The following is a 111,608-nucleotide window of genomic DNA, read 5'->3' as shown; positions in this document are numbered from 1 at the left end:
TAATTGCGTTCCCTGTTGCTTATTAGCTTTAGCTGGATGCTAGCCTCTTCTCTCAGGAGACTGAGTCTGGGTACTGCACCTACCCAGGCTAGGGAAGCCTGTGTGTTATCTAGCTCTAGCTAGATCTCCGGGTCACACCTTAATGTCCAGGCTTTGCATCCTAGCTAGCATACTCTCTTACTGGCTCGAGCTACAGCTGTTGCCGGAGTGAGATTCATAGCATCTGTTCATAGGACCTATTCTCACACATAGTCTGTTACTGTAACGGCTGTTGGAAGGAGAGGACCAAGGTGCAGCGTGGTACGAGTCCATATTTATTAAATGAATACTGAAATAACAAAAATAACAACCGAAACAGTTCTGGCTGGTGCAGACACACAACAGGAAACAACAACCCACAAAACACAGGTGGGATGAGGCTACCTAAGTATGATTCTCAATCAGAGACAACGATAGACAGCTGCCTCTGATTGAGAACCACACTTGGCCAAACACATAGAAATATAAAACATAGAACAAAAACATAGAATGCCCACCTCAACTCACGCCCTGACCAAACCAAAAATAGAGACATAACAAAGGAACTGAGGTCAGGGCGTGACAGTTACCGTCTCAGTGTAATTGGCTCCTCACATCCATACCTTTTGGCGATTGTGAGTGGAATTTCCCAAAAATATTCTGATATCCATAGAATATATTATTACTTAATTCACATATTGCCCTGAGAAGAGAACAACTTTATACTTACACCTGGTATAGTATTAAAGGAGTGTAATGCAGATGATCTGTTCTATAAGATATATCTGTATTTCTATGTGAAGCACGATTAGCTACGATGGAGACAAATGCTAGAGGTTCCTGGAGCGGACTCAAGCGTAAACAACCCTCCTCGGCAGCAGGCCCGCCCACCTTCGCAGCTCCACTCTCTCAGCCTGACAGGCTCCGTTGAAGACTTAAGACAGGATCCTGATGCTATCTCCATCTTTGCTGGTAATGGCCTAGGAAAGAGAGACCTCTGAGGCTTGTTCTGGGTCAGCGAACCATGGCTGAGAGAGGGCTGCGAGTGAAGCGCCTGTCACGTTCCTGACCTGTTTTCTGTTGTTTTGTATGTGTGTGATGGTCAGGGCGTGAGTTTTGGGTGGGCAGTCTATGTTTTCTGTTTCTATGTTGGTTTTGGGTTTCCTGGTATGGCTCTTAATTAGAGGCAGGTGTTTTGCGTTTTCCTCTAATTGAGAGTCATATTAAGGTAGGGTGTTCTCACTGTTTGTTTGTGGGTGATTGTCTTCCGTGTCAGTGTATGTGCGCACCATACGGGACTGTTTCATTGTCGTTAGGTATTTGTAGTCTGTTCCTGTTCGTGCGTTCTTCACGTTGTATGTAAGTTCGTGTCCAGGTCTGTTTACTTCGTTTTGTTGTTTTGTAAAGTATCAAGTGTTCTTTGTGTGTTTAGTTTCGTCTTGTTTATTAAAATTCATTATGTATTCACAACCCGCTGCATTTTGGTCTTTCGATCCTTCTCTCCTCTCCTCGTTTGAGGAGGAGGATTACGACACCCGTTACAGCGCCCTCTTCATCAGCTGATCTGCAGGAGCTCATCTCTAGGATTCTGAAAGCTCTGGATATTAATCCAGACCCTAACAGCAGCCCAGGCAGAGTGTACATTCCTCAGTGCCCCAAGTACTCCAATGATCTGCATCAAACTTGGGCTCAGGCTAACTCAAGCCAGTGCAAGCCTTGGACATTCATGGCTTCGCCCGAGGAATTGGTACTGGACCAGTACCCAGTCATGGACCCCATTGTTGCGATCATGTTCTCCCAGACAAGGAGATCATTAGGCTGCTGATGACAACTTAAAGGCTCGCCTCATGAATACAACCACTCTGCTACAGGCATACCTGCATGGTCTGATAGCTCGCCTGTCCACCGACGGTGACCCTGAGCTGACAGCTGAAATGACTCTGGTATCCACACCCCTCTCCCTCTTAAATGGTGAGATGTCACGTGCTAATGGCAAAGCCCTGTATATGGTCATCTCGTCATGCAGACTGCTTTGGCTCTCACAGACAGATGTCAACCTCCGTGAAGAAGGGCACCAAGTGTTACCTTTCGGCCTTTCCCTGGTACCAAGAGCATTCACAAAATGCATGGATGTCGCTATAGCACCCCTAACATCAAAGGGGATGATGGTACTAAATTACCTAGACCAGTGGTTCCCAAACTGTTTATAGTCCCGTACTCCTGCAAACATTCAACCTCCAGCTGCGTACCCCCCCTAGCACCAGGGTCAGCACACTCTCAAATGTTGTTTTTTGCCATCATTGTAAGCCTGCCACAAACACTATATGACACATTTATTAAACATACGAATGAGTGTGAGTTTTTGTCATAACCCGGGCTTGTGGGAAGTAGAGGACCAGGGCACAAATAATAATAATAATCAATAATTTTGCTCTTTATTTAGCCATCTTACATATCAAACTTTATTTGTTCATTGAAATTTGTGAATAACTCACCACAGGTTAATGAGAAGGGTGTGCTTGAAAGGATGCACATAACTCTGCAATGTTGGGTTGTATTGGAGAAAGTCTCAGTCTTAAATAGTTTTCCACACACAGTCTGTGCCTGTATTTAGTTTTCATGCTAGTGAGGGCCGAGAATCCACTCTCACATAGGTACATGGTTGGAAAGGGCATCAGTGTCTTAACAGCATGAATTGCCAAGGCAGGATACTTTGAGTGCAGCCCAATCCAGAAATCGTTCAGTGGCTTCTGATTAAATAACAATTTCACAGAACCGCTTGTTGCAATTTCGATGAGGCTCTCTTGTTCAGATATCGGTAAGTGGACTGGAGGCAGGGCATGAAAGGGATAACGAATCCAGTTGTTTGTGTCATCCATTTCGGGAAAGTACCTGCGTAATTGTGCACCCAACTCACTCAGGTGCTTCGCGATATCACATTTGACATTGTCCGTAAGCTTGAGTTAATTTGCAGACATAAACAATACAATGATGGAAAGAGTGTTTCCCTTGTTAATGCAGACAGAGAAGAGCTCCAACTTCTTAATCATAGCCTCAATTTTGTCCCGCTCATTCAATATATTTGTGAAGAGTCCTTGTAATGCTAGATTCAGATCATTCAGGCGAGAAAAAACATCACCCAGATAGGCCAGTCGTGTGAGAAACTCGTCATCATGCAAGCGGCCAGACAAGTGAAAATTATGGTAGGTAAAGAAAACTTTAAGCTTGTCTCTCAATTTAAAAAACAAAACTTGTCAATACTTTGCCCCTTAATAACCAGCGCACTTCTGTATGTTGTAAAAGCATTACATGGTCGCTGCCCATATCATTGCATAGTGCAGAAAATACACGAGAGTTCAGGGGCCTTGCTTTAACAAAGTTAACCATTTTCACTGTAGTGTCCAAAACGTCTTTCAAGCTGTCAGGCATTCCTTTGGCAACAAGAGGCTCTCGGTGGATGTTGCAGTGTACTCAAGTGGTGTTGGGAGCAACTGCTTGCACGCTCGTTACCACTCCACTATGTCTCCCTGTCATGGCTTTTGTGCCATCAGTGCAGATACCAACACATCTTGACCACCAAAGTCCATTTCATGTCACAAAGTGGTCCTGTCCTTTAAAAATATCCTCTCCTGTTGTCCTGGTTTCCAGTGGTTTGCAGAAGAGGATGTCTTCCTTAATTGACCCCCTATAAACGTAACGGACATAAAGTTAAAGTCGGAAGATTACATTACAAGGTTGGAGTCATTAAAACTCGTTTTTCAACCACTCCACAAATTCCTTGTTAACAAACTATAGTTTTGGCAAGTCGCTTAGGACATCTACTTTGTGCATGACACAAGTCATTTTTCCAACAATTGCTTACAGACAGATTATTTCACTGTATTACAATTCCAGTGGGTCAGACGTTTACATACACTAAGTTGACTGTGACTTTAAACTGCTTGGAAAATTCCAGAAAATTATGTCATGGCTTTAGAAGCTTTTGTTTGGCTAATTGACATCATTTGAGTCAATTGGAGGTGTACCTGTGGATGTATTTCAAGGCCTACCTTCAAACTCAGGGCCTCTTTGCTTGACATCATGGGAAAAATCAAAAGAAATCAGCCAAGATCTCAGAAAAACAAATGTAGACCTCCACAAGTCTGGTTCATCCTTGGGAGCAATTTCCGAATACCTGAAGGTACCACGTTGATCTGTACAAACAATAGTACGCAAGTATAAACACCATGGGACCACGCAGCTGTCATACCGCTCAGGAAGGAGACGCGTTCTGTCTCCTCGAGATTAATGTACTTTGGTGCGAAAAGGTGCAAATCAATCCCAGAACAACAGCAAAGGACCTTGTGAAGAGTCTTCCAAATGAACAATGACCCCAAGCATACTTCCAAAGAGGTGGCAAAATGGCTTAAGAACAACAAAGTCAAGGTATTGGAGTGGCCATCACAAAGCCCTGACATCAAACCTATAGAAAATCTGTGGGCAGAATTGAAAAAGCGTGTGCGAGCAAGGAGGCCTGCAAACCTGACTCAGTTACACCAGCTCTGTCAGGACGAATGAGCCAAAATTCACCCACCTTATTGTGGGAAGCTTTTGGAAGGCTACCCGAACCGTTTGAACCAAGTGAAACAATTTAAAGGCAATGCTACCAAATACTAATTGAGTGTATGTAAACTTCTGATTCACTGGGAATGTGATGAAAGAAATAAAACCTGAAATAAATCATTCTCTATTATTCTGACATTTCACATTCCTAAAATAAAGTTGTGATCCTAACTGACCTAAGACAGGGTTATTTTTACTATGATTAAATGTCAGGAATTGTGAAAAGCGGAGTTTAAATGTATTTGGCTAAGGTGTATGTAAACTTCCGACTTCAACTGTACACCAGGATCTGTGCCAGGCCCGCCATGTCTGTTGACTCATCCAGCTGTAGCACATAGAATTCAATGGCTTGTATGTGAAGCAGTAATTGTTTCAAAACATCTCCTGCCATGTCACTGATGCGTTGTGAAACAGTGTTGATTGACGAAGGCATTGTCTGTATAGTGTTTTGGGCCTTTTCCCCCAGCATTGTCCTAGCCATATCCGCAGCAGCAGGAAGAATTAAGTCCTCCACAATAGTTTGGGGCTTGCCTGTCCTAGCCACTCGGTAGCTCACCATATAAGACGCTTCTATCCCCTTCTTATTAATGGTGTCTGTTGCTTTTATACATGCCTTACTACTCGGAAGTTGTCTTAATTCTCGCTCAAAAAACTCCTGTGGCTTATTTTTCAAATTGGCATGTTTTGTTTCTAAATGTCTGCGCAACTGTGAAGGTTTCATTGAGTTGTGAGATAGTACTTTTGTACATATAACACACTGTGGCAGAGGAAAGGCACTACTCCCAATATAAGTGAACCCCAAATCAATGTAGTTCTCATCATATTTGCATCTCTTCGATGGTTCAACGTCCCTGTCTGTTGGGAATACCTGACCTGAACGTTTGGCTTATCTGTTCTCAGTCACGAGAACAGGCAGCAGCAGACATGACATATCTCCTGAAGCATATCTCAGCGCTAAGCCTCAGGTTGAACATGCAAAAAATACACCTGGTCCCCACACAAACTGTGATGTTCGTGGGCATATGGATCGACTTGTCTCTTATGAGGGCTCACCAAAAAGCGAGTTCAGAAAATTGTAGCTCACCTCAATCCTTTTGTCCAGAAGGTGACTGTTCTTCAGTGTCAGAGACTGATGGGTCTCCTCTTCGCAGCCTCCTTTTTGACCCCATTTGGCCTTCTTCTTGAGACCCATGCAGAGGTGGTTCAATGCTCAATGTTTAAATCCCAAGGAAAACAGGTATGACTGTGTCTAAGGAATGCACGCGAGCCCTGGCAAGATGGCAATCCCTGAAATTCCTTTTCAGGTGGGATATGTCTGATTCCATCGGAGGGAACAGGTTCAAACAGACGCCTCCTTGACAGGCTGGGGAGTAGTATTGAAGGGGAGGGCGGCCAGCGGGACATGGAGCTCCAGCTGGTCCAAACAACATGCTGGAGTTGAGAGCAGTCCAATGTGCTCTGCTCAACTTTTTCTCACAACTGCGAGACGTGATAGAAAAATTACATATTTACCTTATTTGTTTGATATTAATAGTTAGCAATTAATACTTAACAAATAGGATATTTCTGTCCTGTTAGTGTCTGTGTTTTTATGGTCTCCACTCTACTTCCCTGCAACTAATCTGGGCGTATGGTCACTGGAGATGGTTTGAGCTGACAAATGAGGTAAAGACTGCATTACATAGACAAGATGTGGTGGGTGTAACCGAGATAGAGATAGCCAGGAGGAGTTTAGAACAATTCCTCATTGTCTCAAAATCATCCTTGCATCTGGGAAACTAAGCCAGGGTGGGGTTAAGACAACAACCCATGTGCAGATAACGACAGGATGAGCCCAGAGTGGCTTATTATGCTCCTTGGTTTGAATGAGGGGGGTTGAACCAACAATGACTGAGCATTGCTAGTGTCAGCTATATATAGGACTCTGCATTTGTGTAAAGGTTAGGTTACTCGGTCCAAAACTCAAGGGGGGATCAACCAGCCTCATTATTTAAATAATAAATCGATATTAAATAAAGATGATTGTTTGAAGAAATGACCAAATCTCTCTCAGTACTGAATTTCCACGACAGACAAACATGTGCTAGTACAGACAGCGCCACAGTGGTAGGATACATAAACCACCAAGGGGGTCTGGGTTCCATCCGCCTCCATCAGATGGTACATAGTCTTCTGCTGTGGTCACAGAAGAATGTGGCCTAACTAAGAGCTGTACACCTCCCAAGGATTCTGAACACTGCAGCGGCAATGCTGTCCAGGGAAGGGCCTCCGGAAAGGGAGCGGCGACTACACCCCCCCCCCCCCCCCCCCCCACCCCACCCCCCACCCCAGTTCACTAGGCCTGGATGCTCTGGCCGAGGAAGAGGCTGTACGCCCCCCCCCCCCCCCCGATCCCGCTGATTTCAGCGACTCTGGACAGATTCAGGGAAGCAGGTCACCAGGTCCTTCTGATTGTTCCGAGATGCCACTGGTTCAGCACAATACTGTCACTCCTAGTGGGTACAGCATGGGAACTACCTCGGAGGCTGGACCAATTGTCACAGGCGGAGGGCAGCTGTGGGCCTGGTCGCTGAACAGCGAAAAGCTGTTCAGTCTGGTTGTTGGTCTGGTTGTTAACATCTTACAAAGTGCTAGGGCCCCCTCCACAACGTCAACCTATGACTATCAGGAATCAAGGTAAGACCCAAGTGCAGACTGTGTGAAGTAACAATGTTTATTGTAACCACAGGGGCCCTGTAACCACAGGGGCAAACGACAGGTCAAGGCAGGCAGGGGTCGATAGTCCAGAGCAGAGGCCAAGGTACAGGACGGCAGGCAGGCAGGTTCAGGGTCAGGTCAGACAGAGGTCGGTAATCCAGAGGTGGAACAAAGGTACAGGATGGCAGGCAGGCTCAGGGTCAGAGACAGGCAAAGGTCAAAAACCAGGAGGACAAGAGAGACTAGGAGAAAAACAGGAGCTGAGAAAACCGCTGGTAGGCTTGAACAAACAAGACGAACCCACAACAGACAGACAGAAAACACAGATATAAATACACAGGGGATAAGGGGGAAGATGGACGACACCTGGAGGGGGTGGAGACAAGCACAAGGACAGGTTAAACAGATCAGGGCGTGACAATGACACAAGGTAGCATGTGTTCTGCCAGTGGTGTGGGGAGCAGGGGGTTGCTCCAGAATTTTGCAGCATAAGAACTGGGCTCCAGTTCTTGAGGTCTTTGTTTGATGCTGGCAGGGCTGCATCCATACTTAAGGTTTACGCAGCAGCCATTTCAGCATGTCATGATGAACAGCAGGATAGTCCGCTAGGCAGCCACCCGCCCATGGCAAGGTTTCTTAAGGGAGTACAACAATTACAACCCTCGAGAGCTCCCTCAGTTCCCAAATGGGATTTGAATCGGGTTCTTGGAGAACTATCCAGACCTCCCTCCAGACACTATAGACATGAAACATCTCTCTCTTAAGACAGCGTGTCTGGTGGCCATCGCCTCTACCAAAAGGGTTGGCGAGCTCCATGCTTTTCTGTTAGTGATGAGTGTTATTGTTGTCATGTTGTGTTGCTACCATGCTGTGTATTCATGTGTTGCTGCCATGCTATGTTGTTGTCTTAGGTCTGTCTTTGCTAGTGTTGTGGTGTCTCTCTTGTCATGATGTGTGTTTTATCCTATATATATATATATTTATTTTTATATTTTATATATTTTATTTTATTTATATATATATTTTTACCCTCTATCCTGGCAGGAGGCCTTTTGCCTTTTGGTAGGCCGTCATTGTAAATAAGAATTTGATCTTAACTGATTTGCCTAGTTAAATAAAGGTTAAATAAAAATATTGTCTTGGCCCGGGTAAAGTGAGCGTTACTCTGTGGCCTAATTCAGCCTTCCTACCAAAGGTCCTGCCCTCAAGTCACATGAACGGGGAAATGGTGCTAACAGCCTTATCCACCTCCATGCCCAATGGGGCTCATGATGTTGATGTATGCACTCTGTGTCCTGTGAGATCCCCAAATGAGTACGTGGAGAGGTGATCTGCCGCTCTGATCAGCTGTTTGTGTGCTTTGGAGAAAACAACGGTTGTCATGTTGGATTGTAGACACCAGTCTGCAAGCATATAGCCTAGCTGCCCATCCAGCCCCATCCTTTGCAGTAGCGCACTCCACCGGGGGAATTGCCACCTCCTGGGCACTGCTTAAGGGAGTCCCCCTCTCTGACAGATCTACGGTTGCCAGCTGGGCATCCCCCCGTCCTTTGCAAGATTTTACTGGGTGAATGTTGCTAAACCTTACAGTGTGAGCTCAGCTGTGCTTGGTGCTACCCTTACCTCCCAACAGTAACCTGTGGTTGGTCCGGGTACTGCCTCAAGCACCTATGGTGATGTGTTGCTCTAGGCTGTGCCCTACGGGAACCGACTTACTCTGGTATTGTCATCCCATTGAGTGACTAGCATAGTCCCTCAAGCAAAATAGAATGAAGGTTACTCACTCACGTAACCACAGTTCTATGAGCTATGGACAATGCTAGTCTAGCTGTTTGATCCGTTGTAGCCTCGGTAAGAGTCTTGAGGAAGTGAAGCTACGCGCCCAGGTATTTATAGGGGGTGGGGGCATGCGCATCACACCCGTGGCATGGAATTACTCTGATATTAATATCTTGACTCATCCAGCCGCAAGGATAACTAGCATAGTCCCTAGCTCATAGCACTGTGGTTACATGAGTAACCTTTGTTCTTCATCGACACAATTAACCAAAACAAGGCCGCTTCTAGTCACCTTGATTAAATCCACCTTTCCCACTGCTCTCTTCACAGTTCTCAATATTACCAAAATCTCCAAAATGAAGCTCCTTGTCCTGGAAACGCAGTCTAACAAGAAATGCATTATTGGACCGATCCTTCTCTTCTACTACTTTTGCTTGTTTCGTTCCATTCCTTGATTTCACAATTTTCCATTAACTGTCCCTTTTTATTACCCTGTTTAGATTTAAGCAAAAAAAAAAAAAAATTGCCAACGGAGACCAACCATGCAGTTTATTAGGCTACAGTTTAAATAAATTATGATGAACTTCACAGAGTGGTGAAAGTGCACTGTGATCTTGATATGCCTTTCCAATAAATATTGAGGGTCTCATACTGGTGACATGATTGATTCTGGACTTCCGTTAGACAAATACAAATATTCTTGCTCTTATCCATAATAATCTCATCCTATAGACCAGCCTACATGCAGAGCCTACCCCCACTGTATCTGTAATCTTTTGGCTAGAGTGCAAGTGCAAAGTCCAGAGTAAGCACATTTTCTATTTAACCCTACAGTTTTTGTGACAAAACTATCAGTAGAGTTAAATGAGATGGAAACATACTAAACTTTAGATTTTTATTCGGTACATTAATTTTTTTTGTGTGTATTGTGTCATCACGCACTGATTTCTATCCGCAAAAAAAAGGCAATTTAAATAAAATTCATGTAACTTTTATTTAGTGGGAGGCAACTTCATGTGTGGTGACAAATGGTACATACAAGACACATACTGTATCAACATAGAACACATGTACTGTTGGGTACAGTATAAAGGATTAGAAGCATTCTATAAAATCTCAGGGTATATGCAAACAAAAACTTAGAGCTAAGGAGTTTGATGGATGTTTGCACAAATTCTTAGATTTGAATGGAAGAGCTCTAAACTTGCACCCGGAGGCTAAGGAGCTATACTGGGCATTCAGTGTGTGTGTTATGTCAAATGCTATTTGTTCCCCCTTCTTCCTCACTCATTTTTTGTAAATGTCACTGAGGGTTTTCTGACTTGTTCCAATTACCTTCCTACTGATTCTTATTACCATGTTCAATGGGTTCTGACTTGTGTTCCCTAGAGCACCAAACCACCTCACAATATTAAAGCCTAATATGGATTCTATAAAGCATATATAAAATGCTTGTAGGATTGATTGGTGTACATTCAAACTTCCTCAATTTCTGTAGAAAGATCAAGCGCTGTTGACATATTGAATGAATGTGTTCAATGTTTCTTTTGAAGGAGAGCTTGTTGTCAATGCTGGTTCCTAGGTATTTTTAGTACTCCACTCGCTCAATGATCTGTCCGTTAATGTCCAGTGCTTGGATGCTAGGTTGGTCTCTTCTGAAGTCAATGACCAGGTCTTTGGTTTTGGTTGCATTAATAATCGTTAGACATTAAAGACTGACAATCATCAGGAAATCAGTTCAAAGTGATTTTTATTTAGGAAATCTGTTCCCAAGTATTCCCACACAAATATAGGCATATGTGATTATATCCCAATGTAATCAAGGTTTGAAATTATTTAGTTTTTGTCTAATACTATATCTGTTTAGGATTCTTATGGTCAATTTGCAGTGTACAAATTATTTATAACTATGTTCCGACCCCCCGGCCATCCGCTCAAGTAAAAATCGTCTCATGGCTGAATGTAATTGGGGACTGCTGGTGTAGAAGATCCCGCCCGTGACATTGGCACAATTGTTTATATATGATTTTTTAGACAAATGTAATTTTACATTTTCCTTCAGACTTGTTAGACATCCTATGATCCGATTTACGTGAGCAGTGATTAGAATTTGGCCAAGAATTCCATAGAAGGTTATCCGAGTTGGTCTTAGATACTTGTGAATGGGAACTAAAATCAGGCCTGAACTCCAGTGGATTTTGTGATTGGTTATTTAACTTTTTGGAGCCTCTGATGTTGTGACTTTTCAAGGTAGGCTTGTTTAAAATACAACAGGACTTAGTTGGCTGTGACTCGCCACATGACTTCAGACTGGACTCATGTGTTTGGTGTCTTGACTGATGAATGTGTGATCCTATCTTCTCTTCTATATCAGTTGAATGTATGGCTTCAACACTGAATAGAGGGAAAACAAGAAAACAGTTAGTGGCGTAGGGCTACACATATTCATATTCATCATCATGCACATACAAACATCAATAAAAGAAGAAGTGTGGCACAGGATGTTTGAGAATCATAAACTCAGGAAAGTGTAAGGGAAGTTGTAATGCAGTATGTTGGATTTAGAGAGGAAGCTATAGTCATAGTAGGAGCACTAAGGCAGCCTATTAGAAGGAGTGTGAATGACTCACTCTCTTCCTAGCTCTCTTTGGAGCTGGAGGCGTCGATCCTCGTTGATGGGGTACAGGTGGAAGAAGACCAGCCCTACCAGCAGTAGGGTGATGGGCACAGGGGCAAACAGCACAATAAGAGCAGTCACCACTTCCTCACTATGGCTAGAAGCACCTGCACGATACCCCACAAAACTGCAGTACAAACAAGCATACAGTGGGGGAAAAAACTATTTAGTCAGCCACCAGTTGTGCAAGTTCTCCCACTTAAAAAGATGAGGCCTGTAATTTTTATCATAGGTACACTTCAACTATGACAAACAAAATGAGATTTTTTTTCTCCAGAAAATCACATTGTAGGATTTTTAATGAATTTATTTGCAAACTATGGTGGAAAATAAGTATTTTTTTTCTTTTTCTCATTTTGTCTGTCATAGTTGAAGTGTACCTATGATGAAAATTACAGGCCTCTCTCATCTTTTTAAGTGGGAGAACTTGCACAATTGGTGGCTGACTAAATACTTTTTTGCCCCACTGTACATACAAACACACAATTTACACACGCATAACATAAATACATACATTGAAATACAGTGTATTCGGAAAGTATTCAGACCCCTTGACTTTTTCCACATTTTGCTACGTTACAGCCTTATTCTAAAATGGATGAAATAGTTTTCTCCCCATAATGACAAAGCAAAAACTGTTTAAAAAAAAACAACGGAATATCACAAAAAATGAAATCACATTTACTTAAGTATACAGACTCTTTACTCAGTACTTTGTTGAAGCACCTTTGGGAGCGATTCCAGCCTTGAGTCTTCTTGGGTATGACGCTACAAGATTGGCACACCTGTATTTGGGGAGTTTCTCCCATTCTCTGCAGATCCTCTGTAGCACAGCTAAAAAAATAGCAGTTATTTTCAGATGTTAGATTGGGTTCAAGTCCGGGCCCTGGCTGGGCCATTCAAGGACATTCAGCAACTTGTCCAGAAGCCACTCCCTCCGTTGTCTTGGCTGTGTGCTTAGGGTCGTTGTCCTATCGGAAGCTGAACCTTAGCCCCGGTCTGATGTCCTGAGCGCTCTGGAGCAGGTTTTTGTCAAGAATCTCTCTGCACTTTGCTCCGTTCATCTTTCTCTCGATCTTGACTAGTCTCCCCGTCCCTGTCACTGAAAAACATCCCCACAGCATGATGCTGCCACCACCATGTTTCACCGTAGGGATGGTGCCAGGTTTCCTCCAGACGTGACACTTGGCATTCAGGCCAAAGTGTTCAATCTTGGTTTCATCAGTCCAGATAATCTTGTTTCTCATGGTCTGAGAGTCCTTTAGGTGCCTTTTGGCAAACTCCAAACGGGCTGTCGTGTGCCTTTTATTGAGGAGTGGCTTCCATCTGGCCACTCTACCATAAAGGTCTGATTGGTGGTGTGCTGCAAAGAGGGTTGTCCTTCTGGAAGATTCTCCCATCTCCACAGAGGAACTGGAGCTCTGTCAGAGTGACCATCGGGTTCTTGGTCACCTCCCCGACCAAGGCCCTTCTTCCCCGATTGCTCAGTTTGGCCGGGCGGCCAGATCTAGGAAGAGGCTTGGTGGTTATAAACTTCTTCCATGGAGGCCACTGTGATCTTGGCGACCTTCAATGCCGCAGAAATGTTTTGGTACCCTTCCTCAAATCTGTGCCTCGACACAATCCTGTTTCGGAGCTCTACAGACAATTCCTTTGGCCTCATGGCGTGGTTTTTGCTTTGACATGCACTGTCAACTGTGGGACCTTATATAGACAGGTGTCTGCCTTTCCAAATCATGTCCAATCAATTGAATTGACCAAATTTGGACTCCAAATCTAGTTGTAGAAACATCTCAAAGATGATCCGTGGAAACAGGATGCACCTGAGCTCAATTTCGAGTCTTATAGCGAAGGGTTGGAATACTTATGTAAATAAGGTATTTCTGTTTTTTATTTTTTATAAATGTGCTACAATTTCTAAAAACCTGTTTTCGCTTTGTCATTATGTGGTATTGTGTGTAGATGGATTAAATATAACAAATCAATTTTAGAATTAGGCTGTAACGTAACAAAATGTGGAAAAAGGGAAGGAGTCTGAATACTTTCCGAATGCACTGTAATAATGAAATTATGTTTTACATAATGAGTAGGAGAAAAAGGGAGAGGGAGAGCAGGAGTAGGTGGATGAATGACTCACTGTAATGTCATGGTTGAGATTCCAACAGACAGACCTCCCCCCAGCTTACTGCAGAAGGCATAGCAGGAGAAAAACAGGGGCTCCAGGTCCTTGCAGCAGGGGTTTCTCAAGGCAAAGTCATCTACCACGTCCGGGAGCATGGACCTACATGAATAATAAGAGACTGGCTCGCAAATCAGACCACATGCAGATTATGCACCAAACACTGTCTGGGTGAATCGATTGAAGTGTAAAACAGTTTATATTAGTCAACTGGCCAAGTGTCAAATCAGCATATCAGAATATTCAACTCTTGACAGGCTGTCATGGGGAGTTATGAATGAAGTAAGCCCCTCATCACACAAGTCAGCATTGTGTGTGTGTTTAGAGTCATTCAAAGTGACAGAGGCAGAGACAGAACTGGAGCAGAGTGCAGTACAGAGTGGAGACATGGCCCTGAGCCAGAATCTTGGCCTTCTAACTGCAGTGTGCTGACTCACCAAGGCAGCAGGAACATGGTTGCCAAGCTGAATCCTAACATCACACACATGGTCACAAAGACAGGCAGGTTACTGGGTACACAAGCTATGATTGTTACAGCTGGGATGAAGAGCTATAAAAAATACAAAAACATTGTAAGTCTCACATAGTAAGTATTTCAGCATAAACATTGTCATAAAGGGATAAACAATTTTATGCTCACAGATAGGCCGATGAAGAGTGTGGTCTTTTTCCCAACTCGTACCAGGATTGCCTGCCACAGTGGAGCAGCTATAGTGGCTGTTATCTGTTAGGATGAAGAAACAAACAATATCAAACAACAAGAGGATGTATTGTGGCTGTAGTTTTCCCTTTAATAAGGAAATGACAGCGGTTAGCTTCCAGAGACGAATACCAGCTACACATATATGTATCACATCATAAAGAGTATGATATGCCAGATTAGATAACAATTGTGTTCTGTCACCTGTGTATTGGGCCAATCAGACAGTCCTTTTTGCAGTCAAGAGGGTGTGGGGTGTGTGATATGACTATGTGTGAGGTCGACGGAACTGAACAGAACTGTCTTACCAGCAGAGCCAGGAGAAGGTGTTGGAACTGGGCCCCAAGCCCAGCTACATGGGTACAGAACAGTGCAAAATTCCCCAAAGACATCTAAAAAGGGACAAATGTGCATTAGCTGATTCAAGATGTATTAGTTGATTTATTTAGATGCAGTCCAGGCTAGCATTTACCTGAAAGGCAAGTGCAGCAAAGAGGAGGCCAAGGACCAGTCGTTGGTAAGGAATGTGGCACACTAGCATCTTTAGAGTGGTGAGATAGGACAGACGCACTCTAGCCAGACTATAGAGGGGAGCTGGAGACAAAATCAGAGAGAGGTATTTGCTTTGTTGTAGAAAAAATTAATTCAAAAGACTTACCAAAACTTTTGTTCCAAGCCCATCATTTAGCCCACTTCCAGAACTATACTCTTGAACACATTCCACTGAACCTTGACTTCCCCTGTGCTTTACTCTGGCAGTTCGAAACTTGACCCCTCTCTAACCCTAATTCTAGTGTTCTGACCCTTGACTCACCCTGCTGCTCCTTCACCCCAGGAAGAGGACCAGGCAGCAGAGGAAGAACAGCCCGCCTATGACCAGCGCTGAAGTCAGGAAAGCCTTACGCTAGGGAAAGAAACCTCACGGGTAAGCAAAGCTACACAAGCACAAATTATTCACATGTATGCATTATGCACAAAAAAACACCTAGGCCTATGGGTAAACAAACAAGACAAACGCACATACTTGAAATGCAAAAACACACATGGATGCAAGTACATGCACGCACGCACACACACACACACACACACACACGCTAAGAACAGTTAATTACTGTGTAATGTGATATCCCTGGGACTAGGTAAGTTCACTTCCACTGACAAAGAAATTCGCTAAACCAACATAGTAGAGGAGTGTTATGTCCTTCAGTGTGTGTGTGTCAGTGCTGGGTTAGGTTAGTGTTTGTAAGTGGAGAGTAGTTACTCGTACCATGCCCTGCTGTGCAACTCATAATGGTAGTACCGTGGCCTGTGGTGTGACTCATAGTGGTAGTACCATGGCCTGTAGTGTAACTGTCTGTTGACAGGCTGCAGCCATCTCTGTGTTGTATACAGCCACAACCTGACCCTGAATTGCTGAGGCCACCAGCATCGCCAGCATTTCCACACTCATCCCTATCACATAGAGAGGGAGAGAAATAGACAGACCAAGGGACTAGTGAAGCTGAAAAAAACAACTAAGACATGTATGATTTCATCCATTTTTACTGTATGCCATTCATCATTACAAGATGGAAAACAAGAGAGTGGATGTCAAGCTCTTACTGTAGGCTGTGGTAGAGTCTCTGTCTCTCTGGTCTCCACCCAAAAACATGGTCAGCGAAAGATAAGGCACATTAAAACACTGTCAGGAGATAGACACGGAAACCATAGTGATGGTGCAAAAAAAGGGATATGTGATACTGTACTGTGAGTCAATAATTGCACCTTGTAACCATGGACACGCTGACACAGGAAGAGTATGGCACACAGTAACCCTAAAGGAAAGTGGTCATTATCAAGAGGCAGCGATGAAAACCCTGCAGAGATCAGGCTACAGAAAGCAGCTAAGTGATTTGTTTGGGATACATACAGTAGTAATGATAGGATAAGTGGTCCTCTGTAGCTCAGTTGGTAGAGCATGGCTTTTGCAATGCCAGAATAATGGGCTTCATTCCCAGGCCCATGTGTGAAAAATGTATGCACACATGACTAAGTCGCTTTGGATAAAAGTGTCTGCGGGTTTGGCCGGGGTAGACCATCATTGTAAATAAAAATGTGGTCTTAACTGACTTGCCTAGTTAAATAAAGGTTAAATACATTTTTGTATATTATTTTACAGAAATGGAGCAAGGCAAGCAAGGGTTGAGGATGTAGACTAGAGGATTAAGACTTGGAGATGGGGCTGAGTGGTCAAACTGTATGTGAAGAAAGAGAAGAACAGCCTTGATGTTAACAGGTTGAAATGTCTCATCCTGTGGTTGAAATTGTAGATCTTACAGTCACGAGGGTCTCAAACAGGCAGCTTGCTGTGAGGTACCAGGGAACACTGAAGGCTTGAGACATGGAGCCTTGGGGCATGAACCACAGCAGGACATAGGAGAGGACCCCAAAAGGCATAGCGAGAACCACCCTGAAAAACACAAAAATACAGAAAGGGATGCTCTGAGAAGGACAGCAAGAATGGATTGCACTGGCCAATATCAATATAAAAAAATGGAAGAGGTATTAGATCCACTGACCATGGCATGAGTTTGCCAATGGGTTTCAAGCCACTGCGGCTCACCAAGTACCCCACCAGTGGGTCTGTTACAGCATCCCAGGCCCGACTCACAAACAGGATCAGAGAAACATAGAAGGCTTCGATCTGCAAAAGAGCAAGGGACAGACGGGACTCAGACACCCCCTCAGAGCCTGGTTCCTCTCTAGGTTTCTTTCTAGGTTCCTGCCTTTCTAGAGAGTTTTTCCTAGCCACCATGTTTCTACATCTGCATTGCTTGTCATTTGGGCTTTTAGGCTGGATTTCTATATAAGCACTTTGTGACATCTGCAGATGTAAAAAGGGCTTCATAAATAAATGTGATTGATTTGATTGAGACAGAGACCAGCCCAGAGAGGTTACACAGACAGACATGAGACAGTGGACTGTACAGACAGACAATGAGTAACATTACTGACCAGTACAACGTTTAGCAGGAAAATCTGTAAGGAGAAGCCAATGGCAGCAGTAGTAATCTAATATGGCACACCTCCCACGGCATAGCATAGCTTCCTGGACAGAGGAATCCCTGCCGGACGCTACAGTGATCGGATATATTACAAAGACACACACAAATTGGTCAGACATGCTTGAGAGAGAGCGAGAGATTGTTAGGTTGTTAACAGTGTTATATTTAATTAATTCAAACTTTTAAAGCTTACAGGATCTCATGTTTCTCTGTCCTATTCCACAGTGGTTTACTAAGCACAATAAAAGGTTGTTAACAATGTTATATTTAAGAAATTCAAACGTTTAAAGCTTACAGTGGTCTTGCATTGATGACTGTCCTTGCATGTGTTTCCATCTTGCCGTTCAATGGTGTGGGGGGGTAAATGACTCCTCAAGGTCTGTGGTTGATCTGTCAAAGTTTGGAAGCAGCTCATCCTTTGGAATTAGGACTCTCCTGTGGTTACAGTCCACTCCAGATCACCATTTGCTCCTCGGCAGGGTAAAACTCTGTCCTACAACATCTTTCTCTACTTCTGACATGAGAACAAACAAACTACGAGTATCTGGTAACAATGAACACACATGGGTGCTGTGCGTGCACACGTCTTAATCCCTTGTGACATTGGACTCCTTCCGAACAACCCCGGCCCTTTGAAAGTGAGAAACTCCTGTCACGGTCTATTTCAGCCCTGTGAACCCACCTATTAAAGTACTACATTGTTTTAACACAAACAGGTGTTAAAACCCCTGTAAATTGAAGCCTTTAGATCGCAATATCTACTAAGTTACCATATGGAATTATTTTAAGATGGTCATAAAATTTATAATTTAGCCATTCGATTTTGAATTTTAGGCCCTCTGTAGGTATAAAAAAATATACTGTATATGCAATACCGTTCAAAAGTTTGGGGTCACTTAGAAATGTCCTTGTTTTTGAAAGAAAACCACGTTTTTTGTCCATTGAATAACATAAAATTGATCAGAAATACAGTGTAGACATTGTAAATGTTGTAAATGACTATTGTAGCTGGAAACGGCAGATTTTAGTCATAGTTAAGTAAATGGGAGAATACTCTTATTGCAATGTGAATAGCTCTTAAAAGAGCCTTTGGTTGTGCATAGTGTAGTCTACGGTGTTGCCAGGGAACAGCACCCTCTTCGAAGAAGTAGGAGGTGAAGATCTCCCGCACACAGATTGCCTCTCTTGCTGCGCGAGCTGCAGATCCACTCCTGGTCCTCGTGTCCATCCTCATGAAGTTATGTAGGACACAGGTAGCCTTCACAGGTAGCCTTCACACACCTGAATTCCTCCAGGAGGCATTTCCAGATGGCCCTGGTCACCCAACCTTGCAGTGCCCTACACGTTAACTGTAGGCAATCGTTTTGAAGGAATCTCCAGTTACAAGGTATCTATAGGAATATGGAAGACAATGTAATTATTAGACTTTTACATCACCAGGTCATTGTGGATTACAAAAGTATAATATCACTGATTTAAAAAATAACTAGGCAAGTCAGTTATGAACAAATTCTTATTTTCAATGAAGGCCTAGGAACAGTGGGTTAATTTAAAACTGCCTTGTTCAGGGCCAGAACGACAGATTTTTACCTTGTCAGCTCAGGGATTCGATCTTGCAACCTTTCGGTTACTAGTTCAATGCTCTAACCACTAGGCTACCTGCCGCCCCAGGTAACAAATCATGATAACATTGGATTGATAGATGCACGGGCACACATGCATGCATGTGTAGCATGTGACAAAAACAGGATCATATCAAGGACAACATCACAAATGAATACATACATACCACTTGAAGTTGATGATGAGTTGATCATTTGAAATCAGCTGTGCAGTGCTAAGGCAAAAACAAAAATGTGCACCCCTTTGAGTCCCCAGGACCAGAACTGAGAACCACTGCTCTTCATTGGGACCTCTTCATATGCAGACAGGCTTTCATAGCTCTCTTTATCTGAGGACAGACTTCATTGTAGTCAAATTACACCGCACTGAATATTATGTTACCATTATCTCTGTCCTCACTTCTAGGGACAGGAACTACACAAAAGTACCTGCCCTCTCACTTTGACAGTTGGGGCTGCTATCTTTTCACCCTCCTCCATGGCTGTTATCTAGCTACCTACAAATGCATTTGGAGTTTGTTTTTTACAGTGATAAATACATCAAGATAGCTAGCTAATTTGAAGTTAGGTAGCTGGTATTTAATTCACTTGGCCAGCAATCTATACAGTATGTGACGTTGGCTAGCTAGCTAATTTGAGTTAGCATGCACTGTAGCTACTATAGGTAGCTAAGAAAACATCCTTTTTTAAAAACATTTTTGAAATGTATTTCCTTGAATAGGTCCTCCCAGCCATGTGGACAATTGGAAACAGAGAAGCAAAGTTTGTTTGTCACCAGAGCGTTTTAGAGCATATTACTTATGAACTATTTACCCTTTAATAACCAGACCTTCATACACACTTACTATGCTTGACGCACAATCGAACCTGCTGCCAGCACACCCACAAGCGAGTCGGCGGCCGAAGCGGCACGAGCAATTTACCGCTTGCTATTGAACATGTCCGTGAAACTTCATATGGTACTGGGCTCCCATGACCTCTTGTTGATATTTACCATAACTTCAACCATCAGTCCCAATCCTTTCCCAGCTACGCCAGTTTCCACAAGATAACACGGCCACAAAGTCAAAATTGCCTTACAAAAATCGCCTTTTGGTCTTAATTGAAGGTTAAAAAATCTAATTATGAAGATAACATTTTTTTAGTTAAAAATAAATAAATAAATCCATTACTATTTTCCCCTAACCCTCCCCTAATTTGAGTAAACTAATGGGGACAACAAGACTTAGGCTTCTACTTCCAGCTTATACATACTATATACACATTTTACGGACACAGTATATTTTACATTAGTTATCTTTTGTTTGTTTTTAGTCCCATCCTTCAGCTACCCCCAACTATCTCTGATGACCATCCAGTTGAGTGTGCTGTGATGTTTCACAAAAGTACTGAACCTACAGTGCATTCGGAAAGTATTCAGACCCCTTCCCTTTTCCACACTTTGTTACAACCTTATTCTAAAATTGATTAAATAATCTACACACAATACCCCATAATGACAAAGCGAATACAGGTTTTTAGAATTTTTTTGCAAATGTATAAAAAAACATGAATATCTTATTTACATAAGTATACAGACCCTTTGCTAAGAGACTCGAAATGGAGCTTGGCATTCAGGCCAAAGAGGTGCATCCTGCTTGAGATGTTTCTACAACTTGATTAGAGTCCACCTGTGGTAAATTCAATTGATTGGACATGATTTGGAAAGGCACACACCTGTCTTTATAAGGTCTCACAGTTGACAGTGCATGTCAGAGCAAAAACCAAGCGATGAGGTATAAGGAATTGTCCATAGAGCTTTGAGACAGGATTGTGTCGAGGCACAGATCTGGGCAAGGGAAACAAAAAATTTCTGCAGCATTGAAGGTCCCCAAGAACAGTGGCATTCATTATTCTTAAATGGAAGAAGTTTGGAACCACAAAGACTCTTCCTAGAGCTGGCCGCCCAGACAAACTGAGCAATCAGGGAGGTGACCAAGAACCCGATGATCACTTTGATAGAGCTCCAGAGCTCCTCTGTGGAAATGGGAGAACCTTCCAGAAGGACAACCATCTCTGCAGCACTCCACCAATCAGGCCTTTATGGTAGTGGCCAGACGGAAGTGGCCAGACGGAAGCCACTCCTCAATAAAAGCACATGACAGCCCGCTTGGAGTATGCCAAAAAGGCACCTAATGGACTCTCAGACCATGAGAAACAAGATTCTCTGACTGATGAAACCAAGATTGAACTCTTTGGCCTGGATGCCAAGTGTCAAGTCTGGAGGAAACCTGGCACCATTCCTACGGTGAAGCATGGTGGTGGCAGCATCATGCTGTGGGGATGTTTTTCAGTGACAGGGAATGGGAGACTAGTCAAGATCGAGAGAAAGATGAAAGGAGCAAAGTGCAGAGAGATTCTTGATGAAAACCTGCTCCAGAGCACTCAGGACATCAGACCGGGGCGAAGGTTCACCTTCCAACAGGACAACGACCCTAAGAGCACAGCCAAGACAACGCAGGAGTGGCTTCGGGACATGTCTCTGAATGCCCTTGAGTGGTCCAGCAGAAGGCCAGACTTGAACATCTCTGGAGAGACCTGAAAATAGCTGTGCAGCTATGCTCCCCATCCAACCTGACAGAACTTGAGGATTTTCAGAGAAGAATGGAAGAAACTCCCCAAATACAGGTGGGCCACAATTGTAGCGTCATACCCAAGAAGACTTAAGGCTGTAATCGCTGCAAAAGGGGCTTCAACAAAGTACTGAGTAAAGAGTCTGAATACTTTTGTAAATGTAACATTAACCTGTTTTTGCTTTGTCATTATGGGTTATTGTGTGTAGATTGAGGAATGTTTTATTTAATTCATTTTAAATTAAGGCTGTAACATAACAAATTGTGGAAAAAGTCAAAGGTCTGAATACTTTCCAAATGAGATTATATACAGTTGAAGTCGGAAGTTAACATACACCTTAGCCAAACACATTTAAACTCAGTTTTTCACAATTCCTGATACTTTATCCGAGTAAAACTTCCCTGTCGTAGGCCAGTTAGGATCACCACTTTATTTTAAGAATGTGAAATGTCAGAATAATAAGTAGAGTGTTTTATGTCAGCTTTGATTGATTTCACCACCTCCCAGTGGGTCAGAAGTTTACATACACTCAATTAATATTTGGTAGCATTGCCTTTAAATTGTTTAAATTGGGTCAAACGTTTCAGGTAGCCTTCCAAAAGCTTCCCACAATAAGTTGGGTGAATTTTGGCCCATTCCTCTTGACAGAGCTGGTGTAAAGGATTCAGGTTTGTAGGCCTCCTTGCTCGCACACGCTTTTTCAGTTCTGCCTACAAACTTTCTATCAGATTGAGGTCAGGGCTTTGTGATGTCTATTCCAATACCTTGACTTTGTTGTCCTTAAGCCATTTTGCCACCTCTTTGGAAGTATGCTTGGGATCATTGTCCATTTGGAAGACCCATTTGCGACCAAGTTTTAACTTCCTGACTGATGTCTTGAGATGTTGCTTCAATATATTCACATAATTTCCCCCCCTCATGATGCCATCTATTTTGTGAAGTGCACCAGTCCCTCCTGCAGCAAAGCACCCCCACAACATGATGCTGCCACCCCGTGCTTCCCAGTTTGGGATGGTGTTCTTCGGCTTGCAAGCCTCGCCCTTTTCCCTCCAAACATAACGATGGTCATTATGGCCAAACAGTTCTATTTTTGTTTCATCAGACCAGAGGACATTTCTCCCAAAAATACAAGTTGCAAACCGTAATTGGGCTTTTTTAATGGCGGTTTTGGAGCAGTGGCTCCTTCCTTGCTGAGCGGCCTTTCAGGTTATGTCGATATAGGACTCGTTTTACTGTGGATATAGATACTTTTGTACCCGTTTCCTCCAGCATCTTCACAAGGTCCTTTGCTGTGGTTCTGGGATTGATTTGCACTTTTGTCACCAAAGTACGTTCATCTCTAGGAGACAGAATGCGTCTCCTTTCTGAGCGGTATGAAGGCTGCGTGGTCCCATGGTGTTTATACTTGCATACTATTGTTTGTACAGATGAACGAGGTACCTTCAGGCATTTGGAAATTGCTCCCAAGGATGAACCAGACTTGTGGAGGTCTACAATTTTTTTTCTGAGGTCTTGGCTGATTTCTTTTGATTTTCCCATGATGTCAAGCAAAGAGGCACTGAGTTTGAAGGTAGGCCTTGAAATACATCCACAGGTACACCTCCAATTGACTCAAATGATGTCAATTAGCCTATCTAAAGCCATGACATAATTTCTGGAATTTTCCAAGCAGGCACAGTCAACTTAGTGTATGTAAACGTCTGACCCGCTGGAATTGTGATACTATAGTTTGTTAACAAAAAATTTGTGGAGTGGTTGAAAAACAAGTTTTAATGACTCCAACCTAAGTGTATGTAAACTTCTGACTTCAACTGTAGATGTGTGAAGGTTAGTGTTTTTTTCTGTAGGGAAGGTAATTATCCATCATGTTTGACATTCCTGGATGTGCGTAAACTTAACATTTTTATTATCATAGCATTTTTTTATGTTCTCTTTTTTTAATACACAAACAGTCATGGTAAGCACAAATAAAACATCACAAATCACTCAGCAAAAGTTACATTCCTCCACAAATAATCCCCAATCAATACTTTAAATTGACTGAATGGCACAACATCAAGATTAAATGTATTTTGTTCCAGCAGTACGGTGTATTAAAACTAAAAGCAGATTTACCTAGCTCGGTGGAAACCCTAGGAACCTTGAGTGTAAACCAATCCTGTGAACTATTTGGTAACTCCAGTGGCTATCCTAAAACAGAAAAATTAGGTAAGACAGAAGTTTATAAAGTAGGACCTTTCAAACAAAAAGGGAGTCATGTAGAGACCTACAGGTGTTTTCTGAAGTCCAGCCAACCTTTTGATACAGGATATAGTGATGAGTATCAACTGTCACATGTAACAAAACAAAGGGCACTATGATAGATGGTATCCAAAGGTTTAAGAGTAGTAGCAAATGCACTTTGATAAATATCACCATAATCAAGAACAGATAAAAAGGTTGACTGACAAATCTGCGTCCTACTGTTAAAAGAAAAGCACGATCTGTTTGTAGAGAAAAACCACGTTAAAATATTTTCTTCTTAACCAGCTCATCAAAAAAGAAATGTCCTCTCACTGTCAACTGCGTTTATTTTCAGCAAACTTAACATGTGTAAATATTTGTATGTACATAACAAGATTCAACAACAGAGACATAAACTGAACAAGTTCCACAGACATGTGACAAACAGAAATTGAACAATGTGTCCCTGAACAAGGGGAGGGTCAAAATCAAAAATAACAGTCAGTATCTGGTGTGGCGACCAGCTGCATTAAGTACTGCAGTGCATCTCCTCCTCATGGACTGCACCAGATTTGCCCGTTCTTGCTGTGAGATGTTACCCCACTCTTCCACCAAGGCACCTGCAAGTTCCCGGACATTTCTGGGGGGAATGGCCCTAGCCCTCACCCTCCGATCCAACAGGTCCCAGACGTGCTCAATGGGATTGAGACCTGGGCTCTTTGCTGGCCATGACAGAACACTGCCATTCCTGTCTGCAGGAAATCACGAGCAGTATGGCTGGTGGCATTGTCATGCTGGAGGGTCATGTCAGGATGAGCCTGCAGGAAGGGTGCCACATGAGGGAGGAGGATGTCTTCCCTGTAACGCACAGCGTTGAGATTGCCTGCAATGACAACAAGCTCAGTCCGATGATGCTGTGACACACCGCCCCAGACCATGACAGGCCCTCCACATCCAAATCGATCCCGCTCCAGAGTACAGGCCTCGGTGTAAAGCTCATTCCTTCGTCGATAAACGCGAAAAAACCATCACCCCTGGTGAGACAAAACCGCGACTCGTCAATGAAGAGCACTTTTTGCCAGTCCTGTCTGGTCCAGCGAAGGTGGGTTTGTGCCCATAGGCAACGTTGTTTCCAGTGATGTCTGGTAAGGATCTGCCTTACAACAGGCCTACAAGCCCTCTGTCCGCAATAGGCTGAGAGAGGCTGGACTGTCTGAGCACTGATGGAGGGATTGTGCGTTCCTGGTGTAACTCGGGCAGTTGTTTGTTGCCATCCTGTACCTGTCCCGCAGGTGCGATGTTCGGATGTACCGATCCCGTGCAGGTGTTGTTACACGTGGTCTGCCACTGCGAGGGCGATCAGCTGTCCGTCCTGTCTCCCTGTAGCGCTGTCTTAGGCGTCTCACAGTACGGACATTTCAATTTATTGCCCTGGCCACATCTGCAGTCCTCATGCCTCCTTGCAGCATGCCTAAGGCACATTCACGCAGATGAGCAGGAACACTTTCTTTTGGTGTTTTTCAGAGTCAGTAGAAAGGCCTCTTTAGTGTCCTAAGTTTTCATAACTGTGACCTTAATTGCCGACCGTCTGTAAGCTGTTAGTGTCTGAACGACTGTTCCACAGGTGCATGTTCATTAATTGTTTATGGTTCATTGAACAAGCATGGGAAACAGTGTTTAAACACTTTACAATGAAGATCTGTGAAGTTATTTGGATTTTTACGAATTATCTTTGAAAGACAGGGTCCTGAAAAGGGGACGTTTCTTTTTTTGCCGAGTTAAGTATCATCCGCATATAGATGAAGTTTACCATTTGTAAACAGATTGACCAATGGTGTTTATATAAATAGTGAAGAGAACAGGTCCCAAAATCGAAAGGGTACACATTTATGCACTTCAAGAAATTTCAGACTTAGCCTGAGTTCTGAGTTCTTTCACTAAAATAATCATGAAACCATAAACAGGCGTCAGAGCTCAGGCCTATCGAGGACAACTTATTCAATAAAATAGCATGATCAACAGTATCAAAAGCTTTGGACAGGTCCACATACAAAGCAGCACATTTCATTTTAGTGTCTAAAGTATTGACAAGATCATTAACAACTAAAGTGGTTGGAGTAATATTGTCAAGACCAGGTCTAAACCCTGACTGGTTTACATTCAAAATACATTTCTCAGATAAAAGAGCAAAGTTGTACATTTACCAATGATTCAATAATCTTAAAGAGACAAGGAAGCCTTGAAATGGGCTGATAATGATTAAGATCACTAATGTTACTATCCTCACCATTATGGAGTGGCAGCACACGAGCTGATTTCTATCATTTTTTAATATTTCCCAATAACAATGTTAAATTAAAAATGTGGGGTATTGAGCCAGCTGTGACGGGCTCTGCAGTTTGAGAATTTGGCAGGGTTCTTACAATCAGAGAGTGGTTACATAATAATCCATATGTTTTTACACAATGGTTCCTCAGTTGCTTAAAAGCTTGCCAGGCCAGGCCTACACCTGTGTTCCTGGCCTTTACCCAAGCATCATCTCTTTTATGAATGACTTAAAGATAGTATCTAAAACATTTTGGCAAGTGAAATGGATTTCACCTCTACCCTGTCTGTCAGCTCTGACCTCATGATAACCCTCAATATTAATATCAGAGTCGAGAATGTCCAGAAAGTTTCAGTCAATACCAGAATGTCCGAATTCATTTGCATAGCCCAGATCTTAATGTAATTCAGTTTAGGAAGTAAGAGCCTAATGTTTAGATGCATCAACCCAAGTCCTTTACAATTTCTGAAGTCACATGGAAATTCCAACTCAAACAAGCAAGTATGTTCAATAGGCGGTTGCGGGCCCTGTCTGATGGTTGATATTGGTTGGTTTGGCTATAAGATTGCATAGAACTAGACCATTAGTCTATCCCTATTAGTAAAGAGGAAGAAATTGGAATTACCTTTCCAAGGTTAGCATCATAGGGCCTGAGGCCGCAGCCAATATCAATATGAGGAACTCTCAGAGTAACCAATGATGGAATGTTATAAACTGACTTACATGGGCTTTGGTTGCTATTGTGCAACAGCCCAAGCCCTCTAAGTGATTTGAAACCCGAGGGGTATTCAAGTTTATGGTATTCACATTTGAACTTTAAGCACTGGGTGAGCAGACCCCAGTGGGCCCCCCTTTTGAGCTAACAATAGCAGATCTAAGAGTGGAATTCAATCGAATGGGTACAAAATTACAACTGACAACATCCCTGGCAGTATAGACAACAGTACGAAGATAACGCTTAGAGAGGATGGGCGGTTTTACCCGAGTGGGGCTTGGTCTGTCTCTGAGTCAATATCTTAACACAGCTTTAAAATGTGACGAGAGAGTCCGGGCTCCTACCGTAGATGGTTTGGGTGGAGTCCATCATCCCTGTATAGCATCTTTTGTTTCCAAAAAGTTGTAAAAAATGATCAATTAAAGTTATGCCAACAGAATGGCAGTAGACTTTAACTTCTTAATAGGGGGCGCTGTTTTCACTTTGGGAAAAAATCGTGCCCAAATTAAACGGCCTCGTACTCTGTTCTAGATCATACGATATGCATATTATTATTACTATCGGATAGAAAACACTCTGAAGTTTCTAAAACTGTTTGAATTATATCTGTGAGTAAAACAGAACTCATTTGGCAGCAAACAGGAAGTGAAAATTCTGAAAATGGGTCTCTGTGTAAGGCCTTGCCTATTCAATTGCCTTGTATTTATGGATCTGTATGCACTTCATACGCCTTCCACTAGATGTCAACAGGCAGTAGAATGTTGAATGGGGTGTCTAGCTTGATGTGAGACCGAATGAGAGCTTTTGGAGTGACAGGTCCGCCATATTGGCAGTATTTTGCTGCACACCAGAGAGCACCATATTGTTTTCTGCAATGCATTAGCTAGACACAACGAAATGCTCCGTCTTGGACGTTATTGGATACATACGAGAAAAACATCATAAAGATGGATTTTCAACTGAGTTTGACCAGTTTATTCGAGTTTTATTATGACTTTTGGAATTTTTTGTTCCATGCGTCAAGAGTTCATGGACATGTGCGCTCCACCATGCTAGCCAAAGTTGCTAATTCGACAGAAGAAATGGACATTCTAAAACAAAACAACGATTTATTGTGGAACTAGGACTCCTTGCACTGCATTCTGATGGAAGATCATCAAAGGTAAGAGAATATTTATGATGTTATTTCGTATTTTTGTGAATATTTTTGGCTCAAACATGGCGGAGAATGGCTGGGCGCTGTCTCAGATTATTGCATGCTGTACTTTGTACTAAAGTTATTTTTTTTAAATCTAACACAGCGGTTGCATTAAGAACCAGTGTATCTTTCATTTGCTGTACAACATGTATTTTTTAGTAAAGTTTATGATGAGTTTTTTGGTTAGATTACGTGACTGTCCAAAATTTCTCCGGACAATTTGGTGCATTTTGGCGCCATATTCACAATGTAAAACCAGGATTTGTAGCTATAAATATGCACATTTTTGAAAAAAAACATAAATGTATTGTATAACATGATGTTATAAGACTGTCATCTGATGAAGTTGTTCAAAGGTTAGTGATTCATTTTATCTCTATTTGTGGGTTTTGTGAAAGCTATGTTTGCGGTGAAAAATTTGTGTTGTGTGTTTGGCTATTGTGGTGAGCTAACATAAATATATATTGTGTTTTCGCTGTAAAACATTTTAAAAATCGGAAATGTTGGCTGGATTCACAAGATGTTTATCTTTCATTTGCTGTATTGGACTTGTGATTTCATGAAATTATATTATATGACATCCCTGTGGCGCTAGGCTAGGCTATGCTAGTCAGCTTTTTTGATGAGGATGATCCCGGATCCGGGAGGGGGGTAGGGGGGGGGGGGTCGGTAGAGGTTTTAAGCCAGATATGAAGTGCTAAAAGCCTGCTGAACCTTTCACAGTCGAGACTCAGCGATGGCACGGGGCCAGATATAATCGGCTGCTTTTCAGAGCCTTTTAGGGTGTTGATCAGCGCAATAAAATCCTGTTTCATTATCTCTGATTTACCATTTTTGATATAATTTGTTCCCACATGCACTACAACAGCAGCAGCTCTTGGCTGGGAACAAATAAATCCTGTGATATCCTTCACCGTAGCCCCCAGGTAGCACAGGGTTTTAGCTCCAGGAACTAAGATGTGCTTCACCATGGAACTACCAATGATAATGGCTGGAGGAAGGTGAGTAGCCTTGGACGTCAGGCCTTTTCTGAGCCTCCTTGAGGACCGAGGACCGATGGGAGATGAGGTACAGAGGATCCACATCATCAATAGAAGCGTCATTCACCAAACACTGCTGCTTTGCGCTGGATGAAACAGGTGTTAGTACCAAGTACCATGCAATAAATAATTTGCACAAATGATGTCCAACACTGTATCAAACTGCATTGACAGACAGTTTCTTTCACTATTAGTCCAGATCAGTCCCTTCCTTTCATTTTCATTAGTTGGTTTATACCGGCAGTCACACTTCTCCTGCTTTTTTCTCTGTACAGGAATCGTGTTTAAAGTGCACCTCCATGTTTTTCTCCCCTGCCTATATTTACATCAGTCTCTCATGGCCCTACATGTTGGTGCTCCTGGCACTATCCTTGGATGTGCGGATACCATAAAGCCACTTGATAACTCTGGCGTTCCTCTCAATTACTGAGACGCCATAGGGTGCCGGCTCTGCAGCCCCACCTTCCTCTTCACCCTCCTGGCCTGCACACTCTGACCCAGGAGCGCTGGCACTGCGGAACTGTGCAAGGGAGGCGATGTCTGAGCCTGGCCCCTTCAGCACCTGCATCTCCGAAGTGTCCAAACCACACAGGTTGAAGAAGTGCTCCAGCTCAGTACTGGCCCGGGAGTAACGGTCACTCATGTCAGATTTGGAGCGGTTCAGAGAGGGACGTTTCCTGGAACTACCGGACGATAAGCAGGTGACCGACGGGGAGGGCGGGAGTATGGGGGGGTTGGCTGGGAGCTGGACGGGGCTAGACTGGGAGGTGCGGTTTGGGGTGTGGTTTTGTGGTGGAGGGGCTGGGACAGGTTTAGGAGACGCAGGGCCTGGTGCATAGGTAGTTCGGGGGTGGAAGAGACGCAGAGGTGACATTGCGTTGTGGATCTGGGTGTGTGGATGCAGAGCCATGGGCTGCAATGGGACGCGCATCTGCTGCTGTGCTCTAAGGGGCGTCCTCACTGGTGTGGTGTGGTGGGGTTGGGGTATGACGTCCACTCTACGTATGGTCACTGCAGTAGGAGACCCTGTAGGACTTAGTGGGCCAGAGGCATTTACCCTTACTTTGACTGGGGTGGACCACTCAGGACAGAGGGTCTGGATACTCTCAGCAGCCCCTGACCCAGCCCCAGCAGAGATTGGAGAGGGACAGGGAGAGTTGGTAGTGGGGCAGTCAGGGGCCTGACTACTCTCCACTGGGTCCATGGTTGGGGAGGTAGGGGGAGTTTCAGCCTCACCCACCCCGTTGATCAGGTTACTCAGGTGCTTCAGGTCCAGTGGGGAACTCCCTTGCTGGGTGAAGTCAGGGCGAGGCAGTTGGGCCTTACGGGTGGGCCGCAGGGCAGGGGACATCAGAGGCTTGCGCATGATAGGTGGAGGCACTTTGATTGGCTGTTGCTTAAAGAGGGCCACCTGGTTCTTGACATATTTAGCCTTGTCTGCTGCCAGTCTCTCCACTGCACTCTGCCTGGGCTCAGCTGCTTCCAATGTTCTTGGTTGGAGGAGGCGGCGGTTGGGCATGAGAAGGCGGTTGGGCGTTCCAGCAGCAGCAGCCCTCACTGCCACCGGCTGTCTCAGGCCAGGCTGGAGGGTCTCGACAGGCATGCTGCAGGTGGGCTTGTTTGTCCTTGACTCCTGTCTTTATCCTGCTTTCTTTGGCCACCCAAAGTCAAAATTATTCAGATGTCTTCACTCCAGGATCATACTGTCCCCAAAAGCTGACAGGATTTTGCTTGTGGCTGATATGATATGATTCCGTCTTCTTCCAGTTCCCATAAGGGTGTCACTTGAACCCTGGTGCCCTAAAGTCCTGGATGTCCAGCAGAAAAAGGAAACAGCATCACATCAGATAGCAACTTACACACCATCAGATAACTGTCATCAGAGGGACAGCATACAGGCAAGCAATCAATATAAATACCAAATATACCTACCCAGTTACCTCAAAGACAGAGGGAACCCCTCTCTGCCAGATCATTTACCTTCTACAGAGATACTACCCCTATGGCATTGATACTTCAACTCACACAAATCACTTTAAAGTGCTGTGGTTGACTCAGGGATATTATAAGTCAACAGTAATGGCCCCAACTGCTGTACTCACAAAACCCCAGGATGCAGTCAGTGACAACACAGAATGTTATACATCTCCACAGCTGTCAACAAACTATTGTTTGGAGGAATACTCACAACAGCTGGTAGAGGGGAACAATGCATGTCACCTTTAAATAAAGATTCCCAGTTGCTAGGGCGTTGTGCTGGGCTTCCTCTAGACCAGTGTTCCCCAACTCCAGTCCTTGAGTGTACCCTACAACACACATTTTTGTTGTAGCCCTAGACAAGCATACCTGATTCAACTTGTCAACTAATCATCAAGTCCTCAGTGAGTTGAATCAGGTGTTTGTCTGGGGCTACAACAAAAATGTGTGCTGTACTAGAGGACTGGAGTTGGGAAACACCGCTCTAGACCGCAGACCCCGCAATAGAAGTCTTCAGTATCTCTGAAACCATACCACTTGATCCACCCCTCTAGAAGTTGACTGTAGTTATCATCAATTCATTTCTGAACATTTGTTCTGCTTAGAAGAACACAAATCATGTATTATTTTTGTCTGCACCAGTAAATGTATTGAAGATCGGTGACCACAACAACATAAACATTAACTTGGGTCAGACAAATGATTCCATTAATGTGGCACTTCTGGGGAACAAGAAGTTAAGATTGTAGGCCTACTATTCACTTCTAAAGATGTTCCTATTGTGTGGTGTCATGCGCTGTTGGTAGATAAAGCGCAAAGATATGAATGTCAAACCAGTAATCTGTGCTTTATGAAAGTGTTTAAGACACTGGTCTAATAGTCTGTATCTGACAGACATTCTGAACAACATGTTTCTCATTCCACCTAGAGCCATGCCAATCCCCTACTGAGGTTAGAGCTGTCTCACTACACTCTCTTACCTGCATGTCCTTTATCTCTTCATCTATGTCACTCCTCCTCTCCCTCACACACTCCTACTGTACACACAGTACAATTTATCAGTCAATGAGGGCAGAGGACATTCTGTTTTATTAGGCTAAGTTCTCAGAATACAGTAATACTGAACACACAGAGGTATGTAAAGTGGTATGTAAAACAAAACAAAAACTGATCCTTCTCCTTCAACCCAGTGTCAAGTGTCAGCTTCTTCTATTTAGGAAGAAAAAAAATACACCTAACACTGAAAGGATCTCTCACATTCACACACCCAAGGCTTATAGATTAATTGTCCTTAATTCCAAATAAGCCGTTGGTTACTTGGACACACACATACCTTTAGAATGGAAGTAAAATCTTACAGGTCCCCAACAGAACTCTAGGCCTCTCCACAGCTCAGCACGCCACAGAGGATACAAACTGCAGAATTCTACTGCAGAGACAGAATGGAAGGGAGCAACAGACCAGCCAAACCTGTCAGACAGCTCACATGCACCTCCTTCTCCTTCCCCTACCTGACTACTACTTCTTCTTCTATGGTATTATGGCGGTCTGAAAACATACGTTAAAGGTGCATGCCGCCACCTTCTGTGTGGGCTGTGTGTCTGCCTACTGTTCTGGAAGAAAACAATGTGCCCTGCCAACTAACTAACTAACCCTACACCCATTAAAACCTCACCACTATTCCACTACTTTGGCTCTATCTGATCCTACACCAGGCTGGCAGGATGGGACACTATTGCTCAACACACCTTCTGCTGTAAAATCTCATCCACCCAAGTACTTCTCTGCAGCTGCCACCACAACATATATTTTCTGTGATTTTACATTCCATTTCTGCGGTACAGTTGATAACCATGGCTAATAATGCTAAGAAGCTAACCTTACTGAAGAACATGTTATTCCTATCACTCTCTATTGGCCTCGGGCTACTCACAGGTAAGTCTTAGGATCCCTCGCCCTGGACCCATCTTCCTCAACTACTCTCTTCACTGCCTCAGCATATGACACTTTCTGTACTACTCTCACCCTGACAACCTCAACCTGCCTTTCTCTCACCGGACACTTCTGATCTCCAGGACCATGGGTACCCCTACAGTTAACACACAACATTTCCCACCGATACCACACATTCTTTTGTCTCATGCCCTCCTGCACACTTTTCACATCTAGGAATCTCCACACTCTTGCAACATTACCATAGGTTTGGCACCTAAAACACAGTAATGGGGTTGGAACAAAAGCTCACACGAGAACTGACAAATCCTAACTTGACATAGTCGGGTAAAGACTGCATCAAAACTCAGGAGGACAGACAGTGGGTGTGTTCGAGCGGTAAGCCTAACAAAGCCTACTGTAGACGAAAGTCGGCGAGTGAAGTCGGGGGAGGTTAATCTGCGACAGCCGAAAGTTGGACACTGTAGTGGTTCTCCAACATGGCAGTGTTAACATAGCTGCTATTGTTTCGAAAAGTTTGTCTGTATAAATGTCGAAATAAACCTTTCTGTACCTCCATATCACACACTCACAAACTGGACACATAACGTGTACAATTCCTTGGTTAGAGAGAGGTCTCATATATCACTTTCATTTGTATCCTGAATCAAAGCAAAGTTGGTTCCTGTTTCAGTCATGTATTTGAAAAAAGTTGACAAATAGTGCCTCCCACAATGCAAGTGATGGCTGCATGGTGCAGTTGGTGAGAAGCAACTGCAGTGACTTGGTGACTTCTTAAAAAACTGCATGACCTTTTGATCACATGATTTTTGTAAAGTTCATGCAGTCGTCATGTAGTTACAAGTCGGACAATTTTTATAACCATAATGCAACACACTTTGAAAGGCGATGACCAATGATAGTCAACGACTTGACAAAAGTAATTTGCTCGAACACGCTCAGTGGCCGTGTTTCGAAAGCATCAAAACGACTGATCTACAAATTACCTTGCATCATAAATAACTTATCATTTATAGATCAGTCAGTCACAATTTACCCAGGATACATTGCGGTTTTGATCCTCTCTAACAAAGGCCAGTGTCTTTTCTGTTTCACCACGCTCTCCACCGGGTCTGCATCATCCCACCTGGCTGCTCTGAGCAAATCACTCCTACATAAGGAAGTAGACTTGCTTCTTCTGTCATGTGATAATATCAGTTTCCTATTCTCTAATGATTTCAGTAATCAGAAAGATTTTTTTATATGAAATGAGAACAAAGTTTTTTTTAAATAGATGTATTTCCCCTATTACAGAATTTACAGAATCGGTAATTTCCTCAAATTCTGAAAAGTGACAGTTTGATTGAAGTATTTTATATATATTTTTTAAACATATAAAAACAAGAACCTGCACCAAAGAGTACAAAAATAATGACTGGACAAAAAAATAAATCTACCCTTTACCTTAACAACAGCTTTGCACATTCTTGGAATTCTCTCAACCAGCTTCACCTGGAATGCTTTTCCAACAGTCTTGAAAGTTCCAACATATGCTGAGCACTTGTTGGCTGCTTTTCCTTCACTCTGCGGTCCAACTCATCCCAAACCATCTCAATTGGGTTGAGGTCGGGTGATTGTGGAGGCCAGGTCATCTGATGCAGCACTCTCCTTGGTCAAATAGCCCTTACACAGCCTGTTGGTGTGTTTTGGGTCATTGTCCTGTTGAAAAACAAATGATAGTCCCTCTAAGCACAAAACAGATGGGATGGAGTATCGCTGCAGAATGATGTGGTAGCCATGCTGAATTCTAAATAAATCACTGACAGTGTCACCAGCAAAGCACCCCCACACCATCACACCTCCTCCTCCATGCTTCACGGTTGGAACCACACATGCAGAGATCATCCGTTCACCTACTCTGCTTCTCACAAAGACACGACGGTTGGAACCAAAAACTCAAATTTGGACTCATCAGACCAAAGGACAGATTTCCACTGGTCTAATGTCCATTACTCGTGTTTCTTGGCTCAAGCAAGTCTCTTTTTCTTATTGGTGTCCTTTAGTAGTGGTTTCTTTGCAGCAATTCGACCATGAAGGCCTGATTCACGCAGTCTCCTCTGAACAGTTGATGTTGAGATGTGTCTGTTACTTGAACTCTGTGAAGCATTTATTTGGGCTGCAATCTGAGGTGCCCGTTAACTCTAATGAACTTATCCTCTGCAGCAGAGGTAAATCTCGGTCTTCCTTTCCTGTGGTAGTCCTCATGTGAGACAGTTTCATCATAGCGCTTGATGGTTTTTGCAACTGAACATGAATAAACTTTCAAAGTTCTTGTAGTTTTTCAGATTGACTGACCTTCATGTCTTAAAGTAATGAGACTGTCGTTTCTCTTATTTGAACTGTTCTTTCCATAATATGGACTTGGTCATTTACCAAATAGGGCTGTCTTCTGTATACCACCCCTACCTTGTCACAACACAACGGATTGGCTCAAATGCATTAAGGAAAGAAATTCCACAAATGTACTTTTAACAAGGCACACCTGTTAATTGAAATGCATTCCAGGTGACGGCCTCATGAAGCTGGTTGCTATAATGCCAAAAGTGTGCAAAGCTTTCATCAAGGCAAAGGGTGGCTACTTTGAAGAATCTCCAATATAAAATATATTTGGATTGGTTTAACTCTTTTTTTGGTTGCTACATGATTCCATGTGTTATTTCATAGTTTTGATTTATTCACTATTATTCTACAATGTAGAAAATAGTACAAATAAAGAAAAACCCTGGAATGAGTAGGTGTGTCCAAACTTTTGACTGGTACTGTACATGTTGCACTATTTCCTCTTGAACATATCATACACTTACATAGGGAGGCTTTACGTCAAAATGGAAACAAAGTTTACTTTACACAGACACACATGAACATACACACCATTCACAGCCCAGGTTATTGTGTACAGATAGCCTTTGAATCTCACTGTGTGGGCCTGACATTCTTAATTTTAGTACTCACTGCTCTCCCAGAGTATTTAACCAACTATTTGGTGATTCATAACTGTGTAACATTGCATATAACACCAAAGACAAAACCAGTAGGCTACAAAAACATTTGAAAAAAGTCAATCTTAGTTTATATCGGATTGGCTTGTTGGAAGAATGTGGTTGAGAACAACTGTCACCACATTCTTTGCTGAAGAACTCTGTGTGGAAACTGTGAGAGAGGGCCAAATGCCCATGAAGACTCAGTTACCGGGCTCCCGAGCGGCGCATTGGTCTAAGGCACTGCATCTCAGTGCAAGAGGCACCACTACAGTCCCTGGTTCAGATTCAGGCTTTACCACATCCGGCCGTGTTTGGGAGTCCCATAGGCTGGCGCACAATTGGCCCAGTGTCGCCAGGGTAGGCCGTCATTGTAAATAATAATTTGTTCTTAACCGACTTGCCTAGTTAAATAAAGGTTCAATTTAAAATGTTTAAACTACAAAGAAAGGTAGACTCTGAGAAGGAATCCTCAAATCCTTACTGTAAGGTCAGTAAGAATAACTTCCCACAATAAATGCGTATATGTTTATACTGGAATGAGAGTTCTCTCTCCACAAATTAACTTGAATAATATCATGCAAAGTGAATTTCCTGCCTTTTTGGAGTAAATCCTTTGCTTGTTCTAATGCTGTAACATGCACTACAGGCCCGCAGTGATGTTTCCTTACAGAAGCATACAGACTTCCCAAATGGATGCAAGTTTCATTTTACTGTGCAAAAACGTGCCCGAAACAATATACAAATATAAAACGCATAAAAAAATATTTTAAATCATATTCTGAACGCTAATATGTGATACGTCATAGTACAGTAGTTTACTCCATCTTTGAATAAGTCTGCTGCATAGGAGTATTGTGTTCAAAGTATCCCAAAGGAATACCAACATATTACAGATTTATTTTTGTGATATTGAACATTGGCTTGCTTGTTGAATAAGAATAACTTTCACTGGGTCTGTGAGGGTCAAAGTTAGGAGATTGCACAGTTTGTGTCTTTGTCCTTTGCGCCAAGGCTATTTGCTCTCCTCTTCCTCCTTCTCAGGCTGTTCCTCAAACCCCTGTCCTTCACTCCTTTCGTCTCTCCATCCCCCTCTCCGTCCACCGACGGGGGCCTTCGGGTTAGCTGGGGGGGCAAGGGGATGGGCTGCCCCAAGAAGTAACCCTCTTCCTCTGATTCTGAGGAGGAGGAGCAGGTTGAGCAGGAGTCCTCGTGTTTGTTGTACTGGGCTGGCTGGAGGGTGAGTGACAGGGGCTCTGTGTGGGAAGAGAGGGAAGCACTCTCCCGCTGTCCTCTCCATTCTAGAGCATCCAGACGGGGCCGATCAGGCAGAGAGTGACGGAAGCGTGTCTCTGTGCCTAGGTGGAGAATGGAGTCGGAGGCCACACGGCCGCGGTTCCACCCCCGCCGTAAACTACGATGTTGGTATGAACCATCTGTGAGGGGACACAAAAAAAAGAGACACAGTTGGCAGTTGTGATGAAAATTTAAAAAATCCAGGAAAATAGAGAAAGTGGTCTTACCCAGTAGGTCCATTTGAGGTGGAATGCCCTTCTCCATATGTAACCTGCGCCCAAAACCTCCATCCTCTTCCTCCCTCTCCACCTGTTCTTCTTCCTTTTCTCCTTTCTCCTCATCTTCTCCTTTCTCCTCATCTTCTTCTTCTTCTTCCTCCTCCTCATTCACAGAGTAGCTGCAGCTGATTGGCTCTCGGAAGCTGACCCTGGCTGTCCCACTGCGAAATGATTGGGGACTATGGTCAGGGGAGCTTGGTTCTGGTTGGTGCAGATTTGGCTTGGTCATCAAATCACGAGACTTGGTGGGTAGAGGGGCTGGGAGGGGCGGCGGGTCAGCAGGACTGGTGTGGTTTAGTGATGCAGGTAAGGAGGAATTCCTCGGGGGAGGAAACACTGGGAAGAAGGAGAGATAACAAATAAAATACCTCAATCTATAAAAAGGCAAAGGATTCAATTACTGTTCAATCAACTCACAATAACAGGAGATGAGAAAGATTTGGAAACGGATTTATAGAATACTACCGCAACTATTGCATCTAACAGAGCTCTACAGTTAACTGTTTCATTCTGAACACAATGCTTTAGCTTAAGACCCACATTTATTATGCATGTAATTGCCTTGAAGTAACACTTTGTAGAACAATTCACCAATGTGTAATACCTTTCGTAACTTGACTACTCTTCTCCACCCAGTTCCCACAGTCCTTTGCAGTAGAAGTTCCTCTACTGAAACTGGTGAGAGGGTGTCCAGCGTAGCCGTTGGGCTCTCCTAAAAACTCCAGATTACTGCCTGGATGCTTGTCACAGTCTCCAGTGTGCAAACTGTTGAGAGATTGGTCGACAGGCCAAGATGGTGCCCAGCCATTGGCTAAGCGACAGTGGGGAAGTGGAGAGTAGGACCTTCTGAGGTTACGATGACCGTTGGGTGGTGGGGAGACTCCATTTGGAACATCAGTAGAGATGTGAACACCTGGGAAACAGAGATGAAATGAAGATAAAACACACCTTGCTTGAATAGAAAAGGCTACGTAATCTTTGGCAATTTCTAAATGGTATTGTTTTGATAATTTGATCAAAGTTGCTTTGGATAAAATAACCTGCTAAATTACTCAATTTATTACTTCATTTCAATTTCATTCCCTGCAGGCTATGTTATGTTTGTATGTGTATGAGTATTACAAGGCTCAGGCATGACCTACATAACATGTAAATGCCATCTGCAGTATAACGCTACCTTTATTTTCCTGTGCAGCATGAACACAGTCTTTTCCTGGGACAACAGGGATGTTGGCTCCCTCTGGTGGTTGCTGTGGGGAGCAGCGCTGCGACTGTTGGATCTTCTCTGCAGTCTCACAGTGTCTGTGCTGCGGAGGCCGGCTCTGGAGGGCAGAGTCACACGAGTCTGAGTTATCTGGGTCCTCTCCCAGGGAGCAGGGCCTGGAGCAGAAGATAAGGCCCCCACGCGGGAGGAAGGGTCGCCCCAGCAGGGGGAGCCGACAGCGGGCACAGCAGAAACACGACTCGGCTGCATGCCAGTGCTGGCCCTCATAGGTCATCTGACCCTGGTCTATACCTGGAAGACAAAGAGAGGCTCTAAGGAAGTTGTCTCTATGCGAGTGTGTAACTCTCACTCTCTGTGTGAGTGAGCATATGTTTCTGTCTGTGCAGCACTCGTGTATATTGTTTTTTATGTGTACAGATGGCATATCTTAAATTTGATCATCCTGTTGTTGCATGAAGTTTCCTGCATAGCAGGAAATGCTAACTTGTAGTGTATTCAAGGTTTAAAAAGGCTTCTAAAGGTTGTCATTTCCTTTTTAAAATGTCAGACAAAAAATATGTATCAACCCCTACAAAATGTATAGTCCACAACAAAATGTTTTCCTGCTTTAGTAAACTGGCTCATATTAAGATCCTACATCTGTATGTGTGTAAACACTGAGCATACCAAACATTCTTAATATTGAGTTTCACCCCCCCCCCCCTTTTGCCTTCCGAACAGCCTCAATTTTGTCTCGCCCATTCACCCTCAATGACACACATACACAATCCATGTCTCAATTGTCTCAAGGCTTAAAAATCCTTCTTTAAACCGACTCTTCCCCCTTCATCTACACTGATTGAAGAGGATTTAACAAGTGACATCAATAAGGGATCATAACTTTCACCTGGATTCATCTGGTCAGTCTATGTCATGGAAAGAGGTGTTCTTAATGTTTTGTATACTCAGTGTATGCTTCCCTTTGTGGAAACATGGACCTGTGTAATTGCAGTACCTATGTGTTCCCCACAGGTGTCACAGTACTCTGCATAGAAGGACTCATAGCAGGAGCAGCAGTACGGCCGGCTCTCTCTCATGATGTACCGCTGCCCTCCCAACGCTGCCTCACACTCAAAACAACAGAAATGCTTCATGTGCCAGTGTCGGCCCTCTGCCTCCGTACACTCATCTGCTAGAATGATCTGCATTTCAGGGAGAGACGAAGTGAAGAAGAAAGAATGTGGGTCAACAAATCATATCTCAAGAAAATACTTCTGGTTGTTGAAAGACTGTCATTCCTCTGGCAAACAGGTTTTCCCAGGGTGTCCGTGTGACAGGGCCAATGGTGTGTCCTCTAAGGACTTCCCACTGGGCACACACTGGTTAAATCTACATTGTTTCTACGTAATTTCAATTAAATTACGTTGAAACCAACATGGAATAGATGTTGAATTGACGTCTGTGCCCAGGAGGTTGTGAAGGTCAGTCATGACTAGGGCTGTTGCGGTGACCATATTACCACCACAACGGTGGTCACGAGTCATGAAGGTTAGGTTTAGTCACTGTAATTATGCTTTTCCAAGCTCTGATGCTGCTTATGGTCATTAGTAGCCTACCAAACTTGCTAACTGCCTGGGACTCAGCACTCTATAGTCCCTCTGATTATTCTGACATCAATGCAAATGTATTCAAAAATCAAATCAAACACTTAATGAGAGCCCGTGAGCTCATGTTGCGCAACATTTCAATAGGCCATGCAATTGCGTGACAAAACAGAGTGATGGCCTCAATTAAAAAGAGGATCAGCTTTCTATAGACTAGGCCTACTATATTTATTTCTCAACTTTTCTAAAATTAAGCACATTGCTTATATTTACAACAGAAGTATAGTCTGCCTGGCTGGCATGAAAATAAACCACGGGGAAAAGCGTCCTCCATTCGCTATTTAAGTGCATAGATGACATTTATTTTTTTCCGCTGCTCCTGTTTCGATACAGGTGCATGATAAATGGTCCATTCTAAATCAAAACAAATTTCACACATATATTTAGTATATGTAAAGACAAGATTAAATCAAGAATAGTTTGATGGGTGACAATATTAGCCTATCACTTGGGAATGATATATTATCACTCGTGGATGTTGCCCAGCATAAGAAACGATGCCTTTTTTTGCGACTTTTTCAAATCATAGTCGCCCACCTCAGGCCTATATGTTTGATAAGATTTGTATCACAACTTCATAAAATAAAATTAAGCACATTAATCAGCTTTACAAGGGATGTATTGCCTAACTGGTTACATAAGCAGTACGTGAGTTTCAAGTTTGGGGAAGTATATTTTCACCATAAAAATGCACCTTTATAATAAAAGCATTACATGCATAATTGCATTTGCAGTCACTTTTGATAATGGTGTTTTCTGCTAATGGAACATTTGCACTTATAGCCTACTACCATGTGCGCATTGCTGTGCCTATAATGTGAAGAAATAGCCACATAATTTATCAACATTTTAAGCTAAACGTTCTGATCTGTTGCTTCAACCACATTGCGTAAAAAAGGTTTTTTGAATCTAGTGGTTGTATTACTTGGGATCTACCGCATCCCCCAACTGTCCCAGACTATGTTTAGAATATTTATTTCTCGCACAGAATAGGTGGACCTTTGTACTATGATGATGTAGGCTAGTGCTTTTACTGTTCGTTAGGCCTACGCATCTTGTTGGCTAACAAAAAGTAAATGTGGACAGTTCTTCCAACATCTTCCATATGCACCTCGGAAGAACGTGTGCAGTTGCGTCCCCGATGTGTCTGTCTTCACTTATAGCCTGTGACAAAGACCCGATCATGTGATGGAGAGCGCGCCACTCAGAGGGCACAACGCAAAAGGCATGGATTTTTTTTAGAGTGCATTACGGCCAGACAAAGGGGATGCCGCCGGGAAATTCTAGGCATTATCAAGTGCTTTTATCAAGTGCTTATCAAATTGCGAATGTTTGATTGATGTTGTGTACAGCCTGCGCAAAAAACTAAGTAGAGCTTATGCCTTTCAAGGTACTTTTTTAAAAATCATCATTATAGTCGCATCATGCAGCCTGTATTGAAAATCAAAACATATAGCCCAACATTTGTAAAAACAACTAAAGTTACATTAATAACTCTAAATTAAGCATATAGTAATAACAATTTCGTTGTTAACCGCTCAACACAGAATAGCCGCACTCCCTCAAATTGTTTGGAGAAAATATTTATATTTTATTCCGATTTGTTCAATTGTATTCTTCATACTATAAAATTATGTTTGACAATCCTGGTCTACAGGCACGTAAATCAAAGAAAGAAGACATACTCTCCCAGCCCAGAGTAAGAGTACACATCTCCTCATAAGAGTCAGTGTTAGAACTGGACAGGGCAGATAGCATGTATAAACAGACAGTGGATCCACAGTTTAGAGAGCTTTGTGGATAAGACAGACAGCGGTTAAACAGTATGGAGAAATTTGTGGACTCGACAGGGCAGGTCAGAGTGTATGAGCCAGTGCGGAGAGATTTGCGTTGTAGACACAGTCACCTCATCACAGGCCTGGCAGCGTGGTTTCATTCTCTCAGCGTGGTGCCGGCCGCAGTAGATCTGTCCGTCCTGGTAGAAGTAGATGAGGTCTACCAGCAGCTCAGTGCACGAGGCACACTGGAAACACTGAGGGTGCCAACAGCTACCGTGCCCCGCTCGGCTGGCAAACACTGCAATGTCCCCACCATAGATCTGTCTGCCACACTGAAACACAGAGAGAGAAAGAAAGAGAGCGAGAGAAAGTGAGAGACAAAACAACAGGTAAACAAAATGCAAATGTGCTTGAGGGAGTACAGAGAATACATACACTAAATACCAAGAAATTCCCTAATTCCTCGTCTCCATCTCCCCAATCCCTCACTTTCAATGTTTTCGTCCCACCCTAGTCTCCCCCCTGATCCCCCACCCCCAGCAGTGTCTACCTGTTGGCAGATGGCTCCGGTCATGGTGACAGGGAACAGTCTGACCATGCCTCTGCCCAGGTTCTCCCTCTTCCTCTGCTGACTGAACAGACAAAGCTCCTTCTTCTCCTCCTCATCCAGATGGTTACAGTACTGATGCTGGAAACACAAAACACATAGAGTTATAATGCTGACTCAGACAAGCAGAACAGTAGTGAGGAACAACACAAACCAACTAAATTACAGCCCAGAAGCTAGGAAAACCAACATTTCACACAGAGTTCCAGTCTAGTATTAGAGAACAGTTACAATGCTGAGTCAGACAAGCATCCCAGCAGAAAACAATTATATTACAGCCCAGGGGCGTTAGGTCACCAATACCTCACACAGAGTTACAGTATTAGAGACCGTTACCTCACTGTCGTGGGCTGGTAGCTGGTGAAGGAGCTGTTTGATGCGGTACCTCTCTCCTGAGCTGTTAGCATAGGGCACTCTGTCCTCCGGGATACAGCTGAAATACTGATACACCTGGATTAAAGAACAACAATGTTCAGACACACACACTCCAAGGATGTTTTTGACCCTGTGTGTTGAAGTTTAAACATACACTGAGTACAAAACATTAATGACTCCTGCTTTTTCCATGACAGACTGACCAGGTGAATCCAGGTGAAAACTATGATCCCTTAATGATGTCACTTGTTAAATCTACTTCAAATCAGGTTAAAGAAGCCTTGAGACAATTGAGACATGGATTGTGAATGTGCCATTCAGTGGGTGAATGGGCAAGACAAAATATTTAATTGCCTTTGAAAGGGGTATGGTAATAGGTGCCAGGCGCACCAGTTTGTGTCAAGAACTACAACGCTGCTGGGTTTGTCAAGCTCAACAGTTTCCCATGTGTATCAAGAATGGCCCTCCACCCAAAGGACATCCAGCCAACTTGACACAACTGAGGGAAGCATTGTCGTCAACATGCGCCAGCATCCCTGTAGAATGCTTTCGACACCTTGTAGAGCCCATGCCCTGACCAATTGAGGCTGTTCTGAAGGCAAAAGTGGGGGTGTAACTCAATATTAGGAAGTTGTTCTTAATGTTTTGTACACTCATTGTATATGCTGAGTGTTAATGTATGCATGTATGTGAGAGAGTGCTCTCACATTAATGTATGTATGTGAAGCATTCTCTATACTGGTTCTGACCTGTTCAGGCTTGAGTCCAGGTGGGACCCAGGCGTACTCCTCGGATGCACAGCCCGAGTCGTCATCAGAGATGGAGTGTCTTTGGAAGTCTGAAACCAGCTTCATCATCATCCTCTCCAGCTGGCCCGGCACCGCCCGCACTGCATGCTCCTCACGCACACACTTACAGTGCACACAAATCTTTCTGTGGAGAGAAAAAGAGGCCATTGGGTTCAATACATGGCAACTCAGAGTATTGCACAGATGCAACACCAACCAAACAGAAGGCTAGGACTGAACAGTTGGCAACAGTGTGACAATTATTATTATTTTTTTTACACATCTAATAATCTAATCATAAAACACGCCATTGATTGCCAACTCAAAAACCCATACTGTCTGTAGTCAAGTATTGCATGGCAGGAACATAATTTGCGTTGGAGACATGAAGTCATTAGCCAGCCCACAAACATTATTGAGCTTGACTCAATATGACTCCCTACATTACAGTTACTAACACAACAAACAGGTGTTCATCCAAGGAGAGGCATGTCACCAACTCCGATACAGTCAAATATACACTGAACAATCAGAGGCTAAAACAAGCATGGAGTAAAACTGCAAACTGACACGCACACGCATTCAGTCTAACAGTGACACGGTTGGATACACACACAACTGGATGAGGAAGCTGACCATTCTCTGAATACCTGCTGAAGGAGACCCCAGCCTATTGAACTCAATATTAGGACGGTGTTCTTAATGTTTTATACACTCATAGGTTAGACAGTGTTTTTCTTCTTCCGTTTCTTACCACGGAACTACCGTACATTGAATGTTTGGACTTCTGTTATGAAGCCAGAGCATGAGTGAGTCATATTTCACTGTTAGTTTTACAAAAATAATTCTACATTTTCAGTTATAAAACTGATGATTGTTTATTTTTGATTAAAAGGTATTGATGATGGGTGTACCTTTTGCTTCATGCGTTGTAAACTCAGCAAAAAAAGAAACGTCCTCTCACTGTCAACTGCGTTTATTTTCAGCAAACTTAACATGTGTAAATATTTATATGAACATAACAAGATTCAACAACTGACACAAACTGAACAAGTTCCACAGGCATGTGACTAACAGAAATGGAATAACGTGTCCCTGAACAAAGGGGGATCAAAATCAAAAGTAACAGTCAGTATCTGGTGTGGCCACCAGCTGCATTAAGTACTGCAGTGCATCTGCTCCTCATGGACTGCACCAGATTTTCCAGTTCTTGCTGTGAGATGTTACCCCACTCTTCCACCACGGCACCTGCAAGTTCCCAGACATTTCTGGTGGTGAATGGCCCTAGCCCTCACCCTCCGATCCAACAGGTCCCAGACGTGCTCAATGGGATTGAGATCTGGGCTCTTCGCTGGCCATGGTAGAACCCGGACATTCCTGTCTTCTAGGAAATCACGCACAGAACGAGCAGTATGGCTGGTGGCATTGTCATGCCAGGATGAGCCTGCACGAAGGGTACCACATGAGGGAGGAGGATGTCTTCCCTGTAACGCACAGCGTTAAGATTGTCTGCAATGACAACAAGCTCAGTCCGATGATGCTGTGACACACCGCCCCAGACCATGACGGACCCTCCACCTCGATCCCGCTCCAGAGTACAGGCCTCGGTGTAACGCTCATTCCTTCGACGATAAACGCAAATCCGACCATCACCCCTGGAGAGATAAAACCGCGAGTTGTCAGTGAAGAGCACTTTTTGCCTGTCCTGTCTGGTCCAGTGACGGTGGGTTTGTGCACATAGGCGACATTGTTGCCAGTGATGTCTGGTGAGGACCTGCAAGCCCTCAGTCCAGCCTCTCTCAGCCTATTACGGACAGTCTGAGCACTGATGGAGGGATTGTGCGTTTCTGGTGTAACTCGGGCATTTGTTTGTTGCCATCCTGTACCTGTCCCGCAGGTGCGATGATCGGATGTATCGATCCCGTGCAGGTGTTGTTACACTTGGTCTGCCACTGCGAGGACGATCAGCTGTCCGTCCTGTCTCCCTGTAGCGCTGTCGTAGGCGTCTCACAGTACGGACATTGCAATTTATTGCCCTGGCCACATCTGCAGTCCTCATGCCTCCTTGCAGCATGCCTAAGGCAAGTTCACGCAGATGAACAGGAACCCTTTCTTTTGGTATTTTTCAGAGTCAGTAGAAAGGCCTCTTTAGTGTCCTAAGTTTTCATAACTCTGACCTTAATTGCCGACCGTCTGTAAGCTGTTAGTGTCTGAACGACCGTTCCACAGGTGCATGTTCATTAATTGTTTATGGTTCATTGAACAAGCATGGGAAACAGTGTTTAAACACTTTACAATGAAGATCTGTGAAGTTATTTGGATTTTTATGAATTATCTTTGAAAGACAGGGTCCTGAAAAGGGGACGTTTCTTTTTTTGCCGAGTTTAGTATCATCCGCATATAGATGAAGTTTACAATTTCTAAACAGATTGACCAATGGTGTTTATATAAATAGTGAAGAGAACAGGTCCCAAAATCGAACCGTGGTACACATTTATGCACTTCAAGAAATTTCGGACTTAGCCTGAGTTCTGAGTTCTTTCACTAAAATAATCATGAAACCATAAACAGGCGTCAGAGCTCAGGCCTATCGAGGACAACTTATTCAATAAAATAGCATGATCAACAGTATCAAAAGCTTTGGACAGGTCCACATACAAAGCAGCACATTTCATTTTAGTGTCTAAAGTATTGACAAGATCATTAACAACTAAAGTGGTTGGAGTAATATTGTCAAGACCAGGTCTAAACCCTGACTGGTTTACATTCAAAATACATTTCTCAGATAAAAGAGCAAAGTTGTACATTACCAAGGATTCAATAATCTTAAAGAGACAAGGAAGCCTTGAAATGGGCTGATAATGATTAAGATCACTAATGTTACTATCCTCACCATTATGGAGTGGCAGCACAAGAGCTGATTTCTATCATTTTTTAATATTTCCCAATAACAATGTTAAATTAAAAATGTGGGGTATTGAGCCAGCTATGACGGGCTCTGCAGTTTGAGAATTTGGCAGGGTTCTTACAATCAGAGAGTGGTTACATAATAATCCATATGTTTTTACACAATGGTTCCTCAGTTGCTTCAAAGCTTGCCAGGCCAGGCCTACACCTGTGTTCCTGGCCTTTACCCAAGCATCATCTCTTTTATGAATGACTTAAAGATAGTATCTAAAACATTTTGGCAAGGGAAATGGATTTCACCTCTACCCTGTCTGTCAGCTCTGACCTCATGATAACCCTCAATATTAATATCAGAGTTGAGAATGTCCAGAAAGTTTCAGTCAATACCAGAATGTCCGAATTCATTTGCATAGCCCAGATCTTAATGTAATTCAGTTCAGGAAGTAAGTGCCTAATGTTCAGATGCATAAACCCAAGTCCTTTACAATTTCTGAAGTCACATGGAAATTCCAACTCAAACAAGCAAGTATGTTCAATAGGCGGTTGCGGGCCCTGTCTGATGGTTGATATTGGTTGGTTTGGCTATAAGATTGCATAGAACTAGACCATTAGTCTATCCCTATTAGTAAAGAGGAAGAAATTGGAATTACCTTTCCAAGGTTAGCATCATAGGGCCTGAGGCCGCAGCCAATGTCAATATGAGGAACTCTCAGAGTAACCAATGATGGAATGTTATAAACTGACTTACATTGGCTTTGGTTGCTATTGTGCAACAGCCCAAGCCCTCTAAGTGATTTGAAACCCGAGGGGGTATTCAAGTTTATGGTATTCACATTTGAACTTTAAGCACTGGGTGAGCAGACCCCAGTGGGCTCCCCTTTTGAGCTAACAATAGCAGATCTAAGAGTGGAATTCAATCGAATGGGTACAAAATTACAACTGACAACATCCCTGGCAGTATAGACAACAGTACGAAGATAACGCTTAGAGAGGATGGGCGGTTTTACCCGAGTGGGGCTTGGTCTGTCTCTGAGTCAATATCTTAACACAGCTTTAGAATGTGACGAGAGTCCGGGCTCCTACCGTAGATGGTTTGGGTGGAGTCCATCATCCCTGTATAGCATCTTTTGTTTCCAAAAAGTTTTAAAAGATTATCAATTAAAGTTATGCCAACAGAATGGCAGTAGACTTTAAGCCAGATATGAAGTGCTAAAAGCCTGCTGAACTTTTCACAGTCGAGACTCAGCGATGGCACGGGGCCAGATATAATCGGCTGCTTTTCAGAGCCTTTTAGGGCGTTGATCAGCTCAATAAAATCCTGTTTCATTATCTCTGATTTACCATTTTTGATATCATTTGTTCCCACATGCACTACAACAGCAGCAGCTCTTGGCTGGTAAAAAATAAATCCTGTGATATCCTTCACCGTAGCCCCCAGGTAGCACAGGGTTTTAGCTCCAGGAACTAAGATGTGCTTCACCATGGAACTACCAATGATAATGGCTGGAGGAAGTAGTAGTGCTAGTAGTGACAGTAGTGCTTGGCAAGCGGGAGCAAAGGGCACTGTGTCCCAGTGTTGTTACCATTCATGCCCACCCCATTGAGTAGTAGACTGTATGTATATATCAAGGTGACATCTAGATGGTTATTAATATTAGTTATTTCTTGTGTAGGCTGCTATCCTGACCTGGCTATGTCATATGGCTGTGACCTACACTAGTTCATTTAGCAGACAAGATCATTTTATTGTATAAAGAATACAATTGAATATAGCTGAATAAAACAGAAAATATATTTTCTCCAAACAATTTCAGGGAGTGCGCACATGTAGCTATTGTTTTGATAATGCCTCGAATTTCCCGGTAGCATCCCCATTGTGTGGACTTAATGCCCCCTAAAAAAATCCATGCTTTTTGCGGCCATTGGCCGTTGTGCCCTTGGGCTGAATATAGTAATTAGAATTCCCTTCTCCTGGCTGCATGCTCCGAAGCACCTCTCACCCACACGGCTCTCTCAGATAGCTACATTTTTATTAGCCAATGCAGTCACATGATTGGGTCTTCCTCACAGGCTGAAGACAGACACATCAGGGACGCAACTGCGCACGTCCATATCCAATTCCGGGGTGCATATTGAAGATATTGGAAGAACTGTCCACATTTACATTTCATCAGCCAACACCATTCTCAAAAGTGACCGAAAATGTAATTATGTATGTATTGCTTTTATTATAAAGGAGCATTTGTATGGTGAAAATGATCTTCCCCAAACTTGAAACTCACACACTGTCACGCCCTGGCCTTAGTATTCTTTGTTTTCTTTATTATTTTAGTTAGGTCAGGGTGTGACATGGGGAATGTTTGTGTTTTGTTGGTTTTGGGTGTTTCTATGGTAAAGGGGTTGTTGGGTGTAGTATATGGGTTTGTGTTGAGTTCATGTGTCTAGCGTTGTCTATGTATGTTTAGTTGTCTAGGAGAGTCTATGGTTACCTGAATGAGTTCCCAATTAGAGACAGCTGATTTCGGTTGTCTCTGATTGGGAGCCTTATTTAGGGTAGCCATGGGCTTTCATTTGTTGTGAGTAGTTGTCTATGTGATACGTTTGTAGCCAGTGTGTGCACATCGTTGTTTAGCTTCACGATCGTTTTCTTGTTTTGTTTAGTGTTTAAGTGTTTTTGTTTCGTTTGCCTTCTTCGTTAAATAAAAAGGAGATGGCTTATTTTCCTAAAGCTGCGTTTTGGTCCGTCAATCCTCCACACGATCGTGACAGAACTACTCACCAATACAGGACCAAGCGGCATGGAAAGCGGCAACAGGACCCACCTACACAGGATTCGTGGACATGGGAGGAGATACTGGATGGTAAGGGGCCGTGGGCACAACCGGGAGAATATCGCCTTCCTCGTGAAGAGCTGGAGGCAGCTAAAGCCGAGAGGAGGCGATATGAGGAGGCAGCACGGAAACAAGGCTGGAAGCCCGTGAGTACAACCCAAAAATTTCTTGGGGGGGGCCTTAAAGGGAGTGTGGCGAAGTCAGGTAGGAAACCTGCGCCTACTCCCTGTACTTACCGTGGAGAGCGAGAGTACGGGCAGACACCGTGTTACGCAGTAGAGCGCACGGTGTCTCCTGTACGCGTGCATAGCCCGGTTCGGTACATTTCAGCTCCACGTATCGGCCGGGCTAGACTGAGCGTTGAGCCGTATGTCATGAAGCCGGCCCAACGCATCTGGTCACCAGTGCGTCTCCTCGGGCCGGCGTACATGGCACCAGCCTTACGCATGGTGTCCCCGGTTCGCCTACATAGGCCGGTGCGGGTTATTCCACCTCCCCGCACTGGTCAGGCGACGGGGAGCATACAACCAGGTAAGGTTGGGCAGGCTCGGCGCTCAAGGGAGCCAGTACGCCTGCACGGTCCGGTATTTCCGGCGCCACCTCCCCGCCCCAACCCAGTACCACCAGTGCCTCCTCCACGCACTAGCTATATGGTGCGTGTCTCCAGCCCTTTACCACCAGTGCCTAAACCACGCACCAAGCCTCCTGTGTGTCCCCAGAGTCCTGTGCGTCCTGTTGCTGCTCCCCGCACTAGCCCTGAGATGCGTGTCCCCAGCCCGGTGCCACCAGTCCCGGCACCAGGCCTACAGTGCGCCTCAGCCGGCAGGAGTCTGCCGTCTGCACAGCGATGCCTGAACTGCCCGTCTGCCAAGCGCCATCTGAGCCATCCGTCTCCCCAGCGCCATCTGAGCCATCCGTCTCCCCAGCGCCATCTGAGCCATCCGTCTCCCCAGCGCCGTCTGAGCCATCCGTCTGCCATGAGCCTGCAAAGCCGTCCGTCTGCCATGAGCCTGCAAAGCCGTCCGTCTGCCATGAGCCTGCAAAGCCGCCCGTCTGCCATGAGCCTGCAAAGCCGCCCGTCTGCCATGAGCCTGCAAAGCCGCCCGTCTGCCAGGAGCCGCTAGAGCCGCCCGCCAGACAGGAGCCGCTAGAGCCGCCCGCCAGACAGGAGCCGCCCGCCAGACAGGATCTGCCAGAGCCGCCAACCAGACAGGATCTGCCAGAGCCGCCAACCAGACAGGATCTGCCAGAGCCGCCAACCAGACAGGATCTGCCAGAGCCGCCAACCAGACAGGAGCAGCCAGATCCGTCAGCCAGCCATGAGCAGCCAGATCCGTCAGCCAGCCATGAGCAGCCAGATCCGTCAGCCAGCCATGAGCAGCCAGATCCGTCAGCCAGCCATGAGCAGCCAGATCCGTCAGCCAGCCATGAGCAGCCAGATCCGTCAGCCAGCCATGAGCAGCCAGATCCGTCAGCCAGCCATGAGCAGCCAGATCCGTCAGCCAGCCATGAGCAGCCAGATCCGTCAGCCAGCCATGAGCAGCCAGATCCGTCAGCCAGCCATGAGCAGCCAGATCCGTCAGCCAGCCATGAGCAGCCAGATCCGTCAGCCAGCCATGAGCAGCCAGATCCGTCAGCCAGCCATGAGCAGCCAGATCCGTCAGCCAGCCATGAGCAGCCAGATCCGTCAGCCAGCCATGAGCAGCCAGATCCGTCAGCCAGCCATGAGCAGCCAGATCCGTCAGCTAGCCATGAGCAGCCAGATTCGTCAGTCAGCCATGAGCAGCCAGATCCGTCAGCTAGCCATGAGCAGCCAGATCCGTCAGCTAGCCATGAGCAGCCAGATCCGTCAGCTAGCCATGAGCAGCCAGATCCGTCAGCTAGCCATGAGCAGCCAGATCCGTCAGCTAGCCATGAGCAGCCAGATCCGTCAGCTAGCCATGAGCAGCCAGATCCGTCAGCTAGCCATGAGCAGCCAGATCCGTCAGCTAGCCATGAGCAGCCAGATCCGTCAGCCAGCCATGAGCAGCCAGATCCGTCAGCCAGCCATGAGCAGCCAGATCCGTCAGCCAGCCATGGGCCGTCCCTCAGTCCGGAGCTGCAGTCCCTCAGTCCGGAGCTGCCGTTCCTCAGTCCGGAGCTGCCGTTCCTCAGTCCGGAGCTGCCGTTCCTCAGTCCGGAGCTGCCGTTCCTCAGTCCGGAGCTGCCCCTTATCCTGGTGCTGCCCCTTATCCTGGTACTGCCCCTTAGTTCGGAGCTGCCCCTGACCCTGGTACTGCCCCTGACCCTGGTACTGCCCCTGACCCTGGTACTGCCCCTTACCCTGGTACTGCCCCTTAGTCCGGAGCTGCCCCTTAGTCCGGAGCTGCCCCTTAATGCAGTGGGGTTAATGTGGAGGGGGGTCATTTGGAGGAAGCTAAGGAGGCGGTTAGGGACTGTGGTGACGTGGGGACCACGACCAGAGCCGGAGCCGCCACCGTGGATGGAAGCCCACCCAGACCCTCCCCTAGACTGGTTAATGGTGCGCCCGGAGTTCGCACCTTAAGGGGGGGGGTTATGTCACGCCCTGGCCTTAGTATTCTTTGTTTTCTTTACTATTTTAGTTAGGTCAGGGTGTGACATGGGGAATGTTTGTGTTTTGTTGGTTTTGGGTGTTTCTATGGTAAAGGGGTTGTTGGGTGTAGTATATGGGTTTGTGTTGAGTTCATGTGTCTAGCGTTGTCTATGTATGTTTAGTTGTCTAGGAGAGTCTATGGTTACCTGAATGAGTTCCCAATTAGAGACAGCTGATTTCGGTTGTCTCTGATTGGGAGCCTTATTTAGGGTAGCCATGGGCTTTCATTTGTTGTGAGTAGTTGTCTATGTGATACGTTTGTAGCCAGTGTGTGCACATCGTTGTTTAGCTTCACGATCGTTTTCTTGTTTTGTTTAGTGTTTAAGTGTTTTTGTTCTGTTTGCCTTCTTCGTTAAATAAAAAGGAGATGGCTTATTTTCCTAAAGCTGCGTTTTGGTCCGTCAATCCTCCACACGATCGTGACACACACTGCTTATGTAACCAGTTAGGCAATACACCCCTTGTAAAGCGGATTAATGTGCTTAATTTATTAAGTTATTTGGCCACTTTAGTTGTGATACAAACCTTATCAAAACATATAGGCCTATGGGCTAGGCTTATTTTGCGACTATGATTTGAAAAAGTTCAGAGAAAAACAGGCATGTGCTGTTTCTTGCCTCACTGCACACAAGCTGGGCATCATTCACAAGTGATAATATAGTGAAAGGCTAATATTGTCACCCATCAGACTATTCTTTATTTAATCTTGTCTTTACATATACAAAATACTATACAGTGATTCGGAAAGTAATCAGACCCTTTGACTTTTTCCACATTTTGTTACTTTACAGCCTTATTCTAAAATAGATTAAATCATTTTTTCCCCTCATCAATCTACACACAATACCCATAATGACAAAGCAAAAACACGTTTTTAGAAATATTTGCAAATTTATAAAATATAAAAAAATGAAATAAAATGTACATAATTATTCAGACCCTTTACTCAGTACTTTGTTGAAGCACCTTTGGCAGCGATTACAGCCTCGAGTCTTCTTGGGTATGATACTACAAGCTTGTCACAACTGTATTTGGGGAGTGTCTCCCATTCTTCTCTGCAGATCCTCTCAAGCCCTGTTAGGTTGGATGGGGAGCGTCACTGCACAGCTGTTTTCAGGTCTCTCCAGAGATGTTCGATCGGGTTTAAGTCCGGGCTCTGGCTGGACCACTCTAGGAAATTCAGAGACTTGTCCCGAAGCCACTCCTGCGTTGTCTTGTCTATGTGCTGAAGGTCCTTGTCCTGTTGGAAGGTGAACCTTCGCTCCAGTCTGAGGTCCTGAGTGCTCTGGAGCAGGTTTCATCAAGGACCTTTCTGTACTTTGCTCCGTTCATCTTTCCCTCAATCCTGACTAGTCTCGCAGTCCATGCTGCTGAAAAACATCCCCACATCATGATGCTGCCAACACCATGCTTCACCGTATGGATTGTGCCAGGTTTCCTCCAGACGTGACGCTTGGCATTCAGGCCAAATAGTTCAATCTTGGTTTCATCAGACCAGAGAATCTTGTTTCTCATGGTCTGAGAGTCCTTTAGGTGCCTTTTGGCAAACTCCAAGTGGGCTGTCATGTGCCTTTTACTGAGTGGCTTCCGTCTGGCCACTCTACCATAAAGGCCTGACTGGTGGAGTGCTGCAGAGATGGTTGTCCTTCTGAAAGATTCTTCCATCTCCACAGAGGAACTCTGGAGCTCTGTCAGAGGGACCATCGGTTTCTTGGTCACCTCCCTGAGGTTTGGCCGGCCAGCTCTAGGAATCGTGGTGTCCTTTCTACTCCCTGACCAAGGCCCTTCTACTCCGATTGCTCAGTTTGGCCTTCACTCAGTACTTTGTTGAAGCGCCTTTGGTAGTGATTACAGCCTTGAGTCTTCTTGGGTATGACGCTAAAAGCTTAGCACACCTGTATTTGGGGAGTTTCTCCCATTCTTCTCTGCAGATTCTTCATGTGCCTTTCACTGAGGAGTGGCTTCTGTCTGGCCACTTTACCATAAAGGCCTGATTGGTGGAGTGCTGCAGAGATGGTTGCCCTTCTGGAATTTTTTCCCCCATCCCCACAGAGGAACTCTGAAGCTTTGTCAAAGTGACCATTGTGTTCTTGGTCACCTCCCTGACCAAAGCCCTTCTCCCCTGTTTGCTCAGTTTGGCCGGGCGGCCAGCTCTAGGAAGAGTCTTGGTGGTTCCAAACTTCTTCCATTTAAGAATGATGGGGGCCACTGTGTTCTTGGGGACCTTCAATGCTGCAGACATTTTTCGGTACCCTTCCCCAGATCCGTGCCTCGACACAATCCTGCCTCAGAGCTCTACGGACAATTCCGTCGATCTCATGGCTTGGGTTTTGCTTTGACATGCACTGTCAACTGTGGGACCTTATATAGACAGGTGTGTGCCTTTCCAAATCATGTCCAATCAAATTGTAGAAACATCTCAAGGATGATCAATGGAAACAGGATGCCCCTGAACTAAATGTTGAGTCTGATAGCAAAGGGTCTGAATACTTATGGAAATAAGGTATTTTTTTTACAAGAAATTTGAAAAACCTGTTTTTGCTTTGTCATTATGGGGTATTGTGTGTAGATTGATGAGGAAAACAATTAATTTCATAAATTTAAGAATAGGGCTGTAATGTAACAAAATGTGGAAAAGGGGTCTGAATACTTTCTGAATGCACTGTATGTGTGAAATTTGTTCTGATTTAGATTGTACCTGTCTCGAAAAAGGGTCAGGGGAAAAAATACATGTCATCTATGCACTTAAATAGCGAATGGAGGACGCTTTTCCTGTGGTTCATTTTCATGCCAGCCAGGTAGGCTATACTCCTCGTGTAAAAAGAAGCAATGTGCTTAATATTAGGAAAGTTGGGATATAAATATAGTAGGCCTAGCCTATAGAAAGCTGATGGGATACTCCTCTTTTTAATAGAGGCCATCAATCTGTTTTCTCACGCAATTGCACAGCCTATAGAAATGTTGCGCAACATGAGCTCATGGGCTCTTGACTAGATTTTCGATTAGATTTGCATTGATGTTAGAATGATTAGAGGGACAATAGAGTGCTGAGTACCAGGCAGTCTAAGGGTTGCCCCCTCTCATTGAATAACTCAAGCTGGTTGATCCGTTGCCATTAGTAACTTAATTATTCTTATAACTTCTTCTGTGTGCAATTTTTAAATAATGGGTTCAAGGACATACATTTGGTGTATTATAAGCAATTATTGGTACCATGATTGTCTTTGAATTTGTGAAATGTATTTACACAAAGACTGACCATGAATATTGCAATTTTTCCATTCAATATAATGGTGGATCCTGTTTTCTGCTAACAATGCCTGCAGTACTGCGGCCGTCCTTAAACTTCCGTGGCTACAATGAGAGGGGGCAGTCGTTCTCCCCTGTCCCACAGTGGTTAATAACTGTTGGAGGAAGAGAAGATGGAGAGAGTAATCCTCCCCCTTGTCACCACCTCTGGGCTGTCATATCTTTCCTCTGAGTAATTGTTCCTGTCTGTATGTGGGACTGACTGTGGCAGTGTGAGAAAGGGTTTGTACAGTATGTGTTCATGTATGTGTAGGCATTACATGTGTGGATGCATCAGTGTGTGGGCTCCTGTATAAACAGTATCTCTCTGGTTCTTGTGTGATTGCATAACAGGCCCTCAGCTGGTATTTGCGGCTCAAGGCCAGCTCCTCAGACACAGATGGAGGACAAAGCCGCTTTGCGTAGACATCCCCCTTAAAACACACACAAACACCAATCCTTTCATGTGGATAAACAGCATTCACTTTCAATCCCCTGTTCTAAAGTCTCCCATCTCATCCTTACTACTATTCCCTTCCCAATAAAATATTAAACTGAACAGCTCTCCTGCGGATCGTTTCCAACCCTGGCTGCCTGAGCTCCTTATAAGGCCAGGTTGTAGTGCAGTGGGTTCAGTATAAATCATGGTAAACATAGCAGGTCACATCAGGGTAAGCCATGCTGGCAAAACTCACAAGCCACAATCTAGCCCCAGCTGTTTGTCCTCAGAGCGTGTGTACACTGTACGTGTGTGGATGTAAGAGCCACCGTACAACACAGAGTCACTTGTGTGTGTGTGTGCACGTGCTGGTACAGATGCCCCACAGCATGCAGGCAGCTGGAAAACCATTACATGTACCAGGGAATGTTATCCAGCCACCCACCAGCTCCTCAAAATAACAGGGAGATTTATCAGGAAGGTAATCAGCAAAGAGTTGTCTAGAGTATAGTTTCCAAGTCCAACATGAAATGCTATTGCACCAGAGCAATTCATTTTAAATGATGTGTAGGTCTGTGCTTGCAAATGGGCTTGATTGTTATTAACCCACTTGTATCTCTTTGCCAGCCTGGAAAGACATCTAGCTTGCCATTTAGAGTATATTTAGCTTGAATGCCAGGATGGCACACTCAGCCGCCACACCCAGCCACTGCCAAGAGACCCTCAGAAATGACCGGCGGTGCTACTGTGGTCACAGAGCAGATGCGGATGTGATATGTTTGGCCTGTAATCCCTGTTACGCCTCCAATTCTCAGGTTACGTCACAACCGGCTGGGCGTCAGCGCACTGTGGCTGTAACAGTTGTTGTTGTTGAGGCATCTTTCTTTGTGTTGATATGTAAACAGTGACTCTGGTTGTGGATAATCCCGTACATGACTGACTGCTGGGCAGAAGGATACAGTAAAGTAGTGTAGGCTGCTTCTCTGTGATGCTACTGAGGTCAGAAATCATTGCTCTGTCACATGGCCTAAATGTTTACTATGACCTCTCTGGTCTTTTCACACAGTACTGATGGCTTTAGCGTAGTTCACTAGTATTATATATTAGAAACATATACAGTATATCCTTCTTTTATACTCTACATTTTTTTAACGAAGCACATGTCTAAAAAATTATTCGAATAAAATACCTATTAGCTTGTGGTACTCTAATCTGGTCTTAACCACTAAACAGAGTAAAACATTGTGAACTGGGCCAGCATGGAGACTCTGTAACTTCCATTAGTGCACAGTACATACTGCACAGCAGGACCACATAATCCTGACACATAATCCTCAATAACTTCCATATTCCCTACTAGCCCTCTTGGAGGGGAGCAGAAATAACTCTCTCTCTGCTTATTTTCACTTTTGGAATGCCACAACACAAATTACAATCATTAGCGGTCCTGTTTTCAAATCTGCTAGCAGTGCTAACAGGCTCAATCTAAATTCTAAACCCTCTCCCTCTGGCGAGTAGGGACCCCACTATCCACTTCCTACTATCCGCTATGACCTAACACATTCAAGTACACACAAGGACTTTTACTTTCTGTTTGATGAGTGTTAAGCCTTCCAATTAGTGGCTACATACAACAAAACAAAAAAGTAAAGCAGGAATTATCCAAGACGTTTACCTTTCGTCATCAACGTCACAAAGAAATCCATGCTGACTCTGTAACATCCTCCTATCCAGACCGGTGCTATAGTGAAGCGTCTCAGAATCTGATCTCAGATTTAGTCACATCGTGCTGCTGCCTGTCTGTCTGTCTGCCTTGTCAGAGCTGAGTTCAAGATGAGGCAGCTCCTTACCAGCAGAAATGTGTTTTCTCTCTCAACATGTCTCTTTTCAATGTATCCCTCCCCCACACCATCCCTCTACCCCCATCTGATAAGAGTTGACCAAAGTCTCTGGACACACACACACACACACACACTACATTCTTTCCATTCACTGCATGGTTTCTCCACACTTCTAAAAAGCGTGCAATAGTTAAATTTGACCTCTCACATTTTCAGAACACACATACACACCAATGCCGTCAGCTTTAATGTTTGAAATAATTGGAGCAGATTCTATAACAACTTAATTTGGGAATTAATCATTCTATGTTCTGACAAGTCTAATCAAGATGAGCAATGCAGCACAGATAAAAAATGCTTATGTTTGGACATCAAGCCATTTTGACCAATTAAAGGATGGCATTTCAGAGAACATCTTGGCCTGGCTACAGGCCTCTAAGAAGTCCAAAATCATAACAGCTCATCTGACCTCACTGTCAATCACTCCAGGATGACCTGTCAATCAACAGATCCAACCCAAAAGGCCCTTTGTCCTTAGATCTATGTTAAATTGCCTCGCTTGTCAATCTCTCTTTTATCTTTCTCTGTTCATGCCCCTTTTCCCGTTTCTCTCACTCTTGCCTGGAATAACTATTTAACTGTTCAAACATCAACAAGTGTGCCATCAACCCTGACAAGATAAGTAATAAGATACTCACTCTTCCATACAATCACAACTTATAACAAATTCAAAAGTCACTTTTTAGATGTATCATTAGCCACTCAATCCATCCCCATTTGTTTTGGCCATACATGTGTCAAATGGGTAATGTACTAACCAGTTTGTACAGTACAGTGACCAATAACCCTCTTGGGATGAATGTGTCTGCTCTGCTCTTGGTGTGACTAGCTGTGATTTAAACTGAGTAGCTACAGTATCTCTCTCTGTGGCCTGATAGTGCTCTGAGTCCAGATTAGATATATCCATCTATCCCTCTGAGAAACAGATGGACACTTTCTCAGAATGCTTGCTCTGTGGTCACTAATTCGTGCCTGAGTAATCGCCACGCCACCTGCCTGTTCTTACCAACTAATAGGGGAGGCTGGCTTTGAGCACTCTGTGTCTCAGTGTCACTGACTGGGACCTATGGGGTCACAAGTAACTTAATTCCTCCTCTGGTGGATGGGGTAGTGGAGCCATCTGCACCCTGCCTAAGAGGCCTCTGCCCCGGCCCTGCCTGGGAGAGAGCAGGTTGATGATGGATCACTGCCCTGACAGTGTGGTTAAACAGCTGAGCTCTTTGGTCACTTGCCTGTTTGTCTTCCATAGTACTGTGAATGGGTTAATAAAGGAGATGCCATTTGTCCTGAACTCTGGAGTCTTTAAGATGTTAAACAGTGACCCCCATACATCTCAATCATTTAACCATTCTGCTCTGTGGTAACTGGGAAGTAACTGTGGTTCTGACACCTCCTGCTTAAAAGGATTACACATCTCTCATTATTCTTGCCCTGATATCAGACTGGAACATTCAACAAAAACTCCCTGTCACCAGACCTCAAACCAAGTACCCTCTCTATTCTGCCCAAATGTCTTTCAATAACTTCACCATACCAAAGATGAATATAACCATACCAAAGATGTATGGTAAACACATCAATGATATGATGATAGTTGCAGTTTTATATCTGGTTCTTTTATCTGGTTTGTCTGTGTTTTTAGCACAACAGTATAAAGTACAGTAGAGTCACCATGTGCTTTAGATTAAGGACTGTTTGTCTTCAAAGCCTGTTGACTTGACCTTAACACAGGGACATAATAACCAAGGGCGCAAGCACACAATTAGAATAATTTGATAGAAATGAATACCCTCCTTGCAGCCTTTATTCCATTTTATAAACTGGGTGGTTTGAGCCCTGAATGCTGATTGGCAGACAGCTGTGGTATATCAGACCGTTTACCATGGGTATGACAAAAATGTATTTTTACTGCTCTAATTACATTGGTAACCAGTTTATAATAGCATAAAGGCACCTCGGGGGTTTGTGGTATATGGGTAATATACCACGGTTAAGGACTGTATACGCGTTTCATCGTGCTTAAGAACATATCTTAGCCATGGTATATGGGCCATATACCACACCCCCTCGTGCCTTATTGCTTAAGTAGAACCCAGTCTGTGTTTCTTCTATCTGACTCTTTATTAGTTCAATCTGCCAGCCAGGGTTGGCTTATCTTCTGAAGGCCCAATGTGTGTTTGTGTATGCTGCATTGTTTAACCCAGAACTCTCTCTCTCTCTGTCAAAACTACCATGAAATGTGGCTATTGTCTCAATTCACTAAAACAACTAATAAAGGGAATACTTCAGAAAATAGTCAGAAGTGTGTTAACTTCAAGCCTTGTGCGAATGTACATTGCATCTACAAAAATATTTTTAAAATGTACCGGTCCAAACTCAAAACCTTCTAAACTGCCCTTCCTCAAAGTGCTTATTAACTGTATGAAGACAGTGAAAAGTCAGAGAGGGATGGGTTGAAGGAGGGGTGGCTCTATCACAGCAGTGGTGGCTCTATCACAGCAGCATCTGAAAGAAAGGGATGGGGAGGAGGGAGGGAGAGATTCAGGGAGGGGGAGAGAAGTTTAGGGCTTCATCACAGCGGTGGCGGCAGTAGCCGGATCTGAAAGGGCTAATCTTATTAGGGTGACGTACAGGATTAGGACTAACTAAGAGACCCAATGGGCTGGACACACTGAGGAGGAGAGGGAGGACAGGATTAGGACTAACTAAGAGACCCAATGGGCTGGACACACTGAGGAGGAGAGGGAGGACAGGATTAGGACTAACTAAGAGACCCAATGGGCTGGACACACTGAGGAGGGGAGGGAGGACAGGATTAGGACTAACTAAGAGAGCCAATGGGCTGGACACACTGAGGAGGAGAGGGGATGGGAGGAGTGAAGAGGATTCATTCAGGGAGACTGCAAACACAGAAGAAAGGGGAGAGGAAAACTAGTTGTTCCTCAGAAAGACACAAGGACACTGACTGGACACCTAAATGACCATAGGTGGTTGAAAAACACTTCAACAGACAGACACTCCTTTTCAGGGGCACAGTGAGCTGTATACACTCTCTCCATATTTATTTGGTCAGTGAAGCTTCAACTTTCATTTTGGCTCTGAGATCAAATGTTTTATTTGAGACGATAGTACAGAATGTCACTTTTTATTTGAGTGTTTTTATACATACACTACATGGCCAAAATGTGTGGATTTCAGCTATTTCAGCCAAACCCATTGCTGACAGGTGTATAAAATCGAGCATACAGCCATGCAATCACCATAGACAAAGATTTGCAGTAGAATGGCCCGTACTGAAGAGCTCAGTGACTTTCAACGTGGCACCGTCATAGGATGCCACCTTTCCAACAAGTCAGTTCGTCACATTTCCGCCCCGGGTCAACTGTAAGTGCTGTTATTGTGAAGTGGAAACGCCTAGGAGCAACAACAGCTCAACCTCGAAGTGGTAGGCCACACAAGCTCACAGAACGGTACCGCCGAGTGCTGAAGCACGTAAAAATAGTCTTTCCTCTGTCACAAGACTCACGACTGATGTACGGGAGTGTATATTCTTTTAAAATGTGTGAGACACCGAAAGACAGAGGCTCAAACCTATATGTACACTACCGTTCAAAAGTTTGGGGTCACTTAGGAAATGTTCTTGTTTTTGAAAGAAGAGCAAATTTTGTCCATTAAAATAAGATCAAATTAATCAGAAATACAGTGTAGACATTGTTAATGTTGTAAATGACTATTGTAGCTGGAAACGGCAGATTTTTATGGAATATCTACAATGGCTTGCGAAAGTATTCACCCTCATTGGCATTTTTCCTATTTTGTTGCCTTACAACCTGGAATTAAAATAGATTTTTGGTGGGTTTGTATAATTTGATTTACACAACATGCCTACCACCTTGAAGATGCAAAATATTTTTTATTGTGAAACAAGCAAGAAATAAGACAAAAAAAACAGAACATTTGAGCGTGCATTACTATTCATCCCCCCCAAAGTCAATACTTTGTCGAGCCACCTTTTGCAACAATTACAGCTCCAAGTCTCTTGGGTATGTCTAAATAAGCTTGGCACATCTAGCCACAGGGATTTTTGCCCATTCTTCAAGGCAACTGCTCCAGCTCCTTCAAGTTGGATGGATTCCGCTGGTGTACAGCAATCTTTAAGTCACACCACAGATTCTCAATTGGATTGAAGTCTGGGCTTTGACTGGGCCATTCCAAGACATTTAAATGTTTCCCCTTAAACCACTTGAGTGTTGCTTTCGCAGTATGCTTAGGGTCATTGTCCTGCTGGAAGGTGAACCTCTGTCCCAGTCTCAAATCTCTGGAAGACTAAAACAGGTTTCCCTCAAGAATGTCCCTGTATTTAGCGCAATCCATCATTCCTTCAAGTCTGACCAGTTTCTCAGTCCCTGCCAATGAAAAACATCCCTACAGCATGATGCTGGCACCACCATGCTTCACTGTGGGGATGGTGTTCTCGGGGGATGAGAGGTGTTGGGTTGAGAGGTGCTGGGTCAGACATAGCGTTTTCCTTGATGGCCTAAAAGCTACATTTTTGTTTTATCTGACCAGAGTACTTTCTTCTATATGTTTGGAGAGTCTCCCACATGCCTTTTGGCCCAGAAATGCTGCTGCTCCAGATACTCAACTAGTCTAAAGAAGGCCAGTTTTATTGCTTATTTAATCAGAACAACAGTTTTCAGCTGTGCTAACATTATTGCAAAAGGTCTTTTTAATGACCAATTTGCCTTTTAAAAAGGATAAACTTGGATTAGCTAACACAACGTGCCATTGGAACAAAGGGGTGATGGTTGCTGATAATGGGCCTCTGTACACCTATGTAGATATTCCATTAAAAATCTGCCGTTTCCATCTACAATAGTCATTTACAACATTAACAATGTCTACACTGTATTTCTGATCAATTTGATGTTATTTTGATGGACATTTTTTTTTGCTTTTCTTTCAAAAACAAGGACATTTATAAGTGACTCCAAACTTTTGAACGTTAGTGTAGATATTATTATTCCATTACTTTACTTAGATTTGTGTGTATTAGGTAGTTGTTGTAAAATTGTTAGATTACAGTGTATAGGCTACATGTATAATCAGAGAGCTCCGTCCAACCACAGCATGTCATAGGTCTCTGCTATGAACCCTTTCAAAAGTTTTAAATGTGCTAAACCACATGAAGCTAGCATTTCTAATGGTAAACCCTTGCACTCAGAGGTTGTTTGTGTTGTGTGTGGATAACGTCCACTCACACAAAGTGCAGCTGTTCTCAGTTTTTTCCCCCGAGATTCTCTATGCCCTTTTCTTTCACATTACTGAATGCTTTATCTGTTCTGGATGTGGTAAATGTGTTGTGTGTGGATAATGTTTGAGTCAATATCTAGACCTACTCTCCACATGGACAGTTTGGTTAATCAGCTCTCCAATCCCCAGTCCACTCTAACATACAAACACACAGAGAAACCATATTGTTGTCAGAAATCACCCAATAAAGAATGGAAGTTAGCCATATGACTCTTCCTCAATAAGTATGTTACAACCAAATAGTGACGGCCATGCAACACACAAGAGAGCACTGCCTACACTGTGATCATACCTATCCTACTTATTTTATTTTTTATTTTTTTTATTTCACCTTTATTTAACCAGGTAGGCTAGTTGAGAACAAGTTCTCATTTGCAACTGCGACCTGGCCAAGATAAAGCATAGCAGTGTGAACAGACAACAACACAGAGTTACACATGGAGTAAACAATAAACAAGTCAATAACATGGTAGGAAAAAGAGAATCTATATACAATGTGTGCAAAAGGCTTGAGGTAGGCAATAAATCGAATAATTACAATTTAGCAGATTAACACTGGAGTGATAAATCATCAGATGATCATGTGCAAGAAGAGATACTGGTGTGCAAAAGAGCAGAAAAGTAAATAAATAAAAGCAGTATGGGGGTGAGGTAGGTAAATTGGGTGGGTAGTTTACAGATGGACTATGTACAGCTGCAGCGATCGGTTAGCTGCTCGGATAGCAGATTTTTAAAGTTGTTGAGGGAGATAAAAGTCTCCAACTTCAGAGATTTTTGCAATTTGTTCCAGTCGCAGGCAGCAGAGAACTGGAAGGAAAGGCGTCCAAATGAGGTTTTGGCTTTAGGGATGATCAGTGAGATACACCTGCTGGAGCGCGTGCTACGGGTGGGTGTAGCCATCGTGACCAGTGAACTGAGATAAGGCGGCACTTTACCTAGCATAGCCTTGTAGATGACCTGGAGCCAGTGGGTCTGACGACGAACATGTAGCGAGGGCCAGCCGACTAGGGCATACAGGTCGCAGTGGTGGGTCGTATAAGGTGCTTTAGTAACAAAACGGATGGCACTGTGATAAACTGCATCCAGTTTGCTGAGTAGAGTATTGGAAGCTATTTTGTAGATGACATCGCCGAAGTCGAGGATCGGTAGGATAGTCAGTTTTACTAGGGTAAGTTTGGCGGCGTGAGTGAAGGAGGCTTTGTTCCGGAATAGAAAGCCGACTCTAGATTTGATTTTGGATTGGAGATGTTTGATATGAGTCTGGAAGGAGAGTTTGCAGTCTAGCCAGACACCTAGGTACTTATAGATGTCCACATATTCTAGGTCGGAACCGTCCAGGGTGGTGATGCTAGTCGGGCGTGCGGGTGCAGGCAGCGAACGGTTGAAAAGCATGCATTTGGTTTTACTAGCATTTAAGAGCAGTTGGAGGCCACGGAAGGAGTGTTGTATGGCATTGAAGCTCGTTTGGAGGTTAGATAGCACAGTGTCCAGGGAAGGGCCGGAAGTATACAGAATGGTGTCGTCTGCGTAGAGGTGGATCAGGGAATCGCCCGCAGCAAGAGCAACATCATTGATGTATACAGAGAAAAGAGTCGGCCCGAGAATTGAACCCTGTGGTACCCCCATAGAGACTGCAAGAGGACCGGACAACATGCCCTCCGATTTGACACACTGAACTCTGTCTGCAAAGTAGTTGGTGAACCAGGCAAGGCAGTCATTAGAAAAACCGAGGCTATTGAGTCTGCCGATAAGAATATGGTGATTGACAGAGTCGAAAGCCTTGGCCAGGTCGATGAAGACGGCTGCACAGTAATGTCTTTTATCGATGGCGGTTATGATATCGTTTAGTACCTTGAGCGTGGCTGAGGTGCACCCGTGACCGGCTCGGAAACCGGATTGCACAGCGGAGAAGGTACGGTGGGATTCGAGATGGTCAGTGATCTGTTTGTTGACTTGGCTTTCGAAGACCTTAGCTAGGCAGGGCAGGATGGATATAGGTCTGTAACAGTTTGGGTCCAGGGTGTCTCCCCCTTTGAAGAGGGGAATGACAGCGGTAGCTTTCCAATCCTTGGGGATCTCAGATGATACGAAGGAGAGGTTGAACAGGCTGGTAATAGGGGGTGCGACAATGGCGGCGGACAGTTTCAGAAATAGGGGGTCCAGATTGTCAAGCCCAGCTGATTTGTATGGGTCCAGATTTTCCAGCTCTTTCAGAACATCTGCTATCTGGATATGGGTAAAGGAGAAGCTGGGGAGGTTTGGGCGAGTAGCAGCGGGCCGGGCGGGGCTGCTGGCCAAGGTTGGAGTCGCCAGGTGGAAGGCATGGCCAGTCATTGAGAAATGTTTGTTGAAGTTTTCGATTATCACGGACTTATCAGTGGTGACCGTGTTATCTAGCCTCAGTGCAGTGGGCAGCTGGGAGGAGGTGCTCTTGTTTTCCATGGACTTTACAGTATCCCAGAACTTTTTGGAGTTAGAGCTACAGGATGCAAATTTCTGCTTGAAAAAGCTGGCCTTTGCTTTCCTGACTGACTGCATGTATTGGTTCCTGACTTCCCTGAACAGTTGCATATCACGGGGGCTCTTCGATGCTATCGCAGTTCGCCACAGGATGTTTTTGTGCTGGTCGAGGGCAGTCAGGTCTGGAGTGAACCAAGGGCTATATCTGTTCTTGGTTCTGCATTTTTTGAACGGAGCATGCTTGTCTAATATGGTGAGGAAGTAACTTTTAAAGAATGACCAGGCATCCTCAACTGACGGGATGAGGTCAATATCCTTCCAGGGTACCCGGGCCAGGTCGATTAGAAAGGCCTGCTCGCAGAAGTGTTTCAGGCAGCGTTTGACAGTGATGAGGGGTGGTCGTTTGACCGTGGACCCGTGGCGGATACAGGCAATGAGGCAGTGATCGCTGAGATCTTGATTGAAGACAGCAGAGGTGTATTTGGAGGGCAAGTTGGTCAGGATAATGTCTATTAGGGTGCCCATGTTTACGGATTTAGGGTTGTACCTGGTGGGTTCCTTGATGATTTGAGGGCATCAAGCTTAGATTGTAGGACTGCCGGGGTGTTAAGCATATCCCAGTTTAGGTCACCTAACAGAACAAACTCTGAAGCTAGATGGGGAGCGATCAATTCACAGATGGTGTCCAGGGCACAGCTGGGAGCTGAGGGGGGTCGGTAGCAGGCGGCAACAGTGAGACTTATTTCTGGAGAGATTCATTTTTAAAATTAGAAGTTCGAACTGTTTGGGCATAGACTTGGAAAGTATGACAGAACTTTGCAGGCTATCTCTGCAGTAGATTGCAACATAACTTATGAGTTATGACTCCCAAATGAAAAGGAAAGAAACCCATGGCATGAAATATAATCACATGAAACATCTTGAAAACAGTGTCTATGTTCCTGTGAGGAGTATGTGACAGGAGTATGCGAGGCCTACCTCCAGCCATGCATGCGAAAGCCAGGACACTGGTCTCCACATCTTATACATGGTTGTCCCCGGTCTGGGTCTTCCTCCTCCTGCTGAAATCACCACAACACGACATTAGACACCCAGTATGATATCATTCATGCATCACAAACAATTACAATAAAATTATCAACCAATACAGCATTTATTTATTTCACATGACAGTAAGTGAGTGGGAGGAGAAATGGTCACGTGTCAATGGTCATTCCACTCTAATCAAAAGCAGTATGGATGGTGAGAGGGTCATCCCTGAGGTCATTTATTGCATAGGATTAAAGTCGAGTGATCTTTCCCAAAAGATTATTCTCTGGGAAGCAAAATAAATTCACAGAGATCCAGTGAAAAACATGGACATATCCCTTCCCTTACCCCCTCAATTTAAACATCTGCTGTTTGATTCCATGATTGACAGAGAAGTAGAATTGTATTGGTTAAAATACACATCAGGGTACTTACTGTATGTAATATTGGTCTTGCTCATAATCCATGGGTGTGATGTCATCTGTGAGTACATGCGTGTAAACAATGTGCATGACTGTGTAACAGTGTGTGTTAATAGGGTTGTGTATGTTTATGTGTACAGACAAACTCAGCAAAAAAAGAAACGCCCTCTCACTGTCAACTGCGTTTATTTTCAGCAAACATAACATGTGCAAATATTTGTATGAACAAAAGGTTTCACAACAGACATAAACTGAACAAGTTCCACAAACATGTGACTAACAGAAATGGAATAATGTGTCCATGAACAAAGGGAGAGGGGGGGGGGGGGGGCGTTCCTTTTCAGGACTCTGTCTTTCAAAGATTATTTGTAAAAATCCAAATAACTACACAGATCTTCATTGTAAAGGATTTAAACACTGTTTCTCATGCTTGTTCATTGAACAATATACAATTAATGAACATGCACCTGTGGACGGGTGTTAAGACACTAACAGCTTACAGATGGTAGGTAATTAAAGGTCAGAGTTATGAAAACTTAGGACACTAAAGAGGCCTTTCTACTGACTCTGAAAAAGACCAAAAGAAAGATGCCCAGGGTCCCTGCTCATCTGCGTGAACGTGCCTTAGGCATGCTGCAAGGAGGCATGAGGACTGCAGATGTGGCCAGGGCAATAAATTGCTATGTCCATACTGTGAGACGCCTAAGACATCGCTACAGGGAGACAGGATGGACAGCTGATTGTCCTCGCAGTGGCAGACCACATGTAACAACACTTGCACAGGATCGGTACATCCAAACATCACACCTGCGGGACAGGTACAGGATGGCAAAAACAACTGCCCGAGTTACACCAGAAACCCACAATCCCTCCAACAGTGATCACACTGTCCGCAATAGGCTGAGAGAGGCTGGACTGAGGGCTTGTAGGGCTTGTAGGCAGGTCCTCACCAGACATCCCCGGCAACAATGTTGCCTATGTGCACAAACCCATCGTCACTGGACCAGACAGGACTGGCAAAAAGTGCTCTTCACTGAGAAGTCGGGGTTTTGTCTCACCAGGGGTGATGGTCGGATTCGCATTTATCGTCGAAGGAATGAGCATTACACCGAGGCCTGTACTCTGGAACGGGATCAATTTGGAGGCGGAGGGTCTGTCATGGTCTGGGACGGTGTGTCACAGCATAATCAGTCTGAGCTTGTTGTCATTGCAGGCAAGACAGGGAAGACATCCTCCTCCCTCATGTGGTACCCTTCCTGCAGGCTCATCCTGACATGACCCTCCAGCATGACAATGCCACCAGCCATACTGCTCAGTCTGTGCGTGAGTTCCTGCAAGACAGGGATGTCAGTGTTCTGCCATGGCCAACAAAGAGCCCGGATCTCAATCCCATTGAGCACGTCTGGGAGCTGTTGGATCGGAGGGTGAGGGCTAGGGCCATTCACCCCAGAAATGTCCTGGAACTTGCAAGTGCCTTGGTGGAAGAGTGGGGTAACATCTCACAGCAAGAACTGACAAATCTGGTGCAGTCCATGAGGAGGAGATGCACTGCAGTACTTAATGCAGCTAGTCGCCACACCAGATACTGACTGTTACTTTTGATTTTCACCCCTCCTTTGATCAGGGACACATTATTCCATTTCTGTTTGTCACATGTCTGTGGAACTTGTTCAGTTTATGTCTCAGTTGTTGAATCTTGTTATGTTCATACAAATATTTACACATGTTAAGTTTGTTGAAAATAAACGCAGTTGACAGTGAGAGAACGTTTCTTTTTTTGCTGAGTTTATTAACACTTGTGAAGGATGCCCAGCGTGTGCGTTAAGGCAATAAACAGCATATGCCTTTTTTTTACTTTTTCAAATCATATTCGCACACCTCATGTAGCCTAGCCGATAGGCCTATATGTTTTGTATCACAACTAAAGTATCCAAGTAACTTCTTCAAATTAAGCACATTAATCCTCTTTGCAACCGGTGTAGAGCATAACTGTAGAGCATAACATGGTCCCAGACCATGACAAACCCTCCACCTCCAAATTGATCCCGCTCCAGTACAGGCCTCGGTGTAACGCTCATTCCTTCGAGTATGTAAACTCTGGGACAGTTGTGGAATGCCATCGATCTCACTTTTTTCATGTAGATGTTCCAAAGGTCTGCATCAGTGGCTTGTAGGCTATGTGTGGAAGCCAGGAGATGCTAAACGTGTTTATGTAAACGAACAGTCAAATACCGTGTGACTGGCAGTTATTTGCTTGACAATCACTGGCTGACAAAATGTCCTGACGCCCACAGCCCTAGTTAGAGGTAGGGGAACAGGTTCTCCTCCAGTCCAGAAGTAACAGCCCAGGCACTGAGTCCAATCCTCATACAGCAGAACTACAGCTCCTGCTGGGAGTGGGACTACAGCCACACATGACCCAAACTATCACAAGTAATTTTGTGAATTCAGAATATTTTAAAGTACATTCAACAAACCATTAAAAAAATAAATGTTTTTGCACATTAGTATTGGTGTCTATTCATGTAAGTAGTCTTTGCGAGTGTGTGTATCACACTACTGCTCTATTGTGGTGTCTCTTTTTAGAGATGAGAGGAAGGAAACAGATACAGGAAGTGTGCTGCACCCTTTCCTTTCCCTCTCCATGTAGTCACTGTCTCCACTTTCCTTTCCTCTGACATCCTACCTCTCCTCTCCCACATTCTGATGAATAATTTTCTCACAATAATGTGCTCTTTTCTTACATTCGCTAAAGGTGTTGAGAGATACAGTAGATGATAAACAGTTGGTTCACACCATACAAAAGGTTTCCCCAATAGACACCCCGCGGGCCAAATTCGTCTCGTGGGTGATTTTATTTGCCCCCCAAGTTTTCCAGCTCATAAAGTTATACAAGTATAGCGAGTAGCCATTTTCAGTGAGTGTGGACATTTACAAGCGAAAGGGAAAGAGAGAAATTGTGCAAATGAACAAAGTTGTGATGTATGCTTGTCTGATGGAAGAGCAGCATGTGTACATGGAGCAGAGGGGGGAAACAATGCTAGTTGGAAGCACAGGGGAAAAAATGGCAGCTGTACAGATAACTCATCCAGAGGTCTTTGACTTCTCAAACACGGCAGAAAGCTAACACCCCGTCTCATTATTAAATCAACCACATACTCAGCTAACAAGTAACTACATACACAGCTGGAGAGTATAGCACATCTTAGACAGTTATAAGATATCTGATGGCAAACATTTAGTAGTGAATTACATACAAGTCTAACTTCTCAACAGAGAAGGACTCACCAATAAATATAGAACGCTATGGATTCACTAGCGTCCGCATTCTCCAGTTGTACACTTTACAACGAGCACGTGACTGCCTGCTGTTCTGGGGAACTACGGTAAGCTTCATAATGAAAAATAATGTGGCAGGCAAAATGAAGAACGCAATCTCCTTTATCTCCTAACTTATTCCACGAGTTCACTGCAGGTATTTACTTAAAAAGTAGCTACAAATATTGAAATGTATTCAAAAACCTCAAAGAAATAGTTTCAACGGTATTGATGGTATATGAAAACCATCCTGTGGGTATTTCCAAATAACCTGGAATACGGTATATACTAGAGATGCACAATATATCGGTGAACATATCGGAATCGGCTGATATTAGCTAAAAACGCCAACATAGTTACTGGCCCGAGGAGGAGGCCACGGACGGACAGAGCTGAAAATTCACTGCTTGACATGTATGATGCAATCCTGGTTGAGAATGAAATGACTGAACAAATGAACAACGAAACAGCACAGCAAGTAAGTGAAAGAAATATGTATTGATTATGTTTTACTGGTAATGGGGACATACGTAAATGCCAACAAAATAACTTTTTGGTCAGTGTGTGTGTGTAACCTTTATTTAACTAGGCAAGTCAGTTAAGTCAGTTACAAATTCTTATTTACAATGACGACTTACCCCGGCCAAACCTGGACGATGCTGGACCAATTGTGCGCTGCCCTGTGGGACTCTCAATCACAACCGGATGTGATACAGCCTGGATTCGAACCAGGGACTGTAGTGATGACTCTTGTACTGAGATGCAGTGCCTTAGACCACTGTGTCCATGTGTGTGTGTTAACTATTTAACTGTATTAGAATGCTTAAAAGGCAGCTAAAATTTTAAATATCAGGTATTGGGGACGTTTTTTTTAGCAAGGAAAATATTGGATATCGGTATCGGCCAAAAATGTAATATCGGTGCATCACTAATAAATCGCTAACCGCTACATACAGCCTACATCATTGTCACCATATTAGCTCTCTCTCTGTCTTGATCTCCTTCATTTTAGAAGAAATCTATTTGTTCAAAACTGTTCAACTATTGTCTTTCTCTCTCTTTGAAACAACTACTCACCTCATTTTAGGTACTGCAGATCTAGGTTGTGCTTTTAGTACTAGATTCTTTGATCCTTTGATTGGGTGGACATGTCAGTTCATGCTGCAAGAGCTCCGATAGGTTGGAGGACGTCCTCTGGAAGTTGTCATAATTACTGTGTAAGTCTATGGAAGGTGGTGAGAACCATGAGCCTCCTAGGTTTTGTATTGAAGTCAATATACCCAGAGGAGCTAGCTGTCCTCCGGCTACACCATGGTGTTATCCTACAGAGTGCTGTTGAGGCTACTGTAGACCTTCATTGCAAAACAGTGTGTTTAAATCAATTATTTGGTGACATGAATATATTTACTATAGTTTTATCTAAAGGAAAACTTTAATGTTTCACTATCTTTATGAAATTCACTGAGGATGGTCCTCCCCTGAGGAGCCTCCACTGGATACAGTATCCCGCCCAACCCTATTCCCAAGTATTCCCACGCATCCCAATTTAATCAAGAGTTGAAATGATTCAGTTTTTGTCAAATTCTATATCGGTTTGGGCTTCTTGCAGTGTACAATTATGTATTACTATGTTCCGGCCCCCGACCATCCACTCAAGAAAAAAAAGAATATTAATAATATTATCGACCCACGGCTAAATGTAATTGGGAACCCCTGCCACACACCATAACCTGATACCCCGTCTTGGTTTGTGTACATGACAATTTGTCAGTCTACTCTTGTTTCATTGTGCAAAACATTAGCCAGCCCTTCAAACAATAGAAAGGGAAGGATTGGGTAGTTAACAAAACAATATTTCTTAGATAAGTGAGAGAGACCGGGAGAGAAAATCACTGCCACGAAACAAGAACACATAGAAAGAACGTTGCCAAAAAACTGGAGACTCCCTCGAGCAATCTCACAAACTAGGCAGACATGCAGACGCACCACTTATCCTTCTCTCTCACATACACACACCCAAATCAACCAAACCCATGTGATATGGGAATTGGGAAGGCACCTGTGAATACCTGCTCAACTTTGTTCTCAAACCACATATCAGTACATAGGGTAAATGTAATGTTAGTATTCACGTCAAGCCAGTTATACCATTTGGGTTTTTATTGCTTGTGAATCTGGGTTATTATGATGGGACTGCAGTGCTAACAAAGCTACAATAGACCAATCTGTTGGATGTTGTTGTCTGTATTTTACTCTTTTCATTAATGAGTCTATTCCTTCACTGAGTCCAGATGTTGTGATGTTTGTGTGTCATTGAGAAACTACACAACTGATAGACTTCAACACCAACCTACCAATGGCGCCATTCCCCTGCTCTGAGCTCAGATGCCCAATCTATGAACAGCATCAACAGGTTAGCCCACAAGAAACAGTCACAAGCTACGGAAAGAACATCGAATGGTTCACATACCGTTTTATTGCATCTGGTGTGTGTGATTTAATATCTACACAAGGACATGTACATGCATGCTCACACACAGACATAAGTACTCAAAGTTATCTAAATCAATCAGTACAAGGTAGAAACATAAATTAAAAAGTTAAACATAGCCTGTTTGAACGTCTTGTGTATACACCCAAATGTATAATGGCAAGAAGGTGGGGATAAAGGGACTGTACAAACGACTTCTGGGTGACTGGAACTTTCTGTTCTTTCAGACATGGTGACTGATCTCAGGGGTACAGGGAGGGGGAAACCCCAACTCTAATCACACAAGCTCAACGGTACGGAGTACTGAGAAAGTAAGTCCTCGTCAAACGTTCCCCTCCAAGTTGCTATTAATAAAATACGAATTCAAACATGAAAATATCTGTTTTGTACTTCATATCTTGTACAGAACACACACGCTCACACATAACTACACATAGTCTCTCACAGTGAGAGAGCTGACTCTTTTGTCTCTGGGGAATGCGGCGATCCATGTTAACACGTGTGCTAAAACAAACAGTTAGTGAAACCACATTGCCCTCTGCCATACCCACTGATCCTTGACATGTGCAACTCTCCACCAGAGCATGGGACTTCCTGGGAAAGTCCAGCAAAGTGTGTCATAAATACAGAGAGAAAAACAGGGGAGGAAAAGACCAATCATGTTGGATTGACAAATGGAGGATTAGAATACTGGGGAGAGAAGAGAGGAATGGAGAGAGAGGGCATGCAAATCATGCATTGTGGGTAGAGCAAATAACAGAAGTACTACATACTGTATAAAGCCTGCAGAGAAGGAGCATAAGTAAATGCAATAAAGGCGCATAAAATGTTAACTAACAACTGTTAGGCCAGTACAGTAATGTTCGGTTCAGTACAAGTGTGGTTAAATCAGCATACAGTGCATTCGGAAAGTATTCAGACCCCTTCCCTTTTTGCAAATGTTGTTACATTACAGCCTTATTCTAAAACGGATTTCTAAAAATGAAAAGGAAAGGCACACACCTGTCTATATAAGGTCCCACAGTTGACAGTGCATGTAAGAGCAAAAAACAAGCCATGAGGTCGAAGGAATTGTCCGTAGAGCTCCAACACAGGATTGTGCCGAGGCACGGATCTGGGGAAGGGTACCAAAAAATGTCTGCAGAATTTTAGGTCAGCAAGAACACAGTGGCCTCCATCATTCTGACATGGAAGAAGTTTGGAACCACCAAGACTCTTCCTAGAGCTGGCCGCCCGGCCAAACAGGGGAGAAGGGCCTTGGTCAGGGAGGTGACCAAGAACACGATTGTCACTTTGACAAAGTTCCTCTGTGGGGATGGGAAAAAAAATCCAGAAGGGCAACCATCTCTGCAGCACTCCACCAATCAGGCCTTTATGGTAAAGTGGCCAGACAGAAGTCACTCCTCAGTAAAAGGCACATGAAGAATCTGCAGAGAAGAATGGGAGAAACTCCCCAAATACAGGTGTGCCAAGCTTGTCGCGTCATACCCAATAAGACTCAAGGCTGTAATCACTACCAAAGGTGCTTCAACAAAGTACTGAGTGAAGGGTCTGAATACTTACGTAAATGTGATATTTCCTGTTTCCTGTTTTTCCTTTTGTGCTATTATGTGTAGATTGATGAGGGGAAAAAACAAATCTAAGCAATTTTAGAATGAGGCTGTAACGTAACAAAATGTGGAAAAGTTCTAAGGGTCTGAATACTTTCCGAATGCACTGTACTCAGCAGTGAAATCCCAAACATATTGACGATAAAAGCACACTGCTCTCTGACCTTAAAATCAATGTAAAGATTTATGTGAGTTGATCAAGGCCAGGAGTCATTTGTTCAGATAATGGTTGTAGGCCATGAATTTATGTACTGCATATAAATGCCTTTATAATAGTGCATAAACAAGAAACACAAGGTCAAACTCCATCCTCAAAAAGCTGATCCATTCTGCTCATGGAGTAAAAGCCGGTATTAGAACAGTCCCATCTGTAAACTGATCCAGAAAGAAATGCATCCAAACCTGCCAATCTGGTTCTAATTAACTCCATGGTGCAAACAGAGAGAGAGGGGATGTTATCTGCATATCATTACCATGACGAATAAAGTTTGTAATGGAAACTTCAGATCCATCATACAACTTTGGCTCCTTTAGCTTATTTTTCCTTGAATGAAGACAAGAGCCACAAAGAGAAATGCATCATGTGCTAGAGAACATGTGAAGGAGATGATGTCAAGAAAACTCTCACATACTAAGTCAAAGTACTGTGGATTATTGTGGGTTTCATGCGTTTCCTTCACATTTCTTAGAAAGAGATGACATACTTCAGGTTTATGGCCCTGCAGTGGGTTGGGCTATTTTGCGATCTGAAGTAGGGGATGTGATGGGTGGGGACTGCTGACGAAGGAAGTGAGGTAATAAACTGCATGTGTGACGTACAGTTGAAGTCAGACGTTTACATTCACAAGGTTGGAGTCATTAAAACTAGTTTTTCAACCACTCCACAAATTTCTTGTTAACAAACTATAGTTTTGGCAAGTCGGTTAGGACATCTACTTTGTGCATTACACACATCATTTTTCCAACAATTGATTACAGAGATATTATTTCACTTATAATTCACTGTATCACAATTCCAGTGGGCCAGAAGTTTACATACACTAAGTTGACTGTGCCTTTAAACAGCTTGGAAAGTTCCAGAAAATTATGTCATGGCTTTAGAAGCTTCTGATAGGCTAATTGACATCACTTGAGTCAACTGGAGGTGTACCTGTGGATGTATTTCAAGGCCTACCTTCAAACTCAGTGCCTCTTTGCTTGACATTATGGGAAAATCAAAAGAAATCATCTAAGATCTCAGAAAAAAATTGTGGACCTCCACAAGTCTGGTTCATCCTTGGGAGCAATTTCCAAACGCCTGATGTTACCACGATCATCTGTACAAACAATAGTACGCAAGTATAAACACCATGGGACCACGCAGTCATCATACTGCTCAGGAAGAAGATGCGTTCTGTCTCCTAGAGATGAACGTACTTTGGTGCGAAAAGTGCAAATCAATCCCAGAACAACAGCAAAGGTCCGTGTGAAGATTCTGGAGGAAACGGTTACGAAAATATCTATATCCACAGTAAAACGAGTCCTATATCAACATAACCTGAAAAGCCGCTCAGCAAGGAAGAAGCCACTGCTCCAAAACCGTCATTAAAAAAACTAGACTACGGTTTACAACTGCACATGGGGACAAAGATCGTACCTTTTGGAGAAATGTCCTCTGGTCTGATGAAACAAAAATATAACTATTTGGCCATATTGACCATCGTTATGTTTGGAGGAAAAAGGGGGGGGCTTGCAAGCCGAAGAACACCATCCCAACCGTGAAGCACGGGGGTGGCAGCATCATGTTGTGGGGTGCTTTGCTGCAGGAGGGACTGGTGCACTTCACAAAATAGATGGCATAATGAAGATGGACAATTATGTGGATATATTGAAGCAACATCTCAAGACATCAGTCAGGAAGATCAAGCTTGGTCGCAAATGGGTCTTCCAAATGGACAATGACCCAAAGCATACTTCCAAAGTTGTGGCAAAATGGCTTAAGGACAACAAAGTCAAGGTATTGGAGTGGCCATCACAAAGCACTGACATCAATCAGATAGAACATTTGTGGGTAGAACTGAAAAAGTGTGTGCGGGCAAGGAGGCCTACAAACCTGACTCAGTTACAGCAGCTCTGTCAGGAGGAATGGGTCAAAATTACCCAAAACATTTGACTCAAGTTAAACAATTTAAAGGCAATGCTACCAAATACTAATTGAGTGTATGTAAACTTCTGACCACTGGGCATGTGATGAAAGAAATAAAAGCTGAAATAAATCATTCTCTCTACTATTATTCTGAGATTTCACATTCTTAAAATAAAGTGGTGATCCTAACTGACCTAAGACAGGGAATTTTTACTCGGATTAAATGTGAAGAATTGTGAAAAACTGAGTTTAAATGTATTTGGCTAAGGTGTATGTCAACTACTGACTTCAACTGTTTACACACATCCTACTTTAGTTACTGCCTATGACCTTGATATCATCTTTAACTAAAAAGCATTTTTTTTGTTATTACAAGGTGGGGATCAGATATTGTGTGTTTGTTCTCAGGCTCATGCATGTTATGGCTATGTGAACACAGCACTCAGATAGATTGGGAGGGCCACAGATATTTAGGTAAAGGGTTGAACCTAAAAGCTGACTAGTGCCATCATAGTCATATACAGTCGTGGCCCAAAAGTTTTTGAGAATGACAAATATACATTTCCACAAAGTCTGCTGCCTCAGTTTGTATGATGGCAATTTGCATATACTCCAGAATGTTATGAAGAGTGATCAGATGAATTGCAATTAATTGCAAAGTCCTTCTTTGCCATGCAAATGAACTGAATCCCCCAAAAACATTTCCACTGTATTCTAGCCCTGCCACAAAAGGACCAGCTGACATCATGTCAGTGATTCTCTCGTTAACACAGGTGTGAGTGTTGACGAGGACAAGGCTGGAGATCACTCTGTCATGCTGATTGAGTTTGAATGACAGACTGGAAGCTTCAAAAGGAGGGTGGTGCTTGGAATCATTGTTCTTCCTCTGTCAACAATGTTACCTGCAAGGAAACACGTGCCGTCATCATTGCTTTGCACAAAAAGGCTTCACAGGCAAGGATATTGCTGCCAGTAAGATTGCACCTAAATCAACCATTTATAGGATCATCGAAAACTTCAAGGCGAGCGGTTCAATTGTTGTGAAGAAGGCTTCAGGGCGCCCAAGAAAGTTCAGCAAGCGCCAGGACCGTCTCCTAAAGCTGATTCAGCTGCGGGATCGGGGCACCACCAATACAGAGCTTTCTCAGGAATGGCAGCAGGCAGGTGTGAGTGCATCTGCACGCACAGTGAGGCGCAGACTTTTGGAGGATAGCCTGATGTCAAGAAGGGCAGCAAAGAAGCCACTTCTCTCCAGGAAAAACATCAAGGACAGACTGATATTCTGAAAAAGGTACAGGGATTGGACTGCTGAGGACTGGGGTAAAGTCATTTTCTCTGATGAATCCCCTTTCCGATTGTTTGGGGCATCAAGAGGCGGGTGGACAAACAAAAACCCACAAATTCTGACAAACTCCAAACATTGATTATGCAAGAATGGGCTGCCATCAGTCAGGATGTGGCCCAGAAGTTAATTGACAGCATGCCAGGGGGGATTGCAGAGGTCTTGAAAAAGAAGGGTCAACACTGCAAATATTGACTCATTGCATGAACTTTATGTAATTGTCAATAAAAAGCCTTTGACACTTATGAAATGCTTGTAATTATACATAGTATTACATAGTAACATCTTGCAAAAATATCTAAAGACACTGAAGCAGCTAACTTTATGGAAATTATTATTTGTCATTCTCAAAACTTTTGACCACGACTGTAATGGCAATTTGGGTAACACTTTGGGGTACTATGTCCTGGTAAAATAAATATTGGGGGTACGCCGTACCGGTAAAAACATGAGCCTATCACAATAATTAAAAACAAAATCAAAAAAGCCTTCAGTTATTATACAACTATTTATCATTACCTCATTAAAATGTGCGAATGGTCTTGAAAACGGGTGGTATAGCCTACACTCCAAAATGTGATGTGGTTCAACGAGAACACTGACATTTTGACAAGGCAGAGATGAGTGGCCGAGACACGCGGACAGCGGTGGATGCATAAATTCTGGCCTGCACTTTTAGAAAAAAGGGTTCCAAAATTGTTATTTTGCTGTCCCCGTAACAGAAACATTTTTGGTTTCAGTTAGAACCCTTTTGGGTTCCATGTAGAACCCTCTGTGGAAAGGGTTCATCATGGAACCGAAAAAGGTTCTACCTGGATCAAAAAACGGTTCTTCAAAAGGGTTTTTCTATTGGGAAATGCAGAAGAACCATTATAGGTTCTGGATAACACCTTTTCTTCTAAGAGCGCAATGACAATTGCCAAAATGTTGTGTAACAGATGTTTCTTTCCATTCACCACTGTTTGGAGGCTGAAAATACAATGAGTGTACAAAACATTAGAAACACCTTCGTAATATTGAGTTGCACCCCCCCTTTTGCCCTCAGAACAGCCTCAATTCGTCAGGGCATGGACTCTCCAAAGTGTCGAAAGCGTTCTACAGGGATGCTGACCCATGTCCCACAGTTGTGTCTAGTTGGCTGGATTTCCTTTGGGTGGTGGACCATTCTTGAGACACACGGGAAACTGTTGAGCATGAAAAACCCAGCAGCGTTACAGTTCTTGACACAAACCGGTGGGTCTGGCACCTACTAACATACTCAGTTCAAAGGCACTTAAATCTATTGTCTTTCCCATTCACCCTCTTCATGGCACACATACAGAAGCAATGTCTCAATTGTCTCAAGACTTATTTAACCTGTCTCCTACCCTTCATCTACACTAATGAAGTGGATTTAACAAGTGACATCAATAAGGGATCATAGCTTTCACCTGGATTCACCTGGTCAGTCTATGTCATGGAAAGAGGTGTTCTTAATGTTTTGTACACTAGGTGGATGTATGTTAGTGATGTGCAGATCGCAAACTATTGTTTTGTTTTTTTAACAACTCTTTTTACTGACTCGAGAGTCATGAATCGTTTTTCGGAGGGACTTCATTTTAGTTGTTCGTTAGTCCTGCTAGTGCTGGCCGCTATGAGCCCTACAGCAGGATTAATACACCCTCCTCTAGCTCAACGGCTCCAGACACGTGCTCCGACCACCAACTGTCTGTCATTATGCACGCAGGGAATAAATAGATCATGAGTGTAGAGAAGAAAAATACATGTTTAGAACTCATAATTGATCGCATTTTGCAAGAATGAATGCAATGAATTGATTATTGAATGTTACGATGGACACAGCTTTGTAGAACCAAAACATACATAGCCTCTGCTCAACAAACTCAAACTCGAGAGGATTCATTTGGGGGGCTGCAGTTCACAAACAACATTGTGCTTATCACCCTCACGGCAGTCAAGCAATGCATTGCGCCAAGAGTCGTTCACAATCTAGTCTGGTTGCGGGCACTACTACGTGCTCTGGGCATTAGGCCTTACTGACTCAAATGAACTAAATGGGTTGAAAGATTTGTTATTTTGACTGAACGAGTCGAAAAGTTCAGAGTCCTTAAAAAGAGCCGAACTTCCTATCACTAATAAACATGCGCGGGTAGCTTAGTAAAGGAGCCCTGAAGTGATTATTTGACAAGCACGTGCACGCATACGAGGTCCCTTACCGGGAAGTAATGTATTCTACTTTCACCCCTCCTTATACTCATGTTATAACAATGTAACTATATAGTAACATTGTTACAATGCATATAAGAACAGATGCTGGAATGGAGCCAGCAGGGTGTTTAGCTTAGTCATAAAACAGAATGTTTTACGTATAGTTTTCTCGCTGTGTTTGAGGAGTTCAACGTTAACAGGGGTCAGGGGTCACAGGCCTGTGCAGCCTAAATCACTAAAGGCATGCTGGGTTGAGTTGTTACACTCCTCACTGGGCTGGATACATCAAACACACAGCCTGCAGGGAACGCTTCATCTAACCATCTTTCTCTTCTCTCGGGAACGGTCAGGAACACATCCCCATCCCTTTTGAGAGCTGACAATACCATACTGCATGTTAACATCATATAGCCTTTTGTTTATCTTTGCAATTCACAGGTTCTGTACCTTTTGTGATGCAAGTTGATAAGGTGATCAGGTGTTTACCTCAAATGCATCTACTGTACACCTGGGATTATATTTGTTGTCGTCAATAGGGATTTAAAAGAAGTACTTCAGTCAGGGATATATTTTCTGCAAAGAATGCTTTTATTGCTTCCTGAAAATGTATCCTCTCTTTGACTAAGAGAGGCTGACACCAACTAAACTCACCAGCTGGCGTACTGTGTTGTGTCTTGACCTCAAAACCACCCTTTCAAGTGATTCATGACAAAACTTAGTAGGCATAATTCTGCAGCTTTTGCATGTCTTAACTACCTGTGTTTTTAGTTTCCAGTGGGAGGATTGCTTCAGTCTACTAAAATGACGCTGACTAAAAGCTTTATTCACATTTTGGAAGCTCCTTCAGAGGAAAGGAGACACGTACTCCCTGGATATGCCTTTTTATGTGCCTTCTTGAAATTGCAATAATAACTCTTTAAAATGTGTATGTATGAATGTCTTATATAATGTCCACATAACATTTCAACTTCTACTGAAGTTCTTATAGAATCGATACTGTAGATACAGAGCAGTCATGAATACAGCAGACCCTAAATGGGACCATAGTGTGGATCCGTTGTGTGTGACGAGTTCCACATGCCAACAGCCCAGTATAATTATAGTGGGATTCACTTTTAAGGGCATTGGAAATGCTCCAAGTCTGCTAGAAGCCAGATGTTTAGTATAACAACAGCTATACTAGTCCTCCATGACTGAATGGTTCAACTCCCTTACAGACAAAAAACAATGTCCTCCCTGGCACTAGTCGTAGGTGTAAACTCAAATGCATTGGTGAGTCAATGTTCTTAAATATAAACATTTTTAAAGACTACCTTGCCTTTGAGCAACAAGTGTGTTTACATTTTAAAAGCGATATGAGTGTGTGTCACACAGAGCTCCCTTGAGTGTGCGGGCTGGGGTCGGTGAGTGGTAGGCTATACTTTGGGCTATAATTTGCCTACCTAACCTGTGCAGGTAAATGCCAATGACGTAGATGACCGTACGCCCCTCCCACGCAACCATGATTCATCTCAACTCAGAAAACAAAGAACGGAATATTTGTAAACTAAATCAAGAGAAGTAAAGTAACTTGTCCAATTATATCATAACGCATAGGCAGGTCTATAACCAATCCGAATAACACAACGTTAGCAAAAAACAACCACATAGCCTATTTTGTTCTGCCAACTTTGATTATCTTTATTTGTAAGTTAACTAGATACACTTCGAAAAGCTATTTTATGTCAATAATGTCTTAAGTGCGTTCCAGATAACAGTAACAGTAGGCCTATACCACGGACTGAAAAACCAAAAAACTAAGTACAATGTTTTAACCTGTAGTTCTGGCCATTCTACTTACCGAGCGATTCGACCGTCGTTTTTTAGATCCGCGCTTGAACATGTCGATGGTTTAAGAACAAGCGGCTTCGTTGTTTCCAGATAGTCTGGGAGAGTATTTAAATAGGTATATACATGAAGCATCTACATTCACACAACGTAAAATATGTTCCGATAAGTTGTGTCCCAAATACAGTACCAAAATGTACAAACACCCTCTTCTTGGAGTTTTACGCAGTCAATTTGCTGGAGTCGTCTGAAAATTACTGACGCATACGTAAGCACGCTACACCGAGATGACTGCACTTATTGAGCACGGAAGAACACTGTACTGGCGTTGAGGTTCTTCAATATTGCCCATCTGTTGCATTAAGAAAACACTCGGGCCATAAGGAGTCAACTTTTTAAAGGTGGAGTGAACCAGGGGCATCATGCACCCCAAAACATCTGAAGGGGAACAAAGTAAATGAGGATGGCTGCGGGGTGGTCCTGAGGGGGGCTAGGCCCCCGTCCATAATTGAGAATTTCGCATTTTTTCAAATACCCATATAATCATTATGCTTAAGTCTATGTAAAATATGTATATTTTCCTGCATATCTAAGCAAACCTCTTGAGCTGTCTGTAGCCTTCTGACTGGTGGCATTTTTTTTGTAAAGAAGCTAAATATGTGTTATGAATACTCCACACGCTCCTCTTGCTGTGTTAGGCGCCACTGTAGCTCTGCTGAATCGATTGCGTTTTTAGGTGAGGTATTCTATAATGAATGCTCAGCGAGAAAAAGGTGTAGATTCATGCGCAGAGCGCGGCAGATGTTTATTACGCCTTCGCAGAAGGCAGGAATCATGGTCGCAGGCAATGGTCAAACACAGGTAGGTAGTCAAAAACAAACAATACCTCACAACCATACAAACAGAAAGAACTAAACTAAATAGGGAGCTGATGAGACCAGGTGAGAAATGAACACAGGTGAAATTAATTAACAAAAATGAAAGACAGGGCTACGTTCCAGAACACAAAGAAACAGGGCTACGTTCAAGAACCCAATGAAAAATAACACAAGGTTGACTAAGAAAAGAAAAGCAGAACCTTACAATATGCTTCTCTGCATCTCTGCTAAAATCTGGGTAAAAGATTGAAAGGAATGTGAGTCTTATTCAGTACATTTAGTTATTGCTTGCTTTTCTAAAGCAGGGGTCTTCAACCTTTTCTTGCCCAGGGAACCCTGCCCAGGGAAACCAGTGACCCCCATAGTATGTTTGCAAAACATGTTTCTTTCCATATGTCTTGTCTTACCATCCGATGAATGACATTGGCAAGGACAAGTAATCAACATTTTAAACTGCATAGATCTGGTAGGTAAACAGTTTTTTTCATTATTAGTCAAACAATACCTCACAACCATACAAACAGAAATAACTAAATAGGGAGACACAGGGAGAGCTGGATGAGACCAGGTGAAAAACTGACACAAAAATGAGAGACGGGGCTACGTTCAAGAACACAAAGAAAAAGAACACAAGGTTGACTAAGAAAAGAAAAACCTTACAGTACCCCCCGGACGCCTACCTGAGGGGCTAGGTCCGGCAGGTTGGTTCGACGAGGTCGGGAACTGACCCGATGTTCTGCGTCGAGGCTGATGTCCAGACGGTTATGGTGAAATGCCTGAATCATCTCTGTGTAGAGGATGTCTTGATCGGGGACCCAGGACCGGTCTTCAGGCCCATAACCTTCCCAGTCCACTACGTAGTGGGTGCGACCTCTCAGGACTTTGGAATCAAGGATGGCCCGTATGGCGTAGGCAGGTTCCCCTCTGATGTCCAATGGTGGGGGCGCACTGCGGGTAGAGACTGGAGGATGAAGAGGACTGGAGGTGACCGGTTTTAACAGAGACCCATGGAAGGACGAGGAGATTTTATACTGACGGGTTAACTGGAGGCGGTACATGATAGGGTTGATGCGATGGGTTATCTTGAAGGGACCAATGAAGCGAGGACAGAACTTTTTGCAGGGGAGGTGGATGTCTCTGGTAGAGAGCCACACATACTGCCCAGGATGAAAGAGTGGCGAAGGTCGGCGGCGTCTGTCGGCAAAGCATTTCTGGGTATTAGAGGCTTCCTGCAGATGCTGGTGAGCGGTCTCCCATTCCCTCTCACTACGCCGAAACCAGTCGTCGACAGCTGGGACAGTACCAGGCTACACCTCCCAGGGAAACATGGGTTGGTTGGTAACCAAGAACACACTGAAATATAGTAAGGAGGAGGGAATGAGTGAGTGCATGAGTGAGTTCTGAGCGTATTCGGCCCTGACCGTATAACGACTTCAGTCGTGTGGAGAGGCAGAACATTGTTGGCAGAGATACTTCCCTATTTCTTGGTTCAGTCATTCCGTCTGCCTGTTGGTCTGGGGGTGGTACCCGGAGGAGAGGTTTAGGGCGACCCCCAGTCGGTCACAGAAAGCTCGCCACACCCGGGAGACAAACTGGGGCCCCGTGGTCAGAGACAATGTCCTCTGGGAATCCCATACAGATGGAACACCCGCTGAAACATACACTCAGACAATTCCATGGTGTTAGGTAAATGAGGAAGGGGAACCAGATGACACATTTTTGAAAAACGGTCTATGACAAGGATGGTGGTGTTACCAGAGGATTCAGGAATGCCTGTGATGAATTCAACAGCTACGTGGGACCAGGGTCTGTGAGGGATTGGCAAAGTTTAAAGCTTCCCGGAAGGGAGAGAAGGGCTTTTGGTTTGGGCACAGACTGGACATGAGACTATGTAATCCCTTACATCGGATGCCAGTGAGGACCACCAGAACTTCCGGGCTAGAAGGTTGGTGGTTCGTGTAATGCCCGAATGTCCTGACCCCAAGGACGTGTGGCACCATTGCATCAGTTGGGGTCTAACAGCTGCTGGTACGTAACTCCTCCCAACTGGTGTCTCAGGAGGAGCCGGGTCTGAGGTTAGGGCTTCTTGTATGGCAGAGTGAACCTCCCACTGTACCGGTCCCATAATGCAAGAGGAAGGAAGAATGGGTGTCGGGTCTGAGTTATTGGTCAGAAGGTCAAACTGACAGGAGAGAGCATCAGCTTTTACGTTTCTTTCCAAGGATGTAAGTAACATGAAAATGGAAGCGTGTGAAGAGAGCCCAGCGGGCTTGTCTGGAGTTAAACCTCTTGGCCCCTCTGATATATTCCAGATCAGTTTACCATGATCTGTTAGGACGAGAAAGGGATGTTGTGTGCCCTCCAACCAGTGGCGCCACTCCTCGAGGGCCATCTTGATGGCGAGGAGTTCTGTACCCCACATCGTAATTCCTCTCAGCGGGGATAACTTCCTGGAGAAGAAGGCACAGGGATGTGATTTGGGAGGTGTTCCCACCCGCTGAGAGAGTATGGCTCCTACTTCGGAGGCATCCACCTCCAGTGTGAAAGGAAGGGTCGGATCAGGTTGGCAAAGGACAGGAGCTAAGGTCAAGAGGTGTGTCAAGTTGTTGAACGCAGTCAGGGCGGTATCAGTCCATTGAAGGGTATTTTGTCTGGTAAGGGCAGTGAGAGGAGCAGCGGTAGAACTAAAGTTCCGACGATAGAAGTTGGAGAACCCAATAAAACGTTAAAACGAGTTACTTAACGGTAGTGGGTTTGTTCTCATCCATGCTGACCCCTCCAGGTGTCAGTACGAAGCCGAGGAAGTTTACCAAGGTTACGTGGAAGGCACTCTTTTCAGTCTTCACATAAAGGTTATGGTCAAGGAGCCATTGAAGAACCTTTTGCACATGCTGTGTGTGTTTCTTCAGGGAGTAGGAGTAAATCAGGATGTCATCAATGTAGACGATGAGAAAGCGGTTGATCATATCCTGGAAACCTCGTTCATAAAGGATTGGAATATGGCGGCGGCGTTCGAAAGGCTGTAGAGCATGACCGGGTATTCGTAGTGCTCTCGAGTGGTGATAAAGGCCATCTTCCATTCGTTGCCTTCACGTATACGGACAAGGTTGTATGCACTTCGCAGGTCAAGTTTAGTTTAGATGTTGGCGCGGCCCACTTGTTCAAGGGTCGCTGGGATCAGAGGGAATGGTTCTTGACCGTGACGTCATTCAGGAAATGATAATCAACACACGGACGGAGCCCACCGTCATTTTTTTCAATGAATAAGAAGCTGGACGCAGCCGGGGAAGAAGAAGGATGAATGAAACCGTTTGAGTGATTCATCAAATGTAGTTCTCCATTGCCTCATTTTCTGGGATAGATAGGGGGTAAACACAGTCCTTCAGTGGGGACACTCCAGGGAGTAAGTCAATAGCACAGTCTCCTGGGCGATGTGGTGGCAGAGTGGAGGCCTTGACTTTGCTGAAGACATTTCTGTACTGGGCATATTCAGATGGTATGGTGGGTGGCACTGCTGAGTCCTCAATGGTGGTTGCTCTACAGGGTAGGCTGAGACAACTGGAGAATCAGGTAAAGACCAGGACAGTAGATCACCTTGTTGCCACGAGATGGCAGGTTCACGACTACAAAGCCAGGGGTGTCCAAGGATGAGTGGCTGTTTGGGGGATGAGAGTTCCATGAGTCGAATGGTTTCGGTGTGGAAGACGTCAATCTGTAGGGTGACGCTCTGTGTCAGGTGCGTGATGAAGCCCGTGCCCAATGGCTGCCCGTCCAGGGTGTTAATCCTTAAGGGAGGGGTGACAGGTGTTAGATTAATGTCAAGCGCTTGTACTAGCTGGTGATCGATAAAATGACCTGCTGCTCCTGAATCTATCAAGCCTTCTACTTACTTGATAACTCCCTTCACGGTTATCAATACTGGGATGGAGAATTGCTTCTGGGAGATATTTAGAAATAAGGACACAGCTACCTGCATGGCAGCGGGGGGACCCTTTCTCATCCCTCCGTGGGGGGCGAACAGGGCAATGGCTGAGTAGATGATCTTTCCCTCCACAGTAAATGCAGAGCCCTTCTTGGATCCGCTTTTGACTTTGATACACGAGAGAGGAGCATGGCCCAACTGCATGGGCTCTGGAAGACTCGGACGGGATGACGGAATCATGGAAAGAGAAGGTTTCGGATCCCTGGGTGGCAGAGTTCTTCGGGGGTCGGCGGACATACGAATGTATTGATTTAAATCCTGAAGGTCATCTCTACAGGCCAGCTCCGCCTGAAGTTCCCTTTGAGCCCTCTTCGGTAGACGGTGAGTAAAGCAGCCTCATTCCATCCACTCCCTGTAGCCATGGTGCGGAACTCGAGGGCATACTTGGCAGTGTCACGTTCGTCATAAGGAATGGACCAAGGCGCAGCGTGCGTAGAGTTCCACATATTTTAATAAATAGAAACTCACCAAACAAAACAAACAAAACAAAAAAAAGAAACGTGACGTTCTGGACTACTCACAGGCAGCTACACAAACACAAGATCCCACAAAGCACAAAGGGGAAATGACTGCCTAAATATGATCCCCAATCAGAGACAACGATAAACAGCTGCCTCTGATTGGGAAACAGAGGCCAACATCGACATATAAACGCCTAGATGACCACCCTAATTCACACCCCGACCTCACCAACATAGAGAATAAAAGCTCTCTATGGTCAGGGTGTAACAGTACCCCCCCCCCCCCCCCCCCCCCCCCAAAGGTGCGGACTCCGGTCGCAAAACCTGACTCAATATGGGAGGGTCCGGGTGGGCATCCACCGTCGGGGGCGGCTCTGGTGCGGGGCGAAGTACCCACTCCGCTCGTGGACACGTCATCAGAGGAATCGGACCGTGAATCGTCGCCGAATACTCCGGACCGTAGATCGTGGCCAAGGGCGCCGGACCGTGGATTGTCGCCGGAGGAAGCGGACCATAGATCGTCGCCGGGGACTCCGGACCGTAGATCGTCGCCGGAGGCTCCGGACTGGGAACCCTCGCAGGAGGCTCCGGACTGGGAACCCCCGCTGGAGGCTCCGGACTGGGAACCCCCGCTGGAGGCTCCGGACTGGGAACCCCCGCTGGAGGCTCCGGACTGGGAACCCCCGCTGGAGGCTCCGGACCGCAGACCGTCTCAGGAGGTTCCGGACCGCGGACCGCCGTAGGAGGTTCCGGACAGTGGACCGTCGTAGGAGGTTCCGGACTGTGGACCGTCGTTGGAAGTTCCGGACTGTGAAACGTCGCCGGAAGCTCCGAACTGGGAACTGTCGCCGGAAGCCCCGGACTGGGACCTGTCGCCGGAAGCTCCGGACTGGGAACTGTCGCCGGAAGCTCTGGACGGGTACAGGTGGAACCAGGCTGATGACACGCACTTCAGGGCGAGTGCAGGGAGGAGGCACAGGACGTACTGGACTGTGGAGGCCCACTGGAGGCCTGATGCATGGGACCAGTACAGGTGGTACCGGGCTGATTACACGGACCTCAGGGCGAGTGCGGGGAGGAGGCACAGGACGTACTGGACTGTTGAGGAGCACTGAAGGCCTGATGCGTGGGACTGGTACAGGTGGCACCGGGCTGATGACACGCACCTCAGGGCGAGTGCGGGGAGAAGGCACAGGACGTACTGGACTGTGGAGGCGCACTGGAGACCTGATGCGTGGGACCGGTACAGGTAGCACCGGGCTGATGACACGCACCTCAGGGTGAGTGCGGGGAGAAGGCACAGGACGTACTGGACTGTGGAGGCGCACTGGAGACCTGATGCGTGGGACCGGTACAGGTAGCACCGGGCTGATGACACGCACCTCAGGGCGAGTGCGGGGAGGAGGCACAGGACGCACTGGACTGTGGAGGCGCACTGGAGGTCTAGAGCGCAGAGCTGGCACAACCCGTCCTGGCTGGATGCTCACTCCAGCCCGGCAAGTACGGGAAGCTGGCACAGAACGCACTGGGCTGTGAAGACGCACTGGGGATACAGCACGTAGAGCCGGAGCAGGATATTCTGGTCCGAGGAGGCATACTGGAGACCAGGAGCGCTGAGCCGGCACAACCCGTCCTGGCTGGATGCTCATTTTTGCACGGCAAGAGCGGAGAGCTGACACTGATCGCACCGGGGCTGTGAATACGCACTGGAGACACAGTGCGTATCACCGCATAACATGGTGCCTGAACGGTCACACGCTCCTTAAAGCGAGTTCGGGGAGTTGGCTCTGGTCTGAAACCTGGCTCTGCCAACCACCCCGTGTGCCCCTCCCCAAAAAATGTTTGGGGGCTGCCTCTCGTGCTTGCGTCTTGGTTACGAACCCTGGAGTCGTCGTTGATCCTCTTTCGTGCCTCCGTCTGCTTCCCCGGTAGGCGTTCATATCTCGCCAATACATCCTCCCAAGTCCAGTCTATTCTCTCCTCAACCTCCTCTATAGACCAGGATTCCATCTCCTCCCGAGCACGCTGCTTGGTCCAGTTGAGGTGGTGGGTTTTTCGGTCACGTTCGTCATAAGGAATGGACCACGGCGCAGCGTGCATAGAGTTCCACATATTTTAATAAATAGAAACTCACCAAACAAACAAACAAGCACAAACGAAACGTGACGTTCTGGACTACTCACAAGCAGCTACACAAACACAAGATCCCACAAAGCACAAAGGGGAAATGGCTGCCTAAATATGATCCCCAATCCGAGACAACGATAAACAGCTGCCTCTGATTGGGAACCATAACAGGCCAACATCGACATATAAACGTCTAGATGACCCACCCTAAATCACACCCCGACCTCACCGACATAGAGAATAAAAGCTCTCTATGGTCAAGGCGTGACAGGCAGCTGAATTGCATCCTTGTTGAAGTTCTATGAGGAGGTCTTCTATAGGACGACCGGAGGGAGAATGATCGAATACCTTTTTTTAAATTTCACCTTTATTTAACCAGGTAGGCCAGTTGAGAACAAGTTCTCATTTACAACTGCGACCTGGCCAAGATAAAGCAAAGCAGTGCGACAAAAACAACACAGAGTTACACATGGGATAAACAAACGTACAGTCAATAACACAATAGAAAAATCTGTATACAGTTTGTGCAAATGAAGTAAGGGAGGTAAGGCAATAAATAGGCCAATAGTGGCGAAGTAATTACAATTTAGCAATTTACACTGGAGTGATAGATGTGCAGATGAGGATGTGCAAGTAGAAATACAGGTGTGCAAAAGAGCAGAAAAACAAAAACAAATATGGGGATGAGGTATGTAGTTGGTTGGATGGGCTATTTACAGATGAGCTGTGTACAGCTGCAGTGATCGGTAAGCTGCTCTGACAGCTGAGGCTTAAAGTTCGTGAGGGATATAAGGGATATAAGTCTCCCTTTTCAGGGATTTTTGCAATTCGTTCCAGTCATTTCCAGCAGAGAACTGGAAGGAAAGGCGGCCAAAGGAGGTGTTGGCTTTGGGGATGACCAGTGAAATATACCTGCTGGAGCGCGTGCTACGGTGATCAGTGAGCTGAGATAAGGCGGAGCTTTACCTAGCAAAGACTTATAGATGACCTGAAGCCAGTGGGTTTGGCGACGAATATGTAGTGAGGACCAGCCAACGAGAGCATACAAGTCGCAGTGGTGGGTAGTATATGGGGCTTTGGTGACAAAACAGATGGCACTGTGATAGACTGCATCCAATTTGCTGAGTAGAGTGTTGGAGGCTATTTTGTAAATGACGTCTCAAGGATCGGTAGGATAGTCAGTTTTACAAGGGTATGTTTGGCAGCATGACTGAAGGAGGCGTTGTTGCGAAGTAGGAAGCCGATTCTAGATTTAACTTTGGATTGGAGATGCTTAATGTGAGTCTGGAAGGAGAGTTTGCAGTCTAGCCAGACACCTAAGTATTTATAGTTGTCCACATATTCTAAGACAGAACCGTCCAGAGTAGTGATGCTAGTCGGGCGGGTGAGGGCAGCGATCAGTTGAAGAGCATGCATTTAGTTTTACTAGCATTTAAGAGCAGTTGGAGGCCACGGAAGGAGTGTTGTATGGCGTTGAAGCACGTTTGGAGGTTTGTTAACACAGTGTACCTCTTTAAAGAGGCGGTGGCCCAATCCAGGGCTTTGCCTGTGAGTAGAGACAACAAAATCCACCCTGCTCTTGTCGTTGGCGAAGTTAGTGGGCTGTGCTCAATGTATTTGCTGCATTGCGTCAGAAATCCCTGACATTTCCTAGGTATACCGTCATATTTTCCAGGCATGGGTATGAACGAAGGAGGGCTATGGGTTATGATACCGGGCATCGGAGGAGTAGGGATAGCCTGGCGGAGAAGATGTCAAATTTCCTCCATAAGCTCCCCTTGCTGGGTTAGGCGCCGCTGTAGCTCCGCTGAATCCATTCCGTTTTTAGGTAAGGTATTCTGTAATGAATACTCAGGGAGAAAAAGGTGTAGATTCACGCGCAGAGCACGGCAGATGTTTATTATGCCTTCGCAGAAGGCAGGAATCATGGTCGCAGGCAATGGTCAAACACAGGTAGGTAGTCAAAAACAAACAATACCTCACAACCATACAAACAGAAAGAACTGAACTACAGTGGAAGTCGGAGTTTACATACACTAAGGTTGGAGTCATTAAAACTTGTTTTTCAACCACTCCACAAATTTCTTGTTAACAAACTACAGTTTTGGCAAGTCGGTTAGGACATCTACTTTGTGCATGACACAAGTAATTTTCCCAACAATTGTTTACAGACAGATTATTTCCCTTATAATTCACTGTATCACAATTCCAGCGGGTCAGCAGTTTACATACACTAAGTTGACTGTGCCTTTAAACAGTTTGGAAAATTCTAGAAAATGATGTCATGGCTTTAGAAGCTTCTTATAGGCTAATTTACATCATTTGAGTCAACTGGAGGTGTACCTGTGGATGTATTTCAAGGCCTACCTTCAAACTCAGTGCCTCTTTGCTTGACATCATGGGAAAATCAAAAGAAATCAGCCAAGACCTCAGAAAAAAAATTGTAGACCTCCACAAGTCTGGTTCATCCTTGGGAGCAATTTCCAAACACCTGAAGGTACCACGTTCATCTGTACAAACAATAGTACGCAAGTATAAACACCATGAGACCATGCAACCATCATACCGCTCAGGAAGGAGAAATGTTCTGTCTCCTAGAGATGAATGTACTTTGGTGTGAAAAGTGCAAGGAAGAAGCCACTGCTCAAAAACTGCCATAAAAAAAGCCAGACTACGGTTTGTAACTACATAAAGGGACAAAGATCGTACTTTTTGATGAAATGTCCTCTGGTTTGATGAAATAAAATAGAACTGTTTGGCCATAATGACCATCGTTATGTTTGGAGGAAAAAGGGGGAGACTTGGAAGCCGAAGAACACCATCCCAACCGTGAAGCACAGGGGTGGCAGCATCATGTTGTGGGGTGCTTTGCTGCAGGAGGGACTGGTGCACTTCACAAAATAGATGGCATCATGAGGCAGGAAAATTATGTGGATATATTAAAGCAACATCTCAAGACATCTGTCAGGAAGTTCAAGCTTGGTCGCAAATGGGTCTTCCAAATGGACAATGACCCCAAGCATACTTCCAAAGTTGTGGCAAAATGTCTTAAGGACAACAAAGTCAAGGTATTGGAGTGGCCATCACAAAGCCGTGACCTCAATCCTATAGAAAATGTGTGGGAAGAACTCAAAAAGTGTGTGCGAGCAAGGAGGCCTACAAACCTGACTCAGGTACACCAGCTCTGTCAGGAGGAATTGGACAAAATTCACGCAACTTATTGTGGGAAGCTTGTGGAAGGCTAACCAAAACACTTGACCCAAGTTAAACAATTTAAAGGCAATGCTACCAAATAATAATTGAGTGTATGTAAACTTGTGACCCACTGGGAATGTGATGAAAGAAATCAAATCTGAAATAAATAATTCTCTCTACTATTATTCTGACACTTCACATTCTTAAAATAAAGTGGAGATCCTTACTGACCTAAGACAGGGAATTTTAAAAGTTAATGTCCAAGTCAAGAAAGCTTATACCAGCAGCCAGCATCACTTGCCGCGACTGGTAACGTTACTCGTTGGTACTCTTTCAAAGCCTTGTCAGATACGCCAGTGAGTGAAATTAGCTACATATTAGGAGTTGAGAACTAAAGTTCACATCGTTAGAAAATCGATATTTCCCTCTTTATAATTAAAAATTTGTTTAGTCTGTTGTTGCTAGCGATATTCATAAAAACATTAAAATAAAACATTTATAATACATTTTCAAAGGCTGGGTTCCCCGGTTGAATACCCATGTTCTAAAGGCATACCAGCTAAGATAGCTGGTCTTAGCTGGTATGCCTGCTGGCAAGGTTGGAAGACTTTAGAACATGGGTATTCAACCAGGGAACCGGGCCTTCGAAAATATACATTATACATGTTTTATTTTAATATTTTTATGAAGCTAGCTACTCTAACTTGATTGATAGCCTGAAATGGCTTCTTGGTAGATAGTTATGTGGTTGGGAGATTGGGAACCTATCTGGGCTAGCTAAAGCCGACTTCATAAAACTGCTGAGTGGCTAGTAAAAAAAAAAGAAGTGTCCCCTAAGGGGCATGATGCCTCTTGAGTGAACCACAGAGAAAGGTAACCTGATTGCAATACTGTGAAATTAATGAATCATCTAAAAACATGGGTTTTCTTCTAGCTGGGTACTCATACTAGGCCCTAGACATACCATTCACATCCCCTAACCAATCCAATCTCTGTTTCAACTTAGACCTAGTGTACAGCATCTTTACATGGAAAAGTGACTATTCACAGGAGTTAATGTTAGGCCTATATACAGTATATATTTACTTGAGCCAACTATGCACATATGGAGTTCCTGTAGGGGCCCCATTCCAACATTAATTTTCCCAGATTAAGACTTTGCCAGCTTGTGACACATATTTCTAGCATATTTTCTCACTATGATGAGACAATGTATTAATGGTGGGCTTTATTCTAATGTAATTTAAAATCTCTGTTCAAGTGTTTTTTCCAAATAATGGTCCAACATGAATGCTATTTTTTGACGCCAATGAGCAAACATTTTTGTATTAAGGAAGGAATAGGTGATAAGTTGCACAAAAAAAACAATATTATATTGGCCAGCATGCAAATGGTCAAAGAGGTTTAAGCCAGTATAACTCCCAGCACAGTGTGGGTACTTTTTGGATCAGCTGAAGGGTTGTTGGATAATTTGGGAAAAGCAAATGGAGAACCAGATATATATTTGTTTATGGTCTAACAAAAGGCCTACAAAGGGTCATGGGGTTTACTGAGGAAGATCAACCAAATACAGTGAAATGGCATTTGTTTATCTAGTTTCCTGAAAATCATACTAAATATATTATTTAGGTCAAGTCAAAATCTAAACAATGATTAGTAATTGTTGATGGTATTTTGCAGCAATCCATTTTATTGCTATTATTGGGCCCATTTGTGAAGAAGAAAATTAAGTACAGAATGAACCCTGGTCATGTTGAAAGGGCAGCTGCTTCCATCTTGTGGTAGCTTGAGAGACAGCCCTCAGGTCCTTGTACTTGTGCATGCCACAAACCAGTATACACAGTTGTTAGCCTGGCTAACCAGAATCATTGCTCTGGCCAACCGCTACTCCAAGCCAAACGCTACTCCACACCAACGGAGGTATGTAGCAAACAACAAAGCAGAATAATTTAGTGTGAGTCGTCAGGCTACTAGGTACATAACAACAATGTGATTATACAATTTGTAATAGCAGTTATTAGAGAGGTTCATAATTATTGAGAGTAAAACAAATGGCTTTTATTGTACAAAGCATTGTGAATGCTTCAGTGTTCCAAACACACAAAAAGGATGAAACAAGAAATAAAAAAATCCTGTTAGAAATAAAACATTGAGGCCAAATTTTACCTTAATTAATTAATTTTATATTTCGGAGGCAAGATAGCATTTACTAAAGCATATTAAAATTATAACATATGGATCCTGAAATGTCAACCACACAATTGATAAAATAACCATCTCTTCTAATTAATTAAATTAACTGCTAATTCTAAATAAACAATTTTCTAAGCGTTTACTATAACTGCATATAGACTGTCTAAATCCCTTAACAATGGTGCACTAACTGAGGTAACATTTCTCTTGTAGAACACAAAATGTCATTAAAATATCTTCTTTACCATTGGTTAAAAAAAACAGGTAAGAAACACACTTAACCTGAGTTAGATTTGTGAAAACCAGGATGATGAAAACATGTGTTTCTTATGGCAAGAGTAGCCTACTAACGAGAAGTTCTTTGGTGGCAAAGGAACATTTAACCTTACTATGGGTGCAGAATGAATGGTGGTCAGTAACAATGAGAGTTGAGAAGAGAGGCAAAATAACAACCCATAAAATGAAGGCACTACAAATGTTTCCAGGTAGGCTACAACAAATGGTGTATTAAAGGCACTGTGTGAGAGAGATGTAGCGCTCTATTGATAGTATGCATTACTGTACACATAGCACTATGCACTGAGTGTACAAAACATTACGAACTCCTCCTCTTTCCATGACAGACTGACCAGGTAAATCCAGGTGAAAGCTATGATCCCTTATTGATGTCACTTGTTAAATCCACTTCAATCAGTGTAGATGAAGGGGAGGAGACAGTTTAAATAATGATTTTTAAGCCTTGAGACAATTGAGACATGGATTGTGTGTGTGCCATTCAGAGGGTGAATGGGCAAGACAAAATATTTTAGTGCCTTTGAACAGAGTATGGTAGTAGATGCCAGGCCCACCGGTTTGAGTGTGTCAAGAACTGCAACGCTGCTGGGTTTTTCATGCTCAACAGTTTCCCGTGTGTATCAAGAACGGTCCACCACCCAAAGGACATCCAACCAACTTGACACAACTGTGGGAAGCATTGGAGTCATCATCGGGCCAGCATCCCTGTGGAATGCTTTCGACATCTTGTAGAGTCCATGCCCCGACAAATTGAGGCTGTTCTGAGGGCAAAAGGGGGTGCAACTCAATAGTAGGAAGGTGTTGCTAATGTTTTGTACACTCAGTGTAGGTAGCGATATCACTGGTCACAAGGAGAACATTGACTAAGGGGCGGCTAAATTTGACCAGCACAATTATAACATATTACAGTGCGAATATTGAGAGGGCTTTGCCGCTGAGGTGAAATGTTGATGACGCAGAAAGATAGAATGTCGTTTGAGGTTTTAGTACAAATTACTACAAAGGTAAACAGCTGATGTTACATTATGATGTTATATTAATCGGTGCACCTCTATGGATGTAATGCTACAATCTCATTACTAATAAACCAAACCTTTAGTAGTGAATGTAATTCAAACGACATCTTTTGACACAATTAATTAGATCAGAAAACAAATTATGTATGAAAACTGACCAAAGCTTTTCACCTCCTTATGCTGCATAATATTTACATCTTTCCCTTTTCGGTAGATGGTAGAATTGTACACCGAGACTGGAATAACGCTTGTCGAGGGAATCCCTCCTGGAATTGACATAATTCTTTTGAACATACTGATCTCAGTGCAGTGTAACATTCTCCTCTGGGTCAGCTATAGATGTACTGCAGATGTTTCTCTCTTCTGACCCTAACATTGGTTCATTTCGGCTATTAATCTCTTCATTTGAGCATCAAACTTCCTTCCAACCTGCTGCACTTCTTTCTCTCTTCATTGTCGACTCCTGCACAAACTTCCTTTTTCTTTTTTTGGGGGTATAGCTTTGAGTGCTTAAACTCTGTCGTCTGTAAACAAAGCAGAGAATAGAACAAATCAAATCAGGTGAGAAAATGTCTGTCAAAACTGTAGTTGGGTCGTTCCACGAAATGAGTGACTTTTGAGTCCCTTTGATATTTTAAGTAAAAATTGTGCACCAATATTACATTTTAAATGCCCGTTAGATTCAATTAAGTGACCTTTAATATAGAACACATGAAGAATTCAATAAATCAGATTTTCAATATGAATAAAGACTTGCTAAAGTGCCAAAATTCAGCAATGTGGTTCAGATTGACACCCTCTGTGACTTCTAGGAAGATTTAAATCCACTTAACCCCAACATTTCTCCAAGTTTCCACCATCATTGTAAAGCCCTAGTTATTTTGTTGCTTTGACAAAGTAATTTCTGAAGATCCTTATTTATTTAATGTAATTAGTGATTCACTTACATCTGTCCCTCATTAAGGTCAACCCTGTTACGTGAACTTAACTCTAATCTTTTTGTCCATTTTCTGGTGTTTTGTGGTTGAAAACCGAGCAGGTCAAGCACAAAACATCCACCCTATTACCCATATACAGACAGGATAGAAATGTAGAACAATGTATAATAATTGTGAAGCTTGCATTGCTCATCCCTGTTTCACACAACAAGCTTCCATTTCCCCTGTCAAAAGGGGATTTATGGCTGATTTAAGATTAATTCATGAACCTTGTTACTATCTCCCCTGTTACTTTTTTTGGCACGTAATAGGCACTTACTATAGTCATTTTTATTTATTTAACCTTTTGCGATGGGAAAATATGTTTTTTAATGAAAATTAGGTGAAATCAAATGTTATTTTCCTTTTACGAAATTCATTCTCTAAAGGCACCGAATTGGTGGAACGACCCAGTTCATAGCAAAGCTGCAACCTTATCTAAATCACCCACCAGTGGGCGCTGCTGTGTGCTGCCTGGTGCTCTTGATGACCAGAAAGATGGTGTAGGCATCATAAGAAAACAGGATCCCAGCCAGCAGGCCAAACACCTAAGGGAATGGAAGAACTGTTAATATAAACATATTCTAAGCACCAAGTTCTACTTTTCAGTGATTAATTGGTCTGAAGTATTGGAGAGCTGAAGAAGCAGGCAATTTGAGATGCTCTAGTTTGTTTCTATTAAAAAATCTCAGGGTGGTCAGACATTTGACTCACCCCTCCTGCAATACGGGCGCCGTCCCCGGCTCCACCAATCACACAGATCAGAGAGGTGATAAGGTACAGGGCTGCACCAATAGCAGCACGGATAAGATCCTGAGAGGAAGAGACCAACATTAGTGAATGATTGTCCTTCTAATGGCAATTGGAAAGTCCTTGTGTTACTGTCTGTTTTTATGTCTGTGTGCTTCTCTTTCTCTGTGTGTGTGTGTCTCTAGGTATATGTGTCTAGGTGTGTGTGTGTGTGTGTTTGTGTGCGTGTGTCTGTGTAAACATATATACTGTACTCACACTCCAGACCCAGTTGACCACCTGGATGGACTTGTCCATTTCCATCATGAAGACGACAAAAAAGATGATGGCGAACACCATCTCACAGATGGCCACTGCAGAATAACCTCCATACAATGACGCAGCATAGCAGATTAGGATGATAAAACTGATGAGCTGAAAGAAAATGACAGACAATTAATTTGGGGGAAAGGTAGAGTGAGAGAAAGAGGAGAGAAAAAAAAGCCTGCATGAAAATATTCAGTGTAATATGTTTATAAAGGTACTTAGAAAATGCCAAATCTGTAGGGCAAAAATTGCTTTTATGCTCAATTAATCTGTAGCCGAAATGCTTGAATTTGGGATGTTATTCATAACATTTCCTTTTTAGGAAATTACTGCTATGTATCCCAGAATCCTTGGGGAACGTCTCGCTGTAGTTTACAACAAACTAACAATTTGGCTCCAGATTCCTCCCTTTCCTTTGAATTAGCAGTTCAGGTTGAACGACATGATTAAAACTCATCCCAGACAGCAGATCAGCAGTGATAGGAGCAGTCATCTCAGAGTCATTTCCACCACATGAAGATGGTGTGACGGTTGACTTAAGACCATATTTTATCCACGATAGTCTTCTACTCCAAGACCCAGGCTGAGTGAGACCAGGGGGCAGCAATGTCAAATGGACAGACACCATAACTGCTATGTCACACACAAACACTAGCATCTCCCACATCAAACAGGACACAATAAACACAGTCTATACGGGGTTAAGGACCCTGTGTTGACACAACGAAGTACACAAACAACCGAGGCTGTCACAAAACACATGCAACAAAAAACATAGTAGCCAACAGAGCCAATCAGTTTAAAGGCCTATATCACACTGAGTAAGATCCCCAGTGCTGGGGTTGATATCTTTTATCCTAAACATTCGCATGTCTTTCTTTAACATGTTGCTTTGATTTTATCTACAGAGGGGTCTGTACCAAGTCAAGAATGCATTTTTCCATCAGAAAAAACCCCAGCTGGCATTCCCTTCAGTCCATTCCAGTGAAATAGGGTCAGTGTGGAGAGTACATAAACTTGGACAGCCCACAGTGTAGCAGCAACACCAGCCCTTACTGAATCTCTCTATTGTTGCTGCTGTTGAGCTATGATTCTGGGTGGGTAGATATATTTAAATACAACCACAGGCAGGTTTTGAAAGAATGGTCACATTTCATTTCATTTCATTTCACTTGACATCACAAAGCCTTTGTGAGGATGACAAAGATGTTACCGACTTAGATGTTCAGGGAAGATATTGGAGATTGTCAACTTTGCTTGCAATTGCAAAGCTACCCTTTTTTTATTTGATTTGTCACAGAGCAGTAAGCCAAGTTAGGGCAAACCCAGTCAAAAGCGTGGTAGTAGCCTACAGATGATGCAATAAACTGCCCCCCCCCCCCCCCCCCGGCACACATCAGTGCTTCGTGTGTTCCAGAGACTGGCACGAGCTGCCTCTGTGCACTTGTGGGGTGGCCGGGGCGAGGGGCCTACACAATGGGGCTCTATTCTATTCTGGCCTCAGCCAGCTGCTCTAAGGGGAACCGGCTAATAAAGAGGCCGTCACATGGAGAAAAACCCACTATCCAAAAGCCCTTCACAACAAAAAAGGGCCTGCGATGTTGACATCTCACTGTTACACCACAGGAAAAACTGCTCCGTTTCTGACCAGACTGAAGACCCAGATGGAATCTGTTCAGTCTTCCTATGGAAAATGACCAACATTTTGTCAATGATTACAGTCAATATATTAACAAACTAAAAACAGGAACAGAGTGGCAACCAAAAACACAGAGATGTAACTATACACACAATCTCGCACAAAGAAATGCCAGGAAAAGTTCAACTGATGTTTCAATGGAACTAGCTTCTCTGAATAGTATCGGGATGAGAGGCAAAATACAATTTCTAAGCACAGTAATAAGAACACAATAAGCTACTGCAATGCCTACATCACTCAGCTTACATGGAAGCGATTGCTCATCATCCAGGGAGTGTGACATTAGCTAGCTTCTTACAGAGCATGTTCAAAACCAATGAACCAATTCATTGTTTGCGCTACAAAGGTAAAAAGCATATCAAACATTCTTCGTCCCAATTCAGTTTAGATGTGAGAATTGGCAGAACAATCTGAGATAGCTCCAAAAATATTTTTGGTATGCTGGCATGGAATCACCCTTTTGGAGTATGGCTTCCATAGGCCCATTTAAGTTCAGAAGCCAAGTACCATAGTGTCAGAGTGTCAATCCTTTACAGTACATGGGGTTACTATGAAACATTGGGTGAGGAAATTAGTATTTCCTGACTGATTAATGATGGCAAGAGTTGTCTTCTTGTGTATCTCACATCACATGATCCTCCTCTCCCTGATGGAGTATTCTTTGCTCTGTATGGACTACAGTATGTAAACTGTCTGAGACATCTACCATCTCTCGTCCTGTGACTTTCATACTTTCTCCCGGGCTGTTGTGATGTTCCACAAGGGGGGGGGGGGGTCATCCACCTGACCTGTGTCTCCAGCGAGGTGTGAAACTGTCCTTGAATGCCAAGCCAGGTCAATAAGAGTTGCAAGCTAAGCGATTCGTGCATTCTTTATCCCAGGCTTCAGCAACCTCACACATCCTCTGGAATTTCCATTACCTCTGCAAAGCACTGACTCTTAACATGTGGTGAAACACTGACCTCCGGGATCTGAGTCTAGGAACCCCCTTGCTAGAATAAACTCTACACATACACTACATGACCAAAAGTACCTAAATCATGGGCATTAATATGGAGTTGGTCCCCCTTTGCGTCTATAACAGCCTCCACTCTTCTGGGAAGGGTTTCCACTGGATGTTGGAACATTGCTGCGGGGACTTATTCAGCCACAAGAGCAGTAGTGAGGTCGGGTACTGATGTTGGGCGATTAGGCCTGGCTCGCAATCAGCATTCCAATTCATCCCAAAAGTGTTCATCTGTCAAACTCAGGTTCTTCCGTCTGACTACCAGATTGTGAAGCGTGATTCATCATTCCAGACAACGCGTTTCTATTGCTCTAGAGTCCAATGGCATTGAGCTTTACACCACTCCAGCCGACGCTTAGCATTATGCATGGTGATCTTAGGCTTGTGTGTGGCTGCTCGGCCATGGAAACACATTTCATGAAGCTCCCAACGAACAGTTCTTCTGCTGATGTTGCTTCCAGAGGCAGTTTGGAACTCGGTAGTGAGTGTTGCAAACGAGGACAGAAGATTTGTACGTGCTACGTGCTTCAGCACTAGACGTTTGCACTTGACAATAACAGCACGTTCAGTTGACCGGGACAGCTCTAGCAGGGAAGAAATTTGACGAACTGACTTTTTGGAAAGGTGGCATCCTATGACGGTGCCGTGTTGAACGTCACTGAGCTCTTCAGTAAGGCCATTCTACCACCAATGTTTGTCTATGGAGATTACATGGCCATGTGCTCGATTTTATACACCTGTCAGCAACGGGTGTGGCTGAAATAGCAGAATCCACTCATTTGAAGGGGTGTTCAAACTTTTCTATATATGATATATCTATTTTCAGAAAAGGTCAATTATCTTTGACTGTTTAAATAACTTATGAAAGAGATTGGTGTGTTTTTTCACCACCTAATCATGGAATCGGGTTGTTCTATGACAGAAATGTATTTGGTTTAAATCTATCACTTGGTTTCATTTCAGAGAGACAAATGATCATGTTTTGCGGCAAAGCGCTATATATCCGCCTCACTCTCAGAGAAATAAGTAGCACTGCTAGGTTTTACCCAGTCAAATAACAAATAACATTTTTAATAAAGAACTGTACAAATGATACATTTGTGACATCAATGCGAAACAATCTTTTTTTAAATGAATTAAAACAGTAATATGAGATCTGTATGTAAAATAGCGACATTCATTTTAAGATCGCTAGGTGAGACAACCACATATAACAGTCAAATATACAGGATACAAATATTCAATTCCAGCTAAACAATGGATATATAGTGTTTGCAACAAAACCCATTTTAATGGATATCTAAAATACTTGAATTAAAAATCTGAGTACAGTAATATTTTACAAACACATGAATGCACCCATAAGCAATCATTTTTGATGAAAAAACACAAATGTGAAAAATTGGAGGATATAGTGTTTCAGAAAGAAACTCTTAAAATTCTAGAACTATAATCTATTCGGTTCCATTTTATGAGAAAGCTCAGTCTGAGTTACTACCTCCTTTAGAACAGAACACCTATCATACTCAATAGTGCTTATCTTTACAAAAGGAGAGATTCACCAGTGCTGATTTCTTAGGGCAGTGAGAACACTGAGCAACAAGATAGGCAATCAGTATGCATGCAGCAACTCCACCAGTGTAGTTGGATAGCCCTCTTCAATGCACTTAGACATGGGTAACAAAGCCCCCAAAGGACACTTACCTTACAATACATCTCATGGATGTAGAGCACATTAAAAGGGGTCTACTGTGTACAAAAACACTTGGCCTGCTTGAAGTTATTCATGTCTATTCCTGGAGTGCCTTTACATACATCCTGGTTAACTCAATCCAGATGGGTTTAGCATAATGTTGAAAAAAAAATAGTTTGATTGGCCTGTGCATAATTTTGGATGTCATCTGCAGTGCATTCCTCTTTCCATCAAACCATGTACCCACTTTGTCTCTCTCTGGTTGTGCTCAACAGTTGTGTTTGTTCTACATTTGATGGGCTCCTGTGTGGCGCAGCGGTCTAAGGCACTGCATCTTAGATCGATTCCAGGCTGTATCACAACATAGGGCAGCACACAATTAGCCCAGCGTTGTCTGGGTTAGGGTTTGGCCGGGGTAGGCTGTCATTGTAAATAAGAATTTGTTCTTAACTGACTTGCCTAGTTAAATACAAAAATATAGGCTGGATTTCAAATGTCCATATATGACTGGACATAGGCTACAGTTTGCTGAAAGATGATTAAATAAACCTTTATTTGAATTTGGCCACAGTTACATGCTGACCAGACCAGACAAGTCGCGTGTGCGAGCACTGCAAAATAAATGTACTCATACATGTTATTCAATTATTGCAACCACACTGCTCGCGCGCGTCAGCGAGCTCATGCGTGGCCAGGTCGCTAAAATAGAAATTGGTTCTATTTGTGACGCTCAACATGCTGCAATGGACGTCCTCTCCCATCAGGTTTTTAGAAGCATATACCCACGTGGGGGATTGAAAGATGAACTTAGGTTCATTCCGGTCAGTTGTAGTAATGCTGTAAAGTTGGTTGCCAACTGCCATATAAAGTCCAAAGAAGAAAAGCCATATAAAGTTCAAAGAAGAAAAAGAAGCCTGAAGGGAGGAGGAGAGATGACGAGAAACAAATTCGGTTTACAGTTTTATCTGTGGATTAATTGTCAAAGCATTTCAGGTAAAATAACAACCCAATGTTTATATACCAGGACAAATAAACAAGCAACAGCAAGCTAGCTAGCTAAATTGGCATAAATGTTTAACCTGTTGGGGATGGGGGCGCTGTTTAGACTATTTATGCTAATGTGGCTAATTTTTTAAACGGCTTCCCACAAAATCCTTGATCGTACAATATGCATATTATTATTATTATTGGATAGAAAACAGTCTATAGTTTCTATAGGAGTTGAAATTTTGTCTCTAAGTGGAACAGAGCCCATTCTACAGCAATTTCCCTGACATGGAGTCAGATTTGAGAAACGTTGGCCACTTTTCTGAAGTCATTTAAACGGGCACTGTCGTTGCTATGACTATACGGACACTTCTTACGTCTTCCCCTGGATGCCTTTACGTGATGACGATTCCAACGGGCTCGATTGCTCGTTCACAGGCACTACAAATGAAAAAAACCTTTAGCTAGCAAGTCTTTTCTTGCTGCGTAACGCGCGTGGAAGACACCGACCCTCTCCTGTTCCAAGCATTAGTTTAGCCTGTTATATTTCTCCGGTCATCTTTTCACTCGTTATAGGAGTTACAAACATCACAAAGTAGTTAATTTAAAGCGTTTTATAGCAATTTATATCCGTTTAGTGCGATTTTGGGACATTTATTTTTGCAACGATGTGAAAAGTTGGGAACGCTTTTCAGTTCATCCCGAACGTAGTTGACATTTCCACATGGCAAGAGGACAGCTTTCCACCAAAAGACGATTTCTCCCAAGAAAGGATCCTTTGCCCAAGATACTGATGGAAGAACAGCTCAAGGTAGGACATTTTTATTATGATAAATCGTGTTTCTGTCGAAACATTTTAGTGGCTTAGGACGCCATGTTTTTTGACGTAGCTTCGCTTGGCGCAAACTGTATTGAAAAGTAAGGATAAATTAAAAAATGTAATAACGCAATTGTATTAAGAATTAAATTGTCTATCAATCCCTGTCCACCCTATATTTTTTAGTCACGTTTATGAGTATTTATGTATAAGAGTAGATCACTGTCTAAGTGGCGCAAGGACGTTTTCTTTACCAGCTTGTCTACATTTCACATTGTCTAACCATGATTTTGGTGGCTAAATATAAACATTTTCGATCAAACTGTATATGCATGTTGTAATGTGATGTTACAGGAGTGTCATCGGAAGAATTCTGAGAAGGTTAGTGAAAAAATTAATATCTTTTGGCGATGTTGACTTTTATCGCTCACTTTGGCTAGAATCAATGCTGGGCTGCTATGTGCTATGTGCTACGCTAATATAACGATTTATTGTGTTTTCGCTGTAAGACACTTAGAAAATCTGAAATATTGTCTGTATTCACAGGATCTGTGTCTTTCGATTCGTGTATGCTGTGTATTTTTACGAAATGTTTGATGATTAGTAGTTAGGTAAACACGTTGCTCATTGTAATTATTCTAGTCCATTTGTGATGGTGGGTGCAATTGTAAACTATGCCATATACCTGAAATATGCACTTTTTTCTAACAAAACCTATCCCATACCATAAATATGTTATCAGACTGTCATCTAATGAGTTTTTTTGTTGGTTAGGGGCTATAAATATCTTAGTTTAGCCGAATTGGTGATGGCTACTGGTGTTGGTGGACAAATAAAAGATGGTGGAATATGCTAATGTGTTTTTAGGTAATAGATGTACATCTTTACATATTGTGTCTTCCCTGTAAAACATTTTAAAAATCGGAAATGTTGACTGGATTCATAAGATCTGTGTCTTTCATTAGCTGTATTGGACTTTAATGTGTGAAAGTTAAATATTTTAAAAAAATATTTTTTTTGAATTTCGCGGCACTGGTTTTTCAGTGGGGGGGGGGGGGGGTGTGCCGCTAGCGCCACGCTGATCCTAGACAGGTTAATGCTTTTTGACCTGTCCCCAAATTAATATAATTGGTTCAGTGTTTGTTTTGATATTTCAACCTGCGTGTCCTGATCTCTTCTGGTGTAGGTGAACAAAATCAATGTGCACATGCGTGTCCAGTTTGGTCAGCTTGTTAGTCTACATAACAAGGTTTTCATATTTTTTTAATTCTTATTTGTTTTTCTATTTTTATTTGAAATTCAGTTTAGTTTAAGTTAGTTTTAGACCTGTTTTGGTAGTTTATTTATTTATATTTTCATTTCAGTATTAGGGACAGAAAGCATGCGTGGGTAACAAGATCCCAATTTGACTTAAGATTCTGATGATTATCCACATTTATCCAAAGTCAAATCCAAAGTCGGTCCAAACATCAAATTTCATAGGCGTTTTCAAAAGCCTGATTTGCTGCTGCAGCTGCCACTCCTTCATGTGGCTCCTCCTACATTCATTCCAAATGTTTAAATTAAGGATTAAGGTTTGGAATATCCCCATGAAATTGATTGAAATTAAATGGTTGGTATGCAGATGCTGCATGGACATTTCACCAGTAAAATTTGAAGAATTATTATTATTATCATTAATTGACAATGAGAAATGTGAAGGGAGGGTGACCACAAAAAATGTATTGGTAAAGTAGAGGTAAAGAAAAACATGCGCAGAACGTGACTCGGATGTCCAACTCCGGGTAAAATTGATCCAGGGGGGCGGGGCAGTTACCTAGGAGCCGCAGCCTTAATTTATAAAGTCAACCTCAATGTGACTTGGATTTAAAATGAATATTGTCGAGACAGGTGCAAAAAATATGGTGGAAGGAAAAGCTCTCTAGCCCATATACTAATCCATTGCTTTTTAAATTTAGTAGTACATGTAAGAATCAAGTTAGCTACCTAGACATTTTTTTCCCTGTTAGCTAGTGATAGCTAGTGATAGTGATGCATAAATTAGGCCTATTTGAAACAACGTCATCTCCTGACCACATTTTTAACAGCCACATTCAGTAGCATGAAACCCCCCTAAAGCTTGAAACTCCCATTACAGTTTAGATTTTTTTAAACATTTATATATCTGAACATAATTCATGGTGGTTATTTTATTTTAGTTCGTTTTGGGGTCAAAGATAATCATTTCAGTATAGTTTTAGTTTTTTTAGATGGGTTTGTTAATTATTTTATTTCAGTTTTTTTTTTAAAGATTAGTTTGCGTTTTAATTTCAGTTTAAGTTTACTATAATAACCTTGCTACATAACGGAGTATTAATGAGCACAACATCAAAGAGAAGGAGTTTTACACATTTACAGCTAGGTAGTAAATGTGTAAAATTTCTTCGGCATGCCAACTCCTTATCAATCTTAGGGAGAGGTCTGTCATCCTTCCATGACTAATTGTCACACATAATCATAACTATTATGGATATCCTGTAGTATGTGACCCTATGTGCCAAATAAGGGGAGCTTCACGCACAACACCACATTAGAAGTGACAGGTGGAAGCTCTTAACCCTTGGCCTACAAACCCAGCCCTTGGTCTGGCCCCTACCTCCAAGCGCACATGGTTCTCATTCTAGGTCCAGTTCCCCTAAGTCCAAATAACTGTCAACGATTTTAAAATGGCTCCATTCATTATCATGCTATGATCAAATCATTGGAATAACATCATGGAAATACTCACAGATCTGTATAGCAAAAACAGCTGTAGGTAAATGAACTACGCCCACATAGCCTATTCAGTTATGATCTAAGATACATTTTTGTAAACTAGTAGGTTTACTTATTGCTTAATAGAGGCCTATGCTAAGGATATGAATGCAAACCTAAAGTAGTATGTCATCATAACAAGGATATATTCTAGGGAATTATATTTCTACAACAGAGCTTTCATTCATAGTTTGGAAACTCCTAAATAGCAGTAAGTTTAGGTTGCAGCAGTAGTCTACTCCTTGTGTGAGGCTTTAAGAGTAAATGGAAACAAACGTACTATTTCTGCAGCAAGAATAGTTCCTTTTCGGGTCCTCACGTAGCCCTTCAGTTTCTCCAGGCAGCCCGCAGCGACACTGGCCTCCGTATCAGCCATAACGAAATTAAATGTATAATTTACCAGCTAAGTATAACGGCTGATATTGCAGAACTCAACGAAGACACAAGTTACATTCAGTAGGTAAAAAGCGGACTGCTGTTGCCTCCTAACTTCGTGGTTTTTCTTCTCTCCAACTTGCGACTCCTTCGAATGGGTGAGTAATGGCAACTTCCTGGACTAGAGAACAAAATTGGAAGGAGGGAGTAAAGACGGGCAAACGGGGCGTTGGCTTTAACTTTTCTCTAGAGATTTAGGTGGTGGTGGGGGAACGGAGGTGGGTTTGCTCCAACTGTTGCTGTGATTCATAACTGTTGCTGTGATTAATTTATGGAAGTTATTTATCGTTCATTAACATTATAGCCATCAGCAATATGTTTTCTCAAGTTCAGTGGGCAGAAACTAATGGAAAGCATTAGACATATCCCATGCAGTTGCTGTATGACAAGCCTCTATTTGCTTTGGCAACACCGTCGACTATGTTCTTGACAACGTAACTAGAACTGCCTACTGGTAGGCACATACGGGAACCACTTCTTAGTGCGCAGCTTTCTCACCCAGGGGGTGTGAACAGTAGTTTTTAGAGCAAACGGATTCGGAGCAGTTGCCCACGGCTATGCATGACACGTTACCTTTTTGTAAAATGTATAGTTTCATTTACTTTGCTCTATGCAGAATAGAACAGAATTGTATTGTTCATTTATTGTTCATTAGAGGGGCAATCTCAGTGGTGTAGTGGAGGGTATACCCACTTATTTTTCAATAGGCATTGCGCATACTCACTTAATCCTCATTGATACTTATCAAAGTAGTGTAGTGCAGGTATACGCCCTATCAATGAATAGTGCTGATGGAACAGAATGTTTTACTTAAAATGTTGATAAGCTATTTCTTCACATTTTAGGCACAGCAATGTGCACACGGGCAGTAGGCGAATTAATGCACAGAGATGGAAATATCCGTGAGAAAGAGGCGGGATTTAAAGATTCAACAACTATCTTGGGTTGCTAATATGATTAACATAATGCATTTGGCTGCTAGCCAAGTAAATAACGTTTAAAGAAAATCAATAGAACACAACGCATATAAGTAAGTCTTTATAAAAACAATTGCCTGCACGTTTCTATGTTTTTTGTGTGTGGCTATAGGCTACTTTGAAGCAACGTAAGACATGCCTCATAATATGAAGTAAAACGTCCAGGTTTCAAACAATTGAGGAACAAGGAAAATATGCTAATGATAGGCCTAACTGTCTTCTGCTAGATGGAAAGGCTTTCCCAAAAACCTTCTCCATTAAATCTTAACTAGCTACAAAGTAGCCCATGCCTACCGGTCAGAATTATATCATTATTATTATTTGCATTAATCAAGTGGCCATTTATTTTGCAAACTAGATCTCATGTGCTACAGAAACAATGCCAATCAAATAATAGTGGTAGGTGACTGCACACTTGAATTAAAGGGTAACTACCTTCAAAAATCTAAACTGTGAACAACCAATATGGGATTGATCATTCAGAGTGTATGTCACTGTTTCTCATAGAATTTTTCACACAGGGCATATTTCCTTCGCCAGGCTTGTCGTTTTGATTTTTTTGTGTGCAAAATTAGAGCATACCCACTTCTCCAGGCACAATTACACCACTGGGTAATCTGGAGTTCAAACAATAACAAAGCAACTTCCCCGCCACCTTTTTGGGCAAACAGTTTAAGGATGGTGCTGGAGAGGACCTCTCAAGTAGCACAGCGGTCTAAGGCACTGCTGTGCTAGAGTGCTAGAGGTGTCACTACAAACCCGGGTTCGATCCCAGGCTGTGTCGCAGCTGGCCGCGACCAGGAGACCCATGAGGCTGTGCAAAATTGGTCCAGCGTCGTCCGGGTTAAGGGAGGGTTTAGCCGGCCGGGATGTCCTTGTCCCATCACCCTCTAGCGACTCCTTGTGGTGGGCTGGGCTCATGCACGCTGACTTTGGACGCCAGCTGTACGGTGTTTCCTCCGACACATTGGTGCGGCTGGCTTCCGGATTAAGTGAGGAGTGTGTCAAGAAGCAGTGCGGCTTGGTGTGGTCGTGTTTCAGAAGACGCATGGCTCTCGACCTTTGCCTCTCCCAAGTCCGTACAGGAATTGCAGCGATGGGACAAGACTGTAACTACCAATTGGGGAGAAAAAGAGGTTAAAAAAAAGGATTGTGCTGGAGAAATGTAACCACTCTCAAATTCAAAGATGGGGCAAAGGGATCAAAATTAGTGTTTTAACCATGCTTTGAATTTAAAAGTAAAAAAAATGCATATATCAATCACAGCCACTTTAAAGGATTTGAAGATTTTCTGGATCATATTTTACAAACCCTGATAATGAAAAAGCATTCAATGCATTACAATAGTAGCATTCTGGAAAACAGAGATATCATGCCATCATGTGGCACAGCAGCAGGACTACATGTGCCAATATTAGAAGTTGTGTCACTCCATTGCTGCGTTTAGACAGGCAGCCCAATTCTGATCTTTATTTCACTAATTGATCTTTTGACCAATCAGATTAGCTCTGAAATAGTTCTGATGTGAAACGAACTGATGTGATTGGTTAAAATACACATGAATGGAAAAAAGATCACAATTGGGCTGTAGCCATGTAGCTACCCATGTAGCTGCCGGATTAAGTGATATGACATGCTATTCTATAAAATAATTTCTCTGTAATTAATATTACATGATTAAGCTAATCAGGCAAATGTAATTAACTAGAAAGTCGGGGCACCACGAAATAATGTTTATAGAGCTGTTATCTTCCGAATAAACTCTTAAAGACCTGGTAATCTTTTACCTCAACAGCAGTCAATATTTAATCGTCACCTTATTTAGTCTCATCTGAAAGTTGTAAATTCTTGGTTATCTTCACAAACCCTGGCTAACAAGTTGAATCAGCAATACAAAATGTGGTTTAATTATTTATTTACTAAATACCTAAATAATCACACAGAATGAAATCTACACAGAATGGATCATACATTGATTACAAATTATGTCATAAAGGAAAACGTCCCTAGCGGACAGAACCGATATGACGGCTGGTTACACAAAGAAAGGGGGTTGGGTTTTGAATGAAAGAGCGGGAAGACTGAGGAACAAAAATATTTTGTGTCTCTATCGGGCCGTAGGCAGCTACTCTATCGTAAGTACATAATCTTATGCATTCTAAATAACCGCCCATTTGGAAAAGGAAAATGCAATAAATATTTACTCTATTTACGCTGCGCTTCGATCGGTTGATCATAGATGGAAGGCCGGGTTGTTCTTTGAAGAATGTCTGGTGGTAGAACGGGTACTTGGTAGTACCGTCGTCGTGTGGTAGAACAGTTACTCTGTCCGTCCTCTCCTAGCCCACGTCTACAGTTGCTGCGCTAACTCAACAGCTAGGAGGTATCACTTCTTTAGTGAATAAGAGTTCAAAGTTCATACCAAGTTGCCATGCTATATTCTGGCTGGTATAGTCAAAATTCATCCTTCCGGCGTGTAGGTCGTCACCTTCACGTTGAGATTCAATGCTAATTTCATTAGGTTCCT

The 111,608-nt window shown here is 43.5% G+C and overlaps 3 protein-coding genes and 1 pseudogene across 4 annotated transcripts; all 4 read right to left on the bottom strand.

The window, feature by feature from the left end:
- Positions 1–10,217: 10,217 nt before the first annotated feature.
- LOC129829863 (sodium-dependent lysophosphatidylcholine symporter 1-like) lies at positions 10,218–19,095 on the bottom strand (annotated as a pseudogene).
- A 9,986-nt stretch (positions 19,096–29,081) lies between these two features.
- Positions 29,082–31,236, bottom strand: LOC129829862 (protein FAM110A-like). Its single transcript, XM_055891847.1, has one exon. The coding sequence runs from the start codon at positions 31,034–31,036 to the stop codon at positions 29,777–29,779; it is 1,260 nt and encodes a 419-aa protein (XP_055747822.1). The 5' UTR covers positions 31,037–31,236; the 3' UTR covers positions 29,082–29,776.
- A 4,986-nt stretch (positions 31,237–36,222) lies between these two features.
- Positions 36,223–82,788, bottom strand: LOC129829861 (prickle-like protein 1). Of its 2 annotated transcripts, XM_055891844.1 has the most exons (11): positions 82,509–82,788; positions 67,102–67,184; positions 44,332–44,515; positions 43,544–43,657; positions 43,151–43,288; positions 42,729–42,932; positions 40,174–40,360; positions 39,132–39,470; positions 38,559–38,867; positions 37,904–38,290; positions 36,223–37,816 (listed from the first exon to the last, which is right to left on the bottom strand). In XM_055891844.1, the coding sequence occupies exons 1-11, from the start codon at positions 82,548–82,550 to the stop codon at positions 37,353–37,355; spliced, it is 2,451 nt and encodes an 816-aa protein (XP_055747819.1). In that variant the 5' UTR covers positions 82,551–82,788; the 3' UTR covers positions 36,223–37,352. The 2 variants fall into 2 exon arrangements, with proteins under 2 accessions (XP_055747819.1, XP_055747820.1); XM_055891845.1 differs by lacking the exons at positions 67,102–67,184; positions 82,509–82,788 and adding an exon at positions 58,125–58,312.
- Positions 82,789–95,171: 12,383 nt separating this feature from the next.
- Positions 95,172–108,267, bottom strand: LOC129829860 (proteolipid protein 2-like). The gene is made up of 5 exons (XM_055891843.1): positions 107,950–108,267; positions 98,627–98,782; positions 98,333–98,431; positions 98,070–98,166; positions 95,172–97,165 (listed from the first exon to the last, which is right to left on the bottom strand). The coding sequence occupies exons 1-5, from the start codon at positions 108,043–108,045 to the stop codon at positions 97,152–97,154; spliced, it is 462 nt and encodes a 153-aa protein (XP_055747818.1). The 5' UTR covers positions 108,046–108,267; the 3' UTR covers positions 95,172–97,151.
- Positions 108,268–111,608: the final 3,341 nt, after the last annotated feature.

The sequence above is a fragment of the Salvelinus fontinalis genome, chromosome 31, assembly GCF_029448725.1.
Source record: "Salvelinus fontinalis isolate EN_2023a chromosome 31, ASM2944872v1, whole genome shotgun sequence".
Taxonomy (NCBI): Eukaryota; Metazoa; Chordata; class Actinopteri; order Salmoniformes; family Salmonidae; genus Salvelinus; species Salvelinus fontinalis.
Note: the sequence above shows the minus strand (reverse complement) of the source record. Positions and strands in the feature narration are given on the sequence as shown.

What these genes read in the sequence shown, in the direction of transcription:
- LOC129829862 (XM_055891847.1), bottom strand. Translation starts at nt 31,036, where the DNA reads ATGCCTGTCGAGACCCTCCAGCCTGGCCTGAGACAGCCGGTGGCAGTG.
- LOC129829861 (XM_055891844.1), bottom strand. Translation starts at nt 82,550, where the DNA reads ATGTTCAAGCGCGGATCTAAAAAACGACGGTCGAATCGCTCG. An exon ending in AACGACGGTCGAATCGCTCG is followed by an intron (nt 67,185 to 82,508) that starts GTAAGTAGAATG and finishes TGGTGATTTCAG; the next exon opens with CAGGAGGAGGAAGACCCAGA. An exon ending in ACCTCAAATGGACCTACTGG is followed by an intron (nt 37,817 to 37,903) that starts GTAAGACCACTT and finishes GTCCCCTCACAG; the next exon opens with ATGGTTCATACCAACATCGT.
- LOC129829860 (XM_055891843.1), bottom strand. Translation starts at nt 108,045, where the DNA reads ATGGCTGATACGGAGGCCAGTGTCGCTGCGGGCTGCCTGGAGAAACTG. An exon ending in CTATTCTTGCTGCAGAAATA is followed by an intron (nt 98,783 to 107,949) that starts GTACGTTTGTTT and finishes ATTTTCTTTCAG; the next exon opens with CTCATCAGTTTTATCATCCT. An exon ending in GCGCCCGTATTGCAGGAGGG is followed by an intron (nt 98,167 to 98,332) that starts GTGAGTCAAATG and finishes CCATTCCCTTAG; the next exon opens with GTGTTTGGCCTGCTGGCTGG.